The sequence below is a fragment of the Filicampus tigris genome, chromosome 4 (genome assembly GCF_054856515.1).
Source record: "Filicampus tigris isolate MCC_2025a chromosome 4, RoL_Ftig_1.0, whole genome shotgun sequence".
Classification (NCBI taxonomy): domain Eukaryota; kingdom Metazoa; phylum Chordata; class Actinopteri; order Syngnathiformes; family Syngnathidae; genus Filicampus; species Filicampus tigris.
The window spans coordinates 29,316,396-29,446,395 of NC_141220.1; the positions used below are offsets into that span (position 1 = coordinate 29,316,396).

The following is a 130,000-nucleotide window of genomic DNA, read 5'->3' on the forward strand; positions in this document are numbered from 1 at the left end:
TGGCTGGGCTAATGAGAGCGGCCGTCGGGGTGGGGGTCTGCTGACTCCTCGGGGGGGGGGGGCTTTTGGCATGGATATTAACGCCAATGGTCAGCGGGGTGGACGCTTCCCCTCTAATATGCCGCGCCTATTGTTAGTAATAGTAATCATCCAAAAGCGACCAGTGCACGCTTCATTGTGTCCAAGAAAGGGGAGGGGCTCACTTTCTGTGTATTATGAATAAAATATAATTTCCTTATACTACATAGAAAAGCAGAGTAGGTTTCAAGAATGGTCTCATGACAATAGTAATATGCCTTTTTACTATTGCTATTATCACACGTAGCTAGCCTACTGCTATTTAAGTGATTCCTGTTGTTGGGTTACTGTATTTGGCAAAGTCATCTGAAATTGTACATAAACACAAATGTGACCTCAAAATCAGATCTTCTGTACCAATGGGAGGCGTACTTTTATGCTCACGGCCATTTAGATCAGGTCTTTTGTCAAAGAGGTTTCAATAAAATAAAATAATTAAGATGTGTGTAAAATATGTAAGTTCATTTTAAATAACACTTTTGAAATATAGTATCAATATTTATTTTATTTAATATTAATATTTAAATTTTGGAATAGTTGTTTTTGAATTAGTGCTTTGTTATCAATGACTTGACCGATTATTTTCTAAAAATGTTTTTTTTTTTTTTTTTTTAAATGTTCTGTAATATTTATTTTCACTAGTATTATTACACTCTGATAATCACAAGTATTGCTCTCACAGTTGTTACTCTCGTACTAAGGATCTGCAATTAGACACACAAATATGATTTCAAGCCGGAATCAAATATGAACATTTTGAATGGATGTTTTACATACTATCAAAGTCACAAAAGTGCCATTAATTGAAGTATCATTACCGTGATAATTGAAATAAATCTTTTTACGCTATTAGTCAACATGTGCGATTGTACAAGGATACAAGTATAAATGACAGTCAATGAATAGTCTCGTAAATTCAAAGTATTACAAAAAATACAACACAAACGTTCTGTTACGTAAATGTATGGACTGAATTCTATTCCGAATCTTTCCATGTGTTGATGAATCCGTTTCAACTGAACCTGCATGACTCCGAATTCGCCCGGCTCCTCTCTCCTTTTTGCTGCTGCTGCTGACGTGCAGTTGACACCCAAGACTTTGCGCATGTGCCGAAGGTTGGCCATCTTTAATCGCTAACCACGGTAACTACACTAGGATAAAATATATGCCGTTAGATCGATGCCACAATTACGTTAGCGTAATGTGAAATACCGCGTACAAAAGTGTTTTGCGTGTATGTAAAATGCTGCCTGCAAGAGCGCGTTTTGTGCGTTCAAAAATGTGTGTCGGGTGTACAAAACCGTCCGCATGAACGCACAAGATTGTTTTTACGCTTGCGTCTTCTCTCCGCTACGTCTACAATATGTTGATTCACGCTTGCGATACAGCCGTTATAATTGTGCCACAATTCTTAACCAATCAGGAGTCGGCCATAAACAGCAGTGCAGTTTATTTATTATTTTGCTGGTTTGGAGGAATAAAAATAAAAAAAATCATCTATGCTTGCAATGATTTTCTGAGATACAATTTTGAGAAAAATGAACTGCTTTTCGGAATTAATATATAGTGACCTTAGAACGTCCATCCATCCATCCATCCATTATCTATACTGCTTCTCCTCACAAGGGTCGCGGGCGTGCTGGAGAGGCATCACTACGAGTTTTGCATACATCTTCAATTTTATTCTGGATAGGATGTTTTTAACTTCAGCCACAGTTCATATTTTGCTAATACACCAACCACCACAGGGTGCTGCAACTGCACAAATGGAAAACAGCTTGGGCTTTTATACAGATTTGCCGCAATTAATATCGTTCCACGACAACGATGATATATCGTGGCAATTTTAATATCGCGATATCACCATATTGCCGATAGTGACATCGGCTTGCCAGAATGACCCAATGCGTGACTCAGCCGCCCTCCTTCTGATTGACTTTGTGTGGTCTGACCTACACCAGGGAGAAATCGCAGATCCTGCAGAAAAGCGGCATGAAACGAGTTCTGTTGCTTGGGAGCGGATACGTCTCCGGACCCGTCGTGGAGTACCTGACCCGCTGCAACAAGACGCAGCTCACCGTGGGTGAGCGCTGAACTCACACGCGCTCACGTTCGGAACTTTTCTTCTGCAAACTTAAAAGGAAGCCAAACATGAACATGGGGGGGGGGGGGGAATATCACCTGCATTAGTTGAAAATCTGTCATACACATAGTTTTACCCACTTTTGAAATTGGCAAAAAAATGACTCCCCCCTACCCGCAGCCCCCTCACTTTAACACATTCCAATATAAGAGGAAAAATGGCATTCATACAAATATTTCAAAAATTGGATGATTATGGCCAATTTTTCTCTGTTATAACTTTAAACAAATATTAAAGGACAACAAATTGAAAAATAATCAAATGTTTTGCCTGTAATTCACATCTTTGCTGTTGTAAGCATTAAGTGACCAAAACATTTTTTTTAAAAATTCATTATATATATATTTTTTTTAATGAATCGTCTAATTAATCAGTATTGCAATCTGAATCAGTCTCAAAAATCTGTATCGGTCAGGCCCTACTTTTAAATATACTTAATCCTTTTTCAAAGTATGCACTAGCACTCACATTTTTGCTGTCAAGAAATGTCATGTAACATCATTTTGAGAACACGAAAAGAAGACTCTCACTTGCAGAAGTCTCCAAATAAGAGACCAAGTGTGCTTGCCTCAAGCTCTTTGTCACTCCCATTTGAAGTTGAATGTAAAATGCCAATTTAAAAAACAGACTTTCACTTTTATATTTAACCACTAAAATGTTCAATCAAATGGTATCATTTTATCTAAAAAAAAAAAAAGGTATGATAGCTTAATACTAACATATAATGTGAAACTTCATAGACAGGCTAACAAAACCTAGCATATATGTGAGCACATTCTCAAGCGCTATTTTTGCACACTGAGTAGCCACGCGTAAAAACAGAGCATGAAACAATACCTCCGGATATACGTACACCGTATACTCTATGCTCTGTGGGAACAACTACTGCTGGTTTTAGTTGGAGACCTTCTCTGCCTGTTCTTCTTGCTATCAATTACGCTGCACATCTTCCAGTATGGCTCAGTGCGTGCCGGCATGTTGTGGCACAACGTGCTCCTGCGTTCTTCAGGGAAAAAACGCAAAAACAAAACAAGAATGATGCGATGAAAACATTGAAGTATAAAAAGAATAACAAGTTTTTTGGCTTAGTGTTTTTTTTTTTTTTTTCGTTTTTTTTTTCTGTAGCGTCAGTGTGCATGAAGCAGGCGCAGGATCTGGCGGCCAAATACCCGAACACCATCCCCGTCATGTTGGACGTCAGCAGCCAGGAGGCGCGCCTCATCTCGCTCATACAAGACCACGACCTCGTCATCAGGTGATTACGCCTCGCTAGCGACACAGCATTAACCATTTAGCATACTTAGCTACCTGACATGTAGTGACATACCACGTAGCTACCAAACGTAAAGCGACTTAGCATTTGGCTACCTAGCATGTAACCAACCACAATCTATCTGCTCAGTATGTCGCTTCTTAGCAGGTAGCTACAGCATTTGTACATAATATCTACCTGCTTGGCATGAAGCTATTTAGCACGTAGCTACCTACCATATAGTGACATACTATTTAGCTACCAAACATAAAGCTACTTAGCATTTGGTTACCTATTATGTAATCAACTAGAATCTAGCTACCTAGATTCTTACACACTTCTTAGCATGTGTCTACCTACCTACTAATTACTTAGCATGCTGCTACGTAGCATTCACTTCTTAGCATGTAGGGAAGAAGACTTTTAACCAACCATGTTTTATTTTTTCTCCGCAGCCTGCTTCCGAATGTCCTCCACCCACTGGTGGCCAAACACTGCATTGACAAGAAGGTCCACATGGTCAACGCCAGCTACCTTAGCCCGGCCATGAGCGACCTGCACGCCAGGTTACACACACACACACACACACACACAAAGTACACAGCACTGCAACACACTCAATACCCACGCTGTACAACATGCACGCGCACACACCAAAATACCCTCACAACACATGACACAAACACACAACACAGACTGCACGACAACACACGCACACACTACGCGTCACAACACGCTCTACTACACACACACACACACACACACGCTACGCTACGCACAGACATACACACGCACGCACGCATTTTGAGCTACGTGTGTGTGTCAGGGCGGAGGAGGCGGGTGTGACCCTGGTGAACGAGATGGGATTGGATCCCGGCATTGATCACATGCTGGCCATGGAGTGTATTGATCAGGCCAAAGCCGACGGATGCACCGTGAGTACACGCGCGAGCGCGGGCGCGGACGTTGCTGTACAACAAGCGCGCGTTATGTTGCGCGGCGTTGCAGGTGGAGTCGTACGTGTCGTACTGCGGCGGACTCCCGGCTCCCGAGTGTTCTGACAATCCTCTGCGCTACAAGTTCAGCTGGAGCCCTTCCGGCGTTCTCCTGGCCTCCATCAGCCCCGCCACCTTCCGCCGTGACAACCAGGTACGCGCGCCGCGCCAAATAGCGGACGGACCCGAGCGCCTGCTCCAAAGTCCACCGACGGGGCTAACGGCACCAGGGAGCCAGCGGGGGATTCCCAAGGCGGCGGCCGCTGCCGCCTTTGTGACGGCTCACTGGTCCCCGTCGCCATCATCTCGAGACGGTTCCTCAGAAGTCCCCGAAAAGATTGCTGATTTACACAAAATAGTACAAATTAGCTTGCGTCTGCCCGACATTTGACGAGTCGAACCGTGGAAGCGTGAGGCTACGTTGCATGTCGCTACCCAAATGTCTTACCAGGACTGACCCGATTCACCCGCCGGCTAGGATTAGCCCTTTTCAAATTGGCCAAAAATTTGGGATAGGGAGTGCCCCGTGTCACCAGAAGAAAATTGTTGTTGTTGTTGTCTGTCCGTCAGCTGGTGAATATTCCCGGTGGCGGCGGTCTGATGGACGCCGTCACGCCCATGGATTTCTTTCCCGGCTTCAACTTGGAAGGCTATCCCAACCGCGACAGCACCAAGTACGCCAAACTCTACGACATCCCCGAGGCGCACACGCTGCTCCGAGGAACGCTGCGATACAAGGTCAGTGCGTCCGCTTGCGATTGGCTTCCACTCTGTCCTGGTTGGGTGCCAATTGAGTTGAGTTGTTGTGCAGTTTTAGGTCTAGTTTGGGCCTATTTAGTTTAGTTCAGCTCTAGGTCCAGTTGGGTTCCACTTGAGTCCTACGTCATCCGTATTTTCGGTACCCGTTTCGTAATATAAAATAGTTCAGTTCAGTTGTAATTGTACTTAGGTTCAGGACTGCTCTCTTTGAGTGTCAGTCGTAGGTTTGGTTCCACTTGGTTTTGCTCTCAGCTGCATTTTCTCTCCGACCTCAGTACCAGAACGAGTAGTCCTGGTTCTGTTCCACCTCGCTTGTCTTTACTTGCTTCTAGTTGAGTCATGAAATGATTTAGCTGCAGTTCACTTCTAGTTGAGTCCTCGGTTAGTTGACGTTGGCTTGTAATGTATTTCTTGCTGGAGTCTAGTTCAGTTCTAAAGATGGCAGCAGTTCATTTGAATCCAATTGTGCCCGCCCGAGTTTATTTCTTGTTCAGTGCTAGTTTAGTCGCAGTTCCGTTTCCTTTCCAATTCCGTCCGAGTTCACTTCCGCTCGAGCTCTAGCTCGGCCCTAGTTGCGACTCGTGTGGCTGTCGAGTTTCGACTTAGTTGAGTTGCTGTTTGTTTGCGCTGGAGTTGTTGTGACGGCGAGCGCGTTGCGTTGCAGGGTTTCGCCAGGGCCATGCGCGGTTTTGTCAAAGCGGGTCTGATCGACAGCGAGCCGTGCCCCCTGCTGGCCAACGCCTCGTCTCCCGTCACCTGGGTAAGAAGGGGCGTGGCCTCGGTCGACGGAGCCGCCCGCCCGCCGGCCGGCCGGCTTGTGGATTGACGCGGGCTGTCGTGCCGTGTCCTCAGAAAGCGCTTTTGACTCACGCCGTGGCCTTGCCCGCCCGCACCCCCGCCGACGCCTTGGAGGCCGCCGTCTATGAGCGCGTGGACGGCGACGACCGCAGCATGGACTCCCTCAGATGGTAAGCCGCCGACGATGATCGGGCCCGATAACGCGCGCCCTCGCTTCTTTTGCCGTCAATTAGGGATGGACCGATTATCGGCCGGGTCGATGAGAGAACTTTATTTACTGTCCGAAACTATAGGGAGCGATTGTTTGAAGCCGAAGTCATAGTCAAGTTTATAAAACCACATTTGCTGTCGGCAACTTTGGGGGCCGACGGATTTTTTTAACAGATGTTTCTCAGACTGAAAAGAAAAAAGAAAAAAAAAAGTTGAACGTGCGGCGAATCTGAAAAGCTGGTTGGTAAACGTGTCCTTCGGGGCATTCCAAGTGTTGTACGCCGACGCCGGTGTTTCCGCCTTTGAATTCCCAACTCCATGCGGTAAGAGAGTCCAAAAAGGCGTTGACGTGTCGGACTTGTGTTCAGGTTCGGCATGCTGAGCGACGACGTGGCCCCTCGCGCCGACAGCGTCCTCACTGCGCTCAGCAAACATCTGGAAGCCAAACTCGCCTTCGGTAACAAGAGCGCCAGCGCACGCCGCTTCCCCGAGCTGAGCGGCACTTACGACTTTGGTCCCACTTCTACTTCTGATCCACTTCAGCGCTCATTCACTCACACTTTGGCTGCGTTTTGTTTCCAGTCCCGTTTAGTTGTCGTTCGGAGATGCTTCACCTCATCCTGGTTTAGTTCTTCCCCCGGTCTAGTTTGCTTGTGGAGCAAACTTGAGTCCAGTCTCGGTGCAGTTTTGAAATCGAGTCCAATCCAACTTTGAATCGGTCCTAATTCAATGGTAGTCGAGATTTACTTCAGTTGCGCTTCCCTTTTCGTTTGCTGCTAATTCACTTCAAATTCACTTGTAGTAGGGATGTCGTTTAGACCTGGTTTGGATATAGTCCAGCCTTAGCTCCGTCTTTCTTAAATCAAGTCCAATCCAAGATGATGTCAATTGCTCCTAGTTCAGTCGCAGTCAATAATTGAAATGTCCTTTTTGTTTGGTTCTAGTTCAGTTCAAGTTCACATGTAGTATGGATCTTGTTTTGATCCAGTTTGGATGTAATCCAGTCTTCGTTGCGTTTTTGTTCAATCAAGTCCAATCCCAGTGATGTCAATTGGTCCTAGTTGAGTCGCAGTCAATAATTGAAGTTCCCGTTTGGCTTGGTTCTAGTTGAGTTCAAGTTGAAATCAAGTTCAGATGTGTTTTAGAACAGGCGTGGCCGGCCTTCCGTCTGAAAAGAAACCAGGAAAGTTGAGTTCTGGAGTCGGAATAACGGCTCGTCCGTCCGTCCGATTGATGCCGATGCTGATGCGTGTGCGCGTGCTCAGGAAGCGGCGAGCGCGACATGATCGTGCTGCGCAGCGACTTTGGCCTGCGCCACCCGACGGGCGAGCTGGAGCGCAAACGAGTCAGCTTGGTGGTGTACGGCGAGGACGGGCGATTCTCCGCCATGGCCCGGAGCGTGGGCTACCCGGCCGCCGTGGCCGCGCGCATGATCCTCGACGGTCAGTCCCTTCGGCGGGCCGGCGGGCGTTGCACCCTTTTGCCTTTTGACCCGTGCTTGTTTGTTCTCAGGTGAGATCGCTTCCAAGGGCATCGTGCTGCCCATGAGCAAGGAGATCTACGTGCCCGCCTTGAAGCGCCTCAAGGACGAAGGCCTCAACATGGCCGCCAGCAGCAGCCTGGAGGTGGAATCCTCGTGATGCCGGCGCTCGGCGACATTTGCCACTCTCCTTCCGACCAATCGGTCGCCTTTTGCCGGGGGAGAGGGGGGGGGGTGGGGGGGGCGTGCCCCCAAACGCAGCAACATAACTTCTTCTGGAGCCTGCCCAAAACCTTTGCGTGTATGTTCGGGCTCCTCCGACACGACAAGAGCAACCCTGCCAAGTTGACGCCACTTTCGACCATCGGCATGAAATGCGGTGGACATGTCCATCCGAAGAGGACCCGCAAAAAAAAAAAAAAAGCTCTCAGGGCGCCATGCCGAATGAAATTGAACACTTGGCACTCAGTCACACCCTCTGGAAAGTTGTGGCAAAATCCAATAAATTCGAGCCCACCGATATTGGCTGGAGGCATTTGTCATAAAAAGGACGCGTCAAAAAGTCTCGGGAAGCCTTGCCCCAAATCGAAGCGCAAGTCGGCCATTTTGACTCTCGGGGAAGCCGTTTCGCACTCGCTCCTGCCCCCTGGAAAGTTGAGGGGAAAGTTGGACCGATTGGGGCAAAATCGAGTCCGCCGCGACGGGACCACGCCGAAGGGGAAATTGAAGGGCAAGTCGTCCGTTTTGGTTGGAAGCGGCCAATTCGGTGGTGATCCCTGGGAAGTTTTGGAAAATGGGCCCCTGCCACCAATTTCAGCCATCAATGTCAAATTGGGTGGACGTGTGTGTGCGTGTTTGTGCGTGTGCGCCCAAATGAACCAGGTCGTCAGCTGTTTTGGTTTGCTCCAATCAGAAGCAGCGGCGAGCATGGCAGCAAAGTCGATCCTCATTGGGAGGACTGGCCACAAACAACCGATCGGCGTTTTGCGTCTCCGCCATGAAGACAAATTGGACTTCGCCACAGCGTCATGTTGGAGTAACGTTTGTCTCCAAGGAGCCCCGTCATTTTTCATCCATACCCCCAAACTGTATTTCGGTGCGGCGTTTCGGTCCACGAGGGAAAAGTCACTCGTGACGTTCAGAGCAAGGTCAGAAGGCCGCTTGGCCGGTTTTGAGAGTGGAAGAAAGCAACCGACACCGTGCGAAAGATGCCAATCTTACCAAGCGTTCAGTGGAGACGGCGACCGGGAAACTTTTTGGCCGTGGGAAACGGACAACTCCGACTTGTCTTTGCTCTTCCTATTTATTGGACTCGGAATGCGTGCGTGCGTGCGTGCGTGCGTGTCGATCGTGAGGCCGGTTTGCGCTCGCTCGTCGCTTTGATTTTCAAACCTTTTCTCCTGTTTGCTTTTGTCTTCCCGCACGCACAACGTTTGAAGTTTGCTGTCAATAAAAACCCTGCAAACAGTTGACGCTTTTCTTTTCCAGAGTGGATTTGCGGGTCGGTGGAGTGAGGCGCCAACTCGCCTTGCCTGTCAAACGTTGGGCCTTGCGGTGGCGACGCGCCACCTCAAAGGTCAGCGGCACCTTTCATCTTCTTGAGGGCGGAGCCTCATTGGAATGCATTTCGTCTCCGTTTGCATTCCAATGTTGCTTTTGCCCCGCTCGACGCCACTTGGCCTTTTGAATTGAAAGCTCTGATCAGCGACACGCAAGACAGATATCAACAGCTGAGGAAAAAAAGAGCTTTTATACTGACGACAAATCGACTCGCTCGGGACGTTTTCCGGTTGTATCGAACAGTTTCTATACAGAAAAGAAAAAATCAAAACGTCAAATGACACAAAGCACGTCTGTGTCCAATTTGACAACATTGAAAATATGTTGCTGCGCCGGCAATAAAGACAAAGCACAATTGTCACAAGCACAACTTGTAAACAGTCAAAAGTTACAAAAGTTTATTTAAAATAAAATAAAATAAAATAGAAAATGCATACAGGTATCTGTATATACTGTGATGTGGAGTTTGCCCCCTCCCTGACTTTTTTTTCCGGATTTTTGTGAATTTTTGTCACACTTAAATGTTTCGGATCATCAAGGATGGGATAGGGCTTCAAATTAGCCTTAAAGTTTCAGATTAGCGTTGGGGTTTCAACGTAGGGTGGGCCTTTAAAGTAGGGCTAGGGTTTCAAATTAGGGTTCAAGTTTCAAATTAGGGTCGGGGTTTCAAAGACGTGTTGGCGTTTTAAATTAGGATTCGGGTTGCAAACCAGGGGTTTAAATTCGTGTTGGGGTTTCAAAGTAGAGTTTTAAGTTAGGGTTAAGTAGGGTTTTAAATGAGGATCAGGGTCAAATTAGGTTTAGGTTTGTCAACTAGGGTTTCAATGTCGGGCTTCAATTTAGGGTTAGGGTTTCTACGTAGGTTTAGGTTTTAAGTTTTAAATGGTAAGGATTCAAATGATATTACAATACAATTTTATTTGTATTGCGCATTTTACAACAGCTCGAGCTGTAACAACTAGTTCAAAGTCGGTATAGTATAATAGTGTCACGTTTGAATCGAGAGACACTTGTGTTTGCATTGAGGCAGGGCAAGCTTGTCTCTGGCTCCCTCTGGTGGGCCCCCAAAAAGTATCACAGTCGTGTCCTTTGTCTCGTAGACAGTACAGTATCGTGTTTTATGTTAATTGATTGATTTCACTTGTTGTATTATGGCCATTTTGTTGTTTGTAGGTAAAGTGCTTTGTTTCAGCTCTGGCTGTTGTGAAATGCGCTAAACCAATAAAACGGGGTTGGATCGGGGGTGGCCCTGAGTGGACGCTTGATGAGGGACACGATCTCAAAGTCTTCTTTCACCTGCCAAACAGCATCACGTGACGCCCGACTACCGCGTGTGACGTCGATCCCGTCGATTGAGTCCACACTAGTGCGGTCGGGCGTTTAAACGGCAGATATGCATTTCAGTTCCTAAAAAATGATATGCCTTAATGTTAGAGGTATCCGTGACAACACGAAAAGGAAAGATTTTTATGTTTTGCAGACGAAAAAATGCAGACTTGTTTTTTTTTTTTTTACAAGAGACTCATTCAAGTGTTAATGATGTGACATTTTGGAAAGCACAGCGGGGTGACGAATGTTATTTTTGTCATGCTTCACAACAATCAGCAGGGGTAGCTGTTCTCCTAAACAAATTCAAAGCTCATATCTTTGAGACCATTCTTTCAGATGACGGTCGACGGATAATCAAATTTGATAACAGCTTCTTTATTGTTTGTAATTTATACAGTTACGATAATAATAATCGAGCCAAAATAATGTGCTCAAAGCTTTGTGAGCCATTTGAAACACTCAAATCAAAATATAGAGAGGCACAATTAATACTTGGAGGAGATTTTAATGATGCACCTGACGACTTTATAGATCGAATTCCAATAAGAACAGACCAACACGCAAGATTCAAAAGCACTGCCTTTATTAGTGAACAACTATCAGTCTTAGATGTATGGCGATTCTTAAATCCTGATAGAAAAGAGAGTAACGCTAGTAGATTTTTGCAGTCAAGGATTAGGTACCACCCGTTTTTTTCACCATCGTGTTTGCAGTTTATTTCGGAATTTTCTCGTGATTTTTCGCCACTATCCGATCACAAATGAGTTACTATTTTTTTAGGTGGTTCTCAACAAAAAAGTAAATTACGTGGTTTCTGGAAATTAAATACAGTAATAACTTATTGAATGACAAAATATTTTGTGATATGGTCAAGAAAATTGCAGGACAGATGAATCCAATACAAAAATGGGAATACTTTAAATTCAAAGTTAGAGAAATGGCATTGAGACGAAGTAAGGAAATCAAAAAAGCTAATTGTGTGAAGGCAAAGCCACATATGTTATTCCTATTCTTTATTATTATTCCGCCTTATTCATTCCATTTTTTGGCGTGCATCTCTTTCCACATTTTTCACCCGATTCACTTCATTCAAGTTTCAAAACATTCAGAATATGCATGCCATCTTGGGTAGCATTTTTTCATGTTTCAAAAATGTTCAAATTTTTTCAAAATTTCACGTTTTTCACCCCCCAAAAAAACCATTCATTTCCGATGGCACATTCAACATTTCACATTTATACAATTTCAAATTCACAAGATTCAACTCATTCAACTCACATTGATAAAGATTTTCAACACACCCACAATTTCTACTTCCCAAAAAATCAATTTATTCACCCTCAGAAAACCCACAAAAATTCAACTATTCACCATTCATTTCCATTGACACATTCAACTTTTAACATTTACACCAATCAAATTTCAAATTCACAACATTCAAGTCATTCAACTCACATTGGTAAACTTTTCAACACACCCAAAATTCCTAATTCCCACACATTCAACTTATTCACCCGTAAAAAAAACACAAAATTCCACCATTCATTCCCATTGCCATATTCAACAATTCACATTTACATCATTCCAATTTGAAATTTACAACATTCATCTCATTCAGCTCATATTGGTCAAGCTTTTCAACACACCGCAAATTCCTATTTCCCACACATTCAACTCATTCACCCTTAAAAACCCCACACAAATTCCACTATCAAACATTCATTTCCATTGGAATATTCAACTTTTCACATGTACACCTTCCCAATTTCCACAAATTCAACTCACATTCAGCTTTTCAGCACCCCCAAAATTCCTACTTCCTACACATTCAACTCATTCACTCTTAAAAAACCCACAAAAATTCAACTATTCACCATTCATTTCCATTGGAACGTTCAACTTTTCACATTTACACCATCCCAATTTCCACAAATTCAAGTCATTCAACTCACATTCAGCTTTTCAACACCCCCAAAATTAGTCCTTTTAACTAAAGCTGAAGGTGTCTCAAGACTTGTATACCCATCTTTGTCCCTTGATGTTAGTAATTCCACAAGTAAGGACATTAATAAGATGTCTGCTAATTTTGTATGGAAAAATAAGCATCATCATCTGAAAAGCCGAAGGTGGATTTGAATTATTGGACTCTATGGACTTGAACTATATACATTTCAAGTGAAATGGTTAAAAAAAAAAAGACTCCAGGATCCTTATGGTATTTTATCCCAATATAATAATTTCAGTAATTTAGGAGGTCTTCAATTCTTACTATCTTGCAACTATAATGTTGCGAAAATACCTGTTAAATTGTCAACCTTTTATCAACAAGCTTTGTTAGCATGGAATATGTGTCACTCACATAATTCTTCCCCACATAAATCTATTATTTGGAACAATGAATGTATTCTTAAAAGGAACCGGATTGATAAAAACATGATTTTCGCCAAGGAGTTATTTAACTGTGATGCATGGTCAACTCCTTAGTTATGCAGACCTTTTAGCGGAAAAAGCATTCCCTGTTAAATTTAAAGAATTTCACTCTGTCATAAAGTACATTCCAAACGGAATTAGAATTAATGAAAGATTATAAGAAATAAGATGAGCAACCTGAAATGATTCATCATCTCTACATTCATGGGAGTGACATTTTAAGTAGTAAATAAACATATTAGAGAATCTCGGTGTAAAAGTAAGAAAATAATGCCTCGTGGAAATTTTTGGGGGGATGCTCAATTTGGGAATATTAACTGCATGGAGTAAAGCGGGCTTGTTCCTTTTAAATTCCTCATTACAAATAAAGTTCGAGAAATACGTTTAAAAACTCTACATAATATATACCCAACTAATATATATTTCACGTTTTACAGATATTGATAGTAAGTGTTCTTTTTGGAATGCTGTACCTGAAAGTGTGACTCATTTATTTTTTGATTGGCCCATAAATGCTACATTTTGGAAAGATTTTGACAATTATATATTGTGTGAAACTACATTGCAAGATTACGCTGAATAGTAAACAAATTAATACTTTGTTTGGATCTAAAGAAAAAAAGCTGTCTACTATCGTTAATTTATGTTTTGTTGGGAAAATTTCACATCCATAAATGTCCATTACTAAATTCTACCCCGTTATTTAAATTAGTTTTGATTGGCGTAGATAATCATTTTAAGTCTCTTGATCTAACAAATAATATAAATGTAAATCAATAATTACCATACACGCAGAAATGTTTAAAGAGTAACTCACGGATATCGTGAATTTATTTCATTTTTATTTAAATTTATTTCATTTTTATTTTATTTTAGTGCAATTCTTATTTGTTTTAACATAAAATTGTATTTTTGATAGTATTGTATACGTATGCAAAGATGTTAATTGGAATGCCTGATTACTACATTGTACTTTGTTGAATGAAAAAAAAAAAGTGCGGCCGGCGACGGCATCACTATCGGTGAGGCAAGACGTGGACACAAGGGTGCCGACGTGCTGCGCGCCGCCGTGTCCAGACACGAAGACGAAGACGAAGACGAAGACGAAGACGAAGGCGAGCCGGCAAACACCCGAAGGCACCGCGAGAGGACGCCGGACTCGGGTGCTTCGTGTGGCTCTGCTCACTGGCACCTTCCCGCGCTTGCCGTTCGCTGGCCGTGACGTCACTGCCCGCGCCACATGACCTCACTCGCATGGCGAACGAGTCCCAGCGATGGCCGAACGAAGCCTCGCGGCCAATTGGTTTGCACATGGCTCGACGCTTGGTGGCGCTTGGTTGGCTCTGTGGCACCATCGAGTGGTCAATTGCATGTACTACAATGCCGCTGCCTGGCCTGGCGGCAAGTCTCGCAGATGACACCAAATGCCTTGGGAGTATTTTGACGGTGTCGCCGCCGCTTTCCGGCCACTTGGTTTGCACGCGCTTCCGAGCAATCGTGCTTCTTTTGCTCCATGGCGCCCGTCTATCGGTAAGACGCGATCGAGCACCCGCAGAATGAAGTGCTGACGCGTCCTGGCAGCCTCCTGTCAGTTGGGGAGGCGCGCCCACCTCCGGGAGCAAGCTAGGCGACATGCAGGTGCAAGGCTCCCTCGCTCCCTCGCTCCCTCGCTCCCTCGCTCCCTCGCTCCACCTGTGTGCAGGCAATCAGTCATTTGGCTCAGGTGTGCAATTGTGCTGCAGGACAGTGCATCGATGGACAGCGCAGGGAGCGCATCCGCCTTTGCAATTCAAAATGTTGACTTGATGCACTGCATGCTGTGCAAAAGCTGCAATTAAGTCAACAATTTGGCGGCTTTTGGTTTCCGCTCCATGTCTGGAAATCTTTCCGGGGCGAGGGAGGCGCAACGTGTCAAGTCATTTTGTTGTTCATCATTTTCGGCCACAAAGGCTTCGACTTTTGTCCGCCGAGGGGCGGCCACGCGGGCACAGTTTTGCCCTGTACGATCTAATTCGGGCTATGCTCTAATTGCTGTCCCTTTTTGGATCAAATCATGTCGCGCTTTTCCCGACTCAGCTCAGTCAAATTAGGGTTCAGGTTTCAAATTAGAGTTAGGGCTTCAAATTAGGGTTCAAGTTTCATATTAGAGTTAGTGTTTCAAAGTAGGGTGAGGGTTGCTCATCTTCAGCAAAATCAAAGGTCTGAAATCGTTCCTTTTTTCGTTCTTTCAAATGTCATTTCAAAACAAATAGTGTGCTTCCATCTACTGGTTGACAATGGAATTACACCCACAACAGATGTGAGCTAGACTCAAATAGTTATTCGAAAAAATCCACAAAGCAGCCAAATCGCAAACTAGAACTTGCAATGGATTTACTGTTAGGCTAACTTTCATTCAGAAAAAAGATGGGGATTTTATCGACGACCGATTTAAAAAAAAAAAAACACACACAGTCAAGAAATACTGTACGACTCACCCGCCTGCCCATCCCTTCGATTTCGTCACAAGCGAGCAAATCTGAGAAAACTTGTGAGCGTTATAAAACGTCTCATCTGACTGTGCAAACAAAAATGTTTATGGCGGGGAAAAGTCCACCCGGCTCGTAAATGTTGGCCGATAAACAGCCGGACGGCAGAACAAGACCAAGACCGCGGCAGCCGACATGGACGCCAGCAGGAATTTCGGCCCCTTCTTTTTGCTGCTTTTGCTGGCCTTTCTGACCACCGCGGGAGCCCAGGAGAGTGAGTCACGCGCACATCCTTTGTTATACCAATTCATTAATCCAATCGATACAATTTTATTTATAAAGCACATTTCACAACAGCTATGGCTGCAACACAGCACTTTACATACAACAACAAAAATAGCCATAATGCAACAAGTGAAATCAATAAATTCACATCGAACACTATATAGACACCGGAAAACAGACGAAATATGCAACAAAATCAAGCACGTTGTGTTTTTACACGATTTGATTTTTTTTTTCAAGAAAAAAAGCAGGTCAGATTGCTTTTTTTTCCTGTTGTTGTTTAGGCAAAAGTTGACAAAATATATCTATTTTTTTCCAAATAAAAGCATTTTTATTTCAAGGCACAACTTGTGTGGGGAAAAAATAATAAATCTGAGGATAAATGGCTTATGCTTTTAAATAAATAATTTTTGGGGGGCTTGGAGTTTTATTTTTTTTTAAATTAAAGCAACACTGTGTAATATGTCAGTTTTTGTTGATTATGATGTCGTGGATTTTTTGGGAGCCGCAGGCTAATGGCGGACACCGTCGATCGTCGGGATCGCTGAAATAAGTAACGGCGGTGATATAGACGACGCGCTCGCGGATTTTAAAGCCGTGAAACCAGCCAAACGTGATATGATATGGTTTGTAGCCAATGACGATATTGACGTCTTTGTATCAGAATAGAGGATGGTAATTACCACTGTTTTTTTTTCGAATTGCATTAGTGCTTCTCTTGCACGGACACGTTATTTTTACATCATCCATTGAAACGGTAAATAATCATAAATTCTGCCTGTGTGAAAGCCACATGTCCAAGCTCTCTAATTCTTTTGGAATTATGTTTCTGTCTGCTACAGGGGGGCTGAGATATGAATTATTTTGTAAGCATTGAATTTCTGGGAAAACCTCAGGTTTTCAAGGGGAATGCCAAAGGCGAGCGACGGTTTTGGGGAGCCGTTCCAACTTCCAAATTCCAACTTCGAATGACAGAAAATGTCGGCGAGTGGGTTTGTGTTGTGCTAAACGCGTCCGCCAACAGTTTGTAGCGCTCGCATGACGGTGGACGTGAAGGAGAACAACGCGGTGGGCGACCTGGTGGAGACCATCGTGGTGAAGGACGGGGTCACGCCCTCTCTGGAGAATTCCGCCGACGTGCCCTTCATTCTGGACGGGAACCGGCTGCTGGCCGATGCGGTTCTGGACTACGAGGTGGGCCCGGCCGACCGACCGCCGGGCAACAACCGCTTGGACCGGTCCGCATCAGCTCCGTTTTTTGCGTTTGCTTGCAGACCAGCAAAAGTCATGTGGTCAAGGTGAAGTGCAGAGCGGACACGGGCCTGGAGGTAAGCGTTCAACCTCATATGCTGGCCAATCGGGTCCATTACCGATCGGACGGCGGTTTTCAAAAGTCAAGTGACCACTTTCAAGCACAATATGATTGTCTGCTTGCAGGGTTGAATAAACAAACCATCTCTTTGAAGTTGATGACTTTTTTTTTGCTAATAGAACTGTCTGTTCAAAAATATAGCACGGACCCCAACATAAGACTCACATGCGCGCAAGATTGTGTTGCTATATCACAAGCAGGCTTTGAGGCTGATGGCCGTTAGAAATCCATCAACTCAAATCAAATCCATCGATGAGGCTTTTGATTTTTCAGTTGACCGTCATCATCGTGGTGTTTGTGCTCAACGTCAACGACAACAAGCCGGTCTTTGACAAGAACACGTACCAGATCAGAGTGGAGGAGGTAAATGCTTTGCGCAAGTCTGTCTGTTTGCAAAGCGGCGCTGACCGGTCCCCATTTGGCATCTCAGCTCTCACCCGTGGGGACCGCCCTCGCCCACCAATTTCCCGCCACGGACTTGGACGAGGACACGACGCTCTACTACACGCTGACATCAGCATCGGTACGTTCTTTTAGCCTTTGTCAGCGTCGTTCTCAAAATGAAGCCGTTGTCATTTTCGGGGGATCTTTTGTATTTCTCCAGAATAACTTCAGACTGGCGTCGCCCGAAAACCCGCAACTGGTGATCCAGAATATTCTGGACTATGACAAAGTCCAAAGTGTCCAGATCATCTTGCACGCTCAGGTGAGGATGTGTCGCTATTTCCGTCACGTTGAATGTTGTTCTCTCAGGTCGGCGGGCAGCTCAAAAACATTTGGCCGATTTCTCTTTTCCATTTTTCCGGGCACTTCAATGGCGTTCGATACGATTTACAGACAATTGGTTGAAGAAAAATGTAAGACCATTCGATCTCGTAAACCATGCTCAGGACAATTTTCTAGGGGCACTAGCACCCTGGAGCTTGAACAGTGACCGTGGTCACGGAATATGTTGAAGCCGCGCGACCCTCAACTGTCAATCGAACACCGCCTGGAAAAATGGATGCTACTTCGCCTAGCTGCTTTCTGATGCTTACGCAAAACCACAACGAGGCGCTATAAAGAGATTATTGCACCTACACAGGTGTAGGCTTAGCTAGCTGCACGGCGCAATTGTGTCACATAAACGCCGATGCGACCAACGGCTCTCCGGTTCGTGGACAATTGATTTTTTAGCATGACCGTAGCGGCGGAGCGGTGACTCAAGTCGGACGGCAAAGTGCGTCGCGTGACGCCATTTTGCCATGGAAGTCCTCCGCCAGTTTGTCACTTGCTTTGTTTCTACAAGGACACGCCGCTGTCTGGTTCCGGCAGCGAGGTCTCATTCACCGCCACTGCCACCGTCCAAGTCAGCGTGGTGGACGTGGACAACCGACCGCCCTGGTTCAAGCCATGCAACAAACACGTAGTGGCCGGCGCCGTCGTCTGCCAGAACACCGGCTACACCAGCCGGGTCGACCTCAACCAAATGCAGGTGAACCAGCCTTCCTTGTCTCATGCCCAGCTCAAAATCCCATCCTTTTATTTGCGACCTGTCGCTTTTAACCAGGGGTGGGAGTAAGTCACATACCCATATCAGGGTCGACCATTAGGTTTCCACTCCATGGTAAGATCATGTTGTGATTGGAAGCCTTGACTTCTGACTTGCTTAACGCAAGCGATGACTCGACTAGCTTGTTTTTAACCCCGCTAGCTTTGGACCTACTTGACATTTCAAGGTTAAGACTTGAGACTTAGTCCCACCTCTGGTTGATACAGTTCTGAACTGAACCGCATGTCCTCGTCCGATTTGGCTTTGTATCCTGTCCCTACACCAGGCCGAGCCCTTAACGCTGAAACCGGGACCGCTTCATGCCGTTGACGGCGACGTTGGGATCAACGAGGCCATCATCTACTCCTTCCTGAGCGGTATGACACATCCGTGGCACGCCACGTTTCCGAGCGCTAGGGACCTGCCGGGGTAACTCGCTGTCGTCCGTCCCAGGAAACGAGGACGGACTTTTCGAAATCAACCCAAATACGGGCAACATCAGCATGCTGAGGGCGGCCGATGTGTTGGGAACCATCAGTCTGACAGTCCTGGTGAAGACCACGCACACACAAGCTTTTCACAAGCGCTACTAAGTGTCGTCTCTCGGCTTTTGGGTTCGCGGCTATAAAAACGACCAACCCTGCCATCGGCAACAAAAGCAAAGAGACTACACCGGAGGAATCTTTTTCCGCTCGGTTGTCTTACTAAAAGACACTTTAGAGAATTCCTTTGCATCTATTCTCATTCTCTTGCTAGCAAAATTCTCCAAGTGAGATTTAGAGCGTCCTCTCTTCAAGCTGCTTGTCACTCCCGGTTGAAGTTGACTGCAAAGCTGACACGGGAAACGGAGGACGATTAAACATTGTACACGTCAACACCAAAATGTTCAAGCGAACCATAATGAAAGGCTGCTCGCTTCATGCTCACTTTGAACAGCGCGCTCCCTTTGGGGTTTGTTCTTCCCTGGCAGGCCGCCCAGACACCAAGCAGTTCTCAGTTTGCCACCACGAGCCTCACAGTCAGCGTTCAGGTGAAGAGCCTCCACAAACCCCAATTCCAGAGGCCCGAGTACCAGGGCGCGGTCACTTCGGTGGGCGCCATGGCGACAGACCCGACCAACAAGGACCAGCCGCTTCAGATCATCGCTTTGGACAAGGATTACGCCAGTGTGGGGGTAAAACCGCGTTGATCCTTGATCCATGCTTCGACAATCTCAAGTCCAAATCAACAGGACTTCTCGAAACTGCTGAGGACCAAGATCCAAAGTTCTCATTTCCACTTACTTACTTTACTTGAGTAGATTTCTCAGGTACATCACTTCAGTATACATAGACCTTCTTGATGATTTTTTTTTTTTTTTACTCCATAGTACTTTTGCAACCTCCGTAAAAAACACCACAAGTCACGTGTTGAAATGACCTTCCTATTGCTGTCCCACCAGGGTATAAACCCTCACGTGGTCTATCGTGTCATTGGAAGCGAGGACTTCTCCATCATTAACGGCTACTTGTTCATGACCAAGGATCTCCCGGAGGCCACTTTATCTCTGCAAGTGAGTTTCCCCGACCAAAGTTAGACTCAGTCGTTTGACTAAACTCCGGCGCTCACCCTGCAGGTGGAGGCGGTGGACACATCCAATGAGGAGAATGTATTAGCGCAGCTCTCGGTGGAGGTGAAATCGGGTAAGAAGACAACCTCTCACATTGGGCACCGATTGATGCCAAAGCAGCAGAGGTGGGGGACTTAGTTGACGTGACTTGGTATCGAGTCGGAGCCGAATCCTCCATTTTGGGACGAGGGTCTATTAAAGACTTGACTTCTTGGTATTCATGAGCCGCGACTTGACTTCGGACATGAAATCAATGACTCAAGTCGTTCCTGTTTAAGGTTGAAAAATCTGTATTTTGAATAGTGTGTGCCATTTGTTGTGTTTGTGAAAGAACGTGACGCGCGCACCAACTTGGTAGCCCGCCGGTCGGCTATTATGCAGAGTCCACCTCTTGAAGAATCATGGAGTGAGCTCCAAAGATGATCACATATAAATAAAGTACATTAAGTGACCTTTTGTATACATGAATAAAGCTGCCCTGACTTTCCATATGAAATGTGTAGACCCCTCGGGGCATTTCCAGAGGCAGACTCAAACAGAGTGAAGCGGCAAACTGCGGAAGAAATCCGAACAAACGGCCTTAACACCATTTAAACATTTAAATCCAGCCTGAACTTGATTATTCACTACTGCTTTTCCATGAGTCAAAAGTGTTACTTCACCATTTGTTTGTAGCTACCGTAGTTTGTTTTTAACTTGTCAACGTTGTCTTTTCTTTCATGCCAACTCAATCTTGGTATTTTATCTTGACTGTCATTTTTCATTGAATCTTGTTTTGGTCTCTATTATGCACTGTGGATCTTCCTTGCACATGCATGTACACCAAAAAACCTGCCGTGCCTCGACTCGCCATCCAATCCGACAAGGGATGTCACCGCCCCCCGTCAATTTCTTTGGGCTTATCCTGTTCAGGGTAGCGGGTGAGCTGGAGTCTATCCCAGCTGATGTTGGGCAACAGGGGAAGTGCCGGTAACAAATATCCTGGACAAGATGGCATATCGGGAGAAAATCCCGTCAAATCAGAAACTGAGGTGTTGACATTGTATCCGCTTGTCGGCACCATTTTTTTTCGGTAACATCCGAATCCGCTCAGAGGAATCGTCCATTTCCTTTGTGTTACTTGGAGTCAGGATCAGATCCTAGGCCCTTCTCGTTTCCTGTGGCGATGGACAGATTGACAGACAAGGTGCCACCGGAGTGGCTGTTGACTACCATCTTTGCAGATGACATTGTGATCTGCAGTGAGAGTAGGGCCAAGGCCGAAGAGAAACTAGAGAAGTGGGTGTATGCGCTGGAGGGACGAGGAATGAAGGTCATTCGAGTACAGGTGTGAATGAAAGGGAGATCGGTGCAACGGAGAGTTTACATGGAGCAGAGGTGTTGGAGGTCAAGTACTTGGGGTCGACTTTGGCGGAATGGCCGGTGTGGAAAAGAGGTCAAGAAGAGAGTACAGGCAGGATGAGCACCAGCAAAAGTGAAGCTTCCCAGGATGGTAGTGAGACCAGCCATATTATATTATGGCTTGAAGACTGTAACGACAACCAAAAGACAGAGCTGGAGGTGGCAGAATTGAAGACGCTGAGATTGTCTTTTGGAGTGATGAGGATGGAAGTGATCAGGACTGAGATCATCAGAGGGACAGCCAAGCGGTGGAACAAAATTTGTAGAGGACAAAGACAATAGGTAGCATTAGGATGGAACTAGTAGTGGAAAAAACAAGCAGATGACAAAGCCTGTAGAAAACAAAAGAGGACACTATGACAAAGCTTGTACAGCATAAGTCTCGCAGCAGGAAAAAATTGTTTGTTAAATTCTCTTTGGAGGGACAAAGGCAGTGCAAAACTGAGACAACGGTACAGAAAAAAATGTTTCGGTTTGATTCAGCTGACTGAGGAGTTTGCAGGGTAATCCCCCCCGCCCCCGCCCATTGAATCATCAGTCAGTCGCAGGGCTTCCGGAAGAGATCTTGTCAAAACGAAGAACCAACTTCCAAATGGAAGCTCTTCTTTACGAAGCAAGATTGTTTGAATGGTGACTCTGGGAGGATGCTGACACCTTCCTCAGCTTCACGTGTGCTCTCCTCTCAGGTCTCACCACCACCGCTTTGCCTTTGAGCACTACCGACGGCGCGACCGACCCCCCCACCACCGATGGCGGGACCACAGATCAGGCAGAGTCCACCACCACCCCCAGCACCAGCAACCCTGATACCTCCACCGAGGGCAGAACCACTGAAACGACGCATTCCGCCACCGACCCTGGTACTTCCACTGGGGGCAGAACCACTGAACCTATGGAGTCCACCACCAAAGCCGGTACTCCCACCGACAGCAGCGTCTCGACGGGTGTCACCCCCACTAGAGAAAGTATCGCTACCGGCGCCACAGAGTCGCCGGTGACGCCGCTGGTCACCGACGGTCCCACCAGCCCTGTGGACCCTCACACAGGTGGTCATGGATTTTGTCTCGCTAGTTGCCGTCTGCTTAGCCAGAGAGGTTTGCCACCCAGGTCACTAGTGGTTCATTCACATGACTTCCGTATGAGGCACCATGGGTTCAGTTCCCACTTGGTGACTGTGTGAATGCCAGTGTGATTCGGCTGTTTTTCTACACATGCCATGTAAATGACTGACGGCCGGTCCAGGGCGTAGTCTTCTGCCTTTTGCCCAAAATCGGCTACTCGTGTCCATGAACAGGACAGTTTTTTGTTTTGGTTTTTTTTTTCGAAAAAAGGATGGATGGATGTACCCCGTCTGCCTCACAGTTCTGAGGTTGGGGGGTTTGAATCTGGGCCTCCCTGTGTAGAGTTTAGTCTTGCAATTGAAAAACATGCACGGATGGTCCGAAAAAGATGAATGAAGGCAACTGGATCCCTCTTGGTCAGTAAAGATTAGGGGTGGGAATCTATGGGTACCTCGAGATTCGATCCGATTCCGGGTTAGAGGCCCACCATTTGATTGAATTCCAATTCAGAGGCCTATGATTCCATTTGATTGCGATTCCGATGCATCGCTACATTAGCTTACGTTTTATAGTCCATGTCAAACACTGATACCTTTTTTAAAACAAAAACCTCAAGAGCAAAGATTTATATTTATATTTCTCGTATGGGGTTTTGCTTGTTCCGCCATCTTGTCACGTATTAGCTTAGCCTAGCACAGACGTCCGACGTACAAACGCACATTATCGCTTGCGCGTGCTTTTAGTTTTTTTAGTTAAACTTTAAATATCAATGATTAATACCTATGAATCGATTCAGAATCTTTTTAATTGCCTGAACGATGCATCGAAAAAAATGATTAGCGTTCCAACCCCTAGTGATGATGTTTTATGTTTAATCTGAAAGGCTTCTTCAGTTCTAAATTGTAGGTGTGGAGTCCCCCAATTGGTGGGTGTGTCCCTGGTTTGGCTGGCGAAAGACCATTTTGCATACTCAGTTGTTCTCATGCCTGACGCAAAAAACACCCCACACCTAAAATGTAGACTCAAAAAAAGCCTTTTGGATGAAAGCGTTTATTTACTGAACGACCAAGAGGGGTCCAGTTGCCTCTATTCAACCTTTTTACCAAGACCTGGATGACTGAAAATATACACCGCCATGGATAGCTGGATATATGGAAAATAAACCACACCAAAGGCGGACCAGGCGGGAAACCCCGTGGCTTGAGGCTTTCCTTGTTGGCATGCGCTCTCCAGGACATTGAGGACAAAAGCTAACGGAAATGTTCCATGTTACGCAGTCCTTAGTAGGGATAGGCAACCAGAGACTTGCGAGTCGGTGGCCTTTCGATGTATCTGCGAGGATATAATCACACTGCTCTGACTAGGTCCACATGTAGCGTACATGGTATCAATTGTTGACATTTATTTCTTCCAGAGAAGGTGCCTACCTCGCCGGGCAGCTTTGGGCCAGGGGACATGGCCGCGCTGGGGGCGACTCTGGGCGTGCTTGTCCTCGTCTGCGCGGCGATCATCGGAGTGCTCGTTTGTCGACTTCAGAGGGGAAAAGCCGACTGGAGAAAGATCCACGAAGCCAGCGTCTTCCGAAGCTCCGTGAGTGTCGTCTTCCCTCAGTGTCCAACAAGGTCTCTTTGGTTTGGTTTTGTACCGTTGCCACGGTGAAGGGCCACCAAATAGCCGAGTTCTCTCGTCCTGCTTTCAGTATGATTGTGTTGGGGTACGAGATGCAAAAGTACAGAAGAGAAACAAACTAACACCTTTCACACGTTAGCCCCTTTTATACTGACCATCTCGTACGCAACAGTCGCGGCTTTCCGTTTTCCCTTATTCCAGAACCACCTCTCTCTGATACGTCAAATGTTACCTCTTACATTTGTAGTTTGATTTCAAGAAACAAGCAAAGTCGTACTCTGAGGGCTTTTGTAATTCTGGGTGTTCCACTTCACACCCCGGTCCAGGCTGCCTCAGACACTAGCAGGAAAGCCCGGAAACCTGTGTTTCGACCCCTCCATCGATGTTAGTTCCTTTCACCCAACAAAGCAGGAGCCGGCTAGTCTGCGTGTGCTTTTGGGCTCCTGGAATCTTGGGTGTCCGTTTTAACACCCCTCCTCCAGGCTCTTTGCTAATCTCTTTCCCAAAGGTGCCGTCCCATATTTGATACTTATTGCGCATGACCTCTGAAGCGGGGAAAATTCCATTTGGACTCGGACATCCCCATGTTTTATGCTGGTACCTTTCACACGAAGAACCAGGACATTGTCGTGTTTGTACGATGTCGGAATCCCAATCCTCTAATTGTGGGTGTTCAACTTCGCTCCCTGGTCCTGCCTTTCCGCTTCATTTCCCAGGTCACTGTCCCGCTTCTGATGCTTTATGGTTCGACTATGTAGCCTGTTGGCACATGTTACGCAGAACAGAAAAGAAGGAAAACCAGGGAAAGACAGCTTTGAAGGTGTCGTGGGAAAGGGGATATTGCCACCTTGTTGACTCGGGACATTCCAAAGTGCACCGCTGAAAATGCTTTTGTCTCCACAGCTGGGCCAGGGCTCAGGTGGTGAGAAGCAGGGCGTCCAGTACACCAACGAGGCTTTCCAGCACGATGACGACGAGGGCTCCGGTGGTCCGTTTGTCACAGTGGCGGAAGCGGGGCCGGCGGACAAGCCGGCTCTCGAGTCCAGCGTGAGGGCACTGGGCACCCTCCTGGATGCCGACAACGTCAGCCAGACAAGCTCCGACAAGGAGAAGGAGGTCAAGCCCATTTTGACCAAAGAACGCCGCCTGGAGGAAGGCTACAAGGCCGTTTGGTTCAAGGAGGACATCGACCCCGACGCCAAGGAGGAGGTGCTCATCATTCCTGACAGCAGGGAGGACGACAGCGAGGACGAAGATGATGACGGTCCCGCCAAACCCTCCAAGGTGGCATTCGCCGAGGCCGACCTGGACAGCGGACTGGGAGTGAAGATGGAGGATCCGGCGGAGGACTCGGAAGGTGACGACGTTCTGGACGTCGACCTTTGAGGAGGGCGCGGCGGCGGCGGCGGCAAGCAGTAAAAGCTGATCATTTATCAGCACTGACTTGCCGTTACTGCACAAGAAAAAAAAAAAAAACTGTGAACGGACCACGCCTGAAAGTCAAATCACGCAATCGTCAGCAGACTCATTTGAACAGCTGCCAAGTGGAAAGATAATGAGTTCAAAAAGCACAGGGTAATCAGACGCAAGCGGTAGTTTGTTTTTCCGTACGCGAGGCTGCCAAGCTCAGTGTCAGGGAAACAGAAAGTGAGGGTACCCTTTGTGCTCACTTATTCACAATTGGCCAGCGACCTACAATCATTGTCAAATGTAGTCAAAGATAAAAGCACATTTCATGTAAATAAATAAATAGATATGCAAGTGGCGCACATTCACGCTATGTACAGATCGCAAATGATGCGTTGTTGATCATTCGATATGAGCGGATACGCGTTTAATCATTATGAGAAAAATAAACCTTCCAGTTGTAGACTATTCCCATCTCGAAGGTTACGCTGAAATGATCCGGGAAGTAACTCCTTGGTGAGCCTTCACATTTGTGCACAAATATCACATTTCTGAGTTTCGCAATTACTGTAAGAGGCCCGATCCGATGTACCGTATGAGGGACCTGAAAAACAAATGAAAGTGGGGCTCTTTCATCTTCTTTACCGGAAGTTGATTTTACATCGAAATTCAACGGGGACTAATGCCAAAGACTGCCACAGTTGACCAGCTTCTAGCAGGTTCTCACTTTTATATAAATATCACATTACTGACTTGTTTCTAATTGAACATGACAACATATCTGCCATCTATAAAAAAGTTCAAACATTCAAATAGCATATAACATACGACTCAACTAAAACATATTGAAAAATAAACATTCTGTAGGTGTGACTTTTTCGTAGAAATCGCTTCATTTACATCAATTTAAACCCGGAAGTAACTTGAAAACTCACCACAGCGGCAGCCAGCCTAGCTAGCCGCAAGTCTAGCTAGCAGCTAATCGGTTCATGGTTCGGTTACGCGCAAACTACAGAGTGTGGAAATATGAGCAGATATGTGTAATATATTCAAAAATAAACAGTAAAAGGTATGAATTTGTTTTTGTCCTCGCCATAACTTTTGAGTACATTGGGAAAAAAAAATATCAGAAGTAACTCCAAAGACCGCTGCGATAGCAGCGAGAGAGCCTAACGTTGCAGCCAATAGCTCGGAGTTACTGTGTATGTACAAATGCATAATTAAAAGTGCAGATATGTCTTATCCTGAAAATAGAAAAGAAACATTTTTGTCTTTGCGCTTACCTGTGTCGCTTCAGTGAAATGTCGAAATCACCCTGAAACTAACTCTGAAGGCCACGCTAAGCCAACAGTTATGTACAAATGTCGAATTACAGAGTTGTTGGTAATTTCATTTGGACACATATCTGTAATATTAAAAATCACTCAAGGTGTGGATTGTTTTGCTGACAATTGTTTAGTTTGCATTGATCAAAGCCCTAAAGTAACTCCAAAAACTTCCAAGGTAGGTGCAAAAAAACTGTCCATTTGGAGAAAATTTGAGCACAGTTGACCCAGCCCCAAAATGTCTTTTTAGACCCACAGCACACCAACACAAAAAACAGTAGCCAGCCAAGTTTTTAAAAATAAGATCCATTGTACTTGTAAAAAATAGAAGCATACATCTCATTTCAACAAATATAAAAACTTTACACCGTTTGTACAAGCACAAAATATAAAAGCCCAAGAAAACTTTTATACAGGCACTTGTAAACTAAATCAAGACTTTGAGGCACTGTTATGGTGAAGACAAGCAGTTGTAAAAACATGACATCAAAAGCAGAAGATTTGTAAAAGGTGTTAAAAAAAAAAAAAAAAAGCAAAATATTAGGGTTTTTTAGCACAATATTGAGATGTGACGTTTTTGTTTCCATATGGTATCTTCTGTTCTGTTGGCTATTAAATCAATGTGACGAGTACCAGGCTGACAGTGTGATCAGCTGATGTGCGCATTGCATCGTTTTGGGACATTGGTACCGGTTCAACATCGCCCCAAAGAAATGATTCATTTCTACTATCAGTTTGAGAGAGGAAGACGAGGAGGAGGAAGAGTTACTGCGTCTGTTGGCTGGCGGCCATCTCCATGGCAACAACCAGGTTGCGCTGGGCTGAGATGGCGTCAAAGACTTCGTCCCGATTGGTCATGGTTCCAAACACCAATGGCTGAATGACCCCCCCCCCAAACAAATAAAAGTCTGCATTAGAGCAGCATTTCAAGCTCGAGGGCCACATTTGATTGTTCAAAGGGCCAACTCGGTCAAACAAAAATCAAATGTGAAAATGCATATACACTATGTGGAAAATAGTTTCTCTTATCCATCCATCTGTTGTCTGAACCAATGACTCCCGTCATGATTAAATCATTATTTCTTATTGTTATGGTAAATTGTATCATTTACAATGAATTCAATTATTCAAATAATTATTCAATTGAATAATTATTCAATTAATTCAATTCAATTCGAAAATATTACATATTTTATACATAGAATAAAAAAGAAAACTAAATCAAATAAAACATTCCCTAACTGGTTGTATCTTCTAAATGAAATAATTGATCATTTATTTATATTTAGCCTAATTATAAAAAATTAAAAAAATAATTAAAAAAGAGAATGACTTAATTTTGATGATATTCTTCATCATTTTAATCCAAATGATTTTTATTACCGGTATTTACATTAAATAAATGAATCAATTGTTTCATGCAATAAATGAATTAAAAGCATGTTTTAAATATTCAATTTTAGGGGGGAAACAAAGCTAAATGAATGCAATATATAAGACATGACGTCAATAAATGTTTGTGGGACTGAAGAACTTCTGTTTTATCAGTAGCGCTACTCACCTTCTGGGTGAACGGTGTTGCTATGGAGATGCCCATCCCGAGGCCAGGTAACATGGACAACACTTTGTACTGTGAGGGCGAAGACGGTGCATTATTTAAAAAAAGAAAGACAAAAACTTTTTGGGTGAGGAGAAGTCGAGCGAGCACCTTCTGGATGTCGGTGATGTCCAGCAGTTTGATGACTTTGTCCCTCTTGGACGAAGACGAGCGGGAACACTCGAAGCACAAGTACCTGATGAGGAAGGGAACGGGGAGCACATCATTATGGATCTCAGACCGCATGGAGGGAGTGGGAAAACAAAAAAACAAAAACAAAAAAAAACACACACACTCTCAGACCACGGGCATGCCGACAACATGTGACGCTGTAAGCCGAAATCCGTTTGAGCCAATCAGAAGCCAGAAGAAAGTCATGAGTGTGAAAAGGAAACCATTTTTTTCAAATTTGTTACTCCAAACAATACAGATTCCCCCCCAAAATAATCATGATCACATTGGCTGAAAATAAAGTTTGTGCGAGAAAAAAATGGAGAAACATCCAAAAATGATTGTGTGTGTGTGTTTTTTTTTTTTTTTTTTTTTTTTTTTTAAAGGTAAACACATGTATAAATGGCCAAAATGCACAAATTGTTTTCGTTTTAAAAAGATCTATTTTGGGTGGCTCAAAATGGAGTTTTTGTGTGCATCAAGTGCCAAAATACATGAAAATTATTTATAAAATGATATAAAACAATGCAGCTTGTTACTTGATGTGATTGCACAAATGCATCTCAGTCAAGTGGAATATGCTGGAGAAGTTTGTTTATTTCAGTAGAAGTCAAAAAGTCAAATTCATATTCATCAGAGTCCTTCAGCAGGAAAATACTCTCAAGAAGGCCAATTCCTATTTCAGTGCAATATTTCAAATGATTTGGATACTTTATGAAATATTCCAAAATTTTAAAAGAGAGTGAATTTGTGGTTGTGATGAGCTACTGTCATCTCAAAAAAATGTCACCATGAAGTATTTCTCTCGATGTAAAAGATAATCTTCACTCTAGCGAAATGAATCATTTTCCAAGACAGTCCAATTTATTGAAATAGACCTGTAAGACGCAATGACGACATTGATTACAGCATGGCAATACCATATTTAGCGTCTCTCCATATTTGTTGACGGTAAGGCTGTGCAACTAACCAAAATTCAATTGCAATTACGATTATTACACTCCACGATTACAAAATGGTCATAATTGCACAGAACGAATATTAATATGCATTTATATCCGAAGCACTATGTATGTTTACGTGAGGAAATCATACTTGAATTTATACATTTGCACTTTTTTTTATTTTATAATAACTAACTCTATACATTTTTTGGGGTACAAAAGGAACTTACCGGTACTTACATTTATTTTTCTCTATATTTTTTATGTTTAAACATTTTCTTATTTTGTGCCCCCAAAAAATGAATGATCGCTTGAATATTTCAATTATTACCCAAATGATCGTGACTTTATGATCTTGCTCAAATATGCAGTTAATGCACAAAAAAAGAAGGATGACCTCAGAAATGTACGGTTTCTAAATGCTGCGTTTGTTCGCTTGAAATGTGTTTTGGAGACGAGGGCACGGCCAGCCGGGCGGGCGCCTTACCTGTCAGTGATGTAGAGGACGCCGTTGCGAATGTAGTCTGCGGGGGTCTTCTTGTCGCGGTTGATGAGGCAGCAGCGCCAACCGCTCTCACACACTAGGCACGCACGCACGCACACAACAAGTGCTGCATTATCCAAGACGCCGCGCCACAAGAGCGCCTTTGCGTTCCGGTTACCTGCTAGGGGGCGCTCACTCTCGGGTAGGTTGAAGACCTCGTGGAAGGTTCCTCTCTTGGTGCTGTAGTATCGACTTCCGCCGCCTCCGTCGTCGCCACTGCGGGGAATCTGAACCACAAAATCGGATCGCAGACAACATTTCCATTTTGTGCCAAATCAAAAAAATTAAAAAAAACATTTCGGAATCAAAACTGAGACGGTCCCACAAAACTTGACTGGGTTCACGTCAACTCGGCGGTAGTGGCAAGCTAGGTGCTACTCACCGCAACAGCTAGCTAGCAATGAGCTTCAGCTGGCTAGTAGTGCGTCTAAGCAGTGCGTCGCGGAGGCGCTGTGAGTTGCTGCCGATTGAGATACATTTTGTGACAAGCATGTTCTCACGACGTGATGACGAGGAAAGCTGGAGAAGCCATGCTGATTTCAAAATAGCAGGCAAATGAATACGTGTCTGGAGTCTGGAGAGCAAATCTACTCGCTTAATAGAACGGGAAATGTATGAACTTCTGTTGCAACATACGTTGTTAGCAAGGAGGCGTGGCCAAGAGGCTTAAAAGCGGGCAATGTTCAGCGCGACTGGACTTCATGATCGCCTTCCAATAGGTTCTTTTTTTTTTTTTTTTCTTTTTTGGGGGAGGAGTTGTGTGTGAAAGCGGATCGGTGCTGACCCGCCTGCCGGACGAGTTGCAGGCTCGCTCCCTCATCTGGACGTCCGTGGGCAGGCCGGTCCACACGATGTGCGCCGTGTCGTAGCGCTGACGCAGTTTGGGGCAACTCTTGAAGATGAAGTTGATGATGAAGAACTTGATGCCCACAAAAACACCTGAGGGGAAGGACGACCAGAGGAATTTGCCGATTGACCTTCCGGTCGACGCTGACGTGCGGGCGCTCCACCATGTTGTGTCACGCTCATGTTCCGATTGCGCGCGCGCGTGTGTGCGTGCGTGACGGAACTGAACTCGTACCAATAACGAATCCCAGCAGTTTGTAAGGCAGCAGGCAGGAGGCGATGAATGACACCCACAGAGCCACGTACAGCTTCTTTGTCAACTGAGGCTCCACCCACATGAAGAGACTAAACACACACGCACACGCGCCATTTCGAAAGTGTCCGCTTAACCCGAGTGACAAGCAGAAGAACGGCCCAGTTGACACTCTTACTTCTTTATCTTCTCCAGGATGTCGGCCATCTTGCCAAAGATATTCTGTCCAGGAGGAGAACCAAATGAAACGTGTTGCCGACCAGAACAGGAGCACCTAAAGTGAGGTCACCTGAGCTCTCTGGGCCACGTGCAGAACCAGCTGGAACTTCTCCGACACGGTCAGGTCTTCCCTGGGAGGCTCCTGTTCAAGACGGAGGGGGAGGGAGCAGACTGTCGCCTGTCAATCATCTTGTCGGCCGCACACAAACACTCAAATGTACACGCGCACGCGCACACACTCACAAACATATTAGCAGACTTGCTCACACATACATACGGCACAAATACTCATGTAGCACACGAACATAAAAACACATGCTGATGCACACATTTACACTGAGACAAACACACATCTGCACCAACCACGCCCCCCCTCCCCCCCACACACACACACACAACGCACATACAAAAACATACTCACACACACATATAGTAAACAAACAAAACATGTGCACATACACGTTAAAAAACTACACACACACACTCACGCATACAAACGAATGCAAAACACCACCACGTATTCCTTCAAGCACACGCATACACACGCGCGCGCTCTTACCAAAGGTTCCGAGATTTCCGGAAGGATGCTCCACTGGATCCTCCAGCCCCTGAAAGCAGGGCATGAAGGGGCATGGTCACAAAGTCAGTCCTGTTTTGTTGCTTTTTTGCCATTGGCTGACAGGACCGGCGTGGGCGGGGCTCACCTGGCAATGAGGTAGTTCAAAGAAAGGCGCAGGACGGCCAGGAAGAGGAACATGGAGATGGTCCAGCCACGCCATGTTGCATACATGTAGATCTGTTAACAACACACACACGGCTAACAGTTAGCATCCAGCCAACAGCGTTGTTCAGATTTCTACTTTTGTCAAGCTGTTGGCAGTTATCTTGACAGATAGCAATTAGCATTCATTAGTGTCGAGAAATGACTCTCTAGTTGATAGCAGTTAGCATTTAGCCTCTAACCGCTAGTCGAGTACATAGCAACGAGCATCGGTCAATTAGCAGTAAGTGTCGGGTACTAATCCAGACGGCATCCAGTTTGCATCTAGCCTCCACAAGGCAAGGGTGGCGCTAGACCAGGGCCCGTTAGAAATCTGCGTAGCCCCGGTTGAGCCCCTCTCGCATTTCATTTGATATTCTGAAATCCATTTAGAAATGATTTTCTCACTCCCCGTATGCATCGCTTTAACCTCGGGAGAGAAATCACCCTGGAGTCGTCTCTAGCAACTACCGTTAACAGCTCGAGTCGGTCAGTCGGTGGTTATCGAGACGGTTAGCAATTAGCATCCGGTTAGCATGTCGCTTCAAGAAACTAGTTTCCAATGCATTGCAACTAAAATGACTTATTTAACAGCTAGAGTCGGTCAGTCGGTGGTTATCGAGACAGTTAGCAATTAGCATCCGGTTAGCATGTCGCTTCAAGAAACTAGTTTCCAATGCGGAGCAGTTAAAATGACTTCTTTAACAGCTAGCATAAAATTACTTCTTTAAAAGCTAGAGTCGATCAGTCAGTGGTCTATCAAGACAGTTAGCATTCAGCATCCAGTTAGCACGTAGCTTCAAGAAACTAGTTTGCAATGCGTAGCAACTAAAATGACGTATTTAACAGCTAGAGTCGGTCAGTCAGTGGTTATCCAGACAGTTAGCATTTAGCATCCAGTTAGCATGTCGCTTCAAGAAACTAGTTTCCAATGCATTGCAACTAAAATGACTTATTTAACAGCTAGAGTCGGTCAGTCGGTGGTTATCGAGACAGTTAGCAATTAGCATCCGGTTAGCATGTCGCTTCAAGAAACTAGTTTCCAATGCGGAGCAGTTAAAATGACTTCTTTAACAGCTAGCATAAAATTACTTCTTTAAAAGCTAGAGTCGATCAGTCAGTGGTCTATCAAGACAGTTAGCATTCAGCATCCAGTTAGCACGTAGCTTCAAGAAACTAGTTTGCAATGCGTAGCAACTAAAATGACGTATTTAACAGCTAGAGTCGGTCAGTCAGTGGTTATCCAGACAGTTAGCATTTAGCATCCAGTTAGCATGTAGCTTCAAGAAACTAGTTTCCAATGCACAGCAACTAGCATTGCTGATTAGTGTTCTGCAGTTGCTAGACAGTTAGCGTCCATTAGCATTTAGCCTCACCGTAAAGGCGATGGCCGTGGTGTAGACGGAATACCAGCTGGACAAGGCCGAGAGGTCCCGCATGAAGCTGGTGATGGGCCTCAGTCCTCTCTCTGCAAAACACAAACATGGGGCTCAACAATCTTTTCAAGCGACATTTCTCCATTCGAGATGGCTAACTCATCCACCGCTACGGACATTTCTATTTGTCGTGGTATTTCACGTGTTTCTTGCCTTCATTTGTCAACATTTCCAGCTAATCGTCTTCAAACTAGAATTGTTTTATGTCCAAACAGTAATGAAGATGTCAGCACCCTCGCTTTAGTTGTTGCAACACTGAGCACAAAATTTGCAGAAAAAGTCAAAGTGACTCACTGGCCCGCCTCATGTTTTCCGTCAGCCTGTGGAGGAGTGAAACTGAAATTTATAACAAATAGGAATATGAAATATGAATCACTTTTGCAAATTTGGGAAATGCCACCGGCTCACCTCCTGGCACTGAGCGGCTCGTCCGGCTCGGGCGCCTCCTCCTGCGGCTGCATGTGGAAGTCGTCAAAGTCGACGCCCACGTGCTTGTAAAGCAATCTTTGGAAGCGACCGTAAGCGTCTTCCTTTCCGCCGGGGCTGCCGATGTCATGAGGGGGCGGGGCTTTTGGAGCGACAGACGCCGACTCTTCGAGTCTGTCAACGTGACGGGCAAATAATCGATTCAGCCGCTGAAAGTAGTTTGATGAAGCAACATGAAATTTGCTGGTCACGTCTATTCGGAGTGGACCCACACGCACCCAAAAAATGGCCATTTCATTCAGGGTCATTTCTCGAGAGAAGAATGTAGACGTGCGATAGTTGTGACCGCACCTGGCGTTGTTGATGTCACTGAGCTTTTGTTCAAGTTCCACGTTCCTGCTGCGTTCCTGCTCCAGCTCCTGTCGCAGCGCTTCCACGCCGCTTTCTTCCTCTCTGAGTTTTCTCAGCTCCTCCTCTGGAAGGTGGCGGGATCAGAGTCACATGACAAAGCAAAGAACAAACAAACAAAACACAACCAAATTAAATACACAACTCACGTAAGAAATGTTTCTCTAACAAGGTGATCTCCAGGTGTCCTTTCACCTCATTCAGATCCGTTTTGGATTCCTCTTGAGATGCAGAAAGTGTCCCTGAAACAATCTGGCCGGCCAAACATAGAAGAACAAGTCAAGTCAAATTATACTAAACCAAACCAAAAATGACTACCGGTACTATAATTATTAGCATCACTCCGCTACCCAAAACAAGCATGGATTTACAACACCCAAAAAAGCTTTTATTTTTTAATCATGTTTTTTTTTTTCTTGTTTGACAAATGGCATTCAGTTTCATTTTCATATGAAAGACAGAAGAAAAAAAAGCTTAGATACGTTTACTACTTTTTGGATGGTAAAAATCACATAAAGCATTATTAAAACAATTTGGGGGAAGGGGAAAAACACAAGTCTGTTAAATATGAAGAAAATGTTTTGAATCTTGAATATGTGTTTTCTAATTTCAAAACTTGGATTTAAAAAACAATTTGGAGATGCATGCTTATTGTTGGATAGCAACAAAAAGAAATGGGATTTTCTTAGTCCTATTTCAGGACGGGGTTCACTCTCATTCCCCTTCAATTGACACTTTTTTAACCTTAGCGTAGCCATGTGAGTTGTGTGTTCCATTTGGCACCTCCTCGCTGCATTCCGTGTCCGACATGTCGGGCGATTCCGACAGATCCATCATTTCATCCCGCCTGTGGCCCCAATTCCGGATCCGGTCCAGGCGCCTCCGCATGGTTGAGCCTTGTGGAACACAGCCCAACCAAGCCCACCCTGTTCCACCGCTTGCTGTCTACCTGGACCCCACTGACAGGTGGGGCTGCAGAGGACAGGAAAACACATTTCACTTTCATTAAAAAAAAGAGCAACTTGATAGAGTTTTGGAGCTAAATGTCAGGTTTGCTGCGAGGTGTTCCACAGGGTTCTCTATACTTGAGCCTCTTCTATATCCATGTTTGTGCATTTTGCCAGTCTAACTTACCACTATAGACATGTAAGCCTCTCTTGAAAATGTATGAGCATCTAATGGTTGCTTGTTGACTTTGCGGCTTTCTGCAAACCAAACACTAACAAAAGTGGTATGTGGCCGCAATTGTGTGTGCTTGCACAGCATTCGGGTATTACATAAAAGTGACTGTCGACTGTCTGGAGACATCAAATGCATTTACCGCAACAGGGTGGGAGAAACGGTCACATTTCATGATCAATGATAACTTTCAAAACTGAGCAGAAGCCCAAAATATTACGTACGCCTGCTCAGTTTTGATTGACATGAATCAATGGTCGTTGTTGTAGCTATTCCCAATATTTTGATCCACGGTTGCACAGGAAAAGACGCGTGCCCTCCCCCTTACAGTGTCAATCAAAACAAGAGTAAATGTGTACCTACTATTGTGTCCGCTGAAGGTGGCAGGCAGCCAATCACGTTAGAGCTTGCAAAGATTGGACACACCTTAAGTGAAGAATGTTGCTCAAAAGTGAACAAGTTGTCTCTTCAAAGCAAACTCTTTTGAAAGCTCCGCAGCGGCGCTCCGTCGAGGCTCCAAGCCGACCAGGGCAATCTCGAGCCGGCGGTTCCTTTGTCAGAAGCGGTCAAGCAGTTGTGGAAGTTTAGTGACCAAGAGCCAAAACTCCGGTTTGACTTGTTTAGTTGTCAACCATCACGCCAGCTCGTAGGCGTGGCTACGCTTTTAAATGTGAGGTAACGTCATCATGTAACGTTCTTAAGGTGCTCACTTTTCGTTTATTGTTATTTATTTTTTTAGGTCTGGTAACGTGGAGTGAAATTTTATAATTTATGAGTAAAAAATTAAAAATACGTTTGGATTATTTCTAAAAAGCAATGCTTTTATTGTCGGCCAATAGGTGGCGGTAATGAATAATTTATGTCATTGCCTTCCACCAATCACGAGTAGGAAGACGACGAGGTGGCCAGAAAAGGCGGAAGTGAACTTTCCTGTTTATAGGGCAACTTTTCTGACAATTTTCTTATTTTATGTCCAAGTTGGTGGTATCAAAAGTGAGTGGGTGACAACTTTTTCATTTAAATTCCTTTTTTAACCTGCATTCGCCGGCGAAGAGTCAATAGGGGGGCGGAGATGGTCTTAACCACCGCGAACGTTGACGTTAAGCAGGTAAAAAAAACCAAAAACATTTTATGACCAAACTACATCTGGGGGAAAAACAAACCATTTTTGTCTTTGTCGGTATTTTTCCTTCCTACAGAGGGAAAAACAGAATTCCACTATTATGCATGCAATTATAGCAAGTTGGTGTTAATTTTACTCAGTTAATTTTGAATTGATAAATTGTCAGTAAAAAAAAATATCGGCACTTGATACGATTTATTTTCATTAGATGTCTGGCTGTATGCCTTCTCATTTACAAAGGCACACATCCACACACTCACAAAAATGGACTAAAAGCCGAAAGTCACACAACTACGAACGCACACACGAAGGGTGTCCTTTATTTTTTTAACAATTATAAATGTATTTATTTTAGATACGGTTTAATGTTCTCATAAATTAGAGTCAAGCGTCCTCGAGTCCCGTGAAAGACGCTTTATAAACCAAATTATAATTCATACTTTTATTACGTTTACAATTATTACGTCGTCACTTTCCTAAAATAATGACCATCAGGTGTTGTTGTTGTTGTGTTTTTTTGTGTTTTTTTCCAACACATTAAAGGTTTCGAACTGAATGATCTGTTGAAATAAGGCTGGAGCCGATTTTAGCAGGTGTCCCGCGTCATAAAGATGTGATTAAGGGGGGTAGGGCAAAATATGACTTGGGCTGTTATTTTATTTTATTTTAAGGTGACAATGTTGGAATAAATACATAATAGCTTCTTAAATGAATGAATATCGAATAAATGACTAAAAACAAATAATGTATACATACATTTCACTTTGAGTTTTTCATTGTATTTATCATTTTTTTAATTATATATTTGGAATTCATTAAAAAGTTTAGGAAATAAAGTAAAAAAAACAACTTGTATTTTTGTGCTTTCTATTTTTAACCCTTTAAAAAGTAATTTGGGGAACGCATTCTTTTTTATATATATATATATATATATATATATATATATATATATATATATATATATATATATATATATATTTCAGATAAAAACAGACTGATATTTTCTTCCCAGCCACCGGCTTTTAAAAGTACAATCTTCATTGTATGATGCACCCCTCGTTAAAATGTGTCCTGCTAATAAAGAAAGAAAGTAATAAGAAAAGATTTCATTTCTTGTGCTTAAAAAATATGAAAACTCAAACAAACATGTTTTTGCAGAAAGATGCAGAGCAAGCGCTGGTGGTGGCCATCTCGTGCTCGGCCGTGCTGCAGGACGCCGACGACGGCGAAGTGCACGGTGTGGGCGTGGCCTTCCCGCTGCTGCAGGTGCAAGAAGAAACAACTGCGGGCGTTGCAAAGTTTACGGACTGCAAAAGTAAAACATTTGTCCTGGATCAATTCTTTTTTTTTTTAGGCGCTGCAGAGTGTGAATCGGCAACTGGTGGCAGCGGATTCTGCCGAGTCGTTGCTTTTTGACGTGCTTCTCGTCACCACCGACGAGCGACGGCGGCGGCAGAGCGCTCACATAGTCAGCAGCACCAAACATCACGGTGGGCCTTGGAGGGGGAAAAAAAAAAGCCAACACAAAATCAGATCAAGACAAAACATATCAAAACTGTTTTCCGCCACTAATGTGACATCAACTCAATTTGAAAAATGCATTTAGAGAGGGGAAGTCAAATAAACAGCAAGTGAGATAATGCGGTTGCACAAGTGTGCACCCCCTCTAAGAACTGGAGCTTTGGCTGTGTTCAGAATGATCCCGTCACATTCAAACTTGTGTTTGCCACCATTTCAAGTGGCTCCGATGAACCCCAAATGACATTCAGCTGTTCTAGTAGGCTTTTCTGACATTTTGTCATTTCTAGCAGAAGCGAAGGTTTTGTGCTACCGCTGTTGAGAACCGTTCCTAATTCAGTTCTCTGATTACCCCTCAAGCAAAGTTCAGATGTTCTTGTAGGCTTTTTCTGGCAGTTTTGTAGCCTCAATGTACAGCGCAAGGCACTTGAAATCGTGGCGGGTGTGTGCCGACTCCCATAGAACAAGAGTTGGCGTTTGGCGATTCATTCTGAACGCATCTCCACTTAGAAGCACACTTTGCCATTGTTTACTTTTCCCCCCTCCTTGACTTATTAAAACAAAACACATGAAACCTTATCGCACTTAGTGAAAATCTGCAAATGAACACTACCGTCCCCCCCCCCCCCCCCAAAAAAAGTTTAGAATTGCTTACATGAATAATTCGAACCGTGAATATACTCCAAACTATGTTTCCTATTTACCCTAAAATATAGATGATTTGAGTTAGGAAAGTGTCTGCTGTCACCTTTACAACCTTTAAAAGTACTAATGACTACTTTCCTATTAGATATTGCTTTGCTAGCATATTCTGGTCTTTTAGAAAGAGCACCAAAAATATGCAAATATCTACAATTGTTTGCAAAAGATTGAGGTGAATTTGCAAAATTGTGTCATACAATATTCTTTGCAGTCGGGATGTTAGTGCACATCAGTTAGGGGACACATTGAACTACAGAAAAAAAGAAAAGCATCCTGACAAGTACATTGAAGTGATTGACCTTGATGATGATGATGATGATGATGATGATGGTTGTCGTTGTTGTTGACTTGCTATGCGGCCGCGTCGCACGCGCAGGTCTGGAAGTGAGCCGCTTCTGCTTTTCGGGCCAGGAGGACTTTGTGGAGAGTTTACTTGAAAATCAGGTGCAGCTTTTCCTGTCCACGGAGCCCCAGGAGGTGGCGCTGGCGCGGCAAAGAGGTGCGTTGTCCTGCCGGTGGCGCCAGAAGGCTACGCAAAGTCGATTTTGTTCGAATTGAAAAATGATAAAATATTTTAGAAACAAAAAACACCTTGAAAGCATTTTTGCCTTGGCGGAGGTCTGACGTCGCGCCGGCGGCGATTGTTGGTCACGTGTTGCAGGCGTGCTGTCGGCGGCGTTGGGCCATCGAACGTGGTCGAGCCCGTCGGAGCAACTCAGAGTTTTGCTGTGCGCCGATGACATCATCGCAACAACAGCCGCCAGGTCCGCGCAGGTACCAACGCGCTACCTTTTCTTTTTAAATTATTCACAAGTCATTGATTATTCCAGGAAACTTTAAAAGTCTATCTACAATGCATTTTACATTTCATTATCCTGATAGAATCAACTATTTAACAAGTAAACGTTTAAAATGGAGAAATAGTTGTTATTTAGTGCCATTTTTTTATTTTCTTATGTACATTATAGTTCATTTAATCAGTTATTAAAGCAACACAGTGTCATATGTCAGTTTTTGTTGATTATGGCGGCGCCATGTGGACAAAAGCGGTAGAGTGTTTTACAAAAGTCAACCACAAGTCATGGAATCCTGAGCCGTCCTTAAAGTGAAAGGAGGAAGTGAGTATGCCGTAAAGCAATTCGGGACATTTGTATTTGTTCCGTGTGCCAGCGTTGATCCTACCCTCCTCAAAGTTTCCGCCAGTAAAAATGATACAGTTCCATTCAACGACTGTACTTGTAAGTCAATGTTTCATCAAAAGAGTTGTGAAAAAATGTTAAGATCGATTCCTTACCCAGTGCTGCTTTAAAAACAACAAATCAATACAGTATACTGTATGTAAAATGCTTACTCTTTTTAAAATTGTATTTGCAATAAACCAATTGGCCAATTATTCAACCAAATAAATCCAAAGTTGTATGAACAGAGATTGTCAAAGTGTGGTACGCCGGCTCCCTCTAGTGGTACTTGAAGGAATCACTCAATTAACTGTTCAGTCTGCGCGTAGTCTAAGTGACTTTTTGTTCTTTTTTACATTTCGGTCCAATTTGTCTTTGTCTTCTGCTTTCATTTGTCCTCATAGCGCTTCTGGTCGCAGCTGGGCGCCTTGCGGGGGCGTTTCGGCATCCTGGACAGTCCCGTCAGCGTTGCGCTGATGACGGCGCACGGCGGGCGCCAACACTTGGGCGACGCCCTGGCGACGCTTCGCTCTCGGGGCATCAACGCCGACGAGGCCCACTGCCTCGCCGGGGCCCCCCGCGGACCCATCCTGGAACTGCTCAGGCCTCACTTCCTGCTCGGTGACGGCGGGCTGCGGTGATGACGTCACGAGGCCGCGTCAATGTCGCGCTGCGCCGCTTCCTGACACGCCACGATGTCCATTGCCTTCAATTCATTGTGTCATGCCCTTGCTATTGTCGCTCGCATGTAATAAAGTCCAAAATATTTTACCGTCATTTTTTGAAAAATGTTTTACAAATGTAGTAATATATATTTGAATCAAAACAAAAAAAACATTACAATAAAGTTGGAGTTGATATCATGCTCACAAAAATATGACGTGAACGTCACGTGAAAATATTTTTCAAATACATTGCCTTGATGAATGGCCGGTATACCGTAGTTCATGCAATGATGCTAATATTTATAGTCTCAAAGGGGAAGTCAACGCAAACATTTTTTTTTTTCAAGAATATGTTTTGCGCAAGCCTGCGAGTTGAAACAAATGATAAATGGACTGTCACTTGTGTAGCTCTTTTCTTTTTCAAAGCGCTTCACATCGTACTTCATCTACCGACTGATGACGCAGCATCAGGAGCAACTGGGGGTTCAATATCTTGCTCGAGGATACTTCGACATGGTCACAATGGCCGGGGATCGAACCCACAACCTCCGGGTTGGGAAACGACCACGCTCCCACTGGGCCATGCCGCCTAAAACAAGGCATTCTGATCAATATTGCATTTGTGGAATAAGTGTTAATCCACTCCTTTTTAGCCATCTCTCAGGGCGGCCATTTTGTCTCCTGTCGACTGAAAATGACATCACAACGGCTCACATCAACCAATCATGACTCAGAAAACAGGTCAGCCGTGATTGGTCGCTGTGAGCAGTTGTGATGTCATTTTCAGTCGACAGAAGTGACAAAATGGCCGCCCCCGGAGATGTCTTAAAACAAGTGGATTAACACTTATTCCACAAATGCAATATTGATCAGAATGCCGTTGTTTCAACTCGTGGGCCTGCTGGGAACATTTTCTTGAAAAAAAAAAAAAGTTTGGGTTGACTTCCACTTGAACTGATTGGGCTAGTTCTGATGCAATAAAGTACAAAGACCAATATTTTACCTGGAATTCTTTTTGAAGACTGGAGGAACAAAACAACACAAGTGCATGCAGGCACACAAGAAAAAACGGCCGGATGAGCCCTTATTCCACAAACGCCATACTTGATCAGAATGCCGCGTTTCAAGCGGCGGGCCTGCAGCTCGGAACATATTCTGATTCTGGAAACAAAAATGTTTGCGTTGACTTCCCTTTTAAGGGTTTGTTCACCGCGCTTCACAACTCCCGCCCTGTGGAGCATGCGTGCGTGCTCGGTGGAAATAAAAAACAACTACCTTAGCGCCAACAATCGGTGTGCCCTCTGCATCAACATCAAAGTGCGTCGTCCACGGAGAACCAAACGTTTTCCTCCGTCCGCCCCTGATGCAGGCCAGCGCGCACCTGTTGCAATCAACTCAACGATTGAGCCTTCACGAGGCTCAACGCGCACACACACACAAAACGCCCACCGGGTGGCACTGTTGCTCATTTTAAAGCAGTGCAGGTCGCCGAGCTTTTTTTCTGCCGCGGACCGGTTCATACAAGTTCGGCGGAACTCTTACGAAATATATTCCCCGTCCGGGCGGAGGGAAGAAATGAGGGAAGAAACTTTCCAAGTGCGTCTCTTATTTGACGCATTTGCTACAGGTTGTATATTTCATGAGTGTTACGCGACGGAGACAAGGTGACATGCAACAGAGAGAATCCGGCCACTTTTCAAAATAAAATGGTTTTCAGCCTCGGATAAGAAATAAACCGAAAGTACTGGACTTTTTAAAAATCTTTTCCTTTCTTTCATTCACCTGTGCGGCCCGGTCTAAAGTGGCCTGCCACCCGGTACCGGTCCGTGGATGGGGAGCCCCTGTTTTCAAGTACGTGCAAGAGAAACGACAGTCAAGAAAAAAAAAAGAAAAAAAGACTCCACAGAAGTTTTGTGAATCGTTGTGGCACTTTCGAGCAGACCTCATCAAAGTGCGTTCCTAATGAAATGGCCGGTGCGAGTGCGGTTTTCTACGCACACTGTCTCCAAACGAATCACGTTTGAAATGAGCTGCGCGCAGACAGGCCCCCGATAGCGCATGCGCACCGTCAAGTCGCGCGTCGGCTCGCCGCTGGAGAAGCTTGGGCAATGGTCATGCGCGGCGGGCGGCGCTCAAGCGGAGCTCCGAACTAGCGGCTTTCGTTGTCTGACTCGGCGCCGCTGCCCTCGGCGGCGGCCTGCAGGGCGGCTGACTCGGAGGCTCGCATGCAGCGCACCCGCCACCGGACACGTTGGCCGCGCCACGACGGGGCGAAAACTTTTTTCGGGGGGTTGGGGGTTCTTTTCTTCCCCAACCCCCGTCACAATGTTCCTTCCCAACAACAGCGGCGGCGGATCTTTAAGGACGCGTTTGGTTGGGTTCGTCCTCAACTAAGAGGGCTTTGAGGGCCTTTTTCCGCGGCACCACCGGCGCTGTCCTTCATGAGAGGAGCCGCCGGAGGTGGAGAGGATGGAGATGACGGCCGAGGGGGCGCGGGGGCACAACGTGGCGGCGCTGGTGCTGGGCGTGCTGCTCATCGTGGCGATCGTGGGCGGCAACGCGCTGGTGTGCGTCAGCGTGCTGAGCGAGAAAGCCCTCAAGACCACCACAAACTACTTCATCGTCAGCCTGGCGGTGGCCGACCTGCTGTTGGCCGTGCTCGTGCTGCCCCTCTTCGTCTACTCGGAGGTGACGTCGCGCACGCGCCCCAGCGCACGCATGCAGCAATGTCACCCAAGTGCTCCCATGCCCGTGCATGCATGGCGAAAGCTTCGTTGCGCTGTGCCACGGACAAAAGTTTTGGGTGGAATTTACTCAACCGTATTTCGTCAAGTGCACAATATCCTTTGCTTGACTTTTTTTTTTCTCGGTGCACGCACACCATTTTTATTGCAAATCGAAATGTGCTAAACGAGATTACATTGACGTGTGTTTGTGTCCGGATCTTAGCGGCACAGCTATTTGGGGCACGTTTGCGGCCAAAGCCTTCCAAATGTCATTTACTTTCAGGCCTGCACGAGTCAGTCCATTTTGGTGTTTCAGGCTGTAATTGCTGCTTGTAATGATGGAGCAAAAAGTTTTGGGGTCAGCTCGAGGGAATGACGGCAACAAGTTATTCGAAAGGCAGCAGGCGTGTCACGTTGATTGACGTTGCACGGACTCAAATGAACGATCTGCTGGCTTGAGGAGGACATGGATTTTTTTTTAATTCAATTTATTGGCGTCCTTAGTAAAGGCATGTGCACGTGCGCATCATAAAACAAAACAAAAAAAGCTTTATAGGCACCGATCAAGGAAAACGAAATGGGTGTGGGGGGGGGGAGACATTTGCATTCTGCCCTTTTTTTCGATTCTAAATTCGATTCCACAAATAAGAAACAACCAACCTGACAAGGATTTTCCGTCGGCTCATTATGACGCAGCCATTTTGTACCTAATGTAGTGGCCGTGTGTGCGTGTGTTGCCTTGCAAATAGTCACCGCGGGCGCATGCTTGCGCGCGCGTCTTTGTCTTGCAGTTCCAGGACGGCGTGTGGACGCTGAGCACGGGCGTGTGCGACGGCCTGATGAGCATGGACGTCATGCTGTGCACCGCCTCCATCTTCAACCTCTGCGCCATTAGCGTCGACAGGTCGGCACACCTTCCGCGCACGCCTCGCCTCACGTCACGTCACGTCACGTCACGGCGGTGCCTTGAGACACGAGTGACCTCACTTAGGATTGCTACACACACGAGCCGTCATTCTGACGACTTTTTTTGCAGTGCGAGTTTGCACTCAACATAAAAAAATGTCTGCCATCTTAATGCTAACACGCGATTGGAAATGCCATAGACGGGTTAACGGAACTAGCATTGATGTTGCGGTATATCAACTGCTGCCATTCAAGTGCAAAAAGAAGCTAACCGCAATTGTACAAGTGGTGCCATCACAAACCAAACACACAGAAAAGGGCCAAAGAAAAAGCAAAACACTTATGGAATTCCTTTAGAAAGGTGAGGGAAGTACACATGAAAAATACGTCATCCCCATAGTAAAAACCATGCCCCAATTAATGTGGCCAGTGCACCAACGACTTAACATAAATAAATACCTCCATCCATCCTCTCTCGAATAAAGCCATAAAACAATCCCTCACCAAAAACAAAACATAAACGTTCCTGAAATAAAGTACGAATAGCTGCCTACCCCAAATAAAAGAATAGCTGCCTCAAATGAAAAAATAAATAAAAGAAACAATTATGCTTCCTCCAAATAAAATTTGAAGATGGCTACCTCCCTCAAATACAATAGAGGCCACCTCAAATCAAATGAAAAAATAGATGCAATCGTCAGAGAATTGACATTGGCACAAAATGTAGTCAATTTGAGGTCATTGATCCGGCTCCGGATCCAGATTTGAAGTCCATTGTGCATTCGGCGAAAGCAGATGGAGTAAATTCCACTTGGGCTGCTCGATCGTGAAAAAAAATATTCATCGTGATTATTTTGGTAGTAATTGAAATCACCATCATTCAAACGATCATTCATTTTGGGGTATAAAACAAGAACACGTAGAAACGTAAAAGGCAAAAACAACAATGACACTTTTAGAAATGCCAAACGTCGCTTCTGTTTGTTTTTTTCAAAGCACTCACTTTGATTCGATTGCCAATTTCCTTGGTACTTATGCGGACTAGCAAAGGTTTGGGTTGACAATAAGGAGGCGGGTCCCGCCCGCTTTTGTTTGCGCTGGGCCGGCAGGTTCATCGCGGTGCTGATCCCGCTCAACTACAACCGGCAGCACGTGGACCTGCGGCAGGCGGCGCTGCTGTCGGCCACCTGGCTGCTGGCCTTGGCGGTGGCCTCGCCCGTCATGCTGGGCGTCAACCAGGTGGCGGGCCGGCGCCCCGGCCAGTGCAAGCTGGAGAACGCCGACTACGTGCTCTACTCCTCCATCTGCTCCTTCTTCATCCCGTGTCCCGTCATGCTGCTGCTCTACTGCGGCATGTTCCGCGGCCTGCGGCGCTGGGAGGAGGCGCGCAAGGCCAAGCTGAGGAGCAGCATTCAGGCCTGCCGGAAGCTGCGCCGGGCCAACGAGGACGCCGCCGCCTCGCCGCCGCCGTCGCCGCCCGTCATCGAGCGGGAACCGGCCGACGGACCGGCCGCTCCGCCGCCGCGACGCCTGCCAACGGTCAGCTTCACCGACGTGGCGTTCAACCCCCAACCTCGGCGCAGGAGCAGAGCCAAGATCAACAACCGCGAGAGGAAGGCCATGAAGGTTCTGCCCGTGGTCGTAGGTACGTACGCACCTGTAAGAGTTATAATGTATATAACTAATACTGATATTATGTATAGAATGATATTAGCCTTGCTAGCTAACAAGGCTCATCAACCTCTATGCTTCATAAGCTTCAAATGTGAGACAAAAGTATCATAACGCATGAATCATTATTTACATTCTTTGTACCCGTTCGCGAACACCACCGTTTCAGGTTAGCGCCGCAACAAAGGCGGGGGAGGCGTTAGTGTGTCGAGCACCTTTCACGCCGTCGCTAAGAGTTTGCCGGATTCAGCGTCCGACATCGACAGCTGCAGAACACAGTTCAGAAATGATAAATGGGATGACATCGACACGTTCATGTTTTTTTAATGTCAAAGATTCACCACTGTGCGTTTTTGCCACTTGTACTAGTCAATCATCTTTGCGCATTGGATCCCGCCCATTTAGCGACGCACCGTTAGCTAGCGTCACCTGCGTTAATGTCCGCCGAGTCTACGTGCGTCGCTACTTCATCCACAGACAGGCCAACGTCTACAATTAGGAATTTGCTTGAGTATCGTTTGAAAGCAGGCCCGGCGCCGGCTCTGTCAGGGCGACCGCCCAAAAAGGCTTCATGTCGGAGGCTGCACATTCGCACACGGAAAGGTGCACCATGAGTCAAGACGGCAGTTTGCTCGCTTCTGAGGTCGCATCAGAGGCGGGAGAGAGCGTTTGGGCGAAAAGCCTCTTTTGTCACACGTAGTTACGGTTTCCTTCTGCGACGGGAAGGACCCAAATCGACGCAGCAATTTAACTCATTCACTGCCATTTGCCAATTTACCCCTTTATATATATATTTTTTGTGCTGTCAAGCGATGAACAGTTTTTAACTAATGAATCTCAAAATGTTCTACAATTGATTCCAATTAATCGTACTTTTCAACTACAATTAGGAACCGATATTGAGTAAAATGTTGATGTGGAAAAAAAAATAAAAGTATGTTTCGGTTCAAAAACTGTTCTAATAGCTTTCTTTGATCCTTGAATACGATTCTTTACCTGTAAAATGCAACAGTTGAACAATACGCCAAAGATGTACAACTAATATGGTATTTGAATTTGGCTTTGCAAAGTGAGCAAATTACTTTGGATTTCTCCAATGAGCTGTCAAGCAAGTTTTTAAAGTCAAACTATGTAAAAGTCTGTCTTTGCGACAGTGACTCTCTTCTAAGTTTGGCTGCAAAGTGAGCAGAGGTCAACTGCTACAGGAAGTCAATAAAACGGAGTTCATTTTTTTTTAGTGTGTTATAAAATTAGCATAGTTAATGCTTTAACTTTGACAGCCCTCATTTTTTTCGATTTTTCTTTCAATTATAGAGTGTCTGAAAATGTCTGGCAGTGAGTGCATAAAGGCCCTTTCACAGTGCCGGTAAAAGCGACAGTACCTCGACGGTGCCATTGCGTGTTCAGTGAGAAAGGTTGCGCCTATTAATAGCGACTAGCGCGGCGCTAATGCGTAGAAGTGCTTCGCTTTAGCACGCGGCGGCTAATCCTGCAGCGCCTTAATCCCGAAAGCCAATTAGCGTGTCAAAGAGGCTCAGATGCAAATGCCAGTGTGAAATATTGCTAAACACACAACGGGGTGACAAAGTCCAACCGTCATCATTCCGCCTTTCAAGGAGCCGGAAGGGGCGCTCTTTTTTTTTTTTTTTTAAACCTTTATTTAAGTAAGTACAAAACCATAGTTAAAACATTATAGTATTGTACAACACAACAGAGTAAAAAAAGATAATGACAGGGGTTTCATATACATTCAAATAAATTAAAAGTTTTTCATGTATTTACCGGCTTCAGAGCCTTTACATTACTAGTCTTTGAATAGTTTAAGGAAACTGTATCAATGTGAATGTGTGAAAAGGTAGGTTTCTGAATGCTATGTACATGTATTTATGAATAAAATGTTTAGTCATAAGTATCAGCAAATACATTATGAAAAAATGCATAATACACTTCGGAAAAAAACAAAAACAATATTTTCCCACTTTAAAGAGAGCCGGAAGTGGCGCTGTAAAAGGCGGAATTTTCCCGCTTGCTTGGCGTGTTGAGGATACGTGCTACTGGAAGATTCTGGATTTTACAAACTGCATGTTTGTAATTCGTTCAACCAAATGGCGGTGAACCAAACAATGTGTACTTTCAACACAGCGAAGCGGGCAAAGGGAGTACATGTCAGGTGTTAAACTTCCAGGCAATTCTAAAATGAGGTCGTGACCTGACGTGACAAAAACTGACCTGTTTTTGTTTGTTTCTTTAGTTGATTGTGTGTTTGTTTGTTTTCTGTTGTTGTTGTCGTCGTCTCAGGCGTATTCCTGTTGTGCTGGACGCCGTTCTTCGTGCTGCACACCGTGCGCGCCCGCTGCCAGGCGTGCGCGATCCCGCCCGCCGCCATGAGCGTGGCCACGTGGCTGGGCTACGTCAACAGCGCGCTCAATCCCGTCATCTACACCGTCTTCAACGACGAGTTCCGGCGCTTTTTCAAAAAAGTTCTTCGCCGCTGCTGCCCCTTCCGCTGTGGCGACGCGTGAGCCCGATTGGTGGTGTCGGTCCCATAGGTGATCGGGCGGCAAAATTGTCTCGGGATCCTTTGGTGGCCTGCGCGCGTGCTGATGACGTCATTGTTTATAATGTATTCCTGTAATATATTTATTTGCTTGTAATATATATGTTTGTCACTCCCCTAATTGTTGTGTTTGTATGTTCTGGGTTACTAAATAAAAAATCAAATAAATCGAAGTACATTACTGCCACTTTTGCGAGGATCGTCCGTCGGTGGCCTACGTGCCCACTTTAGAAGGTCACGTCAATTCCTGGTTTTGGGAATCGGATTGTGGTTCATGGTTATTCGGAGGGAAAACACGTTTTATTAAGAAATACTTCACATTATATACATAGAATCTTGCAGCCTGAGTCAACCAGGAAATCGTTGCCGGTTGGGCAGGAGAAACGCAAACATTTCATTTAAACAGATAGCGGCTAATTCTCAAGGCATAAGCGGAAGTGACGTAGAAGCTGCCTCGCCACTGTGGCACGAAGCAATTTTGTATTTTTTTACATTTTATTTAGTAACACAGAATATTAAAATGCAACTGCTATGCATACCTGTCAATTTATACGTTTTCCCCGTATTTTATACGGGTTTTTTTTCTTGCCTATTTCGGCTCTAATGGAGCGTCCGTTAGCGATTGCGACAGTAAACCTCGGTCGACTTTCACGAGCATATCGCTCATTGGATATGCATGCAAATAGACACGTATCCCGTGGGGGAGCGCGGCGGCAAAATCAAACTAAAGAAATGTGAAACGTATTCTTAGACATAAGAATTATTGAATTGAATTTATTGAAAAAGTGAAATCCATTCAAATGGATGAAATCGTGATGTGATGACTATTTTGTATTGAGCTTATTTGCTAATTATTTATTTTCTGATTGATTTACATAAGTCATAAACCTTTAACTCAATTGAATGTGTACATTATACTACAGGAATTGTAATTATTTGGGTTTAACACTTTTATGTGATGGCCTTTTATTTCATTGTGGAATTTTTTTGGGGGGGTAGGGCAAAATTAAAGATTTTAAATACAAATATTGACTAATTAAAATATTTAATGTCCACGAATTACATTGCAAAACATAATATTGAATAAAACAGCAATTTAAAATATTTTTCATAAACTGTTTTGTATTTCATGACATTTTGAATCAATCTAATTTGAAATTATTAGAATGTGTTTGACTAAAATTCTTAATGACATTTGTATTTATTTAACTGGACTTCATCTTTGTGAGGATCTTTTTTGGGAGGGTGGGGGCATAAAGGAAATAAATGGGAAAACATCATTAAAATAAGAATCAATTAAAAGTATGAATTAATTTAATTGACCCTGAATTACATTTTGAAATAAAATGTATTAATATCATCTACCAACTCAATAACAATTTATTTAATGACACACACTGTACATTCGTTCGGTCAACTATGAATTCAGGGACAATTTAATAAGCAACCTCTGGTCTTAATAAATCAGTTCCTATTTTAATTGGCTTTGTGTCCATTTAATGTTGGCACCAACAACAAAAGCTTTTATACCCTCAAAGCTGCAGAATGTTTTTTTTTTTTTTTTTTTTAATTAAGTCCAAATGATTGTGACCACACAAAAAAAGTCACTTTAGCAACAAGTGCAATATAAAAAAATATGTTTTTGTTCACAAAGAAAATACTGAGCAAAAGCCTCCAAACATAAAGAGTGTCGAGAAAGAAATTCAGAATGAAAATAAATACTCTTCCCGTTGTTCCTTCATTCAACCACTTGTCCGCTTTTGCCTGAGTGAGGATTCAAATGGGCGGGGTCCAGCCGCGCCCTCTCACTTGACTTTGTCCATGCCCATGGACGCCATTGGCTCGTCCTCCGGGACGGCCCCGCCTCCACCTGATTGGCAGCAGGTGTTCTGATGGTCCCTCCAATCCTGCAGGTGTCAAAAGCGCGACAAAAAAGCCACGTTTCCACACCACCAAAATGCTTCGTTTTGGATTTCACACGTGACAGCTGGGCAGGCACTCAACTATTTGGATAAAAGGAGGGCTGAAGCTAGGAGATAGTTTTAGGGTTCACTATCCTACCGATTATCCCATCGATGAATCGGCCAAAAAATGGATTTTGCATTATTGAACGACCGATGTGGTGCAGGCAGGTATTTTCGTCCACTCGGCGTCTTCATCCTCACGTGCTACACTGTAGTATCTGTGACTTTAAGAGTGTGTGGCTTTAAAGGGCGGGGCCTGGCCTGGTGAGTGACGCGTGTGTCGGACAGTTCGCGTGACTTGGGCTGGATGTTAAGTGGCGATCCGTTAGCAGTTGTTTGTGAACAAGAGCGCAGGGTGCATTATTTCCACGAGAGGAAGGCGCCCCCCAGCCCCCCGCCCGCCCGCCCAGCGCGGCGGCAGTTACCGGTACCGGTACTGGTACTCACCTTCCTCTGGCAGAAAGCGGAGCAGTAGTTGACTTTACGGCAGGCCGTGCACTGGCTCAGGGCCACGCGGCCGCAGTTCTCGCACGTCTGCGGGGAAGACAACAACGCAACCGTGCCAGGTGACTATTGGCTCAATTCCGCCGTCGCGACGGAGAAAACCAGAAAAGACGAAGACCCAAAACGACCGACTTTAACGTCCGTCCGACCACGTGTGCCGTAGAACACGCGAGGGATCATTTCACATTTCACCCCCCCCTTTGGTCTCGTCAGACCACAAGCCTTTCTACGGAGCCGTCCGAGTCATTTCGATGTCCACTGGCAAAGGTGAGGCGGGCCCCGATGCGATGTGTCTTGCTGAGTTGCAGCGGATCAAATCGACCCTTGCAACTTGTGTGTTTGAAATCGGTTTTGTGTAACCCGGGTTTTTTTAGGGGGGGGGACTGAAAAACTTACATTGATGATGACCTCGGCGATGTCGGCGCTCCGTTTGGCTTGCGACTCGTCCGGCGGCGTCTGGAATCTTATTTGGTTCTGGAAGGCACACTGAACACACACACGCACAGACATACACGGCCCATGAGGTCTGTACACACATACCAATAATCGGGCCAAATGTGACAATGTCATTAAAGGCCCGATTTTCAGATGTCTCTCAATGATCAAATTATGTTGTAGATTATCCGGTAGTGTGGGGTATTATCCTGTTGTGTGAGCTGTGCAGCAGGTGATCATCCTGTGGTGTAGGATATGATAAGAGTGATTATCCTGTAGTGTGGAGTGTATTAAGAGTAATCATGCTGTGGTGTTGGATAAGTTTAGGGTGATTACCCTTCCGGTGTGGGGTGTGTTAAGATTCACACTGTGGCATGGCTTGCGGTCAGAGTGATTGCTCTTTGGTGTGGAGTGTGTTGAGAGTGGAACTGTGTTGGTATTCTAAGGGTGATTATCCTGTGATGTGGCGCGTGTTAAAAGTGATTATTGCAGGTGCGTTGGGAGTGATTATCCAGTGGTTTGGGACAAGTTGAGTGATCATTTTGTGGTGAGGGATGTGTTATTAGTGATTAACCTGATGTGAGTGTCAAGTGATAATTCTATGTCGTGGGGTGTGTTGAGAGTGATTATCTTTTGGTGTGGTGTGCATTAAGAGTGATTATTAGTGAAGTGATTATCCTGCATTGTTAAAAGTGATTATTCTGGGGTGTGGTGTGTGTTGTGCGTGATTCATCTTGTGATGAGGGATGCGTTGGGGTGATTATCCTGTGGTGTGTGAATCGCGTGATTATCCTGTAGTGCCGGGTGTTGTGTTGAAAACGATGAACCTGCGTTGTTCGGCATGTGAAGAGTGATTATCCTGCGCTGTGAGGTGTGCTGCGAGTGATTGTCCTGTGGTGTGCGGTGTGCCGATGTCCCGCGCATCCCCTCACCTCCTTGTGCCCTTTACTGTCCCTCTTGGCCTGCTCGATCAAGGCTTTGAGCTGCTGCACGTTGCTCATGAGGGTGTTGGCCATCTCCTCCAGGCCCTGCCAGGCGTTCTTGGCGCCGGCGCTCAAGAGAGGCGGCCCCAGCGCCAAGGTGGCCCCCGCCACGGGCTCCACCTCCAGTGTGCCCACCAGCGAGGCGGCGGGGGACGCCACCGCCATCTTGGCCTGGGGAGACAGCGCCAACGCCGGTAAGGCCGTCAACACTGACAGGACAGGACAGGACAGGAGAGAGAGAAGGCGTAAGAGCTTTCTTGCGTCCACGCACGCCTTCATATTGGAGGCGCAAAAAATACTCTGTTGGGCTGCAACATCAGCCATTAATCTGGCGATTAAACGAGTGAATCCGATTTTTTTTTTTTTTTTAAATCTCCATCCTTTTTTTTTCTTCAAAAACAGGACACTATTGCAACTTGATAGTGCAGAAATCATAAATTAATGATGATTCAGCAGTTACTGCTGTGGGATGTAACATATTGGAAAATTGACAAAAATGTCCATCGTTGTTTTCCGAAGTAAAAGCAGATGTTTGATTTTGATTCGACGCAAAGATAATTCTCCCCTTGTGGAGGATGACAGAGATTGGTGTGGAATATTTACTGTTGACAAACTGAAATTTGGACAATTTTACATTAAGAAAGAGACCCAACCGATTAAATCCTAACGCATTGCATCGTACTTGGAGTAAATGACGTCATAATCGGAGTGATTTTTTTTGCAAGTGGAATGCGTGGCATGGCAGTGAGGGTACCTGCTGCGTCTGCGTAGACTTGGCTCTGCGCCGAGGCATCCGAGATGATGGCGGCGGCGTCGCCGCCGGGCGAGCGCTCGAACGTCAGCGTGGCCGACGGCGTGATCTGACCCATGGGCGACACGGTGACTGCGGCAGGAGAAGCATCAATCCGTCACAGCGGCTTTGCACGAGCTGGCCCGAGCGACTGTGACAAATCAGCCAATCACAGGGCAGACGTCGCTCGCGTGACTCACACGTGGTTCCCGGGCTCAGCGTGATGTTTTTGCTGGCGTCCACTTCCTTTTTGGCGGGGACGGCCGGCGCGTCCGTCTCCTTCCGCCTTCGCTTGTAGGGGACGAAGAGGCGCACCGGACCGTTCTGAGGACAACGGCAAGTTGGTGGGAACGGACAGAAGGTTAAGTTAAGTTCACCCGCATCATTCAACAGGAGACGACACGTTTCTATTAGAATACATCAATAAACAAACAATTCAGATGAACTGTACCTACCATTGTGATGCTCTCGGCTTCCAGGGAGTCTCCATCCTGGAAACACAAACGCGCAACAAATAATTGATTGAGAATAACAGAACCGCGTTATGGAGTCAATCGTATCATTTACAATCAGGATTGGCTTAAATTTCGACTCGTAATACGAGTGAATCGTATCATGATTGGAGTGATTCATACAGTAAAAGGAGTAAAAATCGTGATAGTAGCGAATCGCGGTATCATTGAAATGAATCGAAACATAATTGGAGTGAATTTAATCCGAAACTGAAGTGAATCGGATTGCGATTCGAGGGAATCGTATCGTATTAAATGGTATCGGAAATGAATCGCGTTGTCATTGGAGTGAATCGCATTGCGATCGCGGCAATCAGAGTGAATCGTATTGGAGTCAATTATATCCTACGGAATCGGGATCAGAGTGAACTGGAGTGAAACATACCAACGCCAATCGAATCGGAATTGGAACGAAGCGTACCACAGTTGGAGTGAATCATATCACCTCCAATCGTAATTAGTGAATCGAGGTCAGAATTGGGGTGAATCGTACGCCACCGATTGAATGGTGTCGTCATTACAGGGAATGGTATCACAACTGGAGTGAATTATATCGCCGATAAATGAGGCGAGTCATATCGCATTTCAACCTCGGTGCAACGACTCCTGGCGCAATCGGAGTGAACGTATCAAGGGAGGGAAACTGTAGTCGAGCAGATGCGGAGCGGGCGGGCGGCCGCTCACCAACAGCATGTCGTCACAGCAGGCCGCGCACGTACAGGAGGCGGCGTGAGGGTTGAGGATGCCGTCCTGCACGCAGACACGGAGAGTCCCGGATTAGACGGAGACGCCCGGGGGGGGGGTTGGGTGGTGGGTGTCAGGGGCGCCGGGGGGAGAGACCTGAATGAGGCAGAGCAGAGGCCGTCCTCCGTAGCGGATGCTGCGCTTCCAGTCTTTGCTGCTGGCGCGGCCGGCCACGGCCTCGAACTCGGTGGGCGTCAGCCACCGCTGCTCGTGCTTGATGCAACGACCTTTGCCGCCTCCACGCACAAAAACACGGCGGCAATATTAGGCCAAAGACAAAGTAGACGACAGGACATTGCCCAGAGAAAACACAACGTCGTGGGATTATGGCACAACATCGTGCATGGGTCGTCCCACAATTCATCGAAATTCAGTTACGATTGCCATTATTACACCACAGGCATCATCGTAAAAAAAAAAAAAACATTATTCAAATGCATTGATATCCGACGCCATTTCAATACACAAAGGAAATCATACTTGAATGTATACATTTGCACCTTTTTGTCTTGTTTTGTACCCCAAAATAAATGATGGCTTGAATAATCGTGGTTTCAATTATTACCAAGATAATCGTGATTAATATTTCTTTCGCAATCGGGCAGCCCGAGTGAGTACCGACACCAGGCAATGGTATCGGGTGACACCAGCCGTATTCCGAAGTATCGATTATTCAGAAAGGCTGCCCGCGCCAGTCACAGATACCAGCCTAGGCACCTCCCCATCGGGAAGTAAATGTCCAAAAATCGTCTCAAATATTTTCCAAAGGTTTATCGCTCAACGCTTTGAGTGCATTAGGATGAAATGTTTCTTTGCTCACTCCATTTGGGTGGCATGATGACTAGTATCTCCATTTGGCTATTTCATGGATATTTGCACATTGACCTACTTTCACGGACTGAGAAAAAATCGAATGTTGCCATTATTGATCGGGCACGCGGCGGCGGCGGCGGCGGCGGCGGCGGCGGCGGCGGCGGCCTCACCTGAGCCCAGGCGGTTTTTGTAGAGGACGCCGCCGCTGTTGCGGCATCGCACCGGCAGCTCGTTGTGGTACACCGACGGGTCCCAGTTGTACTTGGAGGCGGGCTCTTTGTCCCGGGGAGGAGTCAGCGGGGTGGGCGGAGTCGCCAGGCCTGAGCGTTCAAACAGGGGAGCACGTGTTTGGAAAAGGCGCAAGCGCACACAAAGAATATCAGAAAGCACGCCAAAAAAAATGTGCGCGCACACGCAATGACACGCGCACACTCAAAGACGCACAAAACTGACACCCAAAGTACCGGCGGACATGGCGGCCGTCGACTTGAGTGCGCCTTGGCGTCCAACGGTGGAGTCGGTGTGGACCACGATGAGGGTGGTCTTCTGGCCGCTCAGGCCCTCGGCCAGCTCCAGGGGGCTCCTCGCGCTCTGTGGCACGCACGCGCGCGCGCACACACACGTTCAAACGCACGCGTACCGTACGGGTGTGTGTATTCGTGTGTGTTGTGCTGTACCAAGACGTGCTCCGGAAGGTCTTCGACGGGCGTGGCGAAAACGCTGTCGTCTGCCGCCTCCTGAACGTCCTCCACCGCCACCTCTGCACCGGGACACATCACAACGCAAACGCTTTTGGGATGGATGCATGCATGGATGGATGGATAGATGGATGGATAGATGGATGGATGGATGCACGCAAGCTGACGGCACGAATGGACCAATTCATGGGAGCAATTCAATGAGAGTTGCAATTGAATATTTTCATTCAGTGTGGGAACAGTTCAGTCAAGCTACTTTTTCCGTCGTCGTTTTGCAGCCAAAGCTTTCATCTGGACTAAATGACATTTAATACACGCTCGATCTGGCAAAATGTTGAACTGAGCTGCCCTCGTCCCGGTACTTGATGATTCCAGGCAACAGACTTACTGCAAAAGTTGAAATGAGTTAGGAAATAAGTCAACGGGGTTCAGTTAATCCACTTTTGTGCAAACCCAGCATGGCAGCACTTGTGGTCAATTTGAATTCAATCGCATTTCCCGTTGATGACAATGAACTGTCGCTACCACAAAATGTCCAGAAAAGTTCATTCCTTCTCTGTATTGATTTTGCAACACAGTTCTGCAAAGTAAACATTATTGAATAAGACAATAACGTTTTGTTATGCAACTTGTTTGGCTTTTAAGCAAGAGGAAACAGAAGCACTTTTTATGCACCAATCTTGACTGCGTCGCAATGAATTAACATTCAGGCCCATGAACTGTAGATATGACGAAAGTGTGAAACTAAATGAACTGGGTGTTTGAGGATTTCAGGTTACAAAATGACTTTACTACTTTACTAGGGAAACTTGAATGGTTACGCAACAGAAAAGCACTTGACTAAACATATTTCCGAATGATGGCGAAGAACAGCAGATGCCACGATATATTAAAGTAAGTCAACACCATCTCAGTGGTTGATGAATGTACGTTACAGAGTCACTGCAAAATCCAAATTACCGAATGAGTAAACCAGAGTTCAGTTAGACAACTTTTAAACAGCGAGGGAACACAACCCGTCAGCAGCATTTGTTTGTGGTAAATCTTGATTGAACCTATTTACTAGTGATGCCGATTAACTGTATAGATCCCGAAATACGAATCCCAACAAACTCCTTGTGATTGCTTGACGGTAATAGGAGACAAAGTTAATGCAAAGTTAAAATGACGAAATAAGAAAGCGGAATTTTGTTGGGCAAAATTTTGGCGAACAAGTCGGAAGTTGTTCAAGCATGACTCTTGATTGAAACAGATGACCATTTACGCCGATGAACTGCAGATATCACGAAACATAAAAATAAGTGCACTCCTTCTAAAGTCAAAACTATTAGACGGAGTACAATTACCGTAATTACGGCAAAAGTCAACGGTGTTTGGAGACCCTGCTACCAACAATTGTCTTAGTTTGCTTGCACGTAAATGCTTTTCTCAATGACTGACAATGAGGTAAAAATTCTAATTATTATTATTTTTTAATGCCGTAACCAGTGTTCTCGTAGTGCGTACAGTGTTTAATGGTTTTTGAAAAGTAGCGTAAAGTTTCAGGAAGTGGGCCAACTTTTGACTTTTAGCGCCACTCGGCGGCTTGAATTTGCGGCCTGCCCTGCCGGCTAGCTCGGAGCTCGGCTAGCTCGGAGCTCGCCCACTTGCCTGCGAAATCCGAGTCGGCATCGTCAGGATTCGGCATCGCTTCGGTTCCCATGTCGATGTTTCCCGGCGCCGCCATCACAGCCATCGTGGAGACTTCGGCCTCCGACTCGGGATCCGAGCCCGCCCGCTGCCGGGATTCGTCCAGCCCGAGCGCCTTCGTCGCCGACTCCGCTTCGTCCATTCCTCCGGCGAAAGACACGACGAAAGCCGAATTCAACCGAAGGGCCACGGGGAACACCGAGGAGGCACCCGGTGTCCGGTCGGGAACGATTTCACTCAATTTACAGCTAAAAGAAAGGACGATTATGTTTCTTTCGAAACAATGACTGTCGTCGCAGAGAGAAAACGCCTCCACGCAGGTTTGTTTGGTCACAAGTCCCCTCAACAATGAGTCGCCGGAAAAATCCGAGCGGAAGCGAAGCGTTTGCATCGTTCCCCGAACGATTACGTCACAGATTACGTTGAGGATTACCATTTTCAAAATATGTACCGATTCTAAAATTAAATTTTGACGTCCAATTCCCCCATGACTATGCAAAAATACAATTGCGTTGTCATAATTAGAATGACACGGGTCATCCAATTTATATTGGACATCCCATAAATCCAATTTACATTTCTTTTAGGTACATATTAGTGAAACATTCACTGGGGGTCCATTGATTTATTTAAACCAATACCCTTTTACCATTTAATAAAAAAAATTATATACAATTATGTATATTTTAAAAGCTAATTTTAAATAAACCATTTATTTGCAAAAAATGAGTCAACACAAAAGCAGAATGGAATTGAAAAGCCGTCTGGCAAGATATCAACTAAAAATATAAGAAAAATAAATATGTAGCAATCGGTCTTCAGCCAACTGCAGCAACAGGAACATTTACATTGACTATGTCACGATCTATTTTACAAACTATATCTTCGACTCTAATATCATTAAGAAACTTGCGACTGTACACATCCACTCCAATTTAAGCAAAAATAATTTCTTTCCTTTTCTACAATCCGGATGGACAAAAAAAGTCTTTTGGTTCCAAGCTGCTGCTCACGCGCTCTTTGCCGCCTCCTGCAGATCGCTTCCAGGCCTTGCCTCCTTTGCTTTGTGTCTTTTGTCCTCCCCTCAACCTCTTCCTGTGCAGCCTTTCGGTTGTCAGCAGCGGGAGCGGCCGAGAGACGGCGAGCGGCTCAGCGTTGCATCCTGGTGACGGCGTAGTAGAGCAGGAAGAAGAAGACCACCAGGCCGATGGTGACGAAGCACATGATGCGGCGGTTGTCGCGGCCCGAGCGCATCATGGTGGAGAAGCGCTTGACGGTGCCGCCCAGCAGGCCCGTGGTGCTCAGGAAGTTGGAGTCCTGGCGGGATCGGCAAGTTGCTCAAAATGCACCCGCACGGCGACATGACGCCCCTTACGTCCTGCGCGGCCCAAATCGGTTTGAACTCACCATGCCGTCCAAGTAGTCGTTCTGGTCGTCGGCCTCTCTGTCAATGTCGTATGCCAGCTGTCGGAAAAGGTTCCACACACTTACCACGACAGCCGCAATGTCACTCACGAGAGAGGTAACAATGTCAACATTTCATCGTACGCTTATCGTGAGCAACATGCAGTGGCGCCTTGACTGAGGCTGCACAATTAATCACATTTAAAGCCGCGATTAAATGAACCACATAGTCTGTGATTTTTACATTTGAAACGGGACTTGCCGCATATCTCGTTAAGCACTTTCTCAACCAGTAGTCAGCCCCCTTGTGGTGCTTAAATCGTCATTAAAAGAGATACTTTACTAATTTTGCAATTTTCAGCAGTACAAAGTTAATATTTTGTCTGTCATGAATTTGATAACTTCATTATTATTCATGTAGAATTATTACCTTTAAAAACACATTTTGCCACTTGCTGCCCACTGAAAATGACATCACATCTACTCAGGGGTCAGGTTACGACCAATCGCGGCTTAGCTTGCTAACATTAGGTGACTAAATAATCGCTGCCAGGTGAAGATGGTGTGCGGTTTGACCAGTGTAAACAATTTAAGACCATTTCATGTTGTCTAATTCAGTGTTTTTCAACCTTTTTTCAAACAAACTAACAGCACTTTGGAACAATGTTCTGTTCGCAAACTCATAACGTTATTCAAACGTGCCGTTCGGCAGCTACGTCTACGTGTAGTGAGCAGAGCGCGCTCGGCCAAACCTGCAAGCACCAATGTGCTCGGCGCGACAATGACGACAAAACAAACATTATGTTCGGAAACTCCGAACGTTATTCAAATGTGACGATCATTTAGTCGAGTCAAGCCGGATGAGAGGATGGGAAACAGCTGTGTTCATAAGTTGAGAGGGGAGCGCGCTGAGCATAACACACAGGTTCAAATTGTGACAAGGACAATGAGACATCGGCAAATAAAGTGTGAACGTGTTTCATAGTTTTGTCTTAAATTTGTCTTAAAACAGCTTACCTTAACTACAATCCCACGTTGTATTTTATCCAAAGGACCTTGATGATGTTGTTGTGCAAAGAGAAAGTTAAGGCATGATTGCCCCCCGGGGACCGTGCTTCTTCGTTTTTAAAATAAGTAGGAGGTAATGACTTCTTCCTCTTAGGGAGGCAACGAAGAAGAGCTTTTACTTTCGCTTTGCACAACGACGAGGACGACGAGCGTTTAAAAGTGCAGGATTGTACCTTTTGGATAAAATGCACTACAGCATTCTAGTTAAGCTAAGTCCATTTTATGATAAAAATGTTAACTTAAACGTAGTTATTAGCGAACGTTCCGTCGTAATCGCCCGCTGCCACTGTTGAACTAGCACAATTCCTCTCACAGCCTGCAGCTTGGTATTTATTCTTAATTTTTCATTTTTAAAGTTACATTCATTCTATAACAAGTGTGGGAACCATGTCTGGGGTTCGCAACAGCGTAACACAGGCAGGCGTAAATCCCCCCAATATGAAACTTAATAAATACGATGTAAAATAATAATAATAATCATAATAACAAAAAGTCCGACTCTACTTTGCGGTTTTCACTTATAGCGGCGGGTTCTGTCCCCCCCATTAACCGCAATAAATGAGGGATCACTGTAATTTCCCACGGCACACCTGACAATACCTCGAGGCACACTGTAGTTTGAAAAACACTGGTCTAATTTGCCTTAACTAAAGTTACTTTCAAGATTTAATTTAGTATTGTATTAGTTCAGTGATCTTTTGGGGCAATATCTTAAATTGCACATTGCTATTTCATATTTTTGTTATTTGAAGTTCATCTTTTGATTAAAAAAAAAAAAAAAAAAATCAGAAATTACTCACCAGTTACTCAGTACTTTAGTTTGTTTGTTTTTCCCCCCACTTAACACTTAGTCAAATACTTATTTGGAGAACTACTTTTGACTTTGAGTCTTGTTCTAAGGTAAGAGTAGTCTGAGTTGAATTGAATGTGGCGACTCACCTGTGATGGTAACAAGTTTGAAAACGACGCAGTTGATTGACTTACCGATTTGAGTCGGGACACTTTGGCGGCCAAGTTGTCAGCCAGACGCTTGTTCTCGGCATCCAGCATGTCCTCCACCGAGCCATGGCCTGCCAGCATCAACACATGACACCTTCTATGACACAGCTCTTGAATGTATGACACACACTACATCACATGCCACCACGCCGACTGGCAACGTTTCATTTAAAGGACAACTCGTTGGTTCAAAGAACGACGAACATTTCGTCAGATGGAAAACAAAGGCGTCAACCAGCCTCCACGCGTCAATTTCGAGTCTTAGTTTACGGTGACCGACGTGGCAACTGTGTTACTACTGTATGTGTACTTTTTTCAAATGGAAATAGTCGTAAAACGAAATTGAAAAACACGGTTAAGTGTACTTAACGTGGTTCTTTACCTAACTCGGACGTGTCAAAACATATACTCTACCTCTGTTCCAGTCCGCCGCCATGTTGACAAATGACGTCACACACGGATGCAGGCTCGGAACCGAAGGTGATTGGACCTGGGGTGCGTGACGTAACAATCACAAAAAGGAAGTGCCGGTGGTGATTTCAAGTCGGCGTCCCGAGAAAAAAAACGTTTCGCGTTTCCGGTCTTCCGCTGCCCCTTTCTTTCTTCGTTTTTTAATAGGGTTGGATTATTTCTTTGACAGTTTGTCAACACGTTGTTTCCCGGCTACTTTTTGGCGCCGCTTCTTCCCAACGGTTTTGTTATTTTCCATCCATCCATCCATTATCTGTACCGCTTCTCCTCACAAGGGTCGCGGGGCGTGCTGGAGCCTATCCCAGCTGTCTTTGGGCAGTAGGCAGGGGACATCCTGAACTGGTTGCCAGCCAATCGCAGGGCACACAGAGACAAACACCCGCACTCACAATCACACCTAGGGGCAATTTAGAGTATCCAATCAATTTAGAATGCATGTTTTTGGAATGTGGGAGGAAACCGGAGTGCCCGGAGAAAACCCACGCAGGCACGGGGAGAACATGCAAACTCCACACAGGGAGGCCGGAGCCGGGATCGAACCCACGACCTCTGAACTGTGAGGCGGACGTGCTAACCAGTCGACCACCGTGCCGCTTTTGTTATTTTCATTACGTTTAATTATGTGCAGCACTTTTTTCACCTGCTCTATAAATAAAGTTGAGCTGAGTTCAAGTCCAACAAGTGCTTTGCATGAGTACACGTCCCCTAAATTCAATCACGACAACTTTATTTAAAATGTTGCAAACGCGGGACCTCCACTAGAGGGCTGCAGAGGCCATGTGGTTACTGCTTCTTGGTTGTAAGGAATTAAAAACATTAGTAAAATATACAGTGCGCATTACACTTGTTTTAATATATAGATTAAATTGGTTGGTTAAAATTGCGAACAAACCGAGATTGAATGGTTATTACACCATTAAAATTTTTACCTCTTAAAAAAACATTATAACGTAATTCTTTTCTTCTGATTCTTTGGACTGGGACTCAAACAATTTATAACAATTACAACAATTGTTTAATAATAGTATATTTATGTTACTACTATGTACAAATCGCATTTAATGAAAACTCAAGAGTTTGTTTGTAAAACAGACAAAAGCTATTTATTTAAAAACATCCAGTGAATAAAAAAATGTACGCATAAAAATGCACTGGAAATATTCAATTCAAATCCATTTTTTTAATGACTAAAAAACGACTAATTTCAATGTTATCTGGACATTTTATATTCCATATATAAAAATGAAACCACGAATGACAGTGAATATGATATGAACGGATGGTGAAAGATGTGTGTTTTTCTCTTTTACATCCAATTTTGCAATTTAAAGACGAAGATTTTGGAAGATTTTTCTTTCTTTTGATAGTGAAAGCCATGACCTAAAACCCATTTCTTTCTTTACAAAAACACACAAAACATACAATTAAGACACCAACCAACCTGGCCGTCTACAAACACAAAGTCACAGATCCATCACGTTAATATCTAAGTGATTATTGATTAACAAATCACCTTCCGCTAAAGCACACCTGCAAGAGTTCACGTCTAGTAACGCACAGAATGTTACTTCCTGCTTCTCAACCAATCAGGTGGCCGTTTTCTTTTCTGCTTCAGAGCGAGGTTTCCAGGCTGTGCAGGGGGCTTCCGGGAGAGGGCGGCAACCCCCCGGAATTGGCGGAGATCAAACCCGCGGCCCTGGCCTGAGGGGCCTGCTGGTCCTTGAGGAGCGGGGCTGGCAGTAGGGGGGCTTCTCGCTCCGGGGGGGCGGCTGTGGCGGCGGCGAGAGTGTTGTTGGGGAGCGCCACCGAGTTGCGCTTGGTGGGCGCGTCATCCTCACCCTCCAGCTCATCGATGAGCGGGATGTGAGGCTCCGAATCGTCGATGCGGAACTCGGGGTGGCTCATGAAGTTGTGGATGGAGCTGCGTGACTCGGGGGTCTCCAGGTTCTCGTACGGGGACACGCTGTCGCGGAAGGCGTTCACCACGCGGATCTGGGAGGAGGGGGAAAGACCACGATATTGTCATCCGTCACATTTCCATTCAATACAGAGGTGTCATTAGCCTGGCAGCTAGATTTGATATTATTGTTGTATATCGGCGCTGTCCTGTGAACAACACTTATCTCCAATTTTGGAAACTATTTTCATTTTCACTTGAATGCGACGTCTGTAACGCAGAAACATGATTCATGGAAAAATAAGAAAATGAAAAAAAGTGTTTTTCACATGAGAGCAACCATATCTCATATTATATGGCTAACAGTGGTGCCTTAATGCAATATAATACAATTTTATTTGTATAGCGCATTTCACAACAGCTAGAGCTGTAACAAAGCACTTTAGATACAAACAATACAAAAAATAAAAAATAAAAACAAATAGCCATAATACAACACGTGAAATCAATAAATTAACACAAAACATTATGTACAACAGACACCGTTAAAGAGCCGAAGATTTCAGGTCAGATCCAAAGCCAGCTAATAGAAATGCGTCTTCAACCGGATTTTAAAAGTGGATTACACCGTGTCAAATGTGATAGTGTGCCGCCATCTAGTGGCAGTTTGTGGAATTATACCCAAAATCAACGGGTGAGATAACTACGAGAAAAACAAATCTGCAAATAGAGGTACCGTGAACCTGTAAGCTGCGATGGATCGATGGTGGACGGATGTACAGTATATGCGGTGACGCAATCTGAGATACGAGCGCCCTCATTTCTTTATTTGTTTTGTTAGCCTAATAGCATACTTGCCTATGCCGTTTTGACCTTACCTTCAAAATATGAATTAGACGAAGGAAAAATAGTTGATGAACAATTTTGTCTCTTTTTTGTTATGTGTGTTGAGATTGTCAAATAAAAATGAGTTGAGTCTGCCAGGTCATGCTGTTGTTTGTTGAATTTGTTGTGCTTTTTTCATGTTTTTTGAAAATGTTGCAAAGTGCGCTATTTGGCTAACGACGGGATGTTTTCAAGGAAGGAAGGGAGGAAGGAAGGAAGGAAGGAAGGAAGGAAGGAAGGCAGGCGACCTGCGTCTGTATGCGCTGCAGGCCTCGGCACCAGAGCACCTGGCCCCTCCTGAGCTCCATCTCGGCGTGGTCGATCTCGTCGGGGTCCTTCATCTCCTCCAGCTCCTCCTCGGGGATCTCCTCCTGCTTTGTGCCGTGGCCGGCCGTCTTCAGGAACTTCAGCCAGCGGGTGGGCACGCTGGACACCAGCTGGGTGGGAGCGAGGGGCCAAAGTATTAGGCGAGGGCGCCGTCCCTATCGGAGCCGTCCGTCTCACCTGTCCCCACAGGAGGCTGCCGAAGCCCAGGAAGACGCACCAGAGCCACTGCTCCACGCTCAGGCTCACGCAGCTGAAGGGCTTGCCGCCAAACTGCACGATCAGCACCTGCCACAACACCGCAACAATTCGTGCATTTGAGTGGGGCCGATTTGTTGATGTAGAAATGATTCATATTCTCTGCAATGACGGGCATTTTTGAGGGCCTAAACACGGACAAAAACGTACCAAACTTTGCGCACACATGGGGCCTGGCGAAAAATGTGATATTTTAACGTTGTTATACACCAGTACAAAAAATGGGTCTATAGAGCTGCCTGAAGAGGCTCAATGGCACCCTATTCCGTTAACTTTGACCTAGGCCTGCGAACAACAACAAGTGAGCTATGAGTGTTTGAAGGTACAATTTACAGGAGTCATACTTTTGCCCCCCGTCGTAGAGAGTGAACCTGATTGACTTCAAACTTGGGCTGTACCATCCCAACCCCTGGGACAACAACACGGAAAACAATCTTGACTTTTCATAAATACTGTATAACAGGGGCGGGGCATCAAAGTTTGCGCTTCAATATTCCTTTGACACAAAAGAGGAAATGTAGTAACTTGCCCGCACAAGCTCCAAAACATCCCAAACTTGTGTTGTAAATGTATGTTAACTCAGTCACTGCCAGACAGTTTCAGACACACTTTTAGCTGAAGGTTTGAACAAAATTAGAAAATAATAATAATATCAATAACTTCCAGGGATCGAATAGCTGAACTGTGAAAAGATGAGTAAATGGTTGAGGCCTTGATGTTTTCCTCCCAGCGGATTAAGCAGATCAATCTTTTATTTGCTTGGAAGAGCGTTTAGGCCTTCATGACAAAATAAAGTTTGTTCATTTTTGCGACACGCTGTTGCTGTTTGCTTCCAGACCAAGGCTGATTTGGAGGGTCTAGATATGCATGAAAACTCGTGAAAATTTGCACAAACATCAGGCCTGGCATAAAAAGCTTTCTGGAGTTTTCCAATACATGGCTGAGTAGCGCACCTTACAAATTTCTAAGGAAGCTTCCTCCGCTGTACGTTTGACCTAGCTCTATGAAAATTGGGAGGCACGTGAGATAGCCCAAGACCAACAAAAAAGCATTTTGGAGCCATATGCTGAACCAAACAGGAAGTCTGTCATTTTGTCTTCACTTGGCAATATTGCGTCATTTTTGGCCTTTCAGTGTGGTCGTATTTGAACCAACTCCTCCTAGAAAATTGATCTGATAGTCTTCAAACTTTGGGTATTTCGTCTCGAGATGTTTAAGATGAAACATTAGAGAAAGCATTTTATTTCGCCGTACGCTGTCGCCGTGGCGATGCAGTGTATGCAAGTAAAAATGAGGCTGTTTTTGAGGGTCTAAATGTGCACGAAAACTGTGTCTGCGCATCGGGCCCGGTAAAAATGGTGTTGATATTTTAGAGGGTCCTACGTGCCAGTACCCCAACGTGGCCAGGGTCATGAGGGCCCTTTGTAGCTGTTCTAGTTGGATGTTATTTTTATTTTATCTTATTATTTGTGTTTTTATTTCATTCGATATTTTCGTCTTTTTTTCTTTTCAATGTTATTCATTTTGAGGTTTTCTCATGAATCCTGGCTCAAGAGTTGCCTTGATTCACGCGGCATGTGTTTGTTACCTGAATGAGGAAGGTGCTGACGACGATGGAGCAGAAGATGGGGTTGTTGAGGACGCCGTCAAAGACGTTCCTCTCGCCGTGGATCTTGCGGGCGTTGAGCTCGTTGAAGAGCTGCATCAGCACGAAGGTGTTGAACACGATGGTGTAGTGCTCTGACGGCGGCGCGTGCAGTGGCGCGTTGCGCCCGCAGTCCATGTCCAGCAGCAGCTCCCCTAGGCGCAAGCAAATTGCACTTTCAACGCAATTAACGGGGAGGATTGCTTTTACTTTTACTTTTAGTGACGGTTTTTGATTTTAAGTTTAGTTTTAATATCGTTTTTATGTTTTACTTTTACATGTCATTTGATCAACTCCAGTCTTCATTCAACTTAATCTTAGCTTTTGGTTTTATTCACTTTTCTTTTGAAATGTTGAAGTTTCACTACTTTTCATTTCATTTTTTACTTCTACATTTATTTGTACTTTCACTTCACTCAGATTTTCATTCTTTCATTTTTTTCCTATTTTTACCCTTATTTTTTGTTTTTAAGTTTATTTTCATTTTTTCTTTTATTTGATTTTTTTTTAACTTTTACTTTATTTGTTTTTAACTTTTACTTTTAATTGTACTTTTTTCTATTTTTAGTTTATTTTTGTTTGTACTTTTACTCTTATTTGTACTTTTACATTTTGTTTTAACCTTTATTTTTTGTTTATTTTCAACTCCGTTTAGTTTGACTTATAGTTTTAGTTTTAGCTTTTCTTTTTAGTACTTTTGTTTCTAGGTTGAAATGTTATTTCTAACTCTATGTTTTGGAGGTGTTTTCCTTTTATTTATATCTACATTTTTTTTTAACATTTCAATTGTCCTTTTATCCATCTGTAGTTTATTTTTTTGGTACTTTTACTTGTATTTGTACTTCGACCTTTAACTTAAATCTTATTTTGAACGCTTTTTTTTTTTTTAGTTTTACTTTTATTTTGATTATTGTTCATTTGAATGTAACTTTTATCAATATTTAATTCTTTTTGTTTTCTTATTTTAACTTGCTTTCTCATTCTTCCTTTAATTTCATTTCTTCGTATTTTCCATGTTACATTCGTTTGACCTCTTATTTTGACTTTTACTTTCTGACTTCCCAGGTTTGTTTTTTGTGTGTGTTTTTGCGCGGCGCCATCCGGGACTGACCGACAAAGAGCAGCGTAAAGATGACGGTGAGCTGGTAGACGGCGTGGCCCAGGATGTTCTTCATCATGGTGCGCGAGATGAGCGGCTTGCTGCGTCCGTAGGGGCTGCGCAGCAGCAGCGCCTCGGTGGGCGGCTCGGTGGCCAGCGCCAGCGAGGCGAACGTGTCCATGATCAGGTTGACCCACAGCATCTGCACCGCCTTCAGGGGCGAGTCCTGCGAGGGCCACGGCATGAGATGAGAGGATGGAGTGAGCGACGGCGGGCGCGGCGGTCCGGGCGGCGGCCGTGGCGGTCCGGGAGGCGGCCGCGCACCTGCGTGACGCAGGCGCCGGTGAAGGCCACGATGACGGCCACCACGTTGACGGTGAGCTGGAACTGCAGAAACTTGGAGATGCTGTCGTAGACGTTGCGTCCCCACATGACCGCCTTGACGATGCTGCTGAAGTTGTCGTCCGTCAGGATGATGTCCGACGCCTCCTTCGCCACGTCCGTCCCGGCGATGCCCTGCCACGCAACCAACATGTCACCTCATCTCCATTCATTGGATTCCATTTCTAGTCGGTTTCTTTTGTTTGACTTCACTTCATCTTTGATTTTGTTTTAGTTGATTAGTTTGTGTCGTTACAACTTTTGATGTTTCAGTCTCCTTCACTTGATTCTATCTGTATTATTTTTCAGTGTATTTCATTCGATCCGGTTTCATTTTTCTCCGTTACATGACATTTTATTTTGTGGAATTTTGTCTTTTATTTCATTGAGCATTTTTTAGGTGTGTTTATACTATTCATTTCGATTTTATGGTATTTCCTTTTATTGTATTCTATTTGATCCCTTTTGATTTTATTCCTTTTTATTGAAATGGATTGTATTTTATTCCTTTTCATTTTATTCCAATTTAAGGGTTGATTTGCATTTCAACTGTATTCTAGTTCGATTTTGACTTGCTTTGATTATTCTCTTCTGTTTGATTGTATTCTTTTCACGAATGTTCACCGTTGACTGGCGTATTCTTTGCGTACAAGTAGTGAAAGCACTTGCGTATTTGCACATTTGCGTATTTTGGACGACCGTCACCGGTTACCATGGCAAAGCCGACGTCGGCCTTCTTGAGGGCGGGCCCGTCGTTGGTGCCGTCTCCGGTTACCGCGACGACTTGCCTCTGCTCCAGCACCGAGCTGTCGATGATGCCTGAAAAATAAAGATGTGGCGACAGCCTGGATGAAAACCTGCTCCGGAGCGCTCTTGATTTCAGCCTGGGGCAAGCGGGGGTCAACAATTCTTTCATCAAATATGAAAGGAGCAGTGGTGCACAAAGGGGGACGTCTCCGCTTAACCCCGACCCCCCCCAAAATGTCAAACAAATCTTGTAAAAAGATCAGCGAACAGGCGAATCCGTAGGTGCCAAACCACGCGGTCCAAACATTTTTTGGGAGCGTGTTCATCAAGGGTCCACTACGAGTGACTTGGAGACCATTACAAGAAGGAGTCATGTCATATGGCGGATAACAAAAGTCTGCAGCAACTCGGACTTTCTTGCGCGCGGGTCATTTCAGCACACGGTCATCAAGTCCAAATGCTTTCCTTCCTTGTTCCCTTACCTTTGACGAGGGTGTGCTTGTCAGTGGGCGAGGACCGGGCCAGGACTCGGAGTTTGGGCCAGATCTTGTCAATTCGCTCCTGCTCGATCTGCGGCAACAACGGCAAAAGTCGATGGAGTTCCCGCATTGACGGACGGCTCGGATACGGACCTCGCCCAGCTGGTTGCGTATGCGCCTGTTGAACTCTTTCCCCTCCAGGCACAGGAAGTCGTCCCCGGGCTGCAGGATGCCGCACTTGCTGGCAATGGCGCGCGCCGTGTTGATGTTGTCTCCCGTCACCATGCGCACCGTGATGCCCGCGCGCTGGCACTTCCTGATGGCGTCTGGCACCTGGTGACATCGCGGGAAGTTCTGACACCTGAGCTTTCATTTACACGCGGGTGCCATCTCGCCCCTGTTTGAGCTCTGATCGTAAACCTCCAGAAGCAGGAAAGTTCTGTTTCGGAGAACCGGGAAATTTCCGTTTCCCATACCTCAGGTCTGACGGGGTCCTCGATGCCCACCACGGCAATGCAGGTGAGTCCGGCGAGGATGTCGGCCTCGTCGTCCCAGTCGGGCCGGTCGGCGGCGGTGAAGTCCCGATAGGCGAGGCAGATGGTCCTCAGGCCCTCGGACGCCATGGGCTCGATCACCGTCTTCATCAATTTCTCCCGGTCGCGAGGCTTGAAGGCTTTGGCCACGCCGTTCTCCGTCAGGATCTTGCAGCACCTGCGAGGACGGCGCGGGCGGTCACAGGGATGTCGAGGGCAGAGGCGAATAAGTCTCATGTGCAAGTCAGTCTCAAGACCGTCAAGTTTCAAGCAGGTCCCAGCAAGTCAAGGCGAGCCAAGTCCTGACTTGGGTTAGGCAAGTCCTACGTCAAGTCGTACTATCTTGCTCAGTCACATCATACATTCGCACACCAGCCCCATTTGCCCTCAGTGTCTGTCCTTTCATGGGGGCGCACGGGGGACCTACTTCCTGAGCAGGATCTCGGAGGCTCCTTTGCTAAACATGCGGTAGCTGCCATCGTGGTTCTTGAGCACGGTGCTCATGGATTTCCTGACCGAGTTGAAGGTGTACACCTTGAAGAGCTTCTCCTCCGGGATGTCGTTGCGAATGCTCTGGTAGTCCCGTCGCAGGTCCAAGCTCAGTCCCAGTAAGGCACATTCTGTCTTGTTGCCCACCTGGCGAGGAAGACCGCCCTCCTTGTCGGGGGGCTGCAGGGAAGACAGAAACCAAAATGAAACCAAAATGAAATCAAGACGAAGTAGGCTAGGCGGCCCATGTTTCCAGCAAGAGGTGCTGTACAGCGTGACGTCCGACGTATGACGTCATAGCTGTCACAGAATCACATCATGGCATGACATCTTGGCAAGATATCTTAGCATTGGATTGTGCCCAACAAGACATCCGAGCATAATCTAATAGTCTAATCTATTGACATGAAATGAACATAAAACCAGAGCACGACATCATAGCATGGCCTCGCAGCCGAACACAAAGCCTCTGGACCGATCTGAGATCAGCGTCTCTGCCGGCATCCATCCAACATCAACTTAGCTCAAGGTCCTGAATGGAAAGTCTATTTTTAACATCTCACCATAATCCTTGTGGTGTAGGCGCAGTTGACCCCAATCCCAAGCACCAGCAGGTCTAGGATCTTGGCGGGCACCAGGTTGGGCTCGGGCACCTTCTTGTGGTAGCAGCCGGCCACGTAGGCCTGGACCACTGTCATGCGGTTCATGGTCAGCGTGCCCGTCTTGTCCGAGCAAATGGCGGTGGCATTGCCCATCGTCTCGCAGGCGTCCAGGTGGCGCACCAGGTTGTTGTCCTTCATCATTTTCTAAAAAGAAAACAAAGGGACCTCAAATATTTCCCTGAGGAACTCCGCTGACAACACACTGCTCTGATGGCAAAACAGTGCATTGGAATTCAGCCAGAGATGGGAAATTCAGGTCCACAGAGTCAGAACCCTGCCAGAGTTTGGCTTGAGCCACAGGTGCTTCGCATCAACTGAGCTCGTTTACCTGCCGGTTGAGCAAAAGCACCTGTGGCTCAAGCCAAACTCTGGCAGGGTTTGGACTTTCTGGACCTGAATGTTCCATCTGTGAATTTAATGTAGCCTCTTTGTTAAAATACAACCTTTTTGTGGCCAAATGTGACGATTTTATCAAATAGAATTGTGGCAGGACTTTCTTCTTGCGCAGTGTATGAAGTAGGAAGGTGACAAACCTTGACAGAATAGGCCAGGGAGATGGTGACAGCCAGAGGAAGACCTTCAGGCACAGCTACCACCAGCACGGTCACACCGATGATGAAGAACTTGACCAAGAACTTCATGTAGATGGGCACGCAGTCGGCCGTCCAAGGAATGCCCTGAATGCAGAAGGTGTCCACCAGGAAGCGTACGACGAGGATGATGACGGTCAGCGTGGACATGAAGAGGCCTGGCGGTGGAAAACGTTTGACAAACGTCATCAAAATTGACTTTTTCGGCTTGCTCTACTCTAGAGATACTTTACCTGCTTACCAAATATCAAGTTGCTGAGAGAAACTGGCTTTCAGGGGCTGAATTTCCAAAACATTTCTGGACGGTGTTACCGAGTTTGTCTTCCCTGGAAATGACCCTAAAATGGTGACCTCAAGCCAAAATGGCAGACTTCCTGTCTCGTTTGAGCCCATATGGCTTCTCCAGACTTTTCTGTGGGTCTACTCTTGATGTACCTCTCTAGCAAATATTCAGCTGCTCAATGAAACTGGCTTCATTCAGGGAGCTGAATTTTCTTAACATTTCTAGGCGGTGCTACTGAGTCCGTTCTCCCTGTCAATGACCCAAAACTGAGACTTCATACCAAAAACGGCAAACTGGCAATGGCAAGCAAAAGAACCTCTGTGAGCTGAATTTTTCCAACAACAACAACAACTCAGAGGCGGTGCTACGGAACTGGTCTTTGAAGGATCCCTGGAAAGGATCTAAAAAAAGGCTGCTTCAAACCAAAAGAGAAGACTTCCTGAGTCTATTCAAGCGTGGCTTCTTTGACTTTCTTGAGGGTCTACTCATATTAGACGAGCCTACCTAATTTCGTGCCGCAAAGGCAAAATGGCGTTTGGGGCCGGATGCTTTTTTTGTTTCTTTTTCTTTTCCAATGCAGCGCTTACGACTTTTTCTTTGAAGAGTCACTGGAAATGTCAGTTTTAAACCAAGATGGCAAAATTCTAGTGTCTTTTCAGGCATGGCCTCTTGCTACTTTTTTGTGGGTCTACTCGTGAGAGCCATGTCCAGCAAATTTCACGGTGAAACTGCCTTCGTAGGCTGATTTTTTAAAAAACTGCAGTGTGCACTACAACGAAAATTTCCCCACTGTGGGATCAATAAAGGCATTCTTATCTTAAGAGTTTGGGAAAAGATCCCTTCGATGGCTGTTTCAACCCAAAATGTTTGGCTTCCTGTGTCTTTTCGAGCATGGCCTCTTGAGACTCATGATAGACAAGACTACCAAATTTCATGTTGCTCAAAGAAACTGCCTTCAGAGGCCGACTCTTTCAAACATTCCAAAGGGTGCTACTGAGTCAATAAGTTTGCCTGCAAGTGGAACCGTAAAATGGCTACTTCGGAAGCAAGTTGCCGTATTTTCAACCTCACAATCTGTACCTGCTTTGCCGATTTGCACGGCCAGCTTGGTCAGCTTCCCTTGAAGGACCGACTTCTCCTTCTTCCTCAGGTTGCTTTTCTTCTTCTCTGGTTCGGCATCCTCGTTGAGCGGTTCCATCTCCACGGCCGCGCCATCTTTGCTCTTCCCTGCCAGGAAAAGACCACGTTGTGTCCAGACGACATTTCGCAACTGGCTTATTTATTCACGTTTCATACCGAACTGACGGACAGTCCAAATGTTCGGGTCACTTAGCCGCCGCACAGAAGGAGCCAAACATTAGAAACTCTGCAGCTCGGTGCGGTTTTGCATTGGATGCCGTTAGATGCGTTCCTCATAAAGCGGCCCATGCTCGAGCTGTTTGAACGCGGGCTAACCAGGTGTGACAGTAAAAGCTGGTGTGTGTCTGTGTGTGTGTGTGTGTGTGTGTGTGTGTAAGTGTGTCTTGATCCCAATAGGTTATTAGTGGACATGAAGAAGAAGAAGCAAGAGCAGCAGCAGGCCAGTCGGCAGTAACGAAAGAAGCAGCTGAGCTTAAGCGAGTTAATCTGCTTGCTCCTAATCACCATCAACGGAGTCAGGAGCACCTGCTGCTGGGGGGAGGGGTGGGGGTGTCTTGGTAGATGGGGGGGTCAACCCATGCCAGGTGGTTCACGAGTACCCGGGAACCTGACCGAGAACCTGAGCGAGGATCTGGCCAGAAACGTGTCCATGATGACCTTGTCCACAATCAACAGTCTCATGGTTTTGTTGCATGAAAGCAAAGACCGGCCGGGTCTGGTTGCTTGATTGGTTGGGAGGTCAATAGACTGATTGATGGATTGAGTTACTGGATGGACGGATGGATGAATGTGTGACTGGTTATCAATCAATCAAAATTGCATATGGTCCAAAGACATCAACAATCAAAGTTAGTTTGTTAATTAGTCGATGAAATGATTGATTCATTTTTTTTCCACATGATTGATGGTTGGTTGATCAATTGAAAGAGTTCCTTGATTTGTAGACTGTTTGGATTGACACACATATGTTTAGTGGGTATATGAAGCAATCAATTGATGGATGGAAAAATACTTGATTGTTGGTCAATGAATCCATAGACTGATTGACTGATTGATTGATTGATTGATTGATTGATTGATTTCTTGAATTGACGGATGGAGATTTAGATTGTCAGTCAATCAATTGATTTGTTGAATCATCCACTGACCGGTGGCAGGATAGTTAGCTGGTAGAATAGTTAGTTGTTTCTCTAAGTTCAGGAATTGATTGATTGATTGATTGATTTATTCGTCAATCTTTTGGTTGCCTAACTCATTCTATTGGTGGTTTGATATATTTTTCACCGGGTTGATTTTGCCTGTTCTCATTTGTTGGTTAAGTTATTGCACCACTTTTAGATTTGAGGATAGGCTGACTGGCTGAAAGAATGGTTTGGCAGCTGCTGCTTGGCTGATCGTTTCATTAGTCCATCGATGATTCTTTGATCGGGTCGCAGAGTCAGTCAGATCCAGACGGAGACTCGGTTCGAAGCAGACGCAACCAGTGAGAAGTATATAAAAGCAGATAGAAACAGGGAGGGACTTTTGGACACATACACAAGCAGTTGGTGCAAAATGGATCCAGACAGAAGCAGTTACAAGCAGACAGAAGGAGTTAGACGCAAAGAGAGACAAATCCGTTTGAGGCAGATAAAAGAAGACAGAAGCACTTCGAGGCCAATGGAAACCCGGAGAAGTCTGACAGAAGCAGACGCAACAAGTCAGAAGCAGACAGAATCCCAACTTAGAACCAGGACACAACCAGATCGAAACAGTTCGAAGAAGACAGAACCAGATCGAAGGAGATAGTACAAGTGGAACCAGTGAGAAGCCGACGTAAGTAGGAGTAGGCCTATCTGGTGAAAACCAGTTGCAAGCCGTTGTTGCCAGATGCGGAAACTCTCACCTTTCTTGCCTTTTTCGTCCTTTTTGCCTGCAAACAAAGAACGGGCTGTCAGTGAGGATCTTTGGAAATACAATTGTGGAGGAACTCTAGGTAGAGTACTTTTCTTCTCCTTTTTCTCCCTCTTCTTGCGCTCCTCCTTCCTGTTCTTCTTCTTCTTCTTCTCGGCCTTGTCGTCGTCTCCGTCGCCGCCGTCCTCGCTGGCGCCCAGCAGCGCAAAGATGATGCCCGTCTGAGAGTTGACGCCCACCGCCGTCACCAGCATCTTGCCCGAGCCCTCCATCACGTGAGTGCCTGGGGAGCGTTTCAGACCCAAACAGACCAACGCGAGATGGATGAAACGAAGAATCGAATCAAACTAAACAACGTCAACAAACGAAATCACTCGGCGGAGCACCTGAGAGCAACATGGGATCTTTGTCCGCGCTCTTTTTGACGTGGTCAGACTCTCCGGTCAGGGAGCTCTCGTCGATCTTGAGATCGTTGCCTTGGATGAGGATGCCGTCGGCGGGGAGGAGGTCGCCTGGAGAACCGGGAGCATTGTCATGGCAACAGAGACACGTTGGGATCGGAAGTATCGGGATAATTCTGCCAAAAGTCTTTACTCTGCTTGGTCCACTGGTCTGACAGTTAGTCAGTCAGCTAAGATAGATTGTTGGAAGATGGTTGGCTGGTCGGTCGATTGGTCAGTGAGTTAGTGTCATGGTAAGTATTAGATCATGGGTGGGTCAGTCAGTCTGGTACTGCAGTTAGTTGTTCTTCATTTGTGAAGATGTTGCTTGGTCAATCACTCAGCCAGTTTGAGCTTTTTTTTTTGCTAGTTTTTAGATGGTCGGCTCAGCAGTCAGTCAGTCGGTCAATCAGTCAGTCAGTTAACTTTGCTGAGCTGTTTGTTCAATGGTTGTTGCTAGCTTGGTCCATCGGTCAGTCACTTGGTAGTAGTAGCAGTAGTTGGTGTTGTCAGTCTTTGTTCGATGGTTGTTGGTTGGTTGCTCGGTCGGTCTGTCACTCAGTTTGCTTGTTAGTATGTTTTTTACATTTAGCAGAAGTAGTCGTTGTCGTTTGACGCTTGGTTGGTCAGTTAGTCAGTCCGTCAGTTAATGAGTTGGTCAGTTCGTTTTGGTGATATAGTTGTTAGGCGGTTGTTGATTGGTTGGTCAATTGATAGGTTGCTCTGTCATTCAATCAGGCCTTCAGTAAATGATTCCGATAGCTAGCTAGAGTCACGGTTGGTTGGTTGGTCGGTCGCTCCGTCCGTTGAGTATTCAGTCAGTCTTTATTAGGCAGTTGTCAGACCGTCATTGGTTGGTTAGTTAGTTAGCTATGAAGCTAGTTAGTTGGGTCTTAGTTAGTACGTAGTTGGCTGTACTGTTCTAGCCGTAAGCTATGTCATAATAACAACAAACTGACCATATTTGACGTGCGCGATGTCACCCACGACGATGTCAGACACTTTGACGTGCGCCAGCTGGCCCGCGCGCAGGACGCTGAACTTTTGCTCCTGCTCGATGCGACTCTGCAGCCCTCGGAATTGTTTCTCTTTGCTCCAGTCGTTGAAGGCCGTCACCAGCACCACGCACGCCACCGACAGCAGGATGGCCGCGCCCTCGATCCAGCCCGTCTCCGCCTCGCCCTCGTCGCCCGCGCTGCCCGCCGCGCTCCCGCAGCCTACGCGTTCATTCGCACACATTCATCCGTGATGATGTCAACCAGCGGCCACCAGGTTACGCTTAAATCGCGCGGCTCGACTCCTCCGACGCACCACTGAATCGTTCGATCAATTTTGAGAGGTATTCAAATGTCAATTGACTCTTGTGTGTTGCGTGTTGCGGTTGTCTCGCCGTTCGGGGCTCACGGGCAAAGGCGGCACTTGCCAAAAGCGAAGGAAAGTGAACTCACTGTCCCTGTCGGCGTGCGGCGGTCGGTAGAAAGAAAGGCCAAGTGAAATGATGGCGGCCACTTCCAGGATGATGAGCGTCACATCCTGCAGCGCCTCCCACACTAACTGCACAAAGGTTTTTGGCTTCTTGGGGGGGATCACGTTGGGGCCGAAGGCCTGCCGCCGACGCTCCAGGTCCTCCCACGAACCGTCCAGACCTCAAAGCGCACAACACGCACAAGACGCACGCGCACGTTACAAGACTTTTCACGCAGTCAAGGCCACCGAGCCCCAAACTTCTCGCTCCTGGAATGCCTGCGGCTGGACCCGCCGCAGCTGTTGCTGGAGCTCTCGCTGCCCCGTGTGCGTGCTAAATGGCTTAGCTGGTTGCTTGCCATAGATAGTTAGTTAGTTGAGCAGGGTCAATGTGCCAAATCTTCTCTGTCCATGCCAAACAATACGATCAATGTATTACACCTCATGTGTATTCATATATTAGTGAGTGAGTGACACACACGCACACACGCACACGCCCAGAGGACGTGAGGCGTCAGGCTGGATGGATTCTTCAAGCTGTTGCTGACATTTTCGAGTGACTGGAGGTGTTGACTGAGCGCGAGCAAGATTCTCGCTCGCGCATGAATTAATGATGGCGGCCACCGGGCAAATGTCACAAGGCGCAGTCTTGGGCGCCATTCACGCAAGATGACGAGGCAACAACATGGACATTTTGGAGTTGGAGGCGGAGATTGACATGAGAGCATTCAGTTTGATAGCATCTGCCTCAGCCTTTCGAGTCTTTTGGGTCCTTGCAAAATGAGTGGTCGGATTTTGAGTTACTTTCAGAAATGTGGATATTAATAACTTCATTTCAGAAATATGAATTCGTAAAACCCCATTTGATCGTTTTCCCCTGTGGTCCAGCCGAGGTGCCGATAAGTCAGCATAATCATCAACTTCATTGAAATCAATACTAGGGATGGACCGATTGTCAGCCGGGCCGGTTATCGCCGCTGATATTTGGCATTTTGACGAATATCGATATCGGCCTTTTTTAAAAATCTCATGGCCTATAATAGATCCATTTAATACTGTGTCAATTTCAAGGAACAATCCATCCATCTGAACCGCTTATCCTCACAAGGGTCGCGGCATTCAAGGAACTATTTATGTCAATTTTCGTCTAACTTTATAAGACAGGCTGATGAGCCCTGGTAGGTCCCTGAACATTGTTGGAATTTTACAACAAAGATGTATATTGTCAAAAATGGATAAGAATTCAAAAAAACCTCAACATTATGCAAATCTGAAGAAAAAAAAGAGTTCAATAAACATATGCTTTAAATATCTTTCAACAAGGTTATGAGTTGTATTTATTTTTTTAGATTTTGATGCCAATATTTTCCTTTTTGTCGAAAATGAGTATCGGCTCCAAATATCGGTATTCGGCCTCCTCGACTACTAATAATCGGCATCGGCCCAGGAAAAACCGTATCGGTCAATCTCTCTTTAATACATTCAATCCTATTACATTTTGCCAACAAGTAGCATGGGGATAATCTTGATTTGAATTTGGATTGAACTGAGTTTGATTCCATTTTATTTCCGACGCTCCAAACTATTCCAGCGGTAGCTGTAGTAAAAAGTCAGCACGTTGATTTGTGTTCCAACATGACGTCATTGTATCTTATGAGTAAATATTTCAAACGTGCCTTCCATTCTATTTGACTGCTTTTGATCACCGCTGCATTCAAATGCATCACGTCAAAGACCGTTTCCAGCCTCCACTGAGAAAAATCTGCCACGGGCCACACTAGCACGCGCACGCACGCACGCACGCACGCACGCACGCACGCGCACGTCGCCTGCACCGACCTTCGAGGGCGGAGGTTCTGAGTCTGGCGCAGAGTCCGTCCACGTCCTGGTAGCTGTGTTGGATCCGTTGGCGGGCGTCGTCGCCCCGCAGCTCCATGAGCGAGCGCAGCTCCTGGAGCGAGCAGCTGAACTCGGCCTCCAGGTAGGCGGAGCCGCGCCGGCCGCGCTTGCCGCCGCGGAAAGAGCTGTTGGCCATGTGGCCTCGCGGCGCAGGCCCACGGCCTTCTCGGAGGTCAAACTCAGAGGTCGCGCTCAGAGCTGTGCGGCGCGGCGCTGACGTGGACTCTGTGGGAATTCACGTCACGCATTTTACAGCATGTTGAGCTCCACTCTGTCATCAGTTGCTGACGCATACTTGGAAGAGCATTTGATTTCATACACCCCAGTCTTTTACTCCAGTGGGAAAAAAAGTGGCAGAGTTCATTTCATTCTATTTTATTTTGTGTATTTCTCACACTTTAACCAATTGTACTAACAGTTCATTGAACTCCATTTACATTTTCAACACTCCAGCCTCATTTAATTCACTTCACTTGAATGTAAATGAATACATTTCACCCAGTTTTACTGTATTTTACTGTCATTTTTAATGTAATTGTATTATACATTCCAGCCTGTTATACCGATGGGGTGTAATTATCTGGATTCTTTTTTAATTTCATTTTTAAAAATGCATTTAATTTTCTAAAACACTGTCACTTCTACATTAAGTAAAGATTCCATCTGTGACGATTGAATGCAGTCAACTTTTTTTTTATGCTTGTTTGATGGTTAATAACGTCTGAAAAAGATACATGTGAACCGTGTGTGCAACTATTCACCGCGCCTAACTAACTTCTTTTTACACGTGTATGACCATGCAGGGACGTGTTAGGCACATGTGTGACTATTTCCCGTGGTTAGCTTCTTTTCCCACTCGTATGACAGTTCATCGTGTCGAAAAGTGAGCGCGGGAGAGAGACATTTGCGTGTGGTTGACATCTTTTAATGCTTATATGATAATGTCAGAAAACGATGTCACATCAGCCACTATTTCCTGCCGCTCGCACCTTTTACACTTGTAAGATAGCTGATAATGCAAAAAGGGAGATAGATGCGCGAGCCACATCTGTGACTATTTAACCATAATTCACGATTCCGTAGTATGAAAATATATCGAAAAGCGTTCAACTACATCTGCCATTGTTGACTCTGCCCATCTTCTTTTGACACTTGCGTGAGGGTCAAGAATGGCCCCAAAATGGACGCGATCACCAGATGTGTCACATTTCCCATGGTTGGCGTCATTTTACACTTGCGCCCGCGTCGGGTTGCCGCCTGTGACCTGCGGCGTAATCTGTGTCAATCAGTCAGCCTTAATCTGAGCCGCTCCGAGCGGAGGGACGCAAAGAAAAAGGAGGCAAAGTGGAAGTCACGGCACACGGCCGTAGCGGCGGCGACGCCTCACTTGCGCTCCGAGCAGCTTGAAAGCCTTCATGTTCAACGCGGAGGTGGCCAGAAAGGAAGCAAATGGGATCTTTTACATTTCCTCCATTTCATATCAAGATAGGGCATGTTTTCTTTTTAGCTGTTCAATTGATCTAATGTTTGAAAAAAAGAAGAAAATAAATAAGGCCCAGCAGAGGATGTTTTCTTGCCTGTTATATTTCATATACCAAGATAAAATGAAACAAATAAACATTAGTTTCAGCTTTAACAAAACCGGATGAGAATATATTCAATATTATGATCGATATTATATGAATATTTCATAGTCAACAACATGGAAATAATCCTAATAAATCCATCTTACTTTTATTATCACTTTTCCCATTCTTTTGTTATTGTTTCTTTTGGTTTTAAATGGGTCAATTTTACCTGTGACTGAAGAGGAATGTTGAAAAAAAAAAAAAAAAAAAGTAAAAACGTGAAAGCATTTCTATGGCCTGTGCTATGTCACCATGTACAGTACCGGACGTTTTTTTTTCCCCCCCCTGGAATAGCGCCGACAACTGAGCAGCTTCACAATGACACACAACAATGATTATCTACAAATAACTAATAACTGAGAGTACTGAAGTAGTGGTACTTACACAAACCTCCCCCATGGCCTCGGGTGAGCAGCAGGAATTAGCGACGTTCGACCAAACCGAGCAGCGTCGCACACATGCGTCCTACAACTGCCCATAACCCGGCCACCGCTCCTCAGCTACACACACACACACACACACACACACACACGCACAGCGGAGGGTCCCGAGCGGTCCCGTGGAGGGCGGGAAAGTCAATGTGACCTTCAGCGAGCTCCCTGCGGGCTGCTCTCCATGGCAGGACAAAAACAGGAGCTACAGGAGGCTAAATGATTATCTGACGAAAGCCTCGCTTAATCTAATTAGACAATCTGTGGCCTCAGTCAATACTGACGCTCAGGCGCCGCCCAACCGCAGCACAAGAAACGCCCACATGAACACACACACGCGGGCACACGCACGCACGCACGCACACCTGGGCTACAAAGACCTGTAGACCTGGTCGACAGGGATCATAATTACAGGGACCGGGGATACCGAGGTCCTGGTCTCCAGGTATTGAGGATTAAGAAATCGCATTTGAAAGGATCAAGAGCGACATGTAGCGGGGCTACAGGGAGTTTGTTAACAAGAACAAGTGTTATGGGGACTAGGTCTATAGGATCCTGGTCTAGAGGCACATGGGATATAGCTCTACGGGTATTGGGATAAGAGGGACAGGTCCACGGAGTCCTGGTCTACGCCTACTGAGGTTGAAGGAATCCTATTACGAGGAACAGGAAGCCCGCTATCGGGACTACAGGGTGTTTGTGGACAAGAAGTAGGGCTACATGGATCACAGCCGCAGTGACCAGGTCTACAGGGATCACGAATGGCCTAAAGGTACTGGGGATCCAGGAATCCAGTCAACAAGGAGCAGGGTTAAGTGTATCAAGGTTACGAGGCATTTGTCAACAAGAGCGAGGCGGCCTACATTGATCAGGACCACAGCGCCCAAGTCTGCGGGTATTGGACTAAAAGGATCAGGTCTATCGGGTCCTGGTCAACAAGGTTGAGGGAAAGTGGGTGCTCATCTACAGGTACAGGAGATAAAGGAATCGCGTCTGCAAAGATCACGGCAATGCACCAAATCTACATGGAGTTTGTGGACAAAAACAAGGGCTACATTGATCAGGGCTACAGGCATTGGGCTAAACGGTTCATGTCTACCCGGTCCTGCTCCGTAGGTATTGGGCATAAAAGATTGAGTTCTCAAGAATCAAGGTCTACATGTATTAAGGATACACAGAGCTTGGCAACAACAATTCCTAAAATGCAGGAATCCTGGCCAGGTACTAGAGAGAAAGGAAATACATCAACAAGGACCAGGTAGACAGAGTCCTAGTCATCATGTCTACCGTGATCAAAGGCCTATGGGGTCCTGGTCTGCAGGCTTCTGGTCTACGGGTACTTGGGATACAGGTCTACAGGTATTGCGACAAAGTGATCAGGTCTTTGCGGTCCTAGTCTAAGTGCTGGAGATAAAGGAAGGAAGGAAATGAGGAGTGGGGCTAGAAAGAGTAGGGCTACAGAGACCACAGATATCAAGAATCTGGTCTACAGGTAATTGGGTCTACGGATTGGAATAAAGGAATCAGGGTCCAAATCTAAAGGGAGTGGGGAACAAGGAATATTTTTTGGCATATTGTTGAAATGAATAGTGGCTTTTCAAAATGAATGATCGTTGAAAACTCAAAACATTCTACACATTGTCCATTAAATAATAAAATAATAAGAACAAAACTGTGGTATCATCATTTTAATTAATTCACATTCAACCTGCCTAATAAATATCGTTGATAATTGCGCTTGAGTCCCGGTTGGAGTTTAACAATGATAAACTACTGTCGCTTACTGTGAACGTGTCAAAAAGCCAACATCGACTACATTGCCCACAATTCCAATCGCGCGAAGTCTCCCATTTCCGACCAATCACTGAGCGCGAAATGTAACGTGACCAGCGGCGTAGCGCATTTGAATTGTTGTGTACTGTGTTGCATCGCGAGCAGAAAAGTACACTTGGTAGTTGTCGCCGAAACAAAAATCACAAGGTTTGTCATTGTTGACTTCATCAAAACGACTGAGCTCGACTTCCGTGTCGATTTCCTGTCTTTGACATTTGCATTAAGACGACGCTAACAGGCTAACGTGGTGATAGCCATAGCGGGGCTTTGCTGAGTTGAGCTTTCAAGTGTACTAATTTAACTTCGGACTTGATTGAAATTATATTGCAATTGTACCTGCAGGTTGAGAGGAGAAACAGCAGCAGCAGCAGCAACAGCAGCAACAACAGCAGCAGCAGCAGCAGCAGCAGCAGCAGCAGCAGCAGCGTGATGGAGCGTCGAGCGGGCAGCGGTCAGTCAGTCTTGCCAATTAGGCAACATATGTTCATTCGGAATGCCTAAAATATTCATGCTTGTGTGTCACCGCAGATGTGATTTATCTGAAGGACGAGGAGTTCGACTTCGAGGTTTCTCTGTCGCCTGACAGGTAGGAGCTTTACTTTCTGCATCCATTTGTTCGCGTTATGAAAAATGAAACGAGGTGGGGAGAGCTGGCAGAACTCGTACTCAAATGACTTTCGATTAATATGACTCAAGTCAAAGTAAAACGTAGTCCTCCAACTAATCACTTTATTCAATGGGAATAAAAATACTCAGGTACTGAATTACTTCGGTTTCGTTATTTTGTTTCGTCAGGGCATGAACATCAAATGGATAAAAATCTAAAATGAATAGCAATGTTCGAAATCCGACATTGCACAAAAATATCACTTAACAAAAACAAGAAGAAATCTTCAAAAATGTAATGTGAACAAATGAAGGTAAATTCAGCCACACGGGATGGTCTTAAATGAACGACTTAAACTTGTGGAACACAATAGGCTAATTTCTTAGATAAACAGGATCAAGGTCCAAATGTGATTTTTTTTTTTTTTTTTTTGAGATAGACAGATGACAGTGGTTCTTTGTCGTAGCGAGCAACACTTGAATGTGAGGCCAAGGAGTGAAATAGAGTCAAAGGTCACAACTCACGAGTGGTTACGTCGGATTGCTGAAACCAAGTCATATGACACCAATGTGCCCGATAAATTAGACAACTTGATCGAGTAAGCGATAATAGTAAAAAATAAAACAAAAATAACAAGCGGTATCTAGCTCAATGTAACGTAGTAAAAGAAGTGTTTCTCAACCAAAATACTCAAGTAAAAGTAAAAAGGTAGGGGTGGCCGAGTACCGATAGCAGGTGTCGGGCTGATACAGGCCTTATTTCAAGTCATTTGCGATACTGAACCCAAACCAAAATCGAACAACCTTGCCACGAGTTGGTGCTGCACTGCGGCGGTTTGACGCATCAGTGCATCATCATCATCATCATCATCTGCGTCAGAAAGACACTGTCGCTGTGTCAATTACAATTGTATGCATCTTAAGTATCAGTGCTATCGGTGAGTACTCGAGTGAATACTCGCCCTGGTATCGGTCTGGAAAAAGCGGTATCAAACATCCCAAGTAAAAAGTGTACTGTATTAAAACTACTCCGACAAGTACAATTTGTCCTTAGGTACTTAAGTAAACGTAACGTAGAAAATATGGCTTTTCCGTCTGCAGCTCCAGGTGTGATGAAGGCGACGATGACGTCTTTGTGGACCCGTCCCGCCATCTTGCCAAATGTGCGCCGGATAACTTTGTATCCCGCCTGGAGGAAGGGGCTGGCGGCGCGTGGACCAGCTGGAGTGGCCTTTCGGGGGACCAGCTGGACGCCGTGTGCCAGGAAGCCATGCGATTGGCCGAACAGCTGCGGCGCGGCAAAGAGCTCCAGGGCCAGAATGAGGCCGCCGCCGGCGCTGCGGCCCCGGCGACCGCCGCCCCAGACCCAGAAGACGAGGAGCACTTCATCCAGGACGGCGCCGCCAAGCTGGATGCGCTGGCGGCGCCCCCCAGCCTGTGCAGCCCCGTCAAACGTCAGACTTTCCTGGTGCAGGACAGCCCCATGAAGGACTTGCCCCCGGCTATCCGGCACCACTTGCAGCGAGGAAACGCCGCCGCCGCCGCCGATCCGGGAGCCCGCGCCGCCCCGCCGACTCGTCTCTCGGCTCGGCTCAGCACCTCCAACCCGGCAGACGGCGTCAAAACCAGGGCGGCGCTCCGCGGGAAAGCCGGGTTGGGTGCCGTCCTGCCCAGCAAGCCGGCCGCCCCCAGGACTTCCTCTTCAGTCGCCAGGGGCCCTGCCGCCCACAAAACTCGAGTGCAACCGCCCGGCAAAGTTGGTTCTTGGACTTTGCCCGCCCCGCTCCTTAGGAGATGAAGTCATTCTCACTGTCTTTTTCTCCCGTCCAGGTGGTTTCAGATTGTGAACCGAGTCCGGGTCCCGATCTCGCCAGCCGGGCCAAGTCCTGCGAGGACATTCTGTCGGAATCCGCCAGCGTGGCGTCCGACCTCTGCGACTCGTCCCTCAACTCCAGCGCGGTGGGGAGAAAGCATACGCTGGTTCCGCCCACCAAGGTAATGCACTGTTCTGATTGGTTGACAGTGTTGTTAGGGAAACGGAAGTCATGATTTGTTTTTTTTCTTCCTTGTGGTGTGTGTGTGTCTTGCGTGAAGGTGGCCAGGTCCAGCATGAAGGTGACGCCAATTGGGAGCAGGAAGCCCACGGAAAGACGCAAGACGTCGTCATCCTCGTCCTCGGTGTCCAGCTTCAACTCCAGCCTGTCCCTGTCCCCAGCCAGAGGTATACTAATTTCCATAAATACTGGGACACATTTGGCTCTCAACAACACCACAAGGCTAGCTGTTAGCACATAGGTGCTAATGCTAATCTTTTAGGAAACTACAGCTAGCCAGGCCAAATGACCTGAATGAGAGGAAGGGGCTAACCGCTTTCGGTGAGCTGCCTTGGTAACGCTGTCCTTCTCTCAGGTAAGCCAAACCCCTCGCAGAACTGCAGCCTGAACTCCTCCACCGGCCACGTCGTCCCTGGCAAGGTCAGCCGGCCTGCCAATCTAAACAAACGCCGCTCCGGCACGAGTGGTGTCATCGCGGCAGCACCGTCGTCATCCTCATCGTCGTCCACTGCCGCCGGCGGCGGCAGCCGCCGCCGCAGCGCCAGCGGCAGCACGCTAGCCAGCCAAGCCAGGAAGTTGTCCGATACTGTGAAGGCCACGAGGACCACGCCGCAACGCCAGACCACACCTGCAAAAAGAACCTTGGACAAGAGCCCAGCCGCTTCTGCTCAGATTAAAAATGGACTGAAGGCAAAAAACAAGCCTGCAGCGCTAGGCCAGACACCCACACCTTGGGAAGGCGTCACAGGACCAGGTCAGGATTTAGATCAATGAAGGTTTGGCATTTTTTGTTAAAACGTTCTTCTTTTCTCTTTTTGGAAGGTTTTTGTTCTCCGGATGTTTCCAAGGTGCTCAAACCAAAGAGACTTATGTCGGTTGCCAATATGGACAGGTGAGTTAGTTTCCAATGGCTAATTGTTAGCACATAGATGCTAATGACCAAAGTGTTAGCAGATAGCTGCTAATGCTAACTGTTTATGGTTAACATAGTATGCCGATGCGAACAGCTGACATAGTTGCTAACACTTATTGTTAGCCGACAGGGGTTTGTAGCTAAGTGTTAGCGTATTGGTGTTGATGGCTATTAGCAGCCAGAAAAGCAGACTGCTGCGTAGCTTTTCCAACTTCTATGGGTGAACATGGCGCTAATTGTTTGCGCGCCACTAATGTTAGCTCCCCTCATTCGTGACACAGCTATTGCGTACGTCTCTTTTGGTCGCTTACTTATGAGAACATCACTCAACTGCCCCTTCCCTGTTAGCCTTCAACAAAAAGCGTCGAGTGGCCCACTGACGCCCTCCGCAGGAACAAGCAAGCCTCTGCAGTTGCGTTCCCAGCGTCCCTCCGGTCTCCCCACGCCGCTCAAACGCCGGGCGTCGGCCATCCCCACGCCCAGCAGCCACAGCAGACCCACCAGAATCCAGGCCGCCTCTGACTCGGACTGCCCCCCCAGGACCTGCCTCAGGTGAGTGTCCGGCGGCCAATAGGAATATCGCGCTGGCAAACTGGTAGCAGATAGCTGCGCTAACAGTTGTTTTCCCTATGCGTAGTCCCGCCCCGGCTGATTCTAACAGGACCGAGCCTGTAGAGGTGAAGCCCTTCTGTCTGGAGGAGGAGCCTCCGGCCGAGCCCAGCCAATCAGAGAGCCCGGAGAGCGAGAAGCCGTCCAGTTACGGCCAATCGGAGCCCAGCAAAGACTTCAACCAGCCAGAAAGCACCAAACAGGAGGTAGGTCGGTCGGTCGGTCGGTCGGTCGGTCGGTCGGCCGGCCAGTTGGCCGGCCGGTCGGCCAGTCGGCCGGCCTCAGACCGCCTGGCACTGCCTCAGAGCACCTGACGCGGCTTATGACGACCGTGCCTCCTTCCTTCAGGTTCTCCTGCTGGACCTTCCTGCTCCGACGCCCGCGACTCACGAGAAACTGCTCATCGACCTAAGCAACACCCCAGACTTGATCCGCAAAAGCACCAAGAACTCTGCCGACATGCAGGTACAAACTACTTCCTGTTTGGATTGTTGCTGGACTGGTACTAAAATGAACAAACCCCGCCCCTATTCGCACTTGAACATTTGGGAATGTTGGAGGCACTAACTACTTCCTGTCTGTAGCCCCACAGCCAGGAAGTGACAGGTAGTTCACTTCTTTTTTGTTTTTTTTCAAAGTGTCTTCCTGTTTGTTGTTGTGTTTCAGCAGCTGATTGACTTAAGTTCGCCACTCATCAAGTGGAGTCCAGAAGACAAGACGGAGAACAGCGCCCCCCTCATCAACCTATCCTTCTGAAACACGCACACACACACACTCTATGACGTGCATTTGTGTGATGTCTTGAAAACAATGAATATTTCCTGTTCCTGATTGTGATTTAAATGGTTTTTGCTCTTAAAAATGCATATATAAATAAATGTTGTAAATTTATCTTTGTTCTCCTCTCAATGACATTGGAACAAATGTTTTCGTATTCCCTGACAATATTTTTACTTTTTTTTTTTTTATTTGATCAGGTGTGCATCTCTGTAATTGGTGTACTAGGAAATCGTGCACTGACAAAGGTTCCAGGATGATTAAAATGTGTTAATTCTTTTGTAATTATTTAATCAGAATTGACATCTTTGACTCCCACCCTATACATACATGCAGTGTATATATACACACACATATATATATTATATATATATACTGTACTGTGTGTGTATATATACAGTATGTATAGTGTATATATACAGTATATATATACTGTGTATATATATACAGTATATATACTGTGTATATATGCTGTATATATACTGTTGAAAATATATACTGCTTTTTCAGACCACCTCCCACACCAAAACGTCAAAAACACCAGCCACAGTCACCGATGCAATTTTCACCTCTTTGTTGAACTCCAGTAGAACAGTAAAATACAAACATTGAGCACACTCACTGCAACTGCTGTGATCCACAGCTCATGGAGGCAGGCACTCACACGCAGCCCAACACCAGGCCCCACCTCTTAAAGCCACATCTCTAACACAGAAACACTAATACAAACAGTATTTGCTCTCCACTTTGTCTGCAACTTTCAACTACCGGTATGTTTAAAAAGTGTTTGGAATGTTTCCAAGCTTGTCCTCCAGCTCCCCCCGCAGGCCATTCAGAGGTCTTGCAGCTCCTTGTGGATGTCCCACAGCGCACTGCCGCTGGCTTGCAGCTGTGCCACCTCGTCATCCGACAGGCTTGCGTGGACCACGCTGGCCACACCGCCGCCGTTTAACACGCACGGCAGACTCAGGTACACCTGCTCCGTGATGCCGTACATGCCCTGTGGCACACAGCGCGTTTAGTTCATCCCTTTTGGGAGGACCAACAAAATGTGGATTTTGCAATCTTGAGGGAGGGAAAAGAAGCAATATGGCTGACCTGCACCATGGTGGACACGGGATGAATCCTGTTCAAGTTCTTCACGATGCTCTCCGTCAGGTCGGCCACGCTCAGCCCGATGGCCCAGTTGGTGTAACCCTTCAGTTTGATCACCTCGTAGGCGCTGGCAGGTAGAAAATGGACGTTTTCGTGGCCCGTGTACAAATTGTTGACTCTGGAGTTTTGCTGTCGACGAATTGTTGTTCCCTGACTCTAACACTCAAATCAGCTTTCCCCCATTGAAATGAATGGAAATGCCATTACAGCGCACCCCCGCTATTTGCGGCGGAAAGGGCCCGACCGGGCAGGCGCGTGAATAGCAAAAATTTGCATATAATCGACGCCCACTGAAATGCATTGGAAAAAATAAAATAAATAGGGGGAAAGGGGAAAAAGTATGTAACATTTTTTTTGGTCATGTGTTTTCGTAAGAAACAAAACACTAACATGTAAAATACAATGTGAAGAATGTAACAGTTTTTGTCCTGTTTTTTTACAACAGTACACGAAGAAGATGGTCACAACGGCTCAGTATACTGCAGCCATTGTTTTTTGCAGAGGATAAAGAATATATGTCAGTGAGGACAGTGGATCGCAGCTATTCACAGGAATAGATGACCAGCTCCAACCGCAAATAGTGCAACCACGCTACCTTATAACTGCCCTGGCAAATACATATAGAGTACTTGAAACAAGTTTTTTTTTGTATTTATAATTGGGTCGATTGTCGGTAAAAAAAAAATAAAAATGCACCAATGGGTGTATTTGTGAATGTCCAAACACAAAAATGTGGGCTCCACTGTACATGAAGACGGTTACAATTGATCAATAAGTTGCATTCTTTTTTTTCTACAGAGAATATCAAATATATGTGCTCGGGGTTAGGTTGTTCAAATATTTGTTGTTTCAAATCATTCACTGCCAGGCACTTTAGCACATTTTCAAGAACCACAAGACATTGTGTTCAGTGATTGCATATAATACACCGCCTCAACCAAATGAAGGAATAGACTCTCTGCTCTGTCTTCAGGGGAAAAAAAAGTTTGATTCTGCCCCCTTAATAACCAGATAATAATCAGCAGTAGGAAAACGCTCGGTTGCACAAAATGCAGCCGTTTCTCCCAGTGAACTCAAAAGCTGTGCTGAGCGCAAATCCCAAACGGGGCATCGATGCCATCTACCGGGGGTTGTGAATCGGTCAAGTTGTTTCCAAGCTGGGAATTTAAAGTGGGGCAGCATTGGACACTCTCCCACCCATCGCCGTTGAAAAAATGGCATTGGCAGGTATGGCAGAGAATGGCTGCTTTGGTGAAGAAAAGAAAAGACTTGGATCGGTCTCACCTGTCCACCACCATCTTGTGCATCTCCTTCCAGTTCTCCGGGTCGGCGTCGGTGCCGGCGTCGGGGTTGAGCGCCCGCAGGCCGACGCCGGCCACGTTGGCGCCGCTCCACACGGGCACCGAGGTGTCACCGTGCTCACCCAGGATCCAGCCGTGGAAGCCGCTGGGGTGCACGCCCAGATGCTCGGCCATCAGGAAGCGGAAACGCGCCGAGTCCAGGTTGGTGCCGCTGCCCAGCACGCGCCGCCTCGGGAACCCGCTCAGCTTCCACGTCACGTACGTCAGCACGTCCACTAAACAAATGAAACCATTAGGGAGGCCACTTCCAAAAACAACAGTAGACAAAAACACAATCACACTTCACAAAGGCTAGGTTCACACCGCAGGCAAACGCCTCCCAGATCGGATTTTTTTTGCACAGATGCCACCTGTATATGATTTTTTATTTTGGATCTGAATGGCTCAATTCCGATTTTTTCAAATGCGACCTGGGTCGCTTTCCGATGTGGTCCTAGATCGGATACGTATCCGATCTTTTCCAATGCGACGGCGGTCTGAACGGCCCGGTCGCATCTTTCCGACATTGACGTCATCCGGAGCCCAAAATGTGCAGCACGCAGGCGGAGGGAGACTGCTGGCAGTATAGGGGGATCGAATCTGCAAAGTTGTTTTGAGTAAATCTATTGACTTTATATTTGACTTTAATGTATTCCCACTTGAAACATGAAGCATAAAGTGGACATTTATGGCGATCGTAGACATTCAGCCACGGCTCGGATCGATTCATTTTTTACGCACGGTTAAGACGTTAGTGACGTCTCCATGAAATGAGATGTTAAAGCCTCGCCTCATAATTTCCCCCAAATACTGTATTTATTTCTACCTGCGACCTAATCGCTTGACTATAAATGCCGAGACACGCTGGACCACATTCACTTCCGCGTCGGGACTCGGGAGTGACGTCGTCTCTTCTTCTGCACATGTGCGTTACTTTGGCGACGCATGTGTTCATACAGCAGACAAGACCCAGGTCGCATTTATAACGTAATATGAACGCTTAAAGAAAGAAATCGGATTTTTTCAAAAAAATCCGAATTGAGCATTAAGACCTGCGGTGTGAACCTAGCCAAAACGTCTCATGAAACTGGCACAAGCACAATACTTTTGAAATGAAGAAATTAGTGCAGTCCAATTTACCGCGTTAACTGGCGGTAATCAAATGTTATAATTGATCGCGTCAAAATATTTGAGGCATTTAACGCATGCGCAGAACGACCACCCATGCATTATCCCACTCAGATGTACACAGTGAGCAGCAGAGCGGACGCGTGTCGCCTGCGGTAAAGCATTTTGAAACAAGAGGGCATCTTTGCATCTCAGAAATGTGAATAAATTGGTTTGCCTCAGCGACCGAGGATGAGTAGAGAAGACGGCTGTCTTGTTTTGTGTTCATAAAGTCACTTTAAAGGAGGAACACACGACGTGCTGATACCGCCTACAGCATAACATAATGAGCCAATCACATTCGTGTGCACTTCAGAGACCACTCGGAAAACATAAACTCCAGGGGCCACGTATAAATATAAACAGAAGCCGCCGCGATAAGTGAAAGCCAAAAAGTAGAGTCGGACTTATGATTATTATTCTATGATATTTACTGTAGTTTTATTTTGGGGGATTCGCGCCTCTGTTACGCTGTTGCGAACCCCAACATGGTTCCCACACTTCTAAATACTTGTTAAACAATCAATTTAACTCTAAAAATGCTAAATGAAGAATATAAATACCAAGCTTGCAGGCTGTGATCAGAATTTAGCTTCGACCGACCGAAGCACGACGGAACGTTCGCTAAAAACTACGTTAAAGTTTTAATTTTTATCATAAAATTGACTTACCTTAACTAGAAAGCCATAGTGTAATTTATCCAATCCTGCACTTTAAAACTCTTGTCGCCGTCGTGCAAAGTTAAAGTAAAAGCGGCCGCTTCTGCTTCTTCATCGTCCCTCATTCTTCTTCGCCTGCATTTTCTTCTTCTTCTCCTACTTAATTTCAAAAACGAAGAAGAAGCATGGCCGCCGGGGGGTGTCATGCATTTACTTTATCTTTACACAACATCAATAAAGTCCTTTGGATAAAATGCCACGCGGTATTGTAGTTAAGGTAAACTGTTTTAAGACAAGTTTAAGAAAAAACGAACAAACACTTTCACACTTTATTTGGCGATGTCTTAAGTCGTCCGTGTCGCTGGCCCGTCGGGACCTGCGCTCACGAATTATAAACACAGCTCATGTACTGTACTATCCGATTTTTACAAAACTTCATTAGAGCAAACACATCATTACAAATATGGAGGAGAAGGTATCCAGCTTGACTCTGACTAATTCAACGCCACATTTGAATAGTGGACGAGACTCAGCGAGAGGCTGCGATGACGCGCACCCAGTCATCTCACGTACAGTGTGTGGAAAAAGTAAATCCACTTGTTGGGAACCAGTCACCGCCTTTTATGAGTGCCTGCGCGTATGTACAAAGCCTACGAGTCAACTCATATCTTTGAAACAATGCGTCTTTCTGCACTATAGCTCCCGATATGGCTGTGTTGTTTCATTTTTACTTTATGAATGCTTCTGAAAAATTCGCAATGCACTGAGGGCGCGAAAGTTGAAGCGCCGAGTAGCGAGGGATCACTGTATTTCTGTCACTGTTCTCAGGCCCGTTTGCGTTTTTGTATAGAATAAAAATACTGTCTACTACAGAAAGGATGTTAATCATTTTAATTTAAAAATTTTAATTTTCATCTCATGAGGATTTGTTGTTGTCATAAAAAAATACATTACATATGAACAGTATGTTGAATGTATATTTCCGTCTTGTGTCTTTTATCTTTCCATTCCAACAACAATTTACAGAAAAACATGTCATAGTTTGGAGATAGTTCGAATCAATTTACAGAAAAATATGGCGTATTTTGGAGGGAGTTCAAATTGCGATCACTTCTTTTTTAAGCTGTGATTAACTCGATTACAATTTTTAACCGTTTGATAGCCCTAGAAGAAGTGTAATTAAAAAAAAAAACATATGAGGGTTTGCCCCGACGCCAGCGAGAATGTAAAAAGCCCAAACCTAAAAAACACAAACAAAGCAAAACCAGTAAAAAAAAAAAAAGCACACAAGAAAGGGACGACAAACCCTCCGTCTACAGTATAAATGTGTGTGTATGCTCCCAAGCTACAAGTTTTACCTGGGTTGGACACGACCAAGATGACGCAGTTGGGGCTGTAGGTGACGATCTGCGGGACGACGCACTTGAAGATGTCGACGTTTCTCTGCACCAGGTTGAGTCTGCTCTCGCCCTCCCGCTGCCGCACGCCCGCCGTCAGCACCACCACGCGCGAGTTGGCCGTCACCGAGTAGTCTGACGCGCGCGCACCACACAAGTAGCTCAGCCAGAGTCGCCGCGCAAACATCATTCGCATGCTCACTTGACTCTCATTCACTGTCACTGACGGCGATAGACGCCAAAGATCCATTTTAGCCCGGCCGCCACCCAATGAGTTACGCGAGAGCGGCTCGCACGTTTGTTAAGACGCGTCGAAATGAGTATTACAAGTTTTTAAAAGAACAAGAAAAAAGAAAATGATGGAAAAAATTCAGAAATTACAAATGGAAAAATGTGTGAGCACAACTGCAAGTTCTGCAACGTTACCTTTATCGGCCACAATTTTGGCAGTTTTGAGGAAGAGGCTTGCGTGCTGCAGGTCCATCATCTCGCCCTTCAACTTGTCCTCCATCACGTCCACCAGGGCCAGCTCGTCCGCCAGCTCCTGCGCACGCACATGAGCGCTCACGTTAGCCGCCGCCGCCGGCCGCATCCCATCGCGCCGCGCCGCGCCGCTTGATCACTCACCCTGAGCAGGATGCTGACGGCGCAGGCCATGCCCACCTGGCCCACCCCCACCACAGTCACTTTGTTGCGGGGGGGCTCGGGCGCGCCACTGCACGTTGGATTGATGAGCTGCTGCAGCGTAGACGACATCTTCACCACTGGGGGCACATCGTTACAGAAAAAGACCTCAAAATGCATCTGGATCCAGATGATTTTATTACATGCAACCACCTGATGAAATAAAAAATTACATTTTTTTCATTGTATTATACACTGGGGAAGAAAAGGATACAAGCATATTTTGACGACGTAAGGAGTAGAAGAAAGGATGAATCCGTTTTCAAACGGAGGGCAGAAAAGTCAAAAGTGGCCTGGGAAAAAAATCGACCTCAGTTCAGTAACCACATTTTTGTACTTGTTTACTTCGCCCACTGTCTGCGACTATCTGATTGAATTTCTTTTTTTCTTTCTTTTGGGCCATATCACCAGCCGCCTCACATGTGCATGACAGCAAGCGACTCCCCCCGTCCTTCTCCTGGCAAACAATTGGATGCCCGCCAAACTTGACCGAGTGGCCTCAAAGAGTTTGCAGCACTGTAATCCCTTTCCTGCTGTCGCCTCCCTTCTTTGGATTTCATCCAATGATCAACAACGGCAACTTCCCGACTAAATGCAGTCACCTAAATAAACAAATACATACATCAAATCCCATGACGTCAAAAGGTTACACTATAAATACAAAAAATGATAGCAGTTACCTAAAAAGTAAAGTACAGGCCTTTTTTTTTTTTGCCAAAGCAAAACAAAAACCAACAATTAATAAATACTAGCGATAATAACAGTTAAATAAATTTTAAAAAATGTGCCAAAAGATACTCTTGCACTGGTTATATTTGAGCTGCTGGTGATTTGATTTGTTTTAGTTATGTAGGGAAAAATGGGCGATTTCAGAACATTTCGGCTTTTTGAAAAGCATCCACATTTTGGGACTCCCTTTAATCAAAAGAAAAAAACCCTCAAATGAATAAACACTCGAATGAGTAATAACTAAATCAAACCAAGTCAATAAAACACACGTGTCATCATTTTCACACCCGCATGTCAAGATGAATGTGCTTTCGTTCAACACCTGGTGGAAAAAACAACCGCATAAAAATCTAATATGAAAATTGTGCAATTTTGTGCCTTTGTGAATCAATCCCCCAAAAATTGGGAGAGAGCATGTTCATTAAATTTTGGTGTATTTTAAAAACTTTTTTTTTTAATTGGAAATGGCCTCATTTTGAAAAAAAAAAATTAAAAGTATCTTTGTAAAATGTTAATTTAACTATGTTAAATGAACTTGATGCTAATCGGTCTCTTTTAAATAACGGCAATATTTGAAGAGGAACATCTGTTCTTTCTTGAGAAGTTTGTTTTTTTTCAATTCAAAATATATTTATCATTACATTTACGCCACAATGAGATTCTTTCTTTTTGGGAACTCTTTTAACATGACATATGCAATCTATTTGCTCAAATGAATTCAAAACAATTAGCCATTTAGCATTTTCTGCTCAAAGCATTACGTCAGTTAGTTGATCGCAGGCCGCCTCAAACGCGTCTTTGATGGCAGTCGGCTAGCAAGTAGGAGACGTGATCTCGGCTCACCTGGACAACAGCTGACTGAAGGACGGCGGACGCAATCTTGTTATTGTTCCTGCAAAGTCTTCTTGCCTGCGCCGGCTCGGTCTGTCGGCTGCTTTGCCCGTTGCGGTTGTTGCCGCCTCCAGCCTGTCGGAATTAATTCTCCATAAGCCTCTCCCGCCCACTTCCAAGGTGTCGCTCGCTTTGACTCCGCTAGACGGGCTCGCCTGAGACCTGACGAGTAAAAACAAAAAACAGAAGACAACTCACACAAAGTCCGGGATATCGGGTGTGGGGTGAAATCTCAGGATGAAGCCAAAATGCGCAACAACCGCAGTCATGACTTGCCCAGGGTGTTTTTTGTTTGCGTGTTTTGTCTCCATACTGCAGAGTGTCATCGGCAGGCTGCCCGCAACCGAGACTGGAAGAGTCGCAGAGAGCAGATTAGACAAGGTCAAATCAAGTTCGCGTGGAAAGGTGAGAATGCATTTGAGGTGCAGACTGAAATTGCAGCCCAAGCCCAAACTTTCTGCTCAGCTCGTCAGTAGGTTAAGAATCGAAGCCCGGACCGTCCCTCTCCCCCGGCCGCTTCGTCCAGCTCTTCCGGGGGGATCCCAAGGCCAACGCTCCCAGGCCTGCCATGGGCCAGGGCCACGTTCTCCCATATGCTTGGGAGAAAAAAGGTGCAAAGCATTTTTATTTGACGGGTCACCACCTAACAAGCATTCAGTCAAAAGTACAGGCACTGCCGAAGCTAGGATTTTTCCTTGTGGGGGGCAAGGATATCTCAGGCGGTCTGCAAAACAGAAAAATATTTTTTTTACAAACCCCCAAAAATCTTCAGAAAAGGTTAATAAACATTCATTATATGTTTTTTTTTTTTTGTCTTTCTGTCTTTAATTTTCTGGCCCGGCACCTGAGGGTCCAAGCATTTTTCAGGGGGGGGCCAGTATCCCTGCGGCCCCTCTAGCTCCGCCTGTGAGTACAGGCATCTGATGAAATGACTTTGATTAATGAACTACAGAATCACAATACAAAAAGAAATCTCACTCTTCAGGTGTGCATGACGTGATTGGCGACATCGCCGAACATCAAATATTTTCGGGTCATGTGTTGTTTTGGGGATTTCTGAGTCGCAAGTGTCAAGTCTGTAGCTCAAAAGTGTGCTGAGAATGTGGCCCAAAGTGACAGTGGGTGACTTTTTCATTGATGCTCGCCATGACGATTGTAAATCGAAAAAAAAAAAAAAAGACAACAGAAGGGAACATGTGCTAAGGATGTTTATTTTATGATACATTGCCTACGTGATCATAAATACAATTAATAACCCATTCCCACATAACCTCATTCACATTTGTGTCCATTGTGGGGAAGCTGCCTGGAGATGAAATCGTCAAATTAACAAGATACGGAGTCACTCTTACAAGTCTGCCATATTGCTTTCTCTGCGTTGCCTTCAAGGGTGCGAGAGAAAGGGGGGAAAAAAAAAAAAAAAAAGTAATAATGAACCACCTTCAGAAAATATCAAAATTGGGCTTCCTCCAACATCCTAGCCGGAGCGTTGAATCGGATCAATTTTGCTCCGGCTGAAGTGCTGATGATGGATTCAAGTCTCCGCCGGTGATTTGTGACAACTTTGTGGGAGGAAGTCAAGAGTCGCAAAGCAAATCCAAAACGGAGCAAAAAACAAACAAAGAAAGCACTAAAACCCCCTAAAAACGTAAACAGGGGAAATGACATGCCGGTCCAGCTGCGAAACACGACCGCCGTCGGACGTTAACGGAGACGAGTGGGTGAAACGCGCCTCTCCGATTAAGAGCGCAGAGTCGGCGCCCGGTTTGCTCTAGCACCTCGGAGACGGCGAGTCGCGCCAGCCCAGTCGTTCCCGTAGGCCATCGGCGGAAATGACCCCATTTCACTTCATTGGCCCGAAAGTTAGGCTTTACTAAGTACAAGTAATGTCGTCTTTGCACACCTTTCTAAGCGGGCGGCGTATCATGACAGGCGAAACAATTCAATGTTCTTCCACGAGACGGCGGAGGCTCAAACTGCCCCGTTGTCATTCACGCGACAGAAGACGGCGGAACCTCGGTTTTCGTATACAGTACCATCCGTTCCATACGACTCTTGTCCCAGTTTTTGCACATCCATTTGGATTTTGTAGGCCCAAAATGTGCAGCTCAACAGTTCTAATTTGCTGGTATGCTTTTATTTTGAAGGCCCAACTTTTGACAGGGCCCCCACTTGTCCGACTGTTGCCGAGTAGATCGGATGGCTAATTGCCTTGCGTTACTAAAAAAAAAAAAAGCACACTTTACCATCTGTTGAAGCCTAATAGGACAGAAAGTTTGATAAAGGCGCGAAGCACGATAGAATTTAAGGTCGCAGCAAAGTACGAATGAACATGGCCCCTCCCCCCTCGCTGTCTTCCATACGCCATCTTATGTTGCAAAAAGGAAAAGTGAGGTGCAATTTTCATCTATACACTTTGCGAGTCATTTTGATTTTCATTTGCCACTGTTTTCCAAATGTAAAACAAATGGTTACTCTCAAATATCTATCTTTTGGTTCATATTTGTGGGTGTCTGTAAAAGCATCACTGGGTCGACGTTCGTTTCTATGGGAATTCGACTTTTGCCATTTGACTTTCTGCAAATGAAAACCGACGTTCCGCTCCAACAGCTTTGTGTACACTAATACTTCCCATTCCCGTGTCATGAACTCAAGGCATCCGTTTTTGTGCCCGTTTTCTCATGTAAAACGCACGCCTCGACCCAATCGAGGTTGCTAAACATGGGGATGGCGAGACTGGGGAAATTTCCAAAGTCAGACATTTCCCATGGGAACTTCAATGTCTTCTAAACGGCAATTGGCAACCCTAGGAAACAGCGGGCTAGCTTGGGTGGGCGGGCGGGCGGTTAACTCACGCGCAGTCACACAACTACAAAGACGGCGTTCAAAAAAACTACAACCATGCAAGGAGGTTAACTGGCCCTCTCCACTCAATTCTACTTACACGGAAAGAGCACGATTCACAGGTTTAAAAAAATCAAATCCAAAGGACATTAAAATCAGTCTCTGGAGGCGCCACCTGCCTGCTGCGCTGCACGCGACGGGTAAAAAGATGCAATCTGCGATCCCGGGCGATCGATCGCGTGTCCGACCGACCAGGTTGGAACGGGAGAGGGGGCTTTGTTTGAAGTGGGTTGGAACACGTTTTTGTTCAAAGTGGGCTGAACTCACTTTTGCCAAAAGCGGTCGCAAGTGAGGTCATCACTAACGACTCTTTTTGGAATCCATTACTCGGGTGACTGGCATCTCTCATTTTTGAGTGTCGCCCCATCCATCAGAAACAAATGTCTGTGCAGTAAACACGGAAGTGGCCAAACATTGGTTGCGGGTGGCGCAAATGCGGTTGAGAAATGATTCATCGTCATTTTAAGGCTGATCATTTTTGTCAACAATGGTCGACTTTGCTGATTTGTTTCACCGGCCCTAGTTTGAAGCCACTTTTGTTGATAGCGGTTACTTTCTGGCCACTTTAGACAAAAGCAATTTGAAGCCAATTTTGGTGGGTGGGGTTTGAAGACGTTTTTTTTTCTCCAAAAGTAGTATAACAGGGACCTAGATGAAGCTGTTTTGGGTGGTGGCCCTGCATATTCATGATGTAGTCTATTATGATATACAACTCAGACATCTTTTTTTCCAAGAATATGTTCTATGCAGGCCCACTAGTTGAAGCAGCAAAATGCCCCCCTTTTTAGCCATCCCAGAGAGCGGCCCTTTTGTCACTTCTGTCCACTGAAAATGACATGGCTCTGGTTACGACCAATCACGGCACAGCTTCAGAAAACAGGTGAGCTGTGATTGGCCATTAACTGAGCATTTGCGATGTCATTTTTCAGTGGACAGAATTGGCAAACAAAATGGCCGCCCCCAGAGATGGCGAAAAACGGGTGTAACTCTTATTCCACAATCGCAATATTTATCAGAATACCCTGTTTCAACTAGTGGGACCGCATAGTACATATTCTTGAAAAAAAATGTTTGGCCTGACTTCCCTTTAAAGGAGCTATAATCGACTTTGTTGAGCTTTTAGCCATATTAAAATGCTAATTCGTCATTTAAAAACACTGCAAAAGTGGTGTTTTCCTCCAGTCACCCATCTGTGAGCATTGGTGCTTTCTAAACACCAGCCGGGCCACTGTTAATGTAGAAGCCAGTATGAAGCCAATTTTGTTCAAAATAGCTTAAAGCCTCTTTTGACAAAAGTGGTTTGAATCCACTTCCGCTGCGTGTCGTTTGAACCACTGGCGGAGCAATATTCTTCGGGGCGGCGGGGGGCCAAGAATATCCCTAACTTTTTTTTTCCCTTTTTTTTTTTTTTAACAAACCCACCAAAATCTTCAGAAGACAATAATAAAAATTCATTTTATGGTCCCCACGGAGGACGGGGCAAATTGTGGAAAAAATTCCAGGGAGAATAAAAATAAAAAATAAGAAAAATATTGGAAAATACCCAAAAGTCAATCATCTGGTTTAGGGGGGGAGGTCCAAGCGTATTTCAGGGGAGAGGCAGTGCCCCTGCGGCCCCCCCTCCCTCTCCGCCAGTGGTTTGAACCCACTTTTGTTGAATGTGGTTCAAACACGAGTTTGGTAAACGTGGTTTGAACCCACTTTAGTTAAGTGCAGTTTGAAGACATTTTGTGTCAAAAGTGGTTTGAATCCAGTTTTTGTTCAGTGTGGTGTGAACGCAGTTCTGTTGAGTGCGGCAGGGGCGGTGGTAGCGGCCGAGGCGAGAGAGACCTTACACATTTCTTTCACTTGTCGCCCAGGCCTAGATAGGCGGTGGCGTTCTGGGCGACGTCCCGTAGACTGACCACGATGCCGCCCAGGAGGCCCTCTAAGTCAGTCGCCTCCACATGCTTGTAGGCCAGGTAAAGCAAGCCGCAGAGTGCCACCAGGAGGGCGAGCTTGAGCAGGAGAGAGAGGACACCTCCCCGCGCCGGGGCTTTGCCCGCGACGGGGGAAGAGGGGGCGGCGCCGACCCCCCGGGAGAAGGACTCGGAGTAGGAGCGGTTCTCGGTGTGGACGCTGTGGCGCACGCGGGACTCGTCCAGCCAGTAGTCGCTGGGCTTGAGCGGTCGGCCCGCCGCTCCTCGGATGGGACGCCTGCAGGTGGCGCTGCGGGCCGCAAAAACCAAGTCAGCGTCTAAATACCAACTCACACTTCAAGTAGTCACTTGCTGTCAAGCGACCTCGCTCGTGACTGTTGGTGAGCTGGTTGTAAGTATCAAAAATAAATTCACTCTCAAGGAAAAACGTAAAAAGATGAAAAATGCACAAAATAAAATTAAAAACTAAAATGTTTCAGCACCTTTGAGCCTTTTTCACATGTATTTCTATTTTATACTCTTGTAAGGCTTTCTTTTCTACATGTCCAAATATCACAAAGAGTTAAAAATAAACATCGTTTTTATTACTTCTATTGCTGTATTTTACCGTTTATTTTGAACCAATTTGTAATTTTACATTACTACTACAAAAGAGAATACTGCAAGTTTGGTCTTAATCAGTAAAAAACATTACATGTAAAAAAACGAACAAAGGTTTTTTAAAAAATACGTAATAATTTACATAACATTTATAATTTGTATGAAATAAAAATAAAAAAAAGCACCATTTTATAACGCGTTTACTTTTTGTAATTAACTTTTCACATTACAAAAACAAAAAATAAGAGATAAAAAAATGTCCAATTCACAAAAACTTTATATGTCAACTACAAAATATATAATTTTATCAAACCTTAAAAATATGTTTTTTTTGAATAAATAAACTTTTATTTATTGATTATTTTACATTTAAAAAGGCAAAAATAAGTGGAAAAAAATATCAGTATCAGTACACCTAAAAAGTAAATCAAAAATCCATGTAAATAATAAACGTTTAAAACAAAAAAAACAGCAAGAAAGTAAAATAAGTAAATTGAAGAAACAAATATTTTGGCGGGTCAATTTAGGGAGTTTAGCTCTCACACTAGATATTGGTATTATTATGGTCATTTTCATTGTGCATTTTTGTATTTCAACACACAAAGTGCAATTAGTGCGTCATTGTGCTACCTAGTGGGGGGAACACAATCAATTCACATTCAAACCACACTTAAAAATAAGCAATCAATTCATCACAATTTTCGGGGGGCGCAGGGATAAAAAAAATATGTTGTGCTGCGTCGAGGCCGCGTGAAAATCAAGCGGTCCCTTGGCGTCTAGCTACCTGATGCCCACTGGCGTGCTGATTTCATTGGCCAGAATATCTTCCACCACGCTCTCGCTTATCTTGACAGGGGTGCCTTCAGTGACCACCACTTCCTCCACCACCTGTCAGTGCAGATTTGGAACCAGTTTGATGCCGCCACCGACACAAACTTAACATGTCGGTCGGACGGCCGCCGCAGTTGCCGCGTTCACCTTGGTTTGCCGTCTGCTGCTGGTCCGCACGGTGACCGGAGTTTTCCCTCTGCTGCGCACGGCCTTCTCCACTACGGGGATGGGCTCTGGTTCAGTGCTGGTAATTTCCTCTGAAGCGCGCACAAAATGTAAAAAATAAATAAATAAAAAAAAATAGGAATAATAATACAAAAGAGGCAATGGTAAATATGCGGCACAATAAACTGCAACAAGAACACCGCTTCATTCTAATACGGAATCACATTTTGCCGTTTGACTTTCTTCACAGTCACTTTTTTTCACTTTTAATTGAAAAGGCGTCATTTTTAATACATATTTTTTTACTTTATCTTCCTTATCACTTCTGCAAGCCTTTGCTTTGCCTGCACTGTAGATTGTGCTGCAACTGCAAATTTCCCTTGACTCAAATATCAATCCATCCTTCCAAGATCAATAGTCACCGTCTTCCTTGTCGCTGTACTGCTCAGAGTTGGTGTTGCCGTTCTGGTTGGCGTCGGCTTTGGGGAGGACGGTGACGTCGGCAGCGGGCGCCTCGGCTTCGGCCGCCGGCTCTTCCAGAAGCTTCTGCAGCTTCTTCTCATACAACTTGCGCGACGAGGCTGTAAACGCACCAAAAAACAGGGGAATAAATGAATAAATTAAAAAAAAATCTTAATTCATAGTTGATACAAATTCAAACAGGATTATTGTTTATTTTTCAGAGACACTCTCTGAAGGGATTCTTCTTCTCAAACACGGTTGAAGACACATTTGTATTCTCTAGCTTTTGATCCGACCTGAAATTTTTGGCTCTTTTCCGGTGTCTATTGTATTCAGTGTTCATTTATTGATTCTATTTTATTGTATCATGTTATAAAGTGCTTTGTTACAGCTCTAGTTGTTATGAAATGCACTATATAAATAAAATTGTATTGTATCATAAATATATGAGGCCAGGACCATTTCAACAGGACCACCACAACGTGGCCCCGCAGGGCCGCCACGCTAAAAGGCTTCGTGATGGACCCTGAAGAAGGTGAACATTTACGTCAATAAGATGTGAAACTCATCACATTGAAATGTTATTACGCCACTTTGAACTTGTTTTTGAGTGTGGCAGCAATACGCTTCTGTAGTTTGACTTGTGATTTCTGCTGGAATGAAATCATTCATTCATTCATTGAAAACCTAAGCGCGGTAGCTACGGTGACAACACGAGCAGCGTCATTTCAGCCACATAGAATGTACACGATGCAGTGAATTACAAAGTCGAGTATATTTGGGGTGATGGCTGCAACTTACCCACGATGGGTCCCGCGTCCACTCCATACTTGGCTAGCTGCAGTCTAAGGTCATCATCAGTGAGTTCCGTTACCTCCACCTCTATGCGAGGCTTGTCCGTCTTTCTGGTGGCTTTCTGCACAGCATGTTCAAAACGTGCCAGTGGTTAAAATCAGTGCACAATGACGACTGAGGCACATGATCAAGTTTGGGAGACTCACTCTGCCCGATCGGCTTTTGTTGGAGACCACGGGGGTGGGCAGCTCGTCGTCGCTGGAGAAGGTGTCGACAGGCGGACTCCTCTTGTTGTTCTGCACCGTCAAGTTCTTCAAATAGAGCTGCACGTAGACTTCTTTCTTGTGCTCGCCGCTCGGCAGCGCCACGTTGTTGGCCGCCAGCTCGTACTTCAACTTGTCTTTCGTGAGCACCGACGGGTCTTCCAGAAACTCCGCCATGTTCGCCCCTCGAGTTAGAAGCGTGTTTTGAATGTGTTGAGCAGATAACGGAACCCCAGCGGGAGAGCAACGTGAGCGACCGCGTTGTTGTCAAACAGGATTGACTGGCGCCTAGCCGCGTATGCTAGCAGGAGACACGCTAATGTAGTCAAATTAAGCCGCGCGTTGACCTTTTAGCCGGCCCACCTCGGTATTGTCGAGTGGTTTGGATTTTTCCAAGGTGATTCAGCCCGTTTGCTCCCGTGGAAAAATGTCACTAAAGGCGAAACCTGCAATTGAACGGATGTTAGCAGTTAGCTTCTAACTGGCCCACTCGCCTCTTGTCTCTCCGCGGACCGGGAAGCGCGTCTTTGCGCCATTGGCGGAGCGCCGCCAGTAACCGCAACGCTGATTGGCTCGCTATGAAGCGAAGGCTCTGGGCCTCCGCCGCCACAAAAACAAAGAAAACTAAAGTGCTGACTTGGGTCTTCGGGCACGACATATTGTGTTATTACAACTAATAAGGGCAACGTTTGAGGCTTCGACTTAGCCGGCGAGCGTGTTTCGAAACCCCCCTGACAAACGTAAATACAACCACAATCGACGCATTCCTAACTTGGACCAAGAGCGTAAATGGCGGTTGTCGCCGCTGGCTGCTCAGTCGGCTCTTTTGTTTGCCCCCACACTCTGCGTCGTTTTATTTGAAAGGATGATATTCATCCAGAGGGTCCTAATTCCTACACGTGAACTGTGGGAGTACAATAAAACCGACCAGGACGAACTAAACGGCCACTCATACTTTTCTTTCGTATGTCTGACGGGCTGTAGTCTTGTCTTTTCACCAGAAGAGAGCAGTGCGAGTCATATTATTAAAATGGCTGCCTCCTCGAGACCCTCGCCTGCTGTTTGTATTTCCACGCACACACATTTTGAGGAATATTCTCATAATAGTTGCTTATCGTAAATCATGAATTACTTGTCTTTATGTATTAATAGCCTGCCTGACATTAAGTGGATGATCCATTTAGTTCCACAGAAAAAGGGATGCGTAGATTTTGTTTTACTCAGCCTGATTTTAGATTTTTTTTCAAAATAAATCTCAATCAGTATGACTTATGTTCCTTATTTTTTTGTATGTATGATCATTATATATGTATATATATATTATAGTGTGTTATGTTAATTTATTGATTCCACTGTTGTATTATGGCCTTTTTATTGTTTGTATGTAAAGTGCTTTGTTACAGCTCTAGCTGTTATAAAATGCGCTATATCAGTAAAATTGTATTGTATTGTTACAAAATCCGGACCGAAGATCTCTTTCCACATTCTCGCGTTTGGTTCAACCGGCCTCGTGTGCAATTCGTCTCTTGCCCTGACTCATCTGTATCTTGGCCTGCGCTTGTCTCCTGCCTTGTGAACTTGCGGCTCTGGGGAGATCTTGGAGAGTCTTTTGTGATTCAGGGCCATGGGACTTGAGTGGGCACTCGACTTGATATTCACCAGGGCGAGTTGGGACTTACTCATGACTTGCTCCTACCTCTGCCTCAACGTTAGCGCGTACGCGCGTACAGTTTGTATGCGGGCTTCCGAAGAGGCCCTTTCAGTTGGCGTCAAGGACCACTTTGCCTTCATCTCAACGAATGACGTTTGGACAAGACGGATGAGCGGCGTGACATTTTCCCCTGCGATGATCCAACACGGCAGGCATCCCCGTCTGCTCCTCTTGCGCAGTCCGAATAGAAATTCTTCATTGGCTTCATGAAAGCTGACACGCCGTTACTGTTTGCCCCAAGTTCAGCGAGGACATAAGAAAGTGTGCGTCTGTATTCAAAGGCCAAATAAAACGGGAAAGCTCCAAATTGTAATGGTTTGACAAACAGACGGAGGAGCGCTTACGATACAAGCGGGCCAGCGTCCAAATGGGCATCGGCGAGGGCCAGGGAGGGCGTGTCATTTTTCTTCTGACGGACGTGTCTACAACTGGCCGTGCGTCCTTTCAACTCAAATTTGGATTGTCAACACGTGAAAATATTTTGTGCGAAATGGCTGTTTCAAGGCCAGGACACACACACGGCAGTCTGAGATGCTGTGAAATGCGACCGCCCGCCCGCCGCCGCCTCGCTCAGGTGCTAACCGACTTTCTCCACAGGAAACGACTCAGGACTTGTCTTAATTAGTTTGGCAATTTAATGTAGCGCAATGATTCAATGTTATTGTGACATATTAGCGCAAGAAAGTCTAGCTTGGTTTTAAGGTAGAGGATTGGATTGCTTAGCACATGAGCCTTCAAATTCAATTTCATAGTGGAACCTCTGCGGACAGCCAAATCATCTGTTCCTGGGTCACAAAGTTAATCATGTTTCCTGCCTTCAGAAAACATGAGTAACTTTTTAAGGGGGGAAATCAACCCAAACATCTTTGGGGTTTTTTTCAATCAAGACTATGTTCCCAGCAGGCCCACTAGTTTGAAACACGGCATTCCGATGAATATCGCGTTTGTGGAATAAGAGTTAAGCAGCAAAATCCAGCCATCTCAGGGGGCGGCCATTTTGTCATTTCTGTCGAATTGCACGATGCGCCGGAGGTCGCGCCAGGAACGCCCAGTGAGGTGCGGCGCGTCTACCAAACTAGACCATTGCAGCACGCAAACGACGATGCGCCCGTTTTTAGGCTGGGCGCAGACCACTTTCTGTTATTGCCAGATGAGTCGGGGGCGAGGCATCTCCGTGCGCCGAAACACCCAGAGAGAGAGCCAAACACGCTCGGCTGGCACGAGAATCTCGTTACAGCCTTTTTTTTTACGGCAAGCGCACGGGAACCCGTCGGCCAAAATTGGGCCCTCGGGCAACGAAGTGAGCACAATCGCAAATTGAATAATGGACAAATTGAATACCCACTTGGAGAAGTTGACGCCTGGCCTCGGAGAACCGATCGCCAATTTGGCCATTTGGTGCCCACGGAGAGCTCCAGTGAAAGACTCAAGGCCGACTGAAATGATTGTCGTCCTGTTCCCAAAACAACCGTTATTTTCACACTGGTTTGACCCCGCCGTAGAGCCCTCCCCTCCCCCACCCCAACGCCGACCCCAGAAAATATCTGCACCTATTGGCGCACTTATGTTGACTTATGTGGACAGTTGTTGCTGTATTCACATCCGGCGGCTAGACAAAAGCCAAAGACCATACGGTCAATCTCTCTTGTAAGACCTGCGCGCCGGCAGCGGCATATTTGGCCCGAAAATGTGTTTGGGTTTCTTTGTTTTTGGATCAACGCATGCGTGCGCGGGCTGACAAGGTCGTGATCATATGTACGAGGAAATGTTCTAACCTGAATGGGTGAGAAGTTGTAATGGCTGACTGCTGTGGTTTATCGAACCTCTCCAAGATCAACTAAATTGAGGAGTCTGACTTCACGGCTTCGTCGGGGCGTTGCCGTTACACGTTTTTAAACGAAAACGATCAATGTAGCCTTCTCACTACTACTACTCGTGTTTGTCGGGTTCCTACCAGCCGTTTAATTTGTTCCCCTGGTTTATTTTGCAGTTATCTGTCACGAAAAATCATATCAGACCCACCGCCGGGGCCCATTTGCTTCAATAAAGTCAACTTTTTCTGAAAATGTGACTGTTGACCATTCTGGAGCCAACTTTGATCTTTTTTTTTTTTTTTTTTTTTTCAGAGGCCGCGACTGTTATGCTTAAAGAGGCGCTCGCTATGATTCTTGGCTCGCACCTTATTTTCTGTCTAAATTACACACAAAGAAAGCTTAAGAGGTGTTCCTCAAGGGCTCCACATTTGCAGCCTCTCGCTACACTGGCAGCTCGGCTGTGGAAAAGCTGAACTGTGCTTCAAGTGCTGTATTAAGTGTGGTTTGGAGTTCTGGTGTGTGGGGTGTGGTGCGCAAGCATCCCAGAGAGTTCTGAGGTGTGTGTGTGTGGGGGGGGGGGGAACACAAGTGGGGAGCCACAATGCCGCCTCAAACCGCTGTCCCCGCAGCCACAACCACAGCACACGGCCCGCCGAGCGTCCGTCACGAGGGGCTTGCGGCTTTTGTCTGTGGTTAGGCCAACAAGGCCTTCTGCGTCGCCGTAAACACCACCGCAAGCACTCCACTGCACGTACACCCTCAATTGTGAAAGTTATTTGTGTGAAATCAAGTCTCGGAAGACTGTCAGGTAGCCTATTACAGTCTAAAAACAGCTGGGTTAAAAATAATACAATTTGGGGTCAAAAATGGACGAGACACAAATTGGGTCAATTTGACCCACTTTCTTGCATTGTTCTGTACAAAGCAGCCCATTTTGGGGGCGTTGTTTTGTGCAGGACTACCCATTTTTGGGGTTGTTTTCTGCAAAAACAACCAAGAAAGTTGTGGGTCGCTGCTGTTTTGAGAGTGCAATATTCTGTGAAGTCAGAAAAGACCGTCATTGATTTTTAGGGATGTAACGATGAATCAAAAGTCGATTTAAAATCGATTCGCTCCGAAAAATCGAACTGATTAAATTACTCTCGAAAATGATGTCTTGCGACGTTTTCCATTCCAGATGCATAGCACATTTGTGCTGATCAAATGATGCTTTTGCGGCAAACATCATTGCGTATTGCATTTGCGGACGGCTGCAGAAGCACGCTAGTGCACAGAGACAAGCACGGTAGCAATTTTAAAAAATCGAATCAAATCGAAAATCGGGGACTGAAAACCGAATCGAATCGGCGCTTCCGATGACGGGGCAGCCGTCATTTTTATGTCGTGGCGGTGTTGTTGCAGCTGCTAAATGTCACTGGAAAAAGTCACTTCTAATCTTTTAAAATCTAGTCATCGGTAAAGTAAGGAAGTTCCGCTATTGGTCAAGTCACTAGGGAACTTTTGGAGGCAAGTTCGGCAACAGAGGTGCTCAAAACGGAGGGCGACCTCACACGGGGCCGTGCCAGCGTCTTGAGTTCACAGGAAAGAAACATTTCCGTGCTTGGCTTGGCCGCCGCTTTCGACAAGCAGACCTGCCTCTGCTTAACTTTTGTAAAAGTCCGTGCGGTCGAACGTCGGTAGCCGACCGGGACGCCGGCAACGGGGGCGGCCAAAAGCCTCACATAAGGCCCCCGTCACGTGTCGGCGTGACACGGCCGCGGCCCTCCGCCGCTTCCTCTCCTTGGCGGGCGGGCGCCCGCCGGCTGAGCTCATGTCGAGCCAGTCGCCACGCATCCGGCCGCTTCGGCTTTGAGCGGATGCAATCGGCGGGAAGCAGACAATCCGAGAGAGACTAAGCAGCAACACCTTCCCGCGGCTCGGTGCATTCCACTTTTAAGTGCTGCGTTTTCAAACAAGCAACCGGAACATTCGGCGCAACCTGCACAATGTGAGCGGATCGGGCCAACGTAAGAGCTCCGTCAAAAATTCAGCGGCTTGGGATACGAGTGCCGTAAAATGCCAGCAAACTCAACTCGCAATAAGCAATCATTTGGCAAATATTGAGACAAAATAAGCTCCGAGCTATTTATCAGCTGTATTGTGCCTTTATGTTCCAATAGTGCATGGCATGTATGAGGCTAGCAGAGCAAGTAGTGAGTTGTCCAGTCGGTGTGACAGAGGAGTCAAAGGCGAAGGCCCTTGCGAGTGCATCAGGGATCCGCTCTAAGCCCCTCCCTCTTTGCAATAGTGACGAACCTGCTGAGAGATGAGCGGGGACTGCAATCCCCAGGGAGCACGATCCGACACGCGAGTGCAAGATTCCGGAAACTATTGTCTGATCCCCAAAAGTCTGTGCAATACCTTAATGTAAACATTTGCTCAAACATTGACTCACTTTTCGTCGTGTCACTGATAACAGCAAGCTAAGGTTTACCGCTCAATGTTGAACTGCATAGCAAAACGTTGACCTAGGGCATATGAATTTGGGTTTCAGTTTTTCCTTCAAGCACCTGACTTGCATTTTTGCCGTGCGTGGCCCTCAGCGAAAAAAAGGTTTGGCCATCCGTGCCCAATTTGCATGCGCGCAGGTGCAGCCAACCTTCGGTTACGTCTCGGCGCGGTGTTCACTTATTTGAGGCATTTCAACTCCTTTCGGCTCCTCGTCTCCCGCAGTGGGCGCGCATTCCGCCCCGGAGAAAAGTCCTTGCTCAGCTGATGTTATCGCACGTCCGACCGACACTTCATTACTTTCTCGGCCTGGCGCGGGCGAGTGGGCCAATAGGACGTTCTCACGGCGCGTGTGGGAAAAGCACTTGTCGCGGCGTCGACTGTCTTTGGGAGGAGGCGGAGTTCTCCAGGTTTTGGCTAGTCGAGGCCTACGGACGGCGCGAAGCCTCGCATGCGGCGCGGCGCGGCGCGGCTCGGCGCGGCCGCGCCAGCGGCGGAGGACAAATGTGCCAAAGTCAGCTGGTTTTGGCCGCCCGCTCGCCCCCTGACGTATCCAGCTGAGCTACAATAATTTGACACCTCTTAAGCAGCTGGACCCTTTTGGCGCGACAGGCAGCACTTTGTTTTCGATTCCCGCCGTGTTCTGCGCGCAATAAAAAAATGGCCGTCAGCAACATCGCACACCGTGTTTTCCTCCACTTTGGCCCCCTCCCCAAGCCGTTCAATCTCCGCTCTGCCTCCCTATGTGGGATTTAACATACACTTTGTGGTAACCTTGCTAAGTTATCCCTTTTTTTCCCCCTCCCGTGCTGTGAATAAAGGCTTGTTTCTGTGCGCCGGGCTTGTTAAGACTTCAAGGACAGCTCGCTCCATCTGGCATTAAGTATCGCCGGTGCCAGTGTCGGGTTAACTGACACTCCTGCACTTAAACTAATGGCAGCGAGCAGTCATCTCCCATGAGGCGCTCACCTTGGAAAGAAAAAAAAAAAAAAAAAATCGAAAAAAAAAAAGAAGAAGAAGTAGAAGTAGAAGTAGAAAAAAAAAAAAAAAAAAAAAGGGCTCCCTCTCTCCCTCATCCCCAATCCCCAATCCCGTCGCCGCGCTCTCGCCACCCACTGGCTGAGAGCGCGGGCATGAAAAGAGGGATTGTTTCAGCGTCGGGCCATACCTGACTGCAAAGGAAAACATGTAACACGCATGTCCTGGCTCGGATTCGCCCCGCGCCACAGTTCAATGGCACTTTGAGTAAGAGGACGAGGAGGGAGGGGAAGGTGGAGTCAGCAGAACGTCATTAGCGCGCAAACATGCAAGGCAGCTTTCTTGATTTTTCCGGCAGATAGCGGGACCCCCGAGCGCTTGCGAGCGCCAGACTTGCGAGGAACAGATGTGGCCACGCAAAAGACCTCCTGATGGAAACCAGAACGCGCTGTGGAAAAACATCTTGATGGGCTTTCGCTATAGGTCGCAGGGAAGAGATACGGCTGGATTTACAGTTCCCGTTTCATGCCCAGATCGCGTTGTTTTCCGGACCTTTTTCAGCGCCGCCTTGACTTGCAAGTTTCATTCGTTCAGGATCGTAACTCAGTTAACCCGCTTTACCTTCCAGACCGCCCCTTCGATAAGTGAAATCCACCATATAGAAACACCCCATCAAAAGGTTTTTCTTGCATTAACGGCACTTATTTTTCAAAGGTCCTTTTCCACTGAAAGACAAACTAGGGCTGTCAAAGTTAAAGCATTAACTATGGAGATTCATTCAAATTTTAGAACGCACTCCAAAACATGAACTCCGTTTTATTGACTTCCTGACCTCCGCTCACTTTGCGGCCAAACTTCCAGGGGAGTCACTGTCGCAAAGGCGGACGTTGACGTAGTTTTCACTTTAAAAAGCTGCTCGACGGCTCCTTTGGAGGAATCCAACATATTTTGCACACTTTGAAAAGCCAAATTCAAATACCATATTAGTCGTACATCTTTGGTGTATCGTTCAACTGTTGTATTTTACAGGAAACGAATCGTATTCAAGGATCAAAGAAGGCTATTTGAACAGTCTTTGAATCAAAATACTGTATAATTTTTTTTTTTCCACATTCATTCCAAGATTTTACTCAAGTAAATATCATTTCCAAGCCTTGTTAAAAAAAAAATCCTAGTTGAAAAATGCGATTAATCGCGATCAATTGTGGGAAATGTTGCGATTAATTCGTTCAAAAATGTTAATCGCTTGACGGCACAATACAAACAAACACATTTAAAATCATATAATGTGTTGAGGGAGAGCAAAGGAATGGATAAGGCGAAAAATACATATTGTCCAGTGTGTGTTTACAGTAAACAAATCAAAGTAACAAACGTGAGCTACTCATCTCAAAATACAGTATACATCAATAATCCCGCAAAAAAGATGCACATTATGAAAGCAACTGACAGCCTTTGCTTTGTGTAGGCATAAAATGCAGGATTACAGCGGGTGACGTTTCATCATTTTCAACAAAAAGAAATACGGGACCTCCCGTTTCATTCTTCTTCATTCAAATTGACGCCATTTCAAACGAAATAAGACAGCATCTAGTGGTCAACAATGGAGTTACACCCAATAACAAGATTTACACCAAAATAGTGTTCAATGTACCCCCCAAAAAATCATGAAAATAGTTTACTGAATGTCTATTTTACATTCTCTTTGATTATGTTTTGTATACAATAGACAAGGCAAGGCACATTAGGTAGCACATTTCATACACAATGTGCTTCACAGAATTGAAAGTACAACATAAAAAAAATCTTTTGGAAACAAAACGACATTTAAAAGCAAAGTAAAGGGATTAAAAAGTAGTATACTAAAAGGACTAAAAGAACGTACAGCCATTTCCATTCATTTCAAAGGGGAATCTTGATTTAACGTACAAGAAAATGACGTGAAAAGCTTTGGTCATGGCTTCATTTCAACTCGTAATTGAAGGCCCCACCGTGAAGCCAAATAATATGTGGGTGTTGATATTTATCCATGTCTGTGTTTGAGGGTCCCCCTCCCTCCCCCGCCTCAATTTGGTCCATCTCAGTGTTTCCCTTTACGGGAATCCTCAGCTTCTCTCTTGGCCGTCCTTCACAGAGAGAGCGTGCGGGAAGTTGTGAACATAAACACAGCTAGCACAGGTGAGCGCGCAGAGCAGAGCAGAGCGGGGCCCCCCCAGACCGCCGCCCGTCCCCCTGTGAAGACCCCGGACTGCCCCCCCCCGATCTCAATGGAAAGCCAAACATCTTTTTCAGAATGAAGAGGCTTGTTGCTAAATATAGGCCGGGCCCGGTGGGAGGCGGCGGGTCCCAGAGCCATTTTCAACAAAGATGAGCCCCCGGGTCGGGGCCCAGGGCCCGGCGGCCGGCGGGTGGCGGTGCGTCGGTGGTCCGCCTTTCTCTTATGCACCGGCTCTTGTGTAAACACTGCAATCCTGCGGTCGGCTCCGGCGTGGCAAGCAGCGAAAGGAGCCAGTGTGCGCTAACACACAGCCACGGTGTGTTGTCTCCGCAGACCCACTCAGTCCACCAAGCGCCCACGCCCCCCCACCCAGCCCCAGACCCCCCCCCCCCCCCCCAACCCCTGCCACTGAGGCCTGGCTCGGGCCAGCGACAGACCTCGGTGTGTGATCTCGTAACCCTGCTGGGAACTCCTGCTGGGGGCCATGTTGGACTCCACGCCCACGCGTGACCGCTGATTTTTCTCATTAAATGTACAACAGGGCCTCGATTTACGAGTGTCACAACTTGCGACTTTTTTCAAGCCGTCGTTTAGTCGATGCTTTTTTTATCTTCTATCGCAAGCCAAGTTTTGGGAAGTGCAACCAAAAATAGAGCAATTAAGGTACTGTGATATGGAAGCGTGTTGCATTCACATGAAAAAAAAATCCTGTTTTTCTGAGTCTTTTGTTGGCCTTTGTTTTTTTTTCTGTTTTATGGAATTCTTTTTTTTCTTCTGTTTTTGGGGAATTTCTTTCTGTTTTGGGAATATTTTGTTTTCTGTTTTTCGGAGTCTTTTTTTTTTTTTTCTGTTTTACTGAGTTTTCTTGTTTTCTGTTCCCGGCATTTTGACGACACGCAGGTCAAGCATAGGAGCCTACCTGGATAATATTACAATTTTGAGTGAGTTGATTTTTGTGAAAAATGCAGAAAATCATCGAAAATGTGGGGTATGCTTAGCAGTTTTGTGCCATCCTTGAATGGTCATTTTTCTGCACGAGCGCCCTTTGCGCCGGGAGAAAAAATGAGAGGTGAAAGCAGTTGACCATTGTGGCAAAATCATGCAGTTTGTTCACACAGGACTTTAGTAAGATTGTGCCCGAAAAGTCGTGCACTAGAGTGAGTTGAAATGTGACTTTTGGGGGGCATTTGATGATCCTTCCCGCAGCGGAACCTTACTTCACCATTCCAGCTGTTAACAAACAAGTCAGCAAAAACACAATTGGGTTGAATATTGTTTGGCGACGCAACCTATACGCCTATTGGCGATCAGTCTCGGCATCCACGCAGAACCTTTACTTTCCCTCACACGGCATAAAGTGCTAACCGGACAAGTTGACAAACGAGTCCGTTTGCCAGCTTTGCGATTTTTGCCCCAAGCGAGCCGGTATAGGTCGCAGCTACAAAGTAGGCGCCATCTCGAACGGGCTAAGCGGCACCGCATCACTACATTGGCTTACATTTTATAGTCCATGCAAAACACGGGCACCTTTTTTAAAAACAAAAAGCTCAAGGAAGAGCAACGATTTATATTTCAAACTTGGACTTCGCAGCGCTCGTATGAGCTTTTGCTCGTTCCGCCATCGTGTCACGTATTAGCTTAGCCTAGCACAGACATCTGACCTACAAACGCACTTAATCACTTGCACACGCTTTTTATTTCAACTTTAAACATCGATGATCAATACCTACGAATCGATTCGGAAGCACCGAACGATGCATCGAAAAAAGGATCATCGTTCCCTACTGCCTAAACAGATGAGGTCGTGCAAAAAAGGAAACGGCGGAGGCTCCAAGATTGCTGTTTTGTGTAAGAGAATTGTGACAACAAAGCGGCGGCTTTTTAATGAGCCGCCTCGCTGTTTTTTTTTTTTTTCTTTTTGTGTTTTTCCCCCGCAGACGGCGTTCCCACTTTGGCGGCGGCGCTCGTGTTACGCCTCGACGTCTCTGCGCAGTTTACACGGAATGACAAGGCGTGACTGCGCCGCAATATTCCCGGCCGCTTGAAAGGGCCGCTTTATGGCCTGTGGAAATGATTCATCAGGCGCAAGAAAGTATGCATTTATCACATCGGGCCGCGCTGAGAAGAAACGGCCAAAAATATCAAGTTGGGCCAGGAAATAAGTGAAAGCTGGATGTTTTATCAGCCAGCCAACCTTTTTTAGGATAATATACCATTAATCATCAGGATCACATCCAATAAAATTCCAGATTCATCAAGGCTGAGGAAAAGTGACAGTGTCCACCGAGGAGAATGAGGGCCAGCGGGTTCCCCTCTTCCACTGAGCTCATCTGTTCTCCGCTCAACGTGTGAGCGGCTACCTGCGCGGACCACACCGGCGGCCCAAAAGCCCGGCTGCGGCTTTCCGCCCAAGGATTGACCGGAACGCTCAGACAAGCGTCGGCGGCTCGGACGCTTGGCGCGGCTCCCGTATTGTCGTTGGCCGAGCGTCAAAGCGACTCGGCCGACGGCATGCGCGCGCGCGCGCGCAAACACCTCGCGTGCTTCACTCGTCAATAGGCACGGCATCAGCTAGCGTACAAATACTGCGTTAACGGCGATGCCGCTAACATGTTACCAAGGAACGCGTTAACATTGGCGAACATCGGGAGTAACTCGGATACGCGGTTTGGGTAACGGATGGATGGATGGATAGTAACCTCATGCGTTCATTTGTCTTCTATAGTAGTCTGATTAAAGTTACTTTTCAAAGACTGAACGAGTTGCTAAATTTTGCTGGCTCGTCATCCGTCGGCGGACGGCGTACCCGTCGGTCATTTGTCAGTTTGTCATTTATCGGGACGTACCCAATCGTAATCGTCCGTCGGTCAGTCCGTCACAGTTAGACCGCAAGAAATCCGTTGGTCCGTCAGTGGGTTCGCCCACAAAACGTCAGCAATTCGGGCGCGACGGACTGATGGTCCATTGCGCCGACGGACAAAAATCACTTCCGTCAGTGCTTAGTCCGTCATTTTAAAAAAGTGTCCCGGCGTTGGTCAGCAAACCGGGCAGGCGTCAGTGACAGACTGACGTGGCGGTCCGTCAGTCTGACGGAATGCCCGCCTCTGCTTTGTGGCAAACAAAGCTTGCAAAATGTGGAGCCTCTCGAATGGCTAACCTTCACGGAAGACAATAGCAGAAACATTTGAGTTCCTTTTAAACTCAAGTAATTCATCATGTAACTAAGTTACTTTGTTTTTGGTAACCGTGACACCGTACGCTACTCGACTTAAAATCTTACTGAAGGACTCAAATCAGTACTCGTACTTTTACTGGATGTTTTCTAACCAAAGTAGGTGTACCTCTACTAAAATTCTTTTGCCACCTGGATATCAATTTGAATTTTCTGCTCCGTATTTGATGGACGTGGTATTCCCTCCGGAGCGAACCTATGTTTTCCCGGCAAATTCCGCGCAGGTGTGAGCAAGCGTAGGAGGAGCGGGCGACACCGAACCCGAGCGCCGTTCAAAGTGTACTAACCCGGTTGTCTCCGAGTTCACGTCTTTCCCCATTATTCCTCCACCTAACTGGATTTGGAGTCTCAGCGGCACCTCTACCTTTGGTTTAAAAAAAACCCCCAAAAAACAATAGGCTCCATGAGAACTCGTGAGGTTCAATGATCAAACTATATGCCAAAAAATTGCTTTAATGCGTCCGACATGCTCCGAGAAGACGAATGGATCAATTCAGTCATCGTTTCTGTCTTTAAGAAGGATTCGTGTTGAAAATGGGCATATTTTTTCAAATCACTGCTACAGTGCTCGGTATGGGGGTCACGGTTCGCTACGGGTTCGCTAGCAAGAAGTCTCAAATGCATAAGACTAGGTTGTTTTTTTTTTTTAATGTAGTTTTAACAGAGAGCAAGCTACAATTCAATTTGCTATAAAGCAAAAACAGTCCCTGTTATAAAAGCACAAAACAGAATAAAGACTTGCACATTAGGGTTGTCCATAAATAATAATAATGATAATAATAAAAAGATTAAAGAGATGAACCCCCCCTTTCTTGTATGGATAGAATGAGGTTGCAGATAAAGTCAGGTAGCACTTGCCAACTCGTAACTTTTCATTTGGTTCTTGGAGTTAGGGGGCAGCAGAGGACAGCTCATGCTCCACCACGGCTCTTGCGCGGCGATTGTATATGACAGGGGAGCGCGGTCTTGCTATTATGCGCCCGGGATGGAAAAATTCCCCAAAAACGGGGTTCCAGCATGTTTCATAAACGTTTGCAGCCCGGCTCCTCGACTCAAGCATATGGGCGCCGCATAGATGTTGCTACGTATATATGCCGATTGCTTCAGTCATTACGAATATCTTTGGCTCCGTCTGCTTTCACTTGGCCACGCTGCTTCAAAGTAGCCGTTTATTCGCGCGCGGCGGAGAGGGGAGGGGCTTCGCTCGGTAGTAGACGACGACAGCATTTTTCACGCACTACGCTAATGCTAATACATTGACTCCGATAGAAACGCGCTGGCAGGGAGCGTTCCCAACGGAATTGGTGTGAACGTAGCATCAGGCGTTGACTCCCCCCCCCCCATCAGACGTATTCGCCGTATGACTGCGCGCACCGAACCGCGAAGCCTGCACCGAGACAGTACAGGACGAATACAAAAACCATTACACCAATAGTAGACGGATAACGTGATACTCACAGACAAATATTTATCCTCTATGGAAAATGACTGATGATATTTTAGTATCCGATGGAGTCACGGTACTAATAGAGGACGTAGTCCAAAATTCTTTTTCATTGACGTCTGCACGAGTAGCCTAGCAAGACCCCAGGAGCTGGGGTGGCCATTTACCGTGCGGTTAGTTCAGTGTTTGTGTCTTCTAAATGCCCCTTGCGAGTGTTTGCATTTGTCTCTTTCTCCTGCACAATAAATGGACTGCCGACTGTGGCTCTCCTTGCCCACATGCCAGGGCATTATAGTAAACGGTGACCCGTGGCTGATTGGACTGTCGCTCTCGTCCCATCAGCCATGAGTCTCATCTCCCCGGCAGTCTCGAGCCTCTCCCGTGACGTTAGATTTTTGTCATCTCCTTTTGTGATTTTTCATTTGCGGTTGCATTTGGCTTTTTGGTTGTTTTGCTCTGTTATTTGTTGTTGTGTGTTGTTTTGTGTTTTGTTTCCTGTTGTGTTTTGCACTTGAGGGCCACCATGAAAGCAAACATCAAAAAAGAGCACTTGAAAAAAAGTGTTCTAGCAGGTGAACGCCAGCGTACTTGTGTGACTGGAGCGTTAAGTGTGGCCGGCTCTCTAAGTGGGCCACAACCGCGTGCTCGGAAACATGCAGTCAGTGAAACCAAAGCCGAAGTGACAGCCTAACGACTGGGGTCGGTTCAGCCAAATTCTCGAGGAAGCGGCGAGTCCAGAACAGCCGCGCATTCAAGATGTCGCCGCTTGTCGCAAGAAAAGAGGCTCGCTAGCTCTGCAGTTCGCCACAAAGGCCACTTGACTTCTCAGTGGCTCCAATATGATGGTGATGCTACAACGGAGTTTAGCATTTTTTGCAAAGAAAATCTTCCAAAATTCTCATGTGGCCAGGATTCTTCATTTCAAAAACGGTTCCCCACTGTAGGAAGTGACGGCAGCTTTCATCTTGGAAATGGGACTTGAGCCAGTGTTGGGCTAATGAATGAGAACAAGCGCAATAATGGACTGTTGAATGTAATAATTGCAACTAAATGATTCCAACGACATTTGCGTGAACGATCGGCCTTCTCTCTGTTGACTTCTGCCCTTTACTTCTACAAAATGACAAAACAGAGTTGGCCCACTTGAGTTCTTAATGGCTCAAATGGAACTGGACCTCTTTTGTGCAAAATCTTACTAAATTCTTCCATCCTTCCAAAACTGTTCTTAACCTGGAAATGGGACTTGGCCCAGTGCTGCACAGACAAATCAGGAAGATATACGTAACAATTGCAACTAAGCCTTGATTTCCACCTACATTTGCCTGAACGACAGACCTTTTTTAAAAAAATATATATTTTTCAGCTTTACTTTACTTAAAAGTGACAAGAAAAGAGTTAGTCCATTCGAGTTTACACTTGGGGTTGACAAAAGAAGCAGGATCCACCGCCATGCCTTTTTTGACTTGACCCAACAGCAAATAACAGAGCGGCGGTTGCGTTTCGGAGCCACACAAGCGGCGAGGTGTTTGAAACTTGACATGCCCTTCGCATGTTTTACTTTGCCACAAATGTACACCTTTATGGCAAACGTGTGCACCCCCGCCCTGCCCCGCACCCCCGCACCGCCGCACACCGCAGCGCAGCCACAAAAGCGCGCTCACTGCCTCATTGGACAGAGTTGGCCCCCGCTCCAAGAAACACAGCCAGCTCTACCGCTGAAATAGATTTCAATACATTTGAATTTCCGCAGCCACTTTCTCTACCCCCCCTGAAGTCCGGAGATGGTAATGAATTAGCAAACAAAGGCCTCAAAAGAATTCCCTGCCATTCCTCTTAAGGCCAATGAATTAGCCGCCCGCGACCGCACAAGGAAAACAAAAAATGGCCCGTTTATTTTCCTGTGGTGGGACCGTTTCAACACGGTGATTATGCACGCACGCCGCCAGCCTTCAAAGGGGCCTCAATCAAGTCCAATATTTTACAAGACAGAAGGGCCTCTGTCGTCAAATCAAATAGTTCAAATGTCAACTCGTTTGTTTTCATAATAAAAAATCCAATTCATTCTCATTTTAAAGTGGTGGCAATTATCTTTTATTGAATTATAATTCAGTAATTGTTTAACAAAAAGAATACACATGTGCTAGAGGGGAACTAAAAACACGTCAAAATTTCATATTCTGTGAAATGGAGTTTTTTTAATCAGACATTTCTTTTTCCATTTTTAATTTGTTACTAATAATTTATTGAATTATAAACTGTACATTGCTTGATAAAATGGATACAAATGTGCTAAATGTATGTGTGATTTTTTAAAATTGGAATCATAAAATAATATTTTCCATTTTTTCATTAATTTATAGTTCAGTATATGAATTAAAAGCTCAGTGGATGCCTGTTCCAGAGTCACATCTACCATATGACCTCAAACGCTCTTTGCCACACTTCAAAAGTTCACATTGTAACGGCACTGCACTTTTAATGAGCACAATTATTGTTGCTTTCTATTTCTTTTCCTACACGTCGTCACATGGGCACAAAAGAAGCATTGTGAGCTCACCGATAAGATGAGATCGGAACACCTGGTTCCACTGCACGCCGGCATTCGTCTCGGCCATGAAGTGAAAACGAGTGACGTCAGTTCTGCGTGCAGAATAGAGCGCAAGGCCAGGCGAAAATAAACAGTCATAGAAAGTGCCGTTGTTCAGACGCCATCGCATAGGTCAGGTTGGCTAAAGAGAGTACAAAAAAATAAAAAGCAAACCCTTCGGTAAAATGTACTTAACCCTTCTTAGAACTGTATTTAAAACATAAGTGGGTGTCAAAATGGGTCTGGAATGCCTCATAGATGCCCCCCAGTCATTTGGCAAAGAAATAAAACACCTTTAGTCATCTTGGAATAGAACTAGTAGCTTAAGTGTAGCCTAGCCAATCTAGCTTGGACAAGCCTTCTTAACGATGTTTACTTATCTTAGACTTGTAGACTTACATTAGCCCAGCCCAGACAAGCCTTCTTATCTTAGCCTATCCGATTTAAATTCTGGTTTAGCTCACTTATGTTAGCCTAGCCCTCTTAGCTTGGGTTAGCCTTCTTATGGTCCTTTTTTAGATTACATTAGATAGATAGATAGATAAGATCGATCGATCGATCTGTGAGGGAAATTAGCAAAGCAGGTTTACGTAAGAGCTTATTTACTTTGGCCCAGTTATTAGCTACATTATTATGTAGGTTGGCCTCGCTCTTTCAGCTCTAGCCTTAGCTCTAGACTAGCCTTATTACCTTTGCTCTGTTAACTTACCTTAGCTTAGTACAGATGTGCACCATTTCTTCTAGCTTTGTCTCTTTATTGGCCCAATTTAGCCTAACCATCTTAGCTAAGCCTAACTTTTATAGGTTAGCGTAGCCCACTTTGCTTGGCCTATCTCACTTAGTTGAGTCTAAAATGACCAAATTATTTCTCCACAATGATTTTGCAAATGAACTAAGTATTTAATACCAAATATGGTAAGAAACAGCGCCATCTAGAGAGTCCCCACTGTGGTTAGGCAGCTGTCTTGGCTTGGGCAGCATAGCCAATGTCAGAATTAATAGAACAAATGTTGCATTTATAAACACAAACCAAACTGCGCTAAACGGGGGGAGTTGCGGGGAGGGGGGCGAAAAATAAATAAACCACAGAGAGGTGAACCATAACAAATAAAACACACTGTAAATAAATCCATATTTTCTTGTACAAGTTGGATAATTAGAAATATGGACGTGTGAGGAAAACAGACGTGTGAACTTATTTTTGGGTCATTTTTTGTAGGCCCTGGCAGAGACAAGGCGATTACAGAAAATGCTTGTATTTTTGTTTGCATGCTTGTGTAACTCTGGCTCAGCGTGTGTGTGCGTGTGCGTGTGCGTGTGTGCGTGTGTGGGCTGATCTTGGCCGCGGCCCGCCGCCGTCTGTAAAGGAACAGCTGGAGGCAAAGCCAACAGTGATCCGGCTCGGGGAGCTTCGGGGCCCTGCCAGGCGGCGACAGATTCCAGAAGTTTCCACGGTGCCGCGTCGCTATGCCAACGGGCTCTTGGCACGCGGCCGCCATCCCGATCCGCGCACCTGGCCCACCAAGAGTCCAGAATCACCTCTGCTGTCACAGTGTGATGAACAGGTCATTTACAACCCAAGTGTTTGTGTGTTTTTAAGAGTTATGGGCGCAGGGAAAGAAAACAGTGTGGCAGCGCAGTGGACCTCCTGTGTGCGCCGCTCCAATCAAACTGAGGAGCCGTGGAAAAGCCTCACGCACGCGCAGGAACACACGCCATGCCTTCGCTATCTGGGCCTTCAGCGGTGACTTCATCCACCTCCTCACACCACTTTGCAGTTATCGAAATATCAACACTCTACAAAATCAGCAAAATAAAGCAGCGTGCAACAGCACCGCCCGCATCATCTGGAGCGGTTCGCTATCAATATTCCGCTAAGACAAAAAGATCACATATTTACGTAAAATATGTTATACTCAACTGAGATGCTGATTTTAAGTGCACCTTGACTTACAAATTCGATTCGCCGTGAGCCCAAGCTTATAACTTAAATGGAAAAGAAAAAACACCATAATAAAACACAAATAAACGGGGGACATGGTCAGAAAATAAACAAAACAGGGTTTTACAGGGGATTGGGTCAATAAAATGTAAATAAGCGGGGGATTGGGTAAAAAAAAAAAAAATGCAGATAAGTGAGGTTTCCCGTGAAAAACGTGCGACGGGTTACGCAAAAATAAAAATGTGAATTAGGGTTAGGTTAGCCCTAACCTTTAAAGTGGAAATCAACCCAAACATATTTTTTTCAAGAATATGTTCTATGCAAGCGCACTAATTGAAACAAGGCATTCTGATAAATATTTCGTTTGTGGAGTAATTCTCATTGGACTCATTTTTAGCCATCTCCGGGGGCGGCCATTTTGTCAATTCTGTCGACTGAAAATGACATCACATCTACCCAGGGCTCAGGTAACGACCAATCACGGCTCAGCTTTAGAAAACAGACAAGATGTGATTGGTCATTACCTGAGCCCTGGGTAGTTGTGATGTCATTTTCAGTCGACAGAAATGTCAAAATGGCCGCCCCCTGAGATGGCTAAAAGCGGGTGGATTGTGCTGCTTAACTCATATTGCACAAACACACTAATAATCAGAATGCCGTGCTCCAACTAGTGGGCCTGTTGGGAACATTGAAAAAAAATATGTTTGGGTTGATTTCCCTTTAAGTACAGGGTGTGAGTACTTTTGCAATCTCTGCAGAGGGATACTACTCATAAGGAAAGTCCAACGTGGAAATGAAGATTTGTTGTTGCATCTTTGATGAAGCCACTCCAAGGCAATGGAAAGCATCTGACACCGATGCCTCATAATTCATCTGACACTTTTATCATCCGTGGCGACGCTTTCCCAATGTGACGCGATGCGCCAAATAATATGGGCGAGTCTCTCTCACTGGAGAGGGGAAAAAAAGAAAAAAATTAAAAATTCCCCCTTGTTGAATTCCGACATTACATTCTTGTAGGTGGAGAAGAGCAGACAGTCTGCGGTGGTGAAAAGTCGCCTTTGGTGCGGCTCCACTTTTGCATTCAGCTGTTTTTTTTTTCTTGTTTTTTTTTTACCCACAAACCATATAAAGTCGGGCTGTTGAGTTAATAACACGCACAAGTGATTTAAGCGTACTTAATTTAATAGTTTAACACAGCCTTTTATTAAATGATACCTGATACCCGTGTGCTACATTTTTGTTTGCACCGCAAAATGTTTTTTTTTTTCCCCCACCGATGTGTCACAAACCTGACGAGGAGGCCTGTGGTGCAGCGTCACTTGTCTTGTTAGCTTGGCCTTGCTTACTTAGCTTAGCATAATAAATTAAGATGAGCCGAGCCCAGCAGTCGGCAACCTTAAAGACTCAAAGAGCCATTTGGATCACACGTCACCCACAGAAAAACAAACACATGGGAGCCACAAAACCATTTGGACATCTAGAGTGAGGATAACATTTCATACACTGCTTTTTCTTGCAACAATTACATATAAGAAACGAGAGTGTGTTGTATTCATGAAATTAATCAATTGCTTTTTCAGAACACAATATTTTATTTCTGCATGAAACAAACACATAACCGGTTTAGCACCTTTTGTTTACCCTAGCCACTTAGCTTATACGAGATGCCCCGACTTGGCCAAGCTGATTTAGGTTAGCCCAGCCCACGTAGCTTGACCTATCACTGTTAGCTTGGTTTAGCTCTCTTAGCTTAGCCTTGTTTACTTACCTTAGTGTGGTAAACTTAACTTAGCCTAGCTTACTAAACTTGGACGAATGTGCTTACTTCCGAATCTGTTGTTAAATCTGAAAGCCTGTAGTGTCACATTTGCTCTGTTAGCTTAGCCTAGGCCTCATAGCGAATGACAAATTCTGCATTTGTGTAAGTACGCTCTCTCCAAAGGCCAGTGACTCGTCATGACGTAATGACGAGCCAGCTCAACTTAATTACGCTGCAAAAAAGAGCTGATATTTAAAGAGGGAAAAATAAGAGGTTATGATGGTCATAAAAATTCACATTTTGCCCCGGTGTATCTTGGCTCATGTGTTACTAAAAGAAGTCAACCTTTATTACCTTTGGAGTGAAAAGTTGTAATTTTTTGAAGTGGCGCGTGTATTTCTTTCTGGACAGAGTCAGCTCCCGTCATATCTGCTTACGTACAATCACCAGCGGTGGGGTGAACTGGGCGTTCCGCCTATGTGACGGACCGGTCCGCCGATCCGCCGATGACTGACGCCTACTAGCGGTTTGTATTCGTCCCGTTACCGTCTCGGTGCGGGCTTCACGGTTCGGTGCACGCAGTCATACGTCTGATAGGGTAAAAAAAAAAAAAAAAAAAAAAAAAAGTCAACGCCTGATGCTGCATTCACACCAATCCTGTTATGGTGTAAAGTGAAGTTCTCTTGCTTTGCTAACAGTTTCGTCTGTCAACACTCGAGCCTACATCGGCGCTGTCACCGCTTGCAGGTGTGAGACGAAGCTCTCTCACATAATTACACGTGATCTCACAAAACCCAACAACAGCAGAGCGTCTCGGATTTGGGCCAACATTGACGACGGGTGACAGAAGTGGAAATATCGATGTGGCCGAAAAGACTTGCTTTGGAAAATAATTGTTGCCATCTGGGGAACCCACAAAACACCACATTGGGTGTTTGTTTTTATTTACTCTAATTTCCTTGTTCCACGAATCCACCGACATAATTCTTGGGGAGCAGTGAAAATTAGTGTTATACATTACATATCGTATTGGAATGAAAATACTTGCGCGTAACATGTTCCCTCTATTTTGGATGATTTAAAAAAAAAATTAGCAAGAAAGTGCAGGCTATTCAAGAAATAATGGTAAAAAGGTTTTCGAGTGAGAAGCGCTTGCCTTGTTGATTTTTTTTGCTTTGAGTTGCAAATCAAAATTTGAGTTCCAAGTGAGCAAAGAAAACAGCAGTTTTTGAGGGTCGAAACATGCATGACGACTCATGGAATTTTGCACACACAACAGGCCTGGCAAAAAAAAAAAAAAAAAAAAAAGACATTTTAGAGGTTTATTGTGCGAAATGGCTCAGTTGCGGCCCCTACAAATTTTTAACCAAGGAGACCTGGCTATATATTTCACCTAGAGCTACAAAAATTGGTAAGACCAAAAAATAAAAGGGTAAATCTGCCATGTTTAATTTACTTTCAAATTTGCCCCCATTTTTGGGCTTTTTATCGAGGTAATATTTGCACAAACCCAAACCCTTTGATCCGATCGACTTCAAACTTTGGGTCTATTATCTGAAGATGTTGACGACAACATTTTATTTGAAACTCAACGATGATTTAGTCGAGCGCTGTTGCCGTGGCGACGCGTCGACGGCCAAGAAAAATGACACTTGTATTTGCAGGTCTAAACATGCGTGAAAGCTCATCAAATTTTGCACACATACCAGTCAACTTCAAACCCCAAAAAACGGAGTTTTAGTTCTTTTTTTGTTTCACACAAGTGACTTTTACTGAGGTACGGCCTGTGAGTACTTTGGCCACCCCCGGGAAGAGCACAGACACCAAATTGTTTGAGTGGGGATGTTGAAAGCTTAAAAGAACACACGGATCCTTTTTATTGGAGTCCTTACTCCCTGCTAAGTCATCAGGTGTTTGCCTCTGTCTGCCAGGAAGGAAGTCCTTATGAATGTCGACCAGAACACCCCAGGCATGCTCGCCCACACACACACACGCAAAAACAATACAGTAACTTTATTTATAGAGAAAGATGCTGCTCTGAGGACTCCAATTTGTCATGGGATATGTTAGTCCAATAAATCCATTGACATATTTTATGGTCTTCTGCTACGATGCACGCATCAACTCCAAATGGGCGTGCTTCAAGTAATGTGGCAAATTCATTGAGTGTCTGTGTTCTTTGCCGTTTGTCATTTTTGCACGTTGCCAGTGGTCAGCTCAGCCGCTATTGTTGACTTTTCCATCAGAACGATTTGGCCGGCCGGGCGGGCGCCTTCTGCTCAAGCCAAGAAGAGGAAGAAGCAACACGCTGGCCTTATTAGCCCCTGGAGGGGAAATGGCATTGGCATATGGGCCACAAATGCGCATGTACAATCAGCGTCTGTCCATTCATCAAGTACTGTACCCATGTCAACTTCAGTCTGTCCGCTCACAGACACACTTGATTCAAACATCTGTCTGTCCATTCAACACAATACTTACATAATACTCCACATTTCAGATTAAAAAAAAAAAAAAAGAGTGACTGATGCCTTTAACCCATTAAATCCGGGAACGCACAAGCGTGTTTCTACCACTAAAGCCGGGAGAGTGTATACGTCCTTTTCTTTTTTAAATCCAATTCTCGCTCTCTTAGCCAATGAAATGCATCAGAATATACAAGTGACGGGTGTCCCGAGTCGTCGGAGGATATCCGGAATTTTTCCAAGGGGGAATGGTGGCACAGTCGATCGCGGGAGCTCTGCTATAAGTCACGGCGGTGATATAGACGACGCGCTTGGGGACTTTAAAGCCGTGAAGCCAGCCAAACGTGATATACGGTTAAGATATATGTTCGTAGACAATGACAATTTCAACGTCTTTGGAAGAGAATACAGCATGGTAGTTGCCACTCGATTTTTGAAAATAAAAAATACTGCTTCACTTGCATCTTGGATTGAAACAGTCAAATTTGGGGGGAATTATGTTTAGCCTATCTGCTACAGGGGCTGAGATATTCATTATTTGGTAGGTGTTGAATTCCCGCGTCAGGTTTTCAAGGGTGACTCCAAAGACCACCGTAGGTTTTAGACGGATGTCTCACGAGGGGCTTCAGGTTTTAATGGGCTCATCTAAAACATCTTATTTTGGGCCAAAAGCTTAACCCCCGAACCCTTCCCCTAACCCCAACCAAATGTTTGGAGAACCCCCTCCCGCTTTTATATCCCCAAAAGGTCACTTTGGTAAAGGCGGAGAACGGTGCCATGCAGCCACCGGCAAAGCCAACACATCACACCTACGCAGCCACTTCACTCCCGCTATTAACACTGAACTTGAAAGCAGCTCTGCAACCAGCGCATAACAACACCCCCCACGCCCCTTCCTTAACCCGTGCCCGCCTCCCCGTAATCTCATCCCAACCACAAGGCTCCCCTCTCCTTGGGGACAGTGTAACATAAACATAGTCAGCGTGCCTCAGTGTTTCCAGAAGTCACCCACCCACACCAGCGAGCTCGAGCCCATCTGACGGAAAGGAGATCTGCTGTCTGAATCACAGACGCTTTATTTACAACCCACAAAACAAACTCCAAAAGGTTAATCCCTCTTTTTGTCCCGACACGCACCGCTTCGGCGCGAGAGTGAGCTAAGACCTCATCGAACACTGGGGCTGTCTTGAACGTGCGCATCATCTCTGAGCGGCATGTGCTTTCAGTCGAGTGCAGCCGCATTGGAACGCACCATTTCGGCTGTTACGTTCCAAATTGGACGGCGCATTGTAAGTAAAAAAACTGGGGCCATTCCTAACCCCAAAAAATGTGCACGTCTACTCATTCCCACTTCAGTCTCTGTAAATATCCTGACCGGTGTTTAATGCCTCGCCCGTCCTAACCGTGATCAGCAAAGAACCAGTGTTTTTTAATTTTTTGTTTGTTTGTTTTTTAAGCAAAGAAGCAGTGTGCGCTGGTCCCAGCATAAATCTATGTAGCTCTGCTCACTTCCACATTTCCTCATTCTCATATAAGTCAGCCACGGAGAGGTTAATCCTTTTGATATGTTGAAGTGGTCATTAGTATGGATGTCCACATACATTTTGGTGCTAGTGTTACTCAAAACAACTTTGCAGATTCGATCCCCCTGCTGAGAGCACTTTCCCTCCGCCTGCGCGGAGCGCATCTTGGGCTCGTCAGTGTCGTATACAGTATATGCGCCCTGGCCGTTCAGACCGCGAACGCATTGGAAAAGATCGGATACGTATCCCATCTAGGACCACATATGAAAGGGACCCAGGTCGCACTTGAAAAAAATCGGAATTGAGCAGTTCAGAATGTCATAAAAAAATCTAATACCCTATGGGCAAAAAAATCCGATCCGGGTCGCATTTGCCTGCGGTGTGAACCTAGCCTAACATGGTGCTTGCGAATGAGACTCTGCTGGACTGGGAGTCGTTACCGTTACTCATTACATTATTCATAATAAATGCCACGCATTGCATTGGAAAATGTATCAGAAATGTATTTATCTTTCAATTGTTCACTTTATTCAGTTGCTGTTACATCAATAGAATTTAAATTAACAAACTATCCTGAATGTTTGGGATAAAATAGCCCCTAAATGCACACATTTGCACTCTAAACTTTGAATTCATTATGTATTAAAATTCAAGTTTTCTTCCTTATAGACTAGTCGACTAGTCGCAAATAAAATTTGAGACTAGTCGGCGGGCAAATTAGTCGAAATTCCCATCCCTAGTTATAAGCAATGAAAGTACAATGACTTCCGACGGAGAGTTTGGAATCGGTCCCTCCAGTGACTCCGACCGAACAAGGATAGGACGGTAGGGGGCGCGGCCATTTGCCTCATTAACAAGAGGCGTTATTCATGGAGTCACTTTTTTTCCTAATTTCTCCCAAATGTATTGAAAAACTATTTTCATTTCCCCGATCAAAAAATATATAAAATGAACATGGCCATCCCGGCCCAACCATCCCTTTAAGTGGGAGTAAGGAAGTGTTTGTACTCGGTTACTTCTCAGGCCGGCCTGGCAATGAAAGGCAGGCCTGTGAGCAGCGCGCGTGCAGCACGAAGGCAAACACCGGCCTCCTCGGTGCGCCTTTCGCAAGGCGATGCGGACGGCAGACGCGCGTTGGGCCGCGTGAGCAAAACGGGCTTTGCGCCGCGCAAGCGCGACTGTTGCAAAACCGCAGGCGGACAGAAAACAAGCCGCCTGGCCTCAGCCCCATGTTTGACTTGCACTCAGTGTTGATTTATCTCCTGCCCGGAGTATGTAATCCAATGTCTAATGGACTCACTGTTCATTAGTGTATTAACACGTTTGAACATTTACATCACGGAGGCCCCGGCATGTGTTTTCAATTGGTGAAAGCCAAGCTTATTTTAGAGTTGCGCTCATAGGGTGGGGATATTTTGCGCTGACAAATAGTGTAGTGTTACGCCAGCGGGTTTGGGCAAGCCGAGGTCAGCGGCGGAACGCGGCCCGGTGACGAGCCGAGGCCGACGTCGCAACGGATTATCGCCGCGGCTGCGCATCTCGCTCTCGGAAAGGCGGCGCTGGTATTGAAAGCGGGCCGGTGCCGTCCTTTCGCCGCCCTGCTCCTTCCGCGCTCTCAAATTGCCATCAACTCAACAGGGCACTTTGGATAAACACGGCCAGACCGGAGCAATAAACACATGTAAGGGATTAGAAATGTCTTGATTTACAACTGCACGCAGGCTGCCCAAAGTTGGCTGCCGTACTTGCTGTTTATTATGACGCTCCTCAAGTCGCATAAAAGGGTGATTTTAAAACATGTTTGTTTAGGCAGGTATTACAATGAACCTACATGCTTTGGATTGTTTTATTACAATGAACCTACATGCTTTGGATTGTTTTGTTGACCTAAT

General features: G+C 45.8%; 11 protein-coding genes and 3 long non-coding RNA genes across 31 annotated transcripts in view; 6 read left to right on the plus strand and 8 right to left on the minus strand.

Moving 5' to 3' along the window:
• aass (aminoadipate-semialdehyde synthase) overlaps positions 1 to 9,182 on the plus strand; it is a 22,486-nt gene extending 13,304 nt beyond the window's left edge. The window contains exons 14-24 of the mRNA XM_086028606.1: positions 2,040 to 2,161; positions 3,347 to 3,476; positions 3,929 to 4,039; positions 4,300 to 4,408; positions 4,482 to 4,622; positions 5,039 to 5,206; positions 5,892 to 5,987; positions 6,080 to 6,195; positions 6,604 to 6,692; positions 7,501 to 7,677; positions 7,748 to 9,182. Of these exons, the coding sequence (XP_085884732.1) occupies positions 2,040 to 2,161; positions 3,347 to 3,476; positions 3,929 to 4,039; positions 4,300 to 4,408; positions 4,482 to 4,622; positions 5,039 to 5,206; positions 5,892 to 5,987; positions 6,080 to 6,195; positions 6,604 to 6,692; positions 7,501 to 7,677; positions 7,748 to 7,875 (1,387 nt within the window). The 3' untranslated portion in view covers positions 7,876 to 9,182. The remainder of the gene's footprint in view (positions 1 to 2,039; positions 2,162 to 3,346; positions 3,477 to 3,928; positions 4,040 to 4,299; positions 4,409 to 4,481; positions 4,623 to 5,038; positions 5,207 to 5,891; positions 5,988 to 6,079; positions 6,196 to 6,603; positions 6,693 to 7,500; positions 7,678 to 7,747) is intronic.
• A 5,610-nt stretch (positions 9,183 to 14,792) lies between these two features.
• cdhr5b (cadherin-related family member 5b) lies at positions 14,793 to 26,185 on the plus strand. 3 transcript variants are annotated; one of them, XM_086028608.1, is made up of 15 exons: positions 14,793 to 15,776; positions 16,812 to 16,981; positions 17,062 to 17,115; positions 17,433 to 17,522; positions 17,590 to 17,682; positions 17,764 to 17,865; positions 18,448 to 18,633; positions 18,977 to 19,067; positions 19,144 to 19,241; positions 19,661 to 19,864; positions 20,132 to 20,242; positions 20,306 to 20,372; positions 22,387 to 22,746; positions 24,176 to 24,351; positions 25,294 to 26,185. In XM_086028608.1, the coding sequence occupies exons 1-15, from the start codon at positions 15,698 to 15,700 to the stop codon at positions 25,774 to 25,776; spliced, it is 2,364 nt and encodes a 787-aa protein (XP_085884734.1). In that variant the 5' UTR covers positions 14,793 to 15,697; the 3' UTR covers positions 25,777 to 26,185. The 3 variants fall into 3 exon arrangements, with proteins under 3 accessions (XP_085884734.1, XP_085884735.1, XP_085884736.1); XM_086028609.1 differs by having other exon boundaries at positions 22,387 to 22,560; XM_086028610.1 differs by lacking the exon at positions 22,387 to 22,746.
• A 1,226-nt stretch (positions 26,186 to 27,411) lies between these two features.
• LOC147149377 (GRAM domain-containing protein 4-like) lies at positions 27,412 to 36,552 on the minus strand. Of its 4 annotated transcripts, none has more exons than XM_086028263.1 (18): positions 36,332 to 36,552; positions 35,510 to 35,698; positions 34,876 to 34,978; positions 34,670 to 34,793; positions 34,301 to 34,492; positions 34,187 to 34,212; positions 33,833 to 33,924; positions 32,401 to 32,492; positions 32,256 to 32,304; positions 31,767 to 31,838; positions 31,656 to 31,699; positions 31,460 to 31,569; positions 31,163 to 31,317; positions 30,497 to 30,605; positions 30,322 to 30,415; positions 28,831 to 28,915; positions 28,684 to 28,752; positions 27,412 to 27,998 (listed from the first exon to the last, which is right to left on the minus strand). In XM_086028263.1, the coding sequence occupies exons 2-18, from the start codon at positions 35,612 to 35,614 to the stop codon at positions 27,888 to 27,890; spliced, it is 1,632 nt and encodes a 543-aa protein (XP_085884389.1). In that variant the 5' UTR covers positions 35,615 to 35,698; positions 36,332 to 36,552; the 3' UTR covers positions 27,412 to 27,887. The 4 variants fall into 4 exon arrangements, with proteins under 4 accessions (XP_085884389.1, XP_085884387.1, XP_085884388.1 ...); XM_086028261.1 differs by having other exon boundaries at positions 36,269 to 36,552; XM_086028262.1 differs by having other exon boundaries at positions 36,265 to 36,552.
• Positions 36,553 to 36,799: 247 nt separating this feature from the next.
• On the plus strand, positions 36,800 to 41,203 carry LOC147149378 (cytosolic 5'-nucleotidase 1A-like). 2 transcript variants are annotated; one of them, XM_086029364.1, is made up of 6 exons: positions 36,800 to 37,013; positions 38,187 to 38,294; positions 38,383 to 38,518; positions 39,625 to 39,747; positions 39,910 to 40,022; positions 40,831 to 41,203. In XM_086029364.1, the coding sequence occupies exons 1-6, from the start codon at positions 36,978 to 36,980 to the stop codon at positions 41,065 to 41,067; spliced, it is 753 nt and encodes a 250-aa protein (XP_085885490.1). In that variant the 5' UTR covers positions 36,800 to 36,977; the 3' UTR covers positions 41,068 to 41,203. The 2 variants fall into 2 exon arrangements, with proteins under 2 accessions (XP_085885490.1, XP_085885491.1); XM_086029365.1 differs by having other exon boundaries at positions 36,800 to 36,898.
• Positions 40,579 to 43,118, minus strand: LOC147149379 (uncharacterized). The gene is made up of 3 exons (XR_015086645.1): positions 42,367 to 43,118; positions 42,095 to 42,252; positions 40,579 to 41,158 (listed from the first exon to the last, which is right to left on the minus strand). It is a non-coding gene; the product is annotated as an uncharacterized LOC147149379 (long non-coding RNA).
• Positions 43,119 to 43,173: 55 nt separating this feature from the next.
• Positions 43,174 to 49,124, plus strand: LOC147149380 (D(4) dopamine receptor-like). Its single transcript, XM_086029363.1, has 4 exons — positions 43,174 to 43,779; positions 44,609 to 44,721; positions 45,833 to 46,368; positions 48,693 to 49,124. The coding sequence occupies exons 1-4, from the start codon at positions 43,561 to 43,563 to the stop codon at positions 48,914 to 48,916; spliced, it is 1,092 nt and encodes a 363-aa protein (XP_085885489.1). The 5' UTR covers positions 43,174 to 43,560; the 3' UTR covers positions 48,917 to 49,124.
• Positions 49,125 to 49,216: 92 nt separating this feature from the next.
• Positions 49,217 to 58,496, minus strand: deaf1 (DEAF1 transcription factor). Of its 4 annotated transcripts, XM_086029361.1 has the most exons (13): positions 58,045 to 58,495; positions 56,374 to 56,456; positions 56,161 to 56,287; positions 55,867 to 56,016; positions 54,980 to 55,119; positions 54,824 to 54,889; positions 54,083 to 54,118; positions 53,828 to 53,951; positions 53,592 to 53,720; positions 52,787 to 53,046; positions 51,816 to 51,905; positions 51,363 to 51,449; positions 49,217 to 50,858 (listed from the first exon to the last, which is right to left on the minus strand). In XM_086029361.1, exons 1-13 carry the CDS (start codon positions 58,472 to 58,474, stop codon positions 50,757 to 50,759), a joined length of 1,824 nt encoding a protein of 607 aa, XP_085885487.1. In that variant the 5' UTR covers positions 58,475 to 58,495; the 3' UTR covers positions 49,217 to 50,756. The 4 variants fall into 4 exon arrangements, 2 of the variants coding, with proteins under 2 accessions (XP_085885487.1, XP_085885488.1); XM_086029362.1 differs by lacking the exon at positions 51,363 to 51,449 and having other exon boundaries at positions 58,045 to 58,496; XR_015086644.1 differs by lacking the exon at positions 51,363 to 51,449 and having other exon boundaries at positions 50,801 to 50,858; positions 52,787 to 53,008; positions 58,045 to 58,496.
• Positions 50,913 to 54,328, plus strand: LOC147149382 (uncharacterized). Of its 2 annotated transcripts, XR_015086647.1 has the most exons (4): positions 50,913 to 51,481; positions 51,583 to 51,686; positions 52,880 to 53,031; positions 53,563 to 54,328. It is a non-coding gene; the product is annotated as an uncharacterized LOC147149382 (long non-coding RNA). The 2 variants fall into 2 exon arrangements; XR_015086646.1 differs by having other exon boundaries at positions 50,913 to 51,686.
• A 281-nt stretch (positions 58,497 to 58,777) lies between the features above and the next one.
• On the minus strand, positions 58,778 to 62,044 carry bet1l (Bet1 golgi vesicular membrane trafficking protein-like). Of its 2 annotated transcripts, none has more exons than XM_086029367.1 (4): positions 61,969 to 62,044; positions 61,540 to 61,625; positions 59,491 to 59,547; positions 58,778 to 59,400 (listed from the first exon to the last, which is right to left on the minus strand). In XM_086029367.1, exons 1-4 carry the CDS (start codon positions 61,988 to 61,990, stop codon positions 59,233 to 59,235), a joined length of 333 nt encoding a protein of 110 aa, XP_085885493.1. In that variant the 5' UTR covers positions 61,991 to 62,044; the 3' UTR covers positions 58,778 to 59,232. The 2 variants fall into 2 exon arrangements, with proteins under 2 accessions (XP_085885493.1, XP_085885492.1); XM_086029366.1 differs by having other exon boundaries at positions 61,495 to 61,625.
• A 1,057-nt stretch (positions 62,045 to 63,101) lies between these two features.
• Positions 63,102 to 81,424, minus strand: LOC147149384 (plasma membrane calcium-transporting ATPase 1-like). The gene is made up of 21 exons (XM_086029359.1): positions 81,146 to 81,424; positions 79,074 to 79,358; positions 77,219 to 77,416; positions 76,730 to 76,987; positions 75,717 to 75,842; positions 75,422 to 75,613; positions 75,323 to 75,349; positions 73,378 to 73,524; positions 71,958 to 72,172; positions 71,326 to 71,568; positions 70,701 to 70,942; positions 70,217 to 70,451; positions 69,894 to 70,073; positions 69,744 to 69,831; positions 69,227 to 69,333; positions 68,458 to 68,649; positions 68,146 to 68,359; positions 66,978 to 67,189; positions 65,312 to 65,419; positions 65,056 to 65,244; positions 63,102 to 64,017 (listed from the first exon to the last, which is right to left on the minus strand). Exons 2-21 carry the CDS (start codon positions 79,267 to 79,269, stop codon positions 63,637 to 63,639), a joined length of 3,750 nt encoding a protein of 1,249 aa, XP_085885485.1. The 5' UTR covers positions 79,270 to 79,358; positions 81,146 to 81,424; the 3' UTR covers positions 63,102 to 63,636.
• Positions 81,425 to 83,046: 1,622 nt separating this feature from the next.
• gtse1 (G-2 and S-phase expressed 1) lies at positions 83,047 to 88,098 on the plus strand. 3 transcript variants are annotated; one of them, XM_086027194.1, is made up of 13 exons: positions 83,078 to 83,172; positions 83,368 to 83,381; positions 83,415 to 83,476; positions 83,554 to 83,611; positions 84,733 to 85,387; positions 85,462 to 85,626; positions 85,726 to 85,852; positions 86,041 to 86,439; positions 86,508 to 86,577; positions 86,947 to 87,150; positions 87,236 to 87,413; positions 87,556 to 87,672; positions 87,874 to 88,098. In XM_086027194.1, the coding sequence occupies exons 3-13, from the start codon at positions 83,455 to 83,457 to the stop codon at positions 87,961 to 87,963; spliced, it is 2,085 nt and encodes a 694-aa protein (XP_085883320.1). In that variant the 5' UTR covers positions 83,078 to 83,172; positions 83,368 to 83,381; positions 83,415 to 83,454; the 3' UTR covers positions 87,964 to 88,098. The 3 variants fall into 3 exon arrangements, with proteins under 3 accessions (XP_085883323.1, XP_085883320.1, XP_085883321.1); XM_086027195.1 differs by having other exon boundaries at positions 83,084 to 83,172; positions 83,421 to 83,476; XM_086027197.1 differs by having other exon boundaries at positions 83,047 to 83,172; positions 83,368 to 83,476; positions 87,877 to 88,098.
• A 443-nt stretch (positions 88,099 to 88,541) lies between these two features.
• Positions 88,542 to 96,165, minus strand: ldhbb (lactate dehydrogenase Bb). 3 transcript variants are annotated; one of them, XM_086027200.1, is made up of 8 exons: positions 95,959 to 96,165; positions 94,601 to 94,679; positions 94,330 to 94,466; positions 94,129 to 94,246; positions 93,664 to 93,837; positions 90,424 to 90,715; positions 89,083 to 89,206; positions 88,542 to 88,984 (listed from the first exon to the last, which is right to left on the minus strand). In XM_086027200.1, exons 3-8 carry the CDS (start codon positions 94,456 to 94,458, stop codon positions 88,817 to 88,819), a joined length of 1,005 nt encoding a protein of 334 aa, XP_085883326.1. In that variant the 5' UTR covers positions 94,459 to 94,466; positions 94,601 to 94,679; positions 95,959 to 96,165; the 3' UTR covers positions 88,542 to 88,816. The 3 variants fall into 3 exon arrangements, with proteins under 3 accessions (XP_085883326.1, XP_085883325.1, XP_085883327.1); XM_086027199.1 differs by lacking the exon at positions 94,601 to 94,679 and having other exon boundaries at positions 95,959 to 96,160; XM_086027201.1 differs by lacking the exons at positions 94,601 to 94,679; positions 95,959 to 96,165 and adding an exon at positions 95,877 to 95,951.
• A 1,034-nt stretch (positions 96,166 to 97,199) lies between these two features.
• Positions 97,200 to 104,954, minus strand: tmpob (thymopoietin b). The gene is made up of 6 exons (XM_086027198.1): positions 103,889 to 104,954; positions 103,689 to 103,803; positions 102,848 to 103,006; positions 102,408 to 102,517; positions 102,214 to 102,317; positions 97,200 to 101,118 (listed from the first exon to the last, which is right to left on the minus strand). Exons 1-6 carry the CDS (start codon positions 104,120 to 104,122, stop codon positions 100,755 to 100,757), a joined length of 1,086 nt encoding a protein of 361 aa, XP_085883324.1. The 5' UTR covers positions 104,123 to 104,954; the 3' UTR covers positions 97,200 to 100,754.
• A 14,542-nt stretch (positions 104,955 to 119,496) lies between these two features.
• Positions 119,497 to 130,000, minus strand: part of LOC147149388 (uncharacterized) — a 32,227-nt gene continuing 21,723 nt past the window's right edge. Inside the window, exon 4 of one of the 3 annotated variants that reach the window (XR_015086662.1) lies at positions 119,497 to 121,929. This is a non-coding gene — a long non-coding RNA (uncharacterized LOC147149388). Of the gene's footprint in view, positions 121,961 to 130,000 lie in introns of all 3 variants that reach the window. The other 2 variants (XR_015086658.1, XR_015086660.1) reach the window with 2 other exon arrangements.

Coding starts and splice junctions, on each gene's coding strand:
- gtse1 (XM_086027194.1), top strand. CDS start 83,455: ATGGAGCGTCGAGCGGGCAGCG. Junction 83,612..84,732: donor GTTTCTCTGTCGCCTGACAG/GTAGGAGCTTTA, acceptor TTCCGTCTGCAG/CTCCAGGTGTGATGAAGGCG. Junction 86,578..86,946: donor TCGGTTGCCAATATGGACAG/GTGAGTTAGTTT, acceptor CTTCCCTGTTAG/CCTTCAACAAAAAGCGTCGA.
- deaf1 (XM_086029361.1), bottom strand. CDS start 58,474: ATGCAAACGCTTCGCTTCCGCTCGGATTTTTCCGGCGACTCATTGTTG. Junction 56,017..56,160: donor GACGGCCGCCATGTCCGCCG/GTACTTTGGGTG, acceptor TTGAACGCTCAG/GCCTGGCGACTCCGCCCACC. Junction 51,450..51,815: donor TCGCCGAGGTCATCATCAAT/GTAAGTTTTTCA, acceptor TCTTCCCCGCAG/ACGTGCGAGAACTGCGGCCG.
- tmpob (XM_086027198.1), bottom strand. CDS start 104,122: ATGGCGGAGTTTCTGGAAGACCCGTCGGTGCTCACGAAAGACAAGTTG. Junction 103,804..103,888: donor ACAAAAGCCGATCGGGCAGA/GTGAGTCTCCCA, acceptor CATGCTGTGCAG/AAAGCCACCAGAAAGACGGA. Junction 103,007..103,688: donor GGACGCGGGACCCATCGTGG/GTAAGTTGCAGC, acceptor GTGCGTTTACAG/CCTCGTCGCGCAAGTTGTAT.
- LOC147149380 (XM_086029363.1), top strand. CDS start 43,561: ATGGAGATGACGGCCGAGGGGGCGCGGGGGCACAACGTGGCGGCGCTG. Junction 43,780..44,608: donor CCCTCTTCGTCTACTCGGAG/GTGACGTCGCGC, acceptor TTTGTCTTGCAG/TTCCAGGACGGCGTGTGGAC. Junction 44,722..45,832: donor TGCGCCATTAGCGTCGACAG/GTCGGCACACCT, acceptor CTGGGCCGGCAG/GTTCATCGCGGTGCTGATCC.
- bet1l (XM_086029366.1), bottom strand. CDS start 61,990: ATGGCGGCGGACTGGAACAGAG. Junction 59,548..61,494: donor CAAACTTGTTACCATCACAG/GTGAGTCGCCAC, acceptor CTTTTCCGACAG/CTGGCATACGACATTGACAG. Junction 59,401..59,490: donor ACGACTACTTGGACGGCATG/GTGAGTTCAAAC, acceptor CGATCCCGCCAG/GACTCCAACTTCCTGAGCAC.
- cdhr5b (XM_086028608.1), top strand. CDS start 15,698: ATGGACGCCAGCAGGAATTTCGGCCCCTTCTTTTTGCTGCTTTTGCTG. Junction 17,116..17,432: donor GAGCGGACACGGGCCTGGAG/GTAAGCGTTCAA, acceptor TTGATTTTTCAG/TTGACCGTCATCATCGTGGT. Junction 17,683..17,763: donor ACACGCTGACATCAGCATCG/GTACGTTCTTTT, acceptor GTATTTCTCCAG/AATAACTTCAGACTGGCGTC.
- LOC147149377 (XM_086028263.1), bottom strand. CDS start 35,614: ATGCGGAGGCGCCTGGACCGGATCCGGAATTGGGGCCACAGGCGGGAT. Junction 31,570..31,655: donor ATCCTGGAGAAGATAAAGAA/GTAAGAGTGTCA, acceptor GTGTGTGTTTAG/TCTCTTCATGTGGGTGGAGC. Junction 27,999..28,683: donor CAACACCGTTCACCCAGAAG/GTGAGTAGCGCT, acceptor GGGGTCATTCAG/CCATTGGTGTTTGGAACCAT.
- LOC147149378 (XM_086029364.1), top strand. CDS start 36,978: ATGGTCTTAACCACCGCGAACGTTGACGTTAAGCAG. Junction 38,519..39,624: donor CAGCAGCACCAAACATCACG/GTGGGCCTTGGA, acceptor TCGCACGCGCAG/GTCTGGAAGTGAGCCGCTTC. Junction 40,023..40,830: donor CAGCCGCCAGGTCCGCGCAG/GTACCAACGCGC, acceptor TTGTCCTCATAG/CGCTTCTGGTCGCAGCTGGG.
- ldhbb (XM_086027200.1), bottom strand. CDS start 94,458: ATGTCGTCTACGCTGCAGCAGCTCATCAATCCAACGTGCAGTGGCGCG. Junction 93,838..94,128: donor CAAAATTGTGGCCGATAAAG/GTAACGTTGCAG, acceptor CGCGCGCGTCAG/ACTACTCGGTGACGGCCAAC. Junction 90,716..93,663: donor CTTGGTCGTGTCCAACCCAG/GTAAAACTTGTA, acceptor TCATTTGTTTAG/TGGACGTGCTGACGTACGTG.
- LOC147149384 (XM_086029359.1), bottom strand. CDS start 79,269: ATGGCCAACAGCTCTTTCCGCGGCGGCAAGCGCGGCCGGCGCGGCTCC. Junction 73,525..75,322: donor GGACGAAAAAGGCAAGAAAG/GTGAGAGTTTCC, acceptor TTTTCCTGGCAG/GGAAGAGCAAAGATGGCGCG. Junction 65,245..65,311: donor GCAGCCTCCTGTGGGGACAG/GTGAGACGGACG, acceptor GCTCCCACCCAG/CTGGTGTCCAGCGTGCCCAC.